General features: G+C 47.5%; 2 protein-coding genes and 1 long non-coding RNA gene across 3 annotated transcripts; all 3 read right to left on the reverse strand.

The window, feature by feature from the left end:
* Nucleotides 1-26,975: 26,975 nt before the first annotated feature.
* On the reverse strand, nt 26,976-34,255 carry LOC309337746. Its single transcript, XR_014154530.1, has 3 exons — nt 33,991-34,255; nt 33,029-33,166; nt 26,976-27,566 (listed from the first exon to the last, which is right to left on the reverse strand). It is a non-coding gene; the product is annotated as an uncharacterized lncRNA (long non-coding RNA).
* A 1,396-nt stretch (nt 34,256-35,651) lies between these two features.
* LOC309351798 (maestro heat-like repeat-containing protein family member 7) lies at nt 35,652-69,963 on the reverse strand (the record flags this gene model as incomplete). Its single annotated transcript, XM_081879764.1, has 6 exons — nt 69,121-69,963; nt 68,248-68,352; nt 49,403-49,538; nt 48,395-48,516; nt 47,180-47,329; nt 35,652-35,810 (listed from the first exon to the last, which is right to left on the reverse strand). The coding sequence occupies exons 1-6, from the start codon at nt 69,178-69,180 to the stop codon at nt 35,652-35,654; spliced, it is 732 nt and encodes a 243-aa protein (XP_081735890.1). The 5' UTR covers nt 69,181-69,963.
* Nucleotides 69,964-70,215: 252 nt separating this feature from the next.
* LOC309351440 (maestro heat-like repeat family member 5) lies at nt 70,216-92,280 on the reverse strand. The gene is made up of 7 exons (XM_081879148.1): nt 92,094-92,280; nt 88,887-89,026; nt 86,610-86,636; nt 83,536-83,652; nt 82,063-82,173; nt 79,211-79,351; nt 70,216-71,066 (listed from the first exon to the last, which is right to left on the reverse strand). The coding sequence occupies exons 2-7, from the start codon at nt 88,980-88,982 to the stop codon at nt 70,863-70,865; spliced, it is 696 nt and encodes a 231-aa protein (XP_081735274.1). The 5' UTR covers nt 88,983-89,026; nt 92,094-92,280; the 3' UTR covers nt 70,216-70,862.
* Nucleotides 92,281-142,927: the final 50,647 nt, after the last annotated feature.

Raw genomic sequence — 142,927 nt, forward strand, 5'->3', positions numbered from 1 at the left:
GGTGACCTGCGCTGCTGCCTATGCCTCTTCTGGCTGTCAAAGCCACAATGACCTGTGCTGCTGCCTCTGCCTCTTCTGGCTGTCAAAGCATCGCGACCTGTGCTGCTGCCGCTGCCCCGTCTGGCTGTCAAAGCCTCAAGGACCTGAGCTGCTGCCTCTGCCTCTTTTGGCAGTCAAAGATTCGACAACCTGCGCTGCTGCTTCTGCCTCTTCTGGCTGTCAAAGCCTCAATGACCTGCGCTGCTGCCTCTGCCTCTTCTGGCTGTCAAGGACTTGATAACCTGCGCTGTGCTGTCCCGTCTTGCTGTCAAAGCCTCAAGGACCTGTGCTGCTGCCTCTGCCTCTTTTGGCTGTCAAAGCCTCGACGACCTGCGCTGCTGCCTCTGCCTCTTCTGGCTGTCAAATCCTCGACGACCTGTGCTGCTGCCTCTGCCTCTTCTGGCTGTCAAAGATTCAAAAACCTGCGCTGCTGCCTCCGACCCTTCTGGCTGTCAAAGCCTCAATGACCTGCGCTGCTGCCTCTGTTCCTTCTGGCTGTCAAAGACTCGACGGCCTGTGCAGCTGCCTCTGCTTCTTCTGGGTGTCAAAGCCTCGATTACCCGCGCTGCTTCCTCTGCCTCTTCTGGCTGTCATAGCCTCAATGACCTGCGCTGCTGCGACTGCCCCTTCTGGCTGTCAAAGCCTCAACGACCTGTGCTGCAGCCTCTGCTTTTCTGGCTGTCAAAGACTCAACAATCTGTGCAGCTGCTGTTGCCCCGTATGGCTGTCAAAGCCTCAACAACCTGTGCTGCTGCCTCGGCCTCTTCTGGCTGTCAAAGTTTCGACAACCTGCGCTGCTGCTTTTGCCTCTTCTGCCTGTCAAAGCCTCGATGACCTGCACTGCTGCCTCTGCCTCTTCTGGCTGTCAAATCCTCGACGACCTGTGCTGCTGCCGCCGCCCCGTCTGGCTGTAAAAGCCTCGACGACCTGCGCTGCTGCCTCTGCCTCTCCTGGCTGTCAAAGCCTCAAGGACCTGTGCTGCTGCCGCTGTACCGTCTGGCTGTCAAAGCCTCAAGGACCTGTGCTGCTGCCTCTGCTCTTTTGCCTGTCACAGATTGGACAACCTCCGCTGGTGCCTCTGCGTCTTCTAGCTGTTAAAGCCTCAACAACCTGTGCTGCTGCCGCTGCCTCTTCTGGCTGTCAAAGCCTCGATGACCTGTGCTGCTGACTACCTCTTCTTGCTGACTACCTCTTCAAAGACTTGACAACCTGCCCTGCTGCCTCTGCCTCTTTTGGCTGTCAAAGACTCGACAACCTGCGCTGCTTCCACTACCCCTTCTGGCTGTCAAAGCCTCGACGACCTGCGCTGCTGCCTCTGTCTTTTCTGGCTGTCAAAGCCTCGACGACCTGCGCTGCTGCCGCAGCACCTTCTCACTGTCAAAGCCTCGACGACCTGCGCTGCTGCCTCTGCCTCTTCTGGCTGTCAAACATTGGAAAACCTGCGCTGCTGCCTCCGACCCTTCTGGCTGTCAAAGCCTCAATGACCTGCGCTGCTGCCTCTGTTCCTTCTGGCTGTCAAAGCCTCGACGGGCTGTTCAGCTGCCTCTGCTTCTTCTGGGTGTCAAAGCCTCAATGACCCGCGCTGCTTCCTCTGCCTCTTCTGGCTGTCATAGCCTCGATGACCTGCGCTGCTGCGACTGCCCCTTCTGGCTGTCAAAGCCTCAACGACCTGTGCTGCTGCCTCTGCTTTTCTGGCAGTCAAAGACTCAACAATCTGTGCAGCTGCTGTTGCCCCGTATGGCTGTCAAAGCCTCAACAACCTGTGCTGCTGCCTCTGCCTCTTCTGGCTGTCAAAGCCTCGATGACCCGCACTGCTGCCTCTGCCTCTTCTCGCTGTCAAAGCCTCGACGACCTGTGCTGCTGCCGCCGCCCCGTCTGGCTGTCAAAGACTCGACAACCTGTGCTGCTGCCTCTGCCTCTTCTGGCTGTCAAAGACTCGACGACCTGCGCTGCTGCCTCTGCCTCTCCTGGCTGTCAAAGCCCCAAGGACCTGTGCTGCTGCCGCTGTACCGTCTGGCTGTCAAAGCCTCAAGGACCTGTGCTGCTGCCTCTGCTTTTTTGCCTGTCACAGATTGGACAACCTGCGCTGGTGCCTCTGCGTCTTCTAGCTGTCAAAGCCTCAACAACCTGTGCTGCTGCCGCTGCCTCTTCTGGCTATCAAAGCCTCGATGACCTGTGCTGCTGACTACCTCTTCTTGCTGTCAAAGACTCGAGGACCTGTGCTGCTGCCTCTGCCTCTTCTGGCTGTCAAAGCCTCGGTGACCTGCGCTGCTGCCTATGCCTCTTCTGGCTGTCAAAGCCACAATGACCTGTGCTGCTGCCTCTGCCTCTTCTGGCTGTCAAAGCATCGCGACCTGTGCTGCTGCCGCTGCCCCGTCTGGCTGTCAAAGCCTCAAGGACCTGAGCTGCTGCCTCTGCCTCTTTTGGCAGTCAAAGATTCGACAACCTGCGCTGCTGCTTCTGCCTCTTCTGGCTGTCAAAGCCTCAATGACCTGCGCTGCTGCCTCTGCCTCTTCTGGCTGTCAAGGACTTGATAACCTGCGCTGTGCTGTCCCGTCTTGCTGTCAAAGCCTCAAGGACCTGTGCTGCTGCCTCTGCCTCTTCTTGCTGTCAAAGCCTCAGGGACCTGTGCTGCTGCTTCTGCTTCTTCTGGCTTTAAGAGTCTGCATGACCTGTGCTGCTGCCGCAGCCTCTTCTGGCTGTCAAAGCCTCGTTGACCTGCGCTGCTGCCTCTGCCTCATCTGGCTGTCAAAGCCTCGGTGACCTGTGCTGCTGCCGCAGACCCGTCTGGCTGTCAAAGCCTCAAGGACCGGTGCTGCTGCCGCTGCCTCTTCTAACTGTCAAAGACTCGACAACCTGTGCTGCTGCCTCTGCTTCTTCTGGCTTTAAAAGCCTGCATGACCTTTGCTGCTGCCGCAGCCCCTTCTGGCTGTCAAAGCCTCGATGACCTGCGCTGCTGCCTCTGCCTCTTCTGGCTGTCAAAGCCTCGGTGACCTGCGCTGCTGCCTATGCCTCTTCTGGCTGTCAAAGCCGCAATGACCTGTGCTGCTGCCTCTGCCTCTTCTGGCTGTCAAAGACTCAACGACCTGTGCTGCTGCCTCTGCTTCTTCTGGCTTTAAGAGCCTGCATGACCTGCGCTGCTGCCGCAGCCCTTTCTGGCTGCCAAAGCCTCGGTGACCTGCGCTTCTGCCGCAGTCCCTTCTGGGTGTCAAAGCCTCGGTGACCTGCACTGCTGCAGCTTAACCGTCTGGCTGTCAAAGCCTCAAGGACCTGTGCTGCTGCCTCTGCTCTTTTGCCTGTCACAGATTGGACAACCTGCGCTGGTGCCTCTGTGTCTTCTAGCTGTCAAAGCCTCAACAACCTGTGCTGCTGCCGCTGCCTCTTCTGGCTGTCAAAGCCTCGACGACCTGTGCTGCTGACTACCTCTTCTTGCTGTCAAAAACTCGAGGACCTGTGCTGCTGCCTCTGCCTCTTCTTGCTGTCAAAGACTCGACGACCTGTGCTGCTGCCTCTGCCTCTTCTGGCTGTCAAAGATTCAAAAACCTGCGCTGCTGCCTCTGCCTCTTCCGGCTGTCAAAGCCTCAATGACCTGCGCTGCTGCCTCTGTTCCTTCTGGCTGTCAAAGACTCGACGGCCTGTGCAGCTGCCTCTGCTTCTTCTGGGTGTCAAAGCCTCGATGACCCGCGCTGCTTTCTCTGCCTCTTCTGGCTGTCATAGCCTCAATGACCTGCGCTGCTGCGACTGCCCCTTCTGGCTGTCAAAGCCTCAACGACCTGTGCTGCTGCCTCTGCTTTTCTGGCTGTCAAAGACTGAACAATCTGTGCAATTGCTGTTGCCCCGTATGGCTGTCAAAGCCTCAACAACCTGTGCTGCTGCCTCTGCCTCTTCTGGCTGTCAAAGTTTCGACAACCTGCGCTGCTGCTTTTGCCTCTTCTGCCTGTCAAAGCCTCGATGACCTGCACTGCTGCCTCTGCCGCTTCTGGCTGTCAAAGCCTCGACGACCTGTGCTGCTGCCGCCGCCCCGTCTGGCTGTAAAAGACTGGACGACCTGCGCTGCTGCCTCTGCCTCTCCTGGCTGTCAAAGCCTCAAGGACCTGTGCTGCTGCCGCTGTACCGTCTGGCTGTCAAAGCCTCAAGGACCTGTGCTGCTGCCTCTGCTCTTTTGCCTGTCACAGATTGGACAACCTGCGCTGGTGCCTCTGCGTCTTCTAGCTGTCAAAGCCTCAACAACCTGTGCTGCTGCCGCTGCCTCTTCTGGCTGTCAAAGCCCCGATGACCTGTGCTGCTGCCTCTGCCTCTTCTGGCTGTCAAATCCTTGATGACCTGTGCTGCTGCCTCTACCTCTTCTTGCTGTCAAAGACTCAACAACCTGCGCTGCTGCCTTTGCCTCTTCCGGCTGTCAAAGCCTTGACGACCTGCGCTGCTGCCTCTGCCTCTTCTGGCTGTCAAAGCCTCGACGACCTGCGCTGCTGCCGCAGCACCTTCTCACTGTCAAAGCCTCGATGACCTGCGCTGCTGCCTCCGCCCCTTCTGGCTGTCAAAGCTTCGACGACCTGCGCTGCTGCTGCAGCTCCTTCTGGCTGTCTAAGCCTCGAGGACCTGTGCTGCTGCCTCTGCCTCTTCTGGCTGTCAAAGATTCGAAAACCTGGGCTGCTGCCTCTGCCTCTTCTGGCTGTCAAATCCTCGACGACCTGTGCTGCTGCCTCTGCCTCTTCTGGCTGTCAAAGATTCAAAAACCTGCGCTGCTGCCTCCGACCCTTCTGGCTTTCAAAGCCTCAATGACCTGCGCTGCTGCCTCTGTTCCTTCTGGCTGTCAAAGACTCGACGGCCTGTGCAGCTGCCTCTGCTTCTTCTGGGTGTCAAAGCCTCGATTACCCGCGCTGCTTCCTCTGCCTCTTCTGGTTGTCATAGCCTCGATGACCTGCGCTGCTGCGACTGCCCCTTCTGGCTGTCAAAGCCTCAACGACCTGTGCTGCAGCCTCTGCTTTTCTGGCTGTCAAAGACTCAACAATCTGTGCAGCTGCTGTTGCCCCGTATGGCTGTCAAAGCCTCAACAACCTGTGCTGCTGCCTCGGCCTCTTCTGGCTGTCAAAGTTTCGACAACCTGCGCTGCTGCTTTTGCCTCTTCTGCCTGTCAAAGCCTCGATGACCTGTGCTGCTGCCGCCGCCCCGTCTGGCTGTAAAAGACTCGACAACCTGTGCTGCTGCCTCTGCCTCTTCTGGCTGTCAAAGACTCGACGACCTGCGCTGCTGCCTCTGCCTCTCCTGGCTGTCAAAGCCTCAAGGACCTGTGCTGCTGCTGCTGTACCGTCTGGCTGTCAAAGCCTCAAGGACCTGTGCTGCTGCCTCTGCTCTTTTGCCTGTCACAGATTGGACAACCTGCGCTGGTGCCTCTGCGTCTTCTAGCTGTTAAAGCCTCGATGACCTGTGCTGCTGCCGCTGCCTCTTCTGGCTGTCAAAGCCTCGATGACCTGTGCTGCTGACTACCTCTTCTTGCTGACTACCTCTTCAAAGACTTGACAACCTGCCCTGCTGCCTCTGCCTCTTCTGGCTGTCAAAGACTCGACAACCTGCGCTGCTGCCACTACCCCTTCTGGCTGTCAAAGCCTCGACGACCTGCGCTGCTCCCACAGCACCTTCTCACTGTCAAAGCCTCGATGACCTGCGCTGCTGCCTCCGACCCTTCTGGCTGTCAAAGCCTCAATGACCTGCGGTGCTGCCTCTGTTCCTTCTGGCTGTCAAAGACTCGACGGCCTTTGCAGCTGCCTCTGCTTCTTCTGGGTGTCAAAGCCTCGATGACCCGCGCTGCTTCCTCTGCCTCTTCTGGCTGTCATAGCCTCGATGACCTGCGCTGCTGCGACTGCCCCTTCTGGCTGTCAAAGCCTCAACGACCTGTGCTGCTGCCTCTGCTTTTCTGGCTGTCAAAGACTCAACAATCTGTGCAGCTGCTGTTGCCCCATATGGCTGTCAAAGCCTCAACAACCTGTGCTGCTGCCTCGGCCTCTTCTGGCTGTCAAAGTTTCGACAACCTGCGCTGCTGCTTTTGCCTCTTCTGCCTGTCAAAGCCTTGACGACCTGTGCTGCTGCCGCCGCCCCGTCTGGCTGTCAAAGACTCGACAACCTGCGCTGCTGCCTCTGCCCCTTCTGGCTGTCAAAGCCTCAACCCCCTGCACTGCTGCCTCTGCCCCTTCTGGCTGTCAAAGCCTCAACGACCTGTGCTGCTGCCTCTGCCTCTTCTGCTTGTCAAAGCCTCAACGACCTGCGCTGCTGCCTCTGCCCCTTCTGGCTGTCAAAGCCTCAACCCCCTGCACTGCTGCCTCTGCCCCTTCTGGCTGTCAAAGCCTCAACGACCTGTGCTGCTGCCTCTGCCTCTTCTGCTTGTCAAAGACTCGACGGCCTGTGCAGCTGCCTTTGCCTCTTCTGGCTGTCAAGGACTCAACGACCTGCACTGCTGCCTCTGCCCCTTCTGGCTGTCAAAGCCTCAACGACCTGTGCTGCTGCCTCTGCCTCTTCTGCTTGTCAAAGACTCAACGACCTGCGCTGCTGCCTCTGCCCCTTCTGGCTGTCAAAGCCTCAACCCCCTGCACTGCTGCCTCTGCCCCTTCTGGCTGTCAAATCCTCGACGACCTGTGCTGCTGCCTCTGCCTCTTCTGCTTGTCAAAGACTCGACGGCCTGTGCAGTTGCCTCTGCCTCTTCTGGCTGTCAAATCCTCGACGACCTGTGCTGCTGCCTCTGCCTCTTCTGGATGCCAAAGATTCGAAAACCTGCGCTGCTGCCTCTGCCTCTTCTGGCTGTCAAATCCTCGATGACCTGTGCTGCTGCCTCTACCTCTTCTTGCTGTCAAAGACTCGACAACCTGCGCTGCTGCCTCTGTCTCTTCTGGCTGTCAAAGCCTTGACGACCTGCGCTGCTGCCGCAGCACCTTCTCACTGTCAAAGCTTTGATGACCTGCGCTGCTGCCTCCGCCCCTTCTGGCTGTCAAAGCCTCGACGACCTGCGCTGCTGCCGCAGCCCCTTCTGGCTGTCTAAGCCTCGACGACCTGTGCTGCTGCCTCTGCCTCTTCTGGCTGTCAAATCCTCGACGACCTGTGCTGCTGCCTCTGCCTTTTCCGGCTGTCAAAGATTCGAAAATCTGCGCTGCTGCCTCTGCCTCTTCTGGCTGTCAAATCCTCGATGACCTGTGCTGCTGCCTCTACCTCTTCTTGCTGTCAAAGACTCGACGGCCTGTGCTGCTGCCTGTGCCGCACACCTGATGTCGCATATTATAGGACAGGTTTCTGGTTTGGAAAAAAGAGCCTTACATGTCAAATTGAGACCTGTGCTGGCTGAAATTTGGCTCACAAGCCAAAGGTTCGCAACCCCTGCTTTGAAGACTAATGGATTTTTGTTGTTTAGTCATTTAGTCATGTCCTACTCTTCGTGACCCTATGGAGCAGAGCACGCCAGGCCCTCCTGTCTTCCACTGCCTCCCGCATGATCGTAGCTTCAAGAACACTGTCCCACCATCTTATCCTGTTGTCCCCTTCTCTTTGCATCCTCCATCTTTCCCCATCTTTCTCCAGCTTTTAATTTCATGGCTGCTGTCACCATCTGCAGTGATCATGGAGCCCAAGAATGTAAAATCTCTCACTGCCTCCATTTCTTCCCCTTCTATTTGCCAGGAGGTGATGGGCCCAGTGGCCATGATCTTCGTTTTTTTGATGTTGAGCTTCAGACCATATTTTGCGCTCTTCTCTTTCACCCTCATTAAAAGGTTCTTTAATTCCTGCACACTTTCTGCCATCAGTGTTGTTTCATCTTGTCAGGACTGCCTCTAGGTCCCAGCTCACAGAGGACCAACGCCCGGTTGATGTAATGTACAAAAGTCTTTATTGAAGTTTAGTTTCCATTTCAAACCCCAGGGCGTGCAGCCCCACGTCTTGACTCTAGACCGGCTAAGTCCCCTCTGACTCACTACTCCTTCCGCACCAGTTTAAGATCCTAACCCGACTCCACCTCCTGCGCTGTTCTTTCCTCCGCTGGGTCCTTCTGCCCCCTGGGGTCTCCTCCTTCCTGGACTCCTCTGACGCTGACCCCCCTGAGTCTTGCCCTTCCTTCCAGCAGGCTTTAGGACCTGGCTCCCTATCCGGGCTCCCTGCTGTGCCGCTCGCCTGTACATTTGAACTTGGCGCGCGCGCCCAGCCGGTAACCTTCCTCCTGACCGTTTCCCCTCTCCCCGATGTGGGCGTGGCCAAACCTGACTCATCTCCTCTCGCTGATGGTGAGAACACTGGTCCCGATTCCTGGGACTCCCCCTCCCTACTGCGCTCTGGTGGGGAAGCTGGTCCTGATTTCCAGCTGCTGCTCAGGGAGTCCCCGCTGGCCCCTTCCTCCTGGGGTTTCCCCCCTGGAACCCCCCTTGCCCTGGCCATCGGCGCTCCCTTCTGTGAGTCCTCCGATTCGCTGGAGAGGCTCGTGGAATGACTCTGGCCACTGTCACTGCCTACATCCCCCTCGGATTCCTCCTCCTCGCTCTCCATTTGCTCCCCCTCCTGTGTCTCTCCTCCTGAACCCCTGACACATCTGCATATCTGAGGTTGTTGATATTTCTTCCGGCAATCTTAATTCCGGCTAGGTATTCATCCAGCCATGCCTTTCACATGATGAATTCTGCATATAAGTTAAATAAGCAGGGAGACAATATACAGCCTTGTCGTACTCCTTTCCCAATTTTGAACCAATCGAGATTTCTCAGGAGATAGATGAGGTGATCAGGCACTCCCATTTCTTTAAGAACTTGCCATAGTTTGCTGTGGTCAACACAGTCAAAGGCTTTTGCATAGTCAATGAAGCAGAAGTAGATGTCTTTCTGGAACTCTCTAGCTTTCTTCATAATCCAGCGCATGTTTGAAATTGGGTCTTTGGTTCCTCTACCTCTTCTAAATCCAGCCTGCACTTCTGGGAGTCTTCCTTTTAGAATTTTAAGCATAACCTTGCTAGCATCCTTACCACTTTTGTCCTTTATTATGGTAATCTTTGGACGAAATGTTACTTTCATATCTCCAATTTTCTTGAACAAATCTCTGGTTCTTCCCATTCTATTGTTTTCCTCTATTTCTTTGCATTGCTCATTTAAGAAGGCCTTTTTGTCTCTCTTTGCTATTTTTTGGAAATCTGCATTCAATTTCCTGTATCTTTCACTATCTCCCTCACATTTTGCTTGCCTTCTCTCCCCCACTATTTGTAAGGCCTTGTTGGACAGCCACTTTGCTTTCTTGCATTTCCTTTTCATTGGGATGTTTTTTGTTGCTGCCTCCTGTATAATGTTGCGAGCCTCCATCTATAGTTCTTCAGGCACTCTGTCCAGCAAATCTAAATCCTTAAACCTGTTCCTCACTTCCACTGTGTATTCATAAGGGATTTGATTTAGATTGTATCTTACCGGCCCAGTGGTTTTTCCTACTTTCTTCATTTTTTAAAAAAATAATATTTATTACTTTTCCAACAATTTAAACACTACAAAACAGAAAAACAATACAATACAATACAAAAACACTACATAACACTAACACATTAAACTAACAAAACAAAACAAAAACAGTTTAAAACACATCAAATAATTTCAGTATCTTATCTTTCATTCACTTATTTCCACGACCTCCTCACACCTCCCTTTTCGTATTCCACTTCTATTAATTGTTTCAGCAATTCCTTTCCATCTTCCTCTGTTTTCTATCCTATAATTATCTTAACACATTCTAACCTTATTTTTTCCTTTAATACTCTATTAATCCGTTTATACTTAATTCCTTATAACATTTCTACTAAAGCCATATAGCTTCATTCCAACATTTTCCTAACATTCATTAATTTCACAATATTTCCGTAAATAATCTTTAAACTTTTTCCAGTCTTCTTCCACCGACTCTTCTCCCTGGTCTCGGATTCTGCCAGTCATTTCCGCCCGTTCCATGTGGTCCATCAACTTCATCTGCCATTTTTCCCGGGTGGGTAAATCTTGTGTCTTCCAATACTTTGCGATGAGTATTCTTGCTGCTGTTGTTGCATACATTAAAAATGTTCTATCCTTCTTTGGCACCAATTGGCTGACCATGCCCAGGAGAAAGGCCTCTGGTTTCTTCAGGAAGGTATATTTGAATACCTTTTTCATTTCATTATAAATCATTTCCCAGAATGTCTTAATCCTTGGGCATGTCCACCAAAGGTGATAGAATGTACCTTCAGTCTCATTACATTTCCAACAAAACAAATTCCTTCCAGTAGCACCTTAAAGACCAACTAAGTCAGTTCTTGGTATGAGCTTTCGTGTGCATGCACACTTCTTCTTCCTATCTGGAAGGAATTTGTTTTGTTTTGACTATGGCAGACCAACACGGCTACCTATCTGTAACTGGAACTATGGAAGGCACTACATTTCCAACATTTATTGTCGGGTAAATGATAATTTTTTGCAAGCTTGACTGGTGTCATGTACCACCTGTAAATCATTTTCATTAAATTCTCTCAGGGCATTACATGTCGTAAATTTCATACCTGTGGTCCATAACTGTTCCCAGTCAGCCATCATTATGTTATGTCCAACATCTTGTGCCCATTTAATCATAGCAGATTTCACCATTTCATCCTGAGTGTTCCATTTCAGCAACAAGTTATACATTCTTGACAAATGCTTAGTTTTTGGATCTAATAATTCTGTTTCCAATTTTGATTTTTCCACCTGGAAGCCAACTTTTTTGTCCAAATTTTATGCCTCCATTATTTGGTAATAATGGAGCCAATCTCGCACTTTATTTTTCAATTTTTCAAAGCTCTGCAATTTTATTCTGTCACCATCTTGTTCCAAAATTTCCCAATATTTCGGCCATTTGTCCTCCATATTGAGTTTTTTCTGTGCCTTCGCTTCCATTGGTGACAACCATCTTGGGGTTTTCTTTTCTAACAAATCCTTATATCTTATCCAATCATTGAACAGTGCTTTTCTAACAATATGGTTTTTAAACGCTTTATGTGCTTTTACCTTATCATACCACAAATATGCATGCCAACCAAATGCATTATTGAAACCTTCTAGATCCAGCACGTCAGTGTTTTCAAGAAGCAGCCATTCTCTCAGCCAGCAAAAAGCAGCTGATTCATAGTAAAGTTTGAGGTCTGGCAGGGCAAATCCACCTCTTTCTTTAGCATCAGTTAATATCTTAAATTTTATTCTAGGCTTCTTGCCCTGCCAGACAAATCTAGAAATATCTTTCTGCCACTTCTTGAAACAATCCATCTTGTCCAGAATTTGCAATGTTTGAAACAAAAACAACTTGGCAATACATTCATTTTTATCACAGCAATTCAGCCTAACAATGATAACTTCAAATTTGACCATATTTCTAAGTCCCTTTTCACTTCAATCCAACATTTTTCATAATTATCCTTAAATAAGTTCACATTCTTAGCAGTCATGTTAACCCCTAAATATTTCACTTTCTTAACCAATGTTAGTCCTGTCTCCTCCTGAAACTTCTCTCTCTCATTCACAGTTAAGTTTTTCTCTAAAAGCTTAGTTTTCATCTTGTTCAACTTAAAACCTGCTACCTGTCTGAATTCTTGAATCAGTTCCAGTACTCTTTTAGTAGTAGATTCTGGCTCCTGTAAAGTCAATACTAAATCATCAGCAAATGCTTTCAGTTTGTACTGTTTAGATCCCAGTTGTATACCTTTAACCTCTTGGTCCTTTCTAATCATATTTACCAAAACCTCAAGGACCGATATAAAGAGCAATGGAGAAATTGTGCAGCCTTGTCGTGTCCCTTTCTCAATCCTAAACTCTTCTGTCACTACATTGTTCACAATTAATTTTGCCTTTTGTTCTGAATAAATTGCACCTATACCATTTTCAAAACCTTGACCTACCCGCATCCCCTGTAGATTCTTCTTCATAAAACTCCAATAAATGTTGTCAAAGGCCTTCTCTGCGTCCACAAAAATCAAAACTGCCTTAGTATTGATATTCACTTGTAATTTTTCTAGAATATTAATTATATTCCTCGTATTATCAGACAAATGTCTGCCCGGGAGAAAGCCCGCTTGGTCTTTATGAATTTCTTCTACTAACACCTTTTTTAATCTTTTAGCCAAAATATCTGCAAAAAAATTGTAATCCACATTAAGCAGCAATATGGGGCGGTAATTCTTAAGTTGTGTCTTTTCAGTCTCTGTTTTCGGTATAAGTGTAATATAAGCTTCCTTCCACGACTCTGGTGCCCTTTTCCCCTCCAATATTTCATTACAGACTTCCTTCAATGGTTGTATTAACCATTCTTTCAAAGGTCTGTAATATCTTGAAGTCAAACCATCCGGTCCTGGAGATTTACCTAATTGCATGTTCTGGATGGCCCCTTCCACTTCCTGATCTGTTATTTTGTAATTCAACATTAGCTGGCTTTCCTGAGAGATTTTATGTAGTCCATTTATTTTCAAAAATCGATTAATATCCATTTCTTTCTGCTTCTCCTGTGTATAAAGTTGTTTAAAATACCTCTGAAAGCACTTCCTAATCTCCACTGGGTTCTGTATATTCTTTCCTTCCACTTCCAAATTAGTAATAGTATTAAGTTTTTGTCTTTTTTTTCATTTGCCAGGCCAACAATTTTCCACACTTATTTGCCTATTCAAATGTCTTTTGCCTCATCTGTTTAATCTTCCATTCTATTTCCTGATTCATCAGCTTCGTATATTGTACTTGGTATAACTTTATCTCTTTCAGGATCTCCTGTGATTTTGGTTTTGCTCTCAGTTTCTTCTCTCCTTCCTTTATTTTCTCCAGGATTTTATCCTTTTTTCATTTTGAGTTCTCTTCTTAACTGCATTCTGTTGTATTAAAAATCCTCTCATAACCGCTTTACTTGCGTCCCAAATTATTCTTTTTTTCCACTGTAGTAGTCATATTTATCTCAAAATAGTCTCTCAGAGTTTTTTGGGCCTTCTTGGTCACTTCTTCATTCCTGAACAATGTATCGTTCATCCTCCATCTAAAGGAACCAATTGGCGTCAATTTAATATTTCCATCTCCACAGCATTATGGTCAGAACAAGTTTTGGGGCAAATCTCCACTTTGCTAGTCTTTGGAACCAGTCCTCTAGTTATCCAAATTTGGTCAATTCTTGTCCATGTCATTTTAGCCTCAGAGAAGAAAGTTCCCTCTCTTCCCCGAGGACTCTTCATTCTCCAAAAGTCAACTAAGTCCATATTTTCAGTCATGTCAAAAAAGGTTTTTGGTAGTCTACCATCTTTAGTGACTACCTGTCTCTGTGCCTTGTCCATATTTGTAGACACCACTCCATTCATATCTCCCATCAAAATCATATTATAGTCCATATAATCCATCAGAGTCTCATGTAACTTCTTAAAGAACTCCGATTTTCCTTCATTTGGTGCATAGATGCCTACTATCAAGAATTGTCCCGCAGCGTGCAACTCTACTTCTTAAACCCTAGACCGGCGAAGCTCCATCTGAGTCTCCTCCCCTTCCACACCAGTTTAAGACTCTAGCCGTGCTCCACCTCTTCCTTAGCTCCTTCCTCCTCTGGGCCCTCCTGCCCGCTGGGGTTTTATCCTTTCTGGACTCTTCTGACGCTGACCCCCCTGATTCTTCCCCCTCCTTCCGGCGGGCTTTAGGACCTGGTTCCCTATCCGGGCTACCTGCTGTGCCGCTCGCCTGTACATTTGAACTTGGCGCGCGCGCCCAGCTGGCAACCTTCCTCTTGACCATTTCCCCGCTCTCCGATGGAGGCGTGGTCAATCATGACTCATCTCTTCTCGCTGGTGGTGAATACGCTGGTCCCGATACCTGGGACTCCTCCCCCCCACTGCGCTCTGGTGGGGAAGCTGGTCCTGATTTCCAACTGCTGCTCTGGGAGTCCCCGCTGGCCCCTTGCTTCTGGGGTGTCCCCCTTGTGGCCCCCCTTGCCCTGGCCACCGGTGCCACCTTCTGTGAATCTTCCGATTCGCTGGAGAGGCTCATGGAATCTCTCGGGCTACTGTCTTCTTCTCCTACGCTGCCCTCGGATTGCTCCCCCTCGCTCTCCATCTCCTCCCCTCCCTGCGCTCCCGCTGCGTCCCTGACACACTGATATTCCTCCAACTGCGCCCAATGCTTGCTCTTCTGTTGGTGGTGTTGGTGACACGTTCACTGGGGGATCCAATCCAAAGGGTAATGCTGATATATCCAATATTCCTCTATTTGGTGATCCGACGCTCTTTGCTCTAGTCCTCTATCTGGTGATCTTCTATCCGATGCTCGTGGCTCTTTTCCAAGTTCCTTCTGCATATCTTCTTCGTATTCATACAAAAACTTTACTTTATCTTCTACTGATCTTATTTTTATTTTCCTTCCTTTGAAACTGAAAGATAGACCTTGGGGAAACTCCCACCTAAAGATGATTTTATTCCTTCTCAGCAGGGCAACCAAGTCTCTGTAGTTAGGCCTAAGATCCAAGAGATATTTCGGGATGTCTTAAAAAATTTCCACTCTTGACTGTTGTACTTCTAAGTTCTTCTGGTAGTGTCAACCCAATATTCTGTCTCTCTCTTCTTTGATTTGGAGGGTAATCAAGCAATCTCTTATTCTATTCTTCTCTTTTTTCCCCTCCTCTTCCAAGTCTGAAGGCCTTCACAATTCTAAACTCTTCTCAGCCTAAGTCCAAGTCCCAAAAGTTGGCAAATTCCTGCGTGAGAAAGTCTATCAAACTTTCCTTCTCCAGTTCAGGTAAAGCTCTGATCAAACTTTCCTTCTCCAATTCAGGTAAAGCTCTGATCCTCAGATTCGTCTGTTTTTTTTAAGTTCAATCATAGCAAGCTTCAACTTATGGTCATCAAGTTGCCTCTGTAGGGCTGGGACTCTCTCTCTCTCCAGTTGTGTTACTTTGCATTCCACAGCAACAGCTTTTTCCCTGGCTTCCTCCACAGTCTGCTGTATCAAAGTAGATTCCTGTATCAATTTCTGAATGGTTTCTGTATTGGTATTCACCTTTTGTCCCAGATTATTTATACTAAATCAATTTTAGTGGTTGCCACATCCACTTTCTTGTTAAGCTGTTACAATGAATCATTTATCTTGCTTAATGCAACCGCTAAGGCCTCTTCTGTTGACATTCCTCTTGATTTTGAGTATGCTGGTACAGCAGCCGAAGAGGCAGGGGGGCCTGATGTTGAGGCTCTCCTGGGTTGCTGCAAAGTCTTCCCAGACCTTAATGTTTTTTCAGGAATTGAAAGGTCTGTTTTTTCCTTTCCATTTGCCATAACACTTAAAAGATTCAAGGTCAGTCCCAGAGTCACACAGTTTTTTATCTTGCAGCTGGAAATTCCCCCAGCCCAGCACTTATAACAGTTTCAAAAGCTTCCTCTAGGGGGAAAAAGTTTCTATTTATATTAATCCATAATGTCCCCTTTTAAACACAGTTCAAACAATGAAGTTAGTTTCAATTTTCAGTTACTTTTACTCCTTTTTAAGAGCAGACGGAGACAGTGGAAACAATGTATTTCTCTTATTTAGCTAGCTGTCAATGAACGTTCTAATCACTGTCAATGAACGTCAGTCCTGCTACCAGCCCGTTTCCAGGGTCGGAGCAGTGGTATTTTAACTCTCTTCACTCTCTCCTGCAGACATGCTCCGTCCAAAACTCCCTCCCCCCTTCTCCGGCCTCCAAGAGGAGTTTAATGTTTTTTACCAATGGAAATTTAGTCCTTTACGATAGGCTTTCGAAGACTTCAGCTTGCAGCCTCGTTGCTTCAGTCTATTTACAAAAGGGGAAGGCGGACTTCCTGTGTTGAACCTCCCCGTTTCGATACCAAATTAGACGTTTAAAAATTCAATTCTCCTGCTTCAGCTCTACTCATGGGTAGTTGCTTTAAAGTCAAATTGTCCACAAGAAAAAAGTCAGCGCTCTCGGGCAACAGCATAGTGGCTTCGCTCCGTGGAAGAAGCAGTCGATTCGAGGCACCGTGCCGCTCACCCCACGTGGCTCCGGATACCTGAAACCGGGTTTCCCCGTGAGTAGGGGAGGTGCAAAGGGTGCCCGCCGAATCCCACGTTCACAGGTTTAACCCGCCTGTGATTTTTAACGGGTCTCCAGATTCCCAGTCAGAAGGGGCTGCGGCAGCAGCGCAGGTCATCGAGGCTTTGACAGCCAGAAGGGGCAGCGGCAGCAGTGCAGGCCGTCGAGGCTTTGACAGTGAGAAGGGGCAGCGGCAGCAGCACAGTTCATTAAGGCTTTGACAGCCAGAAGAGGCAGAGGCAGCAGCGCATATCGTTGAGGCTTTAACAGCCAGAAGGGGCAGCGGAAGAAGCGCAGGACATCGAGGCTTTGACAGGCAGAAGAGGCAGAGGCAGAGGCAGCAGCGCATATCGTCGAGGCTTGACAGCCAGAAGGGGCAGCAGCGGCAGCGCAGATCGTTGAGGCTTTGACAGCTAGAAGGGGCTGCGGCAGCAGCGCAGGTCATCAAGGCCATGACACCAAGAAAAGGAAGAGGCAGCATCACAGGTCATCAAGGCTTTGACAGCCAGAAGCGGCAGAGGCAGCAGCACAGGTTGTCGAGGCTTTGACAGCCAGAAGAGGCCAGAGGCAGCAGCGCAGATCGTTGAGGCTTTGACCGCCAGAAAGGGCTGCGGAAGAAGCGCAGGACATTGAGGCTTTGACAGCCAGAAGGGGCAGAGACATCAGCGCAGGTCGTTGAGTCTTTGACAGCCAGAAGAGGCAGAAGAAGCTGCGCAGGTCATCAAGGCTTTGACCGCCAGAAGGGGCTGTGGAAGCAGCACAGGCCATCGAGGATTTAACAGCCAGAAGGGGCAAAGACATCACCGCAGGTTGTCAAGTCTTTGACAGCCAGAAGAGGCAGAGGCAGCAGCGCAGGTCGTCGTTGCTTTGACAGCCAGAAGAGGCGGAGGCAGTAGAACAGGTCCTCAAGGCTTTGACGGACAGAAAAGGCAGAGGCAGCAGCGCAGGTCATCGAGGCTTTGACCACCAGAAGGGCCTGCAGCAACAGTGCAGGTCATCGAGGCTTTGACAGCCAGAAGAGGCAGAGGCAGCAGCGCAGGTCATTGAGGCTTTGACCGCCAGAAGGGGCTGGGGAAGCAGCACAGGCCATCGAGGATTTAACAGCCAGAAGGGGCAAAGACATTACCGCAGGTTGTCGAGTCTTTGACAGCCAGAAGAGGCAGAGGCAACAGCGCAGGTCGTCGTGGCTTTGACAGCCAGAAGAGGCGGAGGCAGTAGAACAGGTCCTCAAGGCTTTGACAGTCAGAAAAGGCAGAGGCAGCAGCGCAGGTCATCGAGGCTTTGACCGCCAGAAGGGCCTGCAGCAACAGCGCAGGTCATCGAGGCTTTGACAGCCAGAAGAGGCAGAGGCAGCAGCGCAGGTCATCGAGGCTTTGACAGCCAGACGGGGCTGCGGCAGCAGCGCAGGTCATTGACGCTTTGACAGCCAGAAAAGGAAGAGGCAGCAGCACAGGTTGACGAGGCTTTGACAGACAGAAGAGGCAGAGGCAGCAGCACAGGTCATCGAGGCTTTGACGGCCAGAAGGGCCTGCAGCAACAGCGCAGGTCATTGAGGCTTTGACAGCCAGGCGGGGCAGCGGCAGCAGCGCAGGTCATTGAGGCTTTGACAGCCAGAAGGGGCCGCGTCAGCAGCGCAGGTCATCGAGGCTTTGACAGCTAGAAGAGGCAGAGGCAGCAGCGCAGATCGTCGAGGCTTTGACAGCCAGACAGGGCTGCGGCAGCAGCACAGTTCATTTAGGCTTTGACAGCCAGAAGAGGCAGCAGCAGCAGTGCAGATTGTCGAGGCTTTGACCGCCAGAAAGGGCATAGACATCAGAGCAGGTCATCAAGGCTTTGACAGCCAGAAGAGGAAGAGGCAGGAGCACAGGTCGTCATGGCTTTGACAGCCAGAAGAGGAAGAAGCAGCAGCGCAGGTTGTCAAGGCTTTGACAGCCAGAAGAGGCGGAGGCAGCAGTGCAGGTCATCAAGGCTTTGACAGCCAGAAACGTCAGCGTCACCAGCGCAGGTCTTCGAGGCTTTGACAGCCAGAAGAGGCAGAGGCAGCAGCGCAGATCGTCGAGGCTTTGACAGCCAGAAGAGGCGGAGGAAGCAGCGCAGGTCATCGAGGCTTTGACAGCCAGAAACGTCAGCATCACCAGCGCAGGTCATCGAGGCTTTGACAGCCAGAAGCGTCAGCGTCACCACCGTAGGTCATCAAGGCTTTGACAGCCAGAAGAGGAAGAGGCAGGAGCACAGGTCGTCATGGCTTTGACACCCAGAAGAGGCAGCAGCAGCAGCACTGGTCGTCAAGGCTTTGACAGCCAGAAGAGGCGGAGGCAGCAGTGCAGGTCATCGAGGCTTTGACAGCCAGAAATGTCAGCGTCACCAGCACAGGTCATCGAGGCTTTGACAGCCAGAAGAGGCAGAGGCAGCAGCGCAGATCGTCGAGGCTTTGACAGCCAGAAGGGGCAGCAGCAGCAACAGAGGTCATCAAGGCTTTGACAGCCAGAAGAGGAAGAGGCAGGAGCACATGTCGTCATGGCTTTGACACCCAGAAGAGGCAGCAGCAGCAGCACTGGTCGTCAAGGCTTTGACAGGCAGAAGAGGCAGCGGCAGCAGCACAGGTCGTTGACTCTTTGACAGCCAGAAGAGGCAGAGGCAGCAGCGCAGATCGTTGACTCTTTGACAGCCAGAAGAGGCAGAGGCAGCAGGACAGTTCATTAAGGCTTTGACAGCCAGAAGGGGCAGCGGCAGCAACAGAGGTCGTCGAGGCTATGACAGCCAGAAGAGGCAGCAGCAGCAGCAGCACTGGTCGTTGAGGCTATGACAGCCAGAAGAGGCGGAGGCAGCAGTGCAGGTCATCGAGGCTTTGACAGCCAGAAACGTTAGCGTCACCAGCGCAGGTCATCGAGGCTTTGACAGCCAGAAGAGGCAGAGGCAGCAGCACAGATCGTCGAGGCTTTGACAGCCAGAAGAGGTGGAGGAAGCAGGGCAGGTCATCAAGGCTTTGACAGCCAGAAGAGGCAGAGGCAGCAGCGCAGATCGTTGACTCTTTGACAGCCAGAAGAGGCAGAGGCAGCAGGACAGTTCATTAAGGCTTTGACAGCCAGAAGAGGCAGAGGCAGCAGCGCAGATCGTTGAAGCTTTGACAGCCAGAATGGGCAGCGGCAGCAAAAGAGGTCGTCGAGGCTTTGACAGCCAGAAGAGGCAGAGGCAGCAGCGCAGGTTGTCGAGTCTTTGACAGCCAGAAGAGGCAGAGGCAGCAGAACAGGTCGTTGAAGTTTTGACAGCCAGACGGGGCTGCGGCAGCAGCGCAGGTCATTGACGCTTTGACAGCCAGAAAAGGAAGAGGCAGCAGCACAGGTTGACGAGGCTTTGACAGACAGAAGAGGCAGAGGCAGCAGCACAGGTCATCGAGGCTTTGACGGCCAGAAGGGCCTGCAGCAACAGCGCAGGTCATTGAGGCTTTGACAGCCAGGCGGGACAGCGGCAGCAGCGCAGGTCATTGAGGCTTTGACAGCTAGAAGAGGCAGAGGCAGCAGCGCAGATCGTCGAGGCTTTGACAGCCAGACAGGGCTGCGGCAGCAGCACAGTTCATTTAGGCTTTGACAGCCAGAAGAGGCAGCAGCAGCAGTGCAGATTGTCGAGGCTTTGACCGCCAGAAAGGGCATAGACATCAGAGCAGGTCATCAAGGCTTTGACAGCCAGAAGAGGAAGAGGCAGGAGCACAGGTCGTCATGGCTTTGACAGCCAGAAGAGGAAGAAGCAGCAGCGCAGGTTGTCAAGGCTTTGACAGCCAGAAGAGGCGGAGGCAGCAGTGCAGGTCATCAAGGCTTTGACAGCCAGAAACGTCAGCGTCACCAGCGAAGGTCTTCGAGGCTTTGACAGCCAGAAGCGTCAGCGTCACCACCGTAGGTCATCAAGGCTTTGACAGCCAGAAGAGGAAGAGGCAGGAGCACAGGTCGTCATGGCTTTGACAGCCAGAAGAGGCAGAGGCAGCAGCGCAGGTTGTCGAGTCTTTGACAGCCAGAAGAGGCAGAGGCAGCAGAACAGGTCGTTGAAGTTTTGACATCCAGAAGAGGCAGAGGCAGCAGCAAAGGTCATTGAGGCTTTGACAGCCAGAAGGGGCTGCGGTAGCAGAGCAGGTCGTTGAGGCTTTGACAGCCAGAAGGGGCAGTCGCAGCAGCGCAGCTTGTCAAGTCTTTGACAGCCAGAATAGGCAGAGGCAGCAGCGCAGGTCATCGAGGCTTTGACAGTCAGAAGAAGCAGAGGCAGCAGCACAGGTTGTCGAGGCTTTGACAGCCAGAAGGGGCAGAGGCGGCAGCACAGGTTGTCGAGGCTTTGATAGCAAGAAGGGGCTGCGGCAGCAGCGCAGGTCGTCAAGGCTTTGACAGCCAGAAGGCACAGCAGCAGCAGCGCAGGTGGTGGAGCCTTTGACAGCCAGAAGGGGCAGAAGCAGCAGTGCAGGTCATCAAGGCTTTGACAGCCAGAAACGTCAGCGTCACCAGCGAAGGTCTTCGAGGCTTTGACAGCCAGAAGAGGCAGAGGCAGCAGCGCAGATCGTCGAGGCTTTGACAGCCAGAAGCGTCAGCGTCACCACCGTAGGTCATCAAGGCTTTGACAGCCAGAAGAGGAAGAGGCAGGAGCACAGGTCGTCATGGCTTTGACACCCAGAAGAGGCAGCAGCAGCAGCACTGGTCGTCAAGGCTTTGACAGCCAGAAGAGGCGGAGGCAGCAGTGCAGGTCATCGAGGCTTTGACAGCCAGAAATGTCAGCGTCACCAGCACAGGTCATCGAGGCTTTGACAGCCAGAAGAGGCAGAGGCAGCAGCGCAGATCGTCGAGGCTTTGACAGCCAGAAGGGGCAGCGGCAGCAACAGAGGTCATCAAGGCTTTGACAGCCAGAAGAGGAAGAGGCAGGAGCACAGGTCGTCATGGCTTTGACAGCCAGAAGAGGAAGCAGCAGCAGCGCAGGTTGTCAAGGCTTTGACAGCTAGAAGAGGCGGAGGCAGCAGTGCAGGTCATCAAGGCTTTGACAGCCAGAAACGTCAGCGTCACCAGCGAAGGTCTTCGAGGCTTTGACAGCCAGAAGAGGCAGAGGCAGCAGCGCAGATCGTCGAGGCTTTGACAGCCAGAAGCGTCAGCGTCACCACCGTAGGTCATCAAGGCTTTGACAGCCAGAAGAGGAAGAGGCAGGAGCACAGGTCGTCATGGCTTTGACACCCAGAAGAGGCAGCAGCAGCAGCACTGGTCGTCAAGGCTTTGACAGCCAGAAGAGGCAGCGGCAGCAGCACAGGTCGTTGACTCTTTGACAGCCAGAAGAGGCAGAGGCAGCAGGACAGTTCATTAAGGCTTTGACAGCCAGAAGAGGCAGAGGCAGCAGCGCAGATCATTAAGGCTTTGACAGCCAGAAGGGGCAGCGGCAGCAACAGAGGTCGTCGAGGCTATGACAGCCAGAAGAGGCAGCAGCAGCAGCAGCACTGGTCGTTGAGGCTATGACAGCCAGAAGAGGCGGAGGCAGCAGTGCAGGTCATCGAGGCTTTGACAGCCAGAAACGTTAGCGTCACCAGCGCAGGTCATCGAGGCTTTGACAGCCAGAAGAGGCAGAGGCAGCAGCACAGATCGTCGAGGCTTTGACAGCCAGAAGAGGTGGAGGAAGCAGGGCAGGTCATCAAGGCTTTGACAGCCAGAAGAGGCAGAGGCAGCAGCGCAGATCGTTGACTCTTTGACAGCCAGAAGAGGCAGAGGCAGCAGGACAGTTCATTAAGGCTTTGACAGCCAGAAGAGGCAGAGGCAGAAGCGCAGATCGTTGAAGCTTTGACAGCCAGAATGGGCAGCGGCAGCAACAGAGGTCGTCGAGGCTTTGACAGCCAGAAGAGGCAGAGGCAGCAGCAGCACTGGTCGTTGAGGCTATGACAGCCAGAAGAGGCGGAGGCAGCAGTGCAGGTCATCGAGGCTTTGACAGCCAGAAACGTTAGCGTCACCAGCGCAGGTCATCGAGGCTTTGACAGCCAGAAGAGGCAGAGGCAGCAGCACAGATCGTCGAGGCTTTGACAGCCAGAAGAGGTGGAGGAAGCAGGGCAGGTCATCAAGGCTTTGACAGCCAGAAGAGGCAGAGGCAGCAGGACAGTTCATTAAGGCTTTGACAGCCAGAAGAGGCAGAGGCAGCAGCGCAGATCGTTGAAGCTTTGACAGCCAGAATGGGCAGCGGCAGCAACAGAGGTCGTCGAGGCTTTGACAGCCAGAAGAGGCAGAGGCAGCAGCGCAGGTTGTCGAGTCTTTGACAGCCAGAAGAGGCAGAGGCAGCAGAACAGGTCGTTGAAGTTTTGACATCCAGAAGAGCCAGAGGCAGCAGCAAAGGTCATTGAGGCTTTGACAGCCAGAAGGGGCTGCGGTAGCAGAGCAGGTCGTTGAGGCTTTGACAGCCAGAAGGGGCAGTCGCAGCAGCGCAGCTTGTCAAGTCTTTGACAGCCAGAAGAGGCAGAGGCAGCAGCGCAGGTCATCGAGGCTTTGACAGTCAGAAGAAGCAGAGGCAGCAGCACAGGTTGTCGAGGCTTTGACAGCCAGAAGGGGCAGAGGCGGCAGCACAGGTTGTCGAGGCTTTGATAGCAAGAAGGGGCTGCGGCAGCAGCGCAGGTCGTCAAGGCTTTGACAGCCAGAAGGCACAGCAGCAGCAGCGCAGGTGGTGGAGCCTTTGACAGCCAGAAGGGGCAGAAGCAGCAGTGCAGGTCATCGAGGCTTTGACAGTCAGAAGCGTCAGCGTCAGCAGCGCAGGTCATCGAGGCTTTGACAGCCAGAAAAGGAAGAGGCAGCAGCACAGGTCGTCGAGGTTTTGACAGCCAGAAATGTCAGAGGCAGCAGCAAAGGTCAGTGAGGCTTTGACAGCCAGAAGCATCAGCGTCACCAGCGCAGGTCATCAAGGCTTTGACAGCCAGAAGAGGCAGAGGCAGCAGCGCAGATCGTTGAGGCTTTGACAGCCAGAAGGGGCAGCGGCAGCAGGACAGTTCATTAAGGCTTTGACAGCCAGAAGAGGCAGAGGCAGCAGCACAGATCGTTGACGCTTTGACAGCCAGAAGGGGCAGCGGCAGCAACAGAGGTCGTCGAGGCTTTGACAGCCAGAAGAAGCAGAGGCAGCAGCGCATATCATTGGGGCTCTGACAGCCAGAAGGGGCTATGGCAGCAGTGCAGATCGTTGAGGCTTTGACAGCCAAAAGGGGCAGAGGCAGCAACGCATACTGTTGAGGCTCTGACAGCCAGAAGGGGCTGTGGCAGCAGCACAGGTCGTTGAGGCTTTGACAGCAAGAAGAGACGGAGGCAGCAGCGTAGGTCGTTGAGGCTTTGACAGGTAGAAGGGGCCGTGGCAGCAGCGCAGATCGTCGAGGCTTTGACAGCCAGAAGGGGCAGTGGCAGCAGCGTAGGTCGTTGAGGCTTTGACAGCCAGAAGGGGCAGCGGCAGCAGCGCAGGTCGTTGAGGCTTCGACAGCCCGAAGGGGCAGCGGCGGCAGCGCAGGTTGTCGAGACTTTGACAGCCAGAAAAGGAAGAGCCAGCAGTGCAGGTCGTTGAGGCTTTGACAGCCAGAAGAGGCAGAGGCAGCAGCACAGATCATTGAAGCTTTGACAGCCAGAAGGGGCAGCGGCAGCAACAGAGGTCGTCGAGGCTTTGACAGCCAGAAGAGGCGGAGGCAGCAGTGCAGGTCATCGAGGCTTTGACAGCCAGAAACGTTAGCGTCACCAGCGCAGGTCGTCGAGGCTTTGACAGCCAGAAGAGGCGGAGGAAGCAGGGCAGGTCTTCAAGGCTTTGACAGCCAGAAGAGGCAGAGGCAGCAGCGCAGATCGTTGACTCTTTTACAGCCAGAAGAGGCAGAGGCAGCAGGGCAGTTCATTAAGGCTTTGACAGCCAGAAGAGGCAGGGGCAGCAGCGCAGGTTGTCGAGTCTTTGACAGCCAGAAGAGGTAGAGGCAGCAGCAAAGGTCATTGAGGCTTTGACAGCCAGAAGGGGCTGCGGTAGCAGAGCAGGTCGTTGAGGCTTTGGCAGCCAGAAGGGGCAGTCGCAGCAGCGCAGCTTGTCAAGTCTTTGACAGCCAGAAGAGGCAGAGGCAGCAGCGCAGGTCATCGAGGCTTTGACAGTCAGAAGAAGCAGAGGCAGCAGCACAGGTTGTCGAGGCTTTGACAGCCAGAAGGGGCAGAGGAGGCAGCACAGGTTGTCTGGGCTTTGATAGTAAGAAGGGGCTGCGGCAGCAGCGCAGGTCGTCAAGGCTTTGACAGCCAGAAGGGGCAGAAGCAGCAGTGCAGGTCATCGAGGCTTTGACAGTCAGAAGCGTCAGCGTCAGCAGCGCAGGTCATCGAGGCTTTGACAGCCAGAAGAGTCAGAGGCAGCAGCAAAGGTCAGTGAGGCTTTGACAGCCAGAAGCGTCAGCATCACCAGCGCAGGTCATCAAGGCTTTGACAGCCAGAAGAGGCAGAGGCAGCAGCGCAGATCGTTGAGGCTTTGACAGCCAGAAGAGGCAGCGGCAGCAGGACAGTTCATTAAGGCTTTGACAGCCAGAAGAGGCAGATGCAGCAGCGCAGATCGTTGAGGCTTTGACAGCCAGAAGGGGCAGCGGCAGCAACAGAGGTCGTTGAGGCTTTGACAGCCAGAAGAGGCAGAGGCAGCAGCGCATATCATTGAGGCTCTGACAGCCAGAAGGGGCTATGGCAGCAGCGCAGATCATTGAGGCTTTGACAGCCAAAAGGGGCAGAGGCAGCAACGCATATTGTTGAGGCTCTGACAGCCAGAAGGGGCAGCGGCAGCAGCCCAGGTCGTCAAGGCTTTGACAGCCAGAAGAGGCGGAGGCAGCAGTGCAGGTCATCGAGGCTTTGACAGCCAGAAGAGGCATAGGCAGCAGCGCAGATCGTCGAGGCTTTGACAGCCAGAAGGGGCAGCGGCAGCAGCACAGGTCGTTGAGGCTTTGACAGCCAGAAGGGGAAGCGGCAACAGCGGAGGTCGTCGAGTATTTTGACAGCCAGAAAAGGAAGAGGCAGCAGCGCAGATCATTGAGTCTTTGACAGCCAGAAGGGGCAGCGGCAGCAGCGCAGATCATTGAGGCTTTGACAGCCAGAAGGGGCTTCGGCAGCAGCGCAGATCTTCGAGGCTTTGACAGCCAGAAAAGGAAGAGGCAGCAGCGCAGGTTGTCGAGGCTTTGACAGCCAGGCAGGGCAGCCGGAGCAGCGCAGGTCATCGAGGCTTTGACCGTCAGAAGGTGCTGCAGCAGCAGCGCAGGTCGTTGAGGCTTTGACAGCCAGACAGGGCAGCGGCAGCAGCACAAGTGGTCTCACTGGCAGAGCCTAAGTGACACCAGATAAAGTTGAGCAATGGACTCAATCCTGATATTCACCTGAGATGGTGGTGCTTTGTTTTGACCCCTAGGCTTGTTGTGACCAATGGAAAGTATAGAGCTGCCGCCCCCGCCCCCCCTTATCAGACAACAAATATCATGTATTTCATAAGCATATATTTTCATGGTTTTACAGTTTTAGTGTGAGCTCAGTTTCTAAAAAGCACCTCTTGAACGGGTTATTTTGGGATTGATTCAGGTTGGCCCCCAAAGCAGCTCACTTCAGTTCAATGGTCTCCAGCAAGAAGCACCCAGCCACGCATGTCCCCTCCTGCCCCTTCTCATCCCAACATGGCTGCAGCAGAAGCTGGGCTGGTGCTTCCATTTGGAACTATGGAGTTCTCTGCTGGTTTCTGGTTGGCCTGGACCCCACCTTCCAACCTCTAGGGCTGGGCATGGCCCTCCCAATCTAATTCACCTCTGCTCTCACAGTCAGGTACATTTTGGTGGGAAAGTGAAGGAAAGAGTATGAGCTGGTTGGAATCATGCTGAACCAAACACATCCTAAGCTGGGTCTGAACTGCAGGAGGGTTTGGACTTGGCTCATAAAGAGCATGAGATGACGTTTGAAACTGGAGAAGACTCAGTGGCCTCAATAAATATATGAAAAAAGCTTATTTGGACGAGCAAAGAATTATTGTTGTTGTTGTTGTTGTTGTTGTTGCTGCTGCTGCTGCTGTTATTATTATTATTATTATTATTATTATTATTATTATTATTATTATTATTTGTCAGGGCTGCCCGAGGTCCCAGCTCACAAAGGACCAACGCCAGTTCTTGTTATATACAAAAGTCTTTATTGAAGTTCAGTTTCTATTTCAAAGCCATGGCGTGCAGCTCTACGTCTTAAACTCTAGACCGCCGAAGCTCCGTCTGAGTCTCCTCCCCCTCGACACCAGTTTAAGACTCTAGCCCTGCTCCACCTCTTCCTTTGCTCCTTCCTCCTCTGGGTCCTCCTGTCCGCTGGGGTCTCCCCCTTTCTGGACTCCTCTGACGCTGAATCCCCTGATTCATCCCCCACCCTCCAGCGGGCTTTAGGACCTGGTTCCCTGTCCGGGCTACCTGCTGTGCCGCTCGCCTGTACATTTGAACTTGGCACGCGCGCCCAGCCGGCAATCTTCCTCCTGACCGTTCCCTCGCTCTCCGATGGAGGCGTGGTCAGCCCTAACTCCTCTTCTCCCCCTCCTGGAGGAGATGCTGGCCCTGAAGCCTGCGATTCTTCCCCCCCACTACGCTCTGGTGGGGAAGCTGGCCCTGATCTCCAACTGCTGCTTTGGGAGTCCCCGCTGGCCCCTTGTTCCTGGTGTGTCCCCCCTGGCACCCCCCTTGCTCTGGCTATCGGCGCCCCCCTTTGGGAATCCTCTGAATCACTGGAGAAGCTCACGGAATCTCTTGGCCCACTGTCATACTATCCCACGCTGCCCTCAGATTCCTCCCCCTTGCTCTCCGTTTCCTCTCTCCCCTGTGTCTCTGCTCCTGAGCCCCTGACATTATTATTATGTCTCCCCACCCCGATACATAGTGGAACAAAGAGGAAAAAAGATATATAATAAACCAGCAGACATACAAAAATCAATCTTTAAAGCAGGTAAAAATAAATACATATGAACTTATACCAGCTTTAAGGTGTTTCCAATAGTACATATAAAAATGTAATTTTAAGAAAAATCTTAGCCTTCCAAAGGTGAAGACTTGCTCATCCATTAACGGAATACCTGTATGATTGCTGCCTGCAGTAACTTGCGCGCTAGGTCACGGAAGTGTCTGTATCAGAGTCGGACATCCCCTAAGTTGGAGCAAAGCCACTGTAAGTGCATCTTTTATTATGTATACATTCATCTTCTATCAAAAAAACACTGTCCATATATATTAGACATGATAGCAGTGAATGCAGCTGAAGTTGTACAATTAAATAAAAAATGTGTAAATACTAAAGAACATTTGACAGTTAAATTGTGAGGAATAAAGAAACCATTAGAAACATTAGAACAGGCATTCCCTGTTTCCAGTTCCTACCTCCAAGTAAAACGCCATGCCAATGGCTCTCTTCTTGTTGTTCGGACAGCACATATATTCCCGAGCCAGTCGGGCAATCCTCTTGTACTGTTCTGTTGAGGAGCTGAACAAGGTCCTGAAACATAAGAGTAACAGACAACAACAATGATTTTATTGCATTAGCCATGCGGCCATAGCATAATATACATAGAAATAACAACATAAAATGGGGGTGGGGAGATAAAAGTGTATGTCGTCCTGGGCGAATACTTTGAGAAAATGGGGATAACAAAGGTAACGGGAGATTTAAAACATCAAGTGACAGAGAATACAAAAAACAGGTTCGATTGTGCGGCGTATCGACTACATCTGTGGTATTGAGGAAGGAGTTGGTGCCGCTTTCCTCTTCATCACACTAAGCAGGAAATTAGCTGTCATCTCGGTAATCCAACAGTCAGAATCCTGCAGAAGAAGGGACACTATCCAAGGCTGGATTGGGAGATGAAGCTTGTTCACGAGAGGAGTTAGAAACCGAGATCTTTCATCTGTCCAGTTGGGACAGAAGAGCATTACATGTTCCATAGTCTCCAGAGCCGTGTCATTGCAGGAGCATGTTCTATTTGCGATGGGAACTCTGGAGTAACGACCCGACAGAACTGCTGTAGGAAAACAGTTGAGACGGGCACAGGTAAAGGCCCTTCGTTTAGCCTCCGAAGGAATTGTAAAGCAGTATAGAGGGATCCCTTCAGGGGGTGGAATAGCTAGGGCTAAGCCTGAACACGGCCCTCTTGCATGGGAAGCTGTGTTAGAGAAGTCAAGTTGCTGTAGCTTCTTTTTGATTAGAGGTAGGGCCGCCGGGCTAATACACTCTAAATTAAAAACAGTTTTGCGGTTCAAATTGAGAAGAGAGCGGAATTTGAGATTAATTGTAGTTTTCCAAGGAGAATTATGAATATCTCTTAGGATCAGATTGGAGAAACCACCTCTAATTCGAGCATCTGATGGTAGTAGGTGGGAGCTGTAGGAAATGGCTCGACTCCATGCTCGTTTTACAATTGAGGGCTGGGCGAACTCAAGTCGTAGGGCTGCACCTGAGACACATCTTGGGACACCGGAAAGAGATCTCAGAAACATGTGAAGTGGGCGATCCAGGTTACCTGATATTGCTGTAGTCCATACTTCGCAGCCATATAATAGTTTAGGGACAACTTTGGCATTAAACATTTGAATTGCTGCTGGAAGGTGTTTGCCGCCCTTCTGGTGATAGAATCGGACAATGGCATTAGAGGTCGTGGTTGCAGCAAGAGAGGCAGATTGTAGATGGATGGTCCAGGAGAGATTATAAGTAAATATTAAGCCTAGATATTTAGAGGCTTTTACCTTTTCTAAGTAGCCACCTGTGATCTTAAGCGGCTCCAGCTTGAGTTTGCGGGAACGAGTGAAGTGGAGAACTTTCGATTTTTTATAATTAATATTAAGAGCTTCCGCCTTACAATAGGTGATAAATGCATTAACTGCATTTGCTAGGTCCGCAGCTGTTCTGGATAAGATGACGGCATCATCCGCATAGAAAAGGGAAGCAACGGGGTGGCCTGCTAAGTGAGGAGGGTACTTAGTTGCTAGCTTCAAAGGGGAAAGGGCATCATGAAGATAAAGATTAAACAGTAAAGGGGCCAAGAGACAACCTTGTCGGACGCCCCTGGCCGTTGGGAATGGAGTGGTAAGGTAGCCGTTGGGAGCAATTCGAACGCGAGCTGTGGTGTTTGAATAAAGGGAAATAATTAGGGAAAGGAGGTGCGGATCAATTCCCAAATGGGCAAGTTTGGACCATAATCTCTGCCTAGGGATGGAATCAAAGGCGGCCTCCAGGTCCATGAAAGCGGCAAACAGGTGGCCTTGCCTTGGTGCAGTGTATTTACTGGCAAGGTGATAAAGAGTTAGACAGTGGTCCATGGTTGATGCTGACTTCCGGAAGCCAATCTGTTCTGGCGGTAGAATGTTTCTCTCATGGACCCATGAAAGAAGTTCTTCCAGTAAGACAGCGGCAAATATTTTCCCCGGAATAGATAGTAAGCTGATGGGGCGATAGTTCCTAGGGATGTTTGGCTGGCTGCCTTTGAAAATCGGAAAGGCGGCCAGCCGAGAATTAAATATAAACTACTAACAGATGCAAAAGAAAGAGGAGGCTTTGCCCTGCCAGATTTGAAGTTATACTATGAAGCATCATGTCTTTGCTGGATAAAAGAATGGATTGAACTTAAAAATACAAAGCTCCTGGATTTGGAAGGATTTGACAACAGATTTGGATGGCATGCGCACCTTTGGAAAGAAAAGAAAAAGGGTTACAAATCATTTGAAAACCATATCTTCCGGAGATCGCTATTGGAAGTTTGGGACAGATACAAAAACATATTAGAAATGGGGGTTCCACATTGGTTATCCCCATTAGAGGTTATAGGTGTCAAAAAAACCAATATGAGAAGTGATTGGATTACCTATGGAGATTTGGTGGTGAAGGAAGGGGGGAAGTGGAGATTGAAACCATACGAACAAGTAAAAGAACATGTTTTTGACTGGCTGCACTACTATCAAATAAGTGAAATGTTTAAAAAGGATGTGAAAGAAAAAGGGTATAAAGAAAAAGACTCAAAATTTCAAACAGAAATTGTCAATAATGATTGTAAGATAATTTCCAAAATGTATAAAATTTTGTTGGAATGGCATACAATGGATGAGGAAGTAAAAGTGGTAATGATTCAATGGGCCAAAGATTTAGGATATAACATAGAAATGGATGATTGGCAAAGAATATGGAATGAAAACCTGAAGTTTACAGCATGTATCACATTAAAAGAAAATGTTATGAAGATGGTATATAGGTGGTATATGACACCAGTAAAATTAGCAAAAATGTACAAAACTTGCAATAAATGTTGGAAATGTAATGAGAAAGAAGGTACATTTATGCATATGTGGTGGGATTGTAAGAAAGTAAGGGGGTTCTGGGAGATGATATATAATGAACTAAAGAAAATGCTAAAATATAGCTTTGTTAAGAAACCAGAAACCTTCCTGCTGGGAATAACAAGAACGGACATAAATAGGAGAGACTGTAAACTTTTTCAGTATGCAATAACAGCAGCAAGAACATTGTTGGCCCAAAAATGGAAACAGGAAGAAGTACCGACTTTGGAAGAATGGAGAACAAAATTAACAGATTATGCAGAACTGGACAAATTAACTGGGAAAATTAGATTCCAAAAGGATCATAGGTTTTTTGAGGACTGGAGAAAATTTACAGAGTATTTGAAAACTGTATGTGAGGAATGTACAACGCTAGTGTGCTTTAAAGAAGCTTTGTGAAAATATAAGGAATATTGTAAGAAAGTAAATAAGGACAGAAATATAGTATCTAATGGCAATATTGAAACTAAGGAATGTGAAGATAGGATTTTAACCACGAATGATTGTCAGAGAAGTTGAGGGAAGTCCAATAAGCTAAAATATGTGATGTGTAAACTGGTATGATTGGAGTTTTTCATGGAAATTTTTTTTTAATAAAAATTTATATACAAAAAAAAGAAAATCGGAACTATTGTAGCTTCTCTCCAGGAGTCGGGGATGTCTAAGGCGGAGGAGATAGCGGTGAATACAGGAGTCAGCTGTTCACTCCACCAAAGAGGATCAGTCAGGAAAAGGTCCAACGGGACCATGTCTGGGCCAGGGGCCTTATTCCTACACATGGACATTATGATGTTGAAGATGCGGGTTGAGGTAAAATTTACTGAGGAGGTGGAACTAAGAGAACAGGAACAGAGGTCCGACGGGGATTGAAGGTGATCTGTAAGATGATTTGGAGAGGCGAAACTGGCTGAATAATAAGCGATCCATTCGTCAGCGGAAATCAGGATGGCTGAATTGAGTGGTGCCGAAGGCCTAACTAAGCGCCCAAAGGAGCAGGAGTCATGCCTCTCTACAGCTGAACGAAGAGTGGACCAAGCCTCAAGGATGTGTTGCTGTTTCTTGCAATGAATCATGTTTCTGTATGTCCTTTTAGTAACTAGAAGCTCTGCACGGGTTTGGGGGTCGTTGGAAAATTTGATGATTCTGACCATTTTCCTAATTCGCCTTCTTAGGACTTTACATTCCTTGTCAAACCAAGGTGATTCAGAGAAGAAGCGTTGGTGGGTAGGCGAGGTGATGGTTATGTAAGTTGTTGAAAAAGCATCAATTAATTTCCGGTATTGGTCAGCGGGCGGAATTGAGTCAGAAAGAACTGTAGGCATATCAAGTGATTTTTGTATGTCCAGGGCAAGAGAGGAGCTGAGGCTTGTCCATTTCTTTGTTTTATATACAGGGTAGCTTTGTACGGTGGAACTATAGTTTGAGGGGACTGAGAATGGCTCTATTAGGTTTGACATTAAAGTCAATGGAAGGTGGTCACCACCAAAATATTCAGCCACTTCCATTTTTGTAGAAATTGAGAATAGCTCTGGCGTCAATAGAATGTAGTCGACAACACTGGTCCCCTGGGAAGAGATGCACGTTAACTGCTGCGAGGACAAGGGAGTAACGTTGCCATTTGCGATGCAGAGATCGTTTTCGATGGCCAATTGGGCCATCAGCCTCCCCGACGCATTTGTTATGGGATCAAGAGAGCATCTGTTTCCCCAGGGGGGCTGCAGGGGATTGTCCAGGAGTGCTGCGGAAGATAATATAGCATCGTCGTTGGGACCTATTCTTGCGTTAAAGTCGCCTAAGAGGATTTGAGGAAGTCCTGGGTTGGTTGTTTGAAGATCATGAAGCCAAGACGAAAGTTCAGACCACCTTTCATTACGGTCGGAATCATTAATTGCTGGAGGCAGATATACTGTAGTTATCAACCATGGGCTTTTGGTCTTTGGAAGGTGGATCTTTATAGTGAGAAAGTAAGGAGAAGATTTAAGTTCCTCGCAGATAGTGAGGGATAAGCTGGTTGAGATAAGACAGGCGAGGCCAACTTGAGGGCGACCCCTGTTAGCTAGTGTCAGGGGTTCAGAAGGAGAGGCACAGGAGGGGGAGCAAATGGAGAGTGAGGAGGAGGAGTCCGAGGGGGGTGCAGGCAGTGACAGTGGAAAGAGTTATTCCACAAGCCTCTCCAGCGAATCGGAGGACTCACAGAAGGGAGCGCCGGTGGCCAGAGCAAGGGGGGTTCCAGGGGGGAAGCCCCAGGAGGAAGGGGCCAGCGGGGAGTCCCTGAGCAGCAGTTGGAAATCAGGACCAGCTTCCCCACCGGAGCGCAGTGGGGAGGGGGAGTCCCAGGAAGCGGGACCAGGGCTCTCACCACCAGCGGGAGGAGAGGAGTCAGGTTTGGTCACGCCCACATCAGGAAGTGAGGAAACGGTCAGGAGGAAGGTTACCGGCTGGGCGCCTCCCGCCTGCATTCGCTCCCTAAGATGCACACACATTTCCCCTTACTTTTTAGGAGGGGGAAAGTGCGTCTTATAGAGTGAACAATATGGTACATTTTCTGAAATAAATAAGAAGTTTATCCCCATTTCCCCAGAAAGCAGGCCTTGCTCTTCATGCCTCACCTGCCAGTCCTTTTCACCTTCTTACCTTGCCAGAAGACGAATGCCTTTGAAAAAGCTTTCTGGACTTGACAGCATATCCCAGCAGCTTTGCAACCCCAAAACCTCAAAATCGTCAAGGTATTCAACACGCCCAATCAGTTGTTTCAGGGCCTGCACAGCGGTCCTGAGTCAAGTGAAGGAAATAAGAATATTATATTTTAAAAATTTGTATACTGCCCTTCACCCGTAGATCTCCGGGCAGTTCACAACATAAAAATGCAAGTTAAAAAGCACAAAATACAGAATAAAAACAAGAACCAAAGCAAACCAATAACTCCTCTCCCTCCAACAAACGCAGTTGAAAGGGCATAGGAGATTAATCAGCCAATGGCATGATTGAAGAGGACCATTTTTGCCTGGCATCTAAAGGCACCAGGCAAGCCTCCCTGGGGAGAGCAACCCACTAATGGGGAGCCACTACAGAAAAGGCCCCTTCTTGTGTGGAGGGGGCACGTGAAGAGGGGCTTCCGATGATGAGCACAAGGTCTGGGTAGGTTCATCTGGGGAGTTTTAGGTCCTTGACATCTTGCAGTCCAACCCCAACCATCACCCCCTGCAGCCTCCCCCATGTTTCCAGCACAAGCGGCAACCTTTCGGCTGTGATGGAGACTTAAGGTTTCATGACACGTGAGTCCCACCACGCCCAAATCAGCCCATCATGCGGGAGAGTCTCCAACATCCTCTCCCATCCTAGTGTCCTTCAGATGTTTTGGGCTACAATAACTCCCATCTTCAGCCCAGTTGTGCTGGCTGGGGCTGGTGGGAGTTGTGGTCCAAAGTGACTGAAGAGCACAGGGGTTGGGGAAGCCTGGGTCTCCTAGCTATCTAACCTAAGCAGAACCTCCATGTCCAAATGAAGCCTATCTCTTGGGGGAGGGCTGAGCCATCACCGCTATGGGTCAGAGAGAGAAGGGAGGGCCCCCCCAAATGCATTAGCAGGTCCCTTACATCAGTGGATCGAGATGCGAAGAGGGCTCCGGGATTAGACTTGCCGCCCTCGAACCTCTTCTTCTCGCCTCATGGACAAAACAGATCTGAGTGCTAAGTGCAAACAGCAGGTGGTGGAACTTGCTCTTCAGGATACCTGCAGCCTCAGGGAACGACAGGATATGACACAGAGCGTTGGTAGCCTGGAGGGACAAGGACAGGATAACGGCATTCAGCAGAGGTCATCGTCAGATCAAGATCTCAGACTCAGACGCGACTCAGAGCCCCGGTCCATTTCCCTCAGTGTTGTCTACACTGACTAGCAGTGGCTGTCCAGGGTTTCAGGCAAGGAACTCCCCGACATGGATATGCTGGGGCCCTTCTGCATACAAAGCAGGTGCTCACAGGATGGACCACTTATTAAGATGCACCCCCTCCCAGCAAGAAGCCCCCAGCCCCATCCAGCTCCCATTCAAAACAATCCAGGAGAGAGAAACTGAGTGGTTTCGTACCGCCATTGGCATTTGAGAAGTGCTGCGTCGCCTGGTAGTGACTTCCGCTTTGGGGTCTTCATCCTGCAGCCTTTTCAGGAGGGGTCTCAGCAGCTTGACGCTGGAATACTGATCAGCGACCAAGGCCTTCCAGATCACCGTGGCACTTCTGCAATTTTTCAAAACAGAATTTTTCCTTTTTCCTTTTCTTAAAAAAAGTCAGGCCTTTGATATTTTCTTTATATTGCACATACATTAGCAAAGAAGGAAACCACAACTCGGAGCACAATTTTTTGCAAGTACGAAATTCAATATAAATAAATATAAATTAAGAAACCCCTTAAATCTACCCCTCCCCATTTTCACATCACAAAAACTTACTGTCAGGGGCTCAGGAGCAGAGGCACAGGGGAGAGAGGAAACGGAGAGCGAAGGGCAAGAATCTGAGGGCAGCGTAGGGGAGTATGACAGTGGCCCGAGAGATTCCATGAGCTTCTCCAGCGATTCAGAAGATTCCCAGAGGGGGGCGCCGATGGCCAGGGCAAGGGGGGTCCCAGGGGGGACGCACCAGAAGCAAGGGGCCAGCGGGGACTCCCAAAGCAGCAGCGGGAGATCAGGACCAGTTCCCTCACCAGAGCGTAGTGGGGGGGAAGAGTCCCATGTATCAGGGCCAGCGTCTCCTCCAGTAGGGAGAGAAGATGAGTCCGGGCTGACCACGCCTCTATCAGAGAGTGAGGGAACGGAGGGGGAGTCAGGTCCAGCTAGCCCCCCCGAAGGGGGAAGCAGTGACAGGAGCAGTGTAACGGTCAGGAGAAAGGTTGCCGGCTGGGCGAGCGCGCCAAGTTCAAATGTACAGGCGCGTGGGACGGCAGAAAACCCGGATTGGGAACCAGGTCGGCAGGGGGAAGACTCAGGGGACTCAGCGTCAGAAGAGTCTAGAAAGGGTAAGACCCCAGTGGACAGGCGGACCCAGAGGAGGAAAGAGCAAAGGAAGAGGTGGAGCAAGGCTAGAGTCTTAAACTGGTGTCTGGGGGGAGAAGATTCAGACGGAGCTTCAGCGGTCTAGAGTTCAAGACGTAGAGCTGCGTGGCATGGCTTTGGAATCGAAACTGAACTTCAATAAAGACTTTTGTATATAACAAGAACTGGCGTTGGTCCTTTGTGAGCTGGGACCTCGGGCAGCTCTGACACTTACTCATCACACTCCATCGAACAGTCCAACAGGCTGTCTACGACCGGCTGCATGCGCTTGGTGGCTAGGCTGACAATAGCCGAAAGTGTCACTTCCTTAGTGCGGGTGTCGGGGATCTGGTGGAGACGGTTGTAAATCTCCTTCACAACCATAGGCAGCTGGAAGAAGATAAAAGAAGACCAGGATGAGAAAGTGTGGTGAACCTGTTTCTATTTTGCTTAATGTATGTGGGGTTTGGTGTCAGCGTTACTCGTGCCGGTTCTCTGCCGTTCACTTGTGTTCCTTTGGTGGTGAGAGAGGTTGGGGTTGGCCTAGGGTGTGGTTGTTTGTTTGTGATTGGCTGTGGTGATCTTTGTTTTGAATCAATTCCAGTACCCTTTTGGTACTAGATTCTGGCTCCTGCAAAGTCAATACTAAATCGTCAGCAAATGCTTTCAGTTTGTACTGTTTAGCACCCACTTGTATGCCTTTAACCAATTGGTCCTTTCTGATCATATTTAACAAAACCTCCAGGACCGATATAAAAAGCAATGGAGAGATTGGGCAACCTTGTCGCGTTCCTTTCTCAATCTTAAACTCTTCTGTCACTGCATTGTTCACAATTAATTTTGCCTTTTGTTCTGAATAAATTGCACCTATACCATTTTCAAAACCTTGACCTACCCCCATCCCCTGTAGATTCTTCTTCATAAAACTCCAAGAAATGTTGTCAAAGGCCTTCTCTGCATCCACAAAAATCAAAACTGCCTTAGTATTGATATTCACTTGTAATTTTTCTAGAATATAAATTATATTCCTCGTATTATCAGACAAATGTCTGCCCGGGAGAAAGCCCGCTTGGTCTTTATGAATTTCTTCTACTAACACCCTTTTTAATCTTTTAGCCAAAATATCAGCAGCTTTCTGCTGGTTAAAGGACTGGCTGCTTCTCGAGAACACAGACATTTTGGATTTGGAAGGATTTAACAATTCTTTTGGATGGCATGCATATTTGTGGTATGACAAGGTTAAGGTGCATAAAGGTTTTAAAAACCATATTGTCAGGAAAGCATTATATAATGTCTGGATCAAATATAAAGATTTGCTGGAGAACAAAACTCCAAGGTGGCTGTCACCAATGGAGGCAAAAGCTTTGAAAAAACTCAATATGGAGGTTAAATGGCCAAAATATTGTGAAATTTTAGAACAGGAGGGTGATAAGTGGAAATTGCAGAGTTTTGAGAATCTAAAAGATAAAGTGCGAGACTGGCTTCATTATTATCAAATATTGGAGGTCTTTAAGTTGGACAGGAAAATTGGCTTTCAGGTGGAAAAATCAAAACTGGAAACAGAGTTGCTAGAACCCAATACTAAGAATTTGTCAAAAATGTACAACTTGCTGTTGAAATGGAATACACAGGATGAAACAGTTAAATCAGCTATGATTAAGTGGGCTCAAGATATTGGTCATAACATTATGTTTGCTGACTGGGAAAGGTTGTGGACCACCGGTATGAAATTCACGGCATGTAATGCCTTGAGAGAGAATATTATGAAAATGATCTATAGGTGGTACATGACCCCAGTCAAGCTTGCAAAAATTTACCACTTACCAGATAATAAATGTTGGAAATGTAAAGAAAATGAAGGTACATTTTTTCACCTCTAGTGGACATGCCCAAGGATTAAGGCTTTCTGGGAAATGATATTGTGTGATATATAATGAAATGAAAAAGGTATTTAAATATACCTTCCTGAAGAAACCAGAGGCCTTTCTCCTGGGTATGGTAAGCCATGTGGTGTTAAAAAAGGATAGAACTTTTTTTATGTATGCTACTACAGCAGCAAGGATCCTTATCGCAAAGTATTGGAAGACATCAGATCTACCCACCCTGGAAGAATGGCAGATGAAGATGACAGAATATATGGGACTGGCAGAGTTGACCGGCAGAATAATAATAAATAATAATAATTTATTATTTGTACCCCGCCCATCTGGCTGGGTTTCCCCAGCCACTCTGGGCGGCTTCCAACAGAGATGAAAAATACACTAAAATATCACATATTAAAAACTTCCCTGAACAGGGCTGCCTTCAGATGTCTTCTGAATGTCAGGTAGTTGTCCATCGCCTTGACATCCGATGGGAGGGCATTCCACAGGGCGGGCGCCACCACCGAGAAGGCCCTCTGCCTGGTTCCCTGCAACTTGGCCTCTCGCAGTGAGGGAACCGCCAGAAGGCCCTCGGAGCTGGACCTCAGTGTCCGGGCAGAATGATAGGGGAGGAGACGCTCCTTCAGATATACTGGACCGAGGCCATTTAGGGCTTTAAAGGTCAGCACCAACACTTTGAATTGTGCTCGGAAACGTACTGGGAGCCAATGTAGGTCTTTCAAGACCGGTGTTATATGGTCTCGGCGGCCGCTCCCAGTCACCAGTCTAGCTGCCGCATTCTGGATTAGTTGTAGTTTCCGGGTCACCTTCAAAGGTAGCCCCACGTAGAGCGCATTGCAGTAGTCCAAGCGGGAGATAACCAGAGCATGTACCACTCTGGCGAGACAGTCTGCAGGCAGATAGGGTCTCAGCCTACGTACCAGATGGAGCTGGTAAACAGCTGCCCTGGATACAGATTTGACCTGTGCCTCCATGGACAGCTGTGAGTCCAAAATGACTCCCAGGCTGCGCACCTGGTCCTTCAGGGGCACAGTTACCCCATTCAGGACCAGGGAATCCTCCACACCTGCCCGCCTCCTGTCCCCCAAAAACAGTACTTCTGTCTTGTCAGGATTCAACCTCAATCTGTTAGCCGCCATCCATCCTCCAACCGCTTCCAGACACTCACACAGGACCTTTACCGCCTTCACTGGTTCTGATTTAAAAGAGAGGTAGAGCTGGGTATCATCTGCATACTGATGAACACCCAGCCCAAACCTCCTGATGATCCCTCCCAGCGGCTGCATGTAAATGTTGAAAAGCATGGGGGAGAGGACAGAACCCTGAGGCACCCCACAAGTGAGAGCCCAGGGGTCTGAACACTCATCCCCCACCACCACTTTCTGAACACGGCCCAGGAGGAAGGAGCGGAACCACTGTATGACAGTGCCCCCAGCTCCCAGCCCCTCAAGACGGTCCAGAAGGATGTCATGGTCAATGGTATCAAACGCCGCTGAGAGATCCAGCAGAACTAGGAAACAGCTCTCACCTTTGTCCCTAGCCCGCCGGAGGTCATCAACCAGTGCGACCAAGGCAGTTTCAGTCCCATGATGAGGCCTGAATCCCGACTGGAAGGGATCCAAATGGTCCGCTTCTTCCAGGCGTGCCTGGAGTTGTTCAGCAACCACTCGCTCAATCACCTTGCCCAAGAATGGAAGGTTTGAGACTGGGCGATAATTGGCCATCGTGGCCGCATCTAAAGATGGTTTTTTAAGAAGCGGTTTAATAACCGCCTCTTTCAGCGGGTCTGGGAAGGCTCCCTCACGGAGGGAAGCATTCACCACCCCACGAAGCCCATCGCCCAGTCCTTCCCGGCTAGCTTTTATAAGCCAGGATGGGCAAGGATCCAGGAGACAGGTGGTTGGCTTCACTCGTCCAAGCAGCCTGTCCACATCCTCGGAGACCAGGACAGAGAGACAGTGGAAGAAGACTGGAAGAAGTTCAAAGACTATCTTAATAAATATTACAAAATTAATGAAGGTTAAAAAGATATGGGTTTAAAAATTAGTGGATTACAGGGACATTGATTAAGGAAAAAGAATAAAATTAATAAAAACTATGGGAAATGTGGGATGGATTTGCTGATAAGATAAATGAGATTAGAATACAGAAGGGGAAGGTGTGAGGAGGTCGGTGAAATTAGGTTTAGAAAATATGGTTCGAACTTATACTTGTTTTTGATTTGTTTGTTTGATTGTCTATGTTTTTTATTTTTTTGTGTTTATATGTGTTTATATGTCTTTATTCAAAACCTCAATAAATATTATTTTTTTTAAAAAAAATTTTAGCCAAAATATCTGCAAAAATTTTGTAATCTTCCATTCTATTTCCTGGTTCATCAATTTCATATATTGTACTTGATATAACTTTATCTCTTTCAGGATCTCCTGTGATTTTGGTTTTGCTCTCAGCTTCTTCTCTCCTTCCTTTATTTTTTCCAAGATTTTATCCTTTTTTTCATTTTGGGTTCTCTTCTTAATTGCATTCTGTTGTATCAGGAATCCTCTCATAACTGCCTTACTTGCATTCCAGATTACTCTTTTTTCCACTGTTGTGTTCATATTTATCTCAAAGTAGTCTCTCAGTTTTTTGGGCCGCCTTCATCACTTCTTCATTCCTAAACAAAGTATCATTCATCCTCCATCTGAAGGAACCAATTGGCGTCAATTTCATTTCCATCTTCACTGCATTATGATCAGAACAAGTCTTGGGGCAAATCTCCACTTTGCTGGTCTTTGGAGCCAGTCCTCTAGTTACCCAGATTTGGTCAATTCTTGTCCATGTCATTTTAGGCTCAGAGAAGAAAGTTCCCTCTCTTCCCAGAGGATTCTTTATTATTCTCCAAATATCAACTGAGTCCATATTTTCAGTCATGTCAAAAAAATGGTTTTTGGTAGTCTACCATCTTTGGTGACTACCTGTCTCTGAGCCTTATCCATATTTGTAGACACCACTCCATTCATGTCTCCCATCAAGATCATATTGTAATCCATATAGTGCATCAGAGTCTCATGTAGTTTCTTTAAAAATTCCGATTTTCCTTCATTTGGTGCATAGATGCCTACTATCAAGAATTGCTCTCCTTGTGATTGAATTTCAATTGCAACAAATCTTCCTTGGTCATCTTTGAATATAAATTTCGGTGATAGGCTTTCTTTTGCATAAAGAACTACTCTTTTTTTAACTTTATCTGATGAGATAAATTCATGACCCTAATCTTTTGTTGCTCAATATCTTCCTGTGTAGCCTTATCACATGTGTTTCTTGTAGACAAATCAAATCCAATTGTTCTTTTTTTAATAAATGAAAGGCTCTCCGCCTCTTTTCTGGGGAGTTCAGTCCATTCACATTCCAGCTCAACACTTGCAACACCATAGTGTAATTACTCTGCTTTTCCTCCAACTGCTTGCTCTTCTTCTGTTGGTAATGTTGACGGCAGGTTCACTGGGGGAGTCCAATCCAAAAGATAATGCTGCTATCTCCACTATTCCTTTATTTGGTGATCTTCTATCCAATGCTCTTTGCTCAAGTCCTCTATCTGGTGATTTCCTGTTTGGTGTTCTTGGCTCTTTTCCAACTTCCTTCTGCAGGTCTTCTTCGTATTTGTCCAAAAACTTTACCTTATCTTCTACTGATCTTATTTTAATTTTCCTTCCTTTGAAACTGAAGGATAAACCTTGGGGAAACTCCCACCTAAATTTAATTTCGTTCTTTCTCAGCAGGGCAACCAAATCTCCGTAATTAGGCCTAAGATCCAAAAGATATTTTGGGACATCTTTAAAGATTTCCACTCTTGACTGTTGTACTTCTAAATTCTTCTGATAGTGCCAACCCAAAATTTTGTCTCTCTCTTCTTTAGTTCGAAGGGTAATCAAGCAATCTCTTATTCTATTCTTCTCTTTTTTCCCTCCTCTTCCAAGTCTAAAGGCCCTCACAATTCTAAAGTCCTCTTGATCCAAATACACATCCCAAAAGTCAGCAAATTCCTGCATAAGAAAGTCTATCAGACTTTCCTTCTCCAATTCAGGTAAAGCTCTGATCCTCAAGTTCGTCTGTTTTTCTTTAAGTTCAATCACAGAAAGCGTCAACTTATGGTCATCAAGTTGCCTCTGCAAGTCTGGAACTCTTTCTCTCTCTAATTGTGTTACTTTACATTCCACAGCAACAGCTTTTTCCCTGGCTTCCTCCGCTGTCTGCCGGATCAAAGTAGACTTCTGTACCAATTTCTGGATAGTCTCTGTATTAGTATTCACTTTTTGTCCCAAGTTATTTATACTTTCTGTGTTTAAATTTATACTTTCTCTGTTTAAATCAATTTTAGTAGTTGCCGCATCAACTTTCTTATTAAGCTGATCCAAAGAGTCACTTATCTTACTTAGTGCCACCGCTAAAGCGTCTTCTGTTGACATTCCTTTCGATTTGGAATGTACTGACACAGCAGCCGCAGAGGAAGGGGGACCTGATGTTGAAGCTCTCCTTGGTTGCTGTCAAGTCTTCCCAGACCTTAATGTTTTTTCAGAAGTTGGTTGATCTATTTTTTCCTTTCCATCTGCCATAACACTTAAAGATTCAAGGTCAGTCCCACAGTCCCACAGTTTTTATCTTACAGTGGAAATTCTCTAGCCAAGCTCGTGTAACAAAAACAGCAGCTTCCTCTAGGGGGAAACAGTTTCCATTTGTATTAATCCGTAATGTCCAAATGTCCAAATACAGTTCAAACAATAAACTTAGTTTCAATTTTTGACTTTTAGTCCTTTTTAACACAGACGGAAACAGTCGCAACAATGTATTTCAATGTATCTCTCTTGTTTAGCTAGCTGTCAACAAACGTTCCAAAGCACGTCAGTAGCAGCCCGTTTCCAGGGTCAGAGCGGTGGTGCTTTTAACTCTCTTCCCACTCTCTCCTGCAGGCAAACTCAGTCCAAATCTCCCCCCCCTCTTCTCCTGCATCCAAGGGGGGTTTAATATTAATATTTTCTACCGATGAAAGTTTAGCCCTTTACAGATAGGCTTTCCAAGGCTTCAGCTTACAACCTCATTGCTTCAGTCTATTTACAAAAGGGGAAGGCGGACTTCCTGTGTTGAGCCTCCCCCCGTTTCGATGCCAAATCAAATTTTTTTTTTTTAAAAAAGTCCAATTCTCCTACTTCACTGTACTCACAGGTAGTTACTTTAATGTCCGATTGTCCACAGGAAAAAGTCAGTGCTCTCCGGCAACGGCTATGTGGCTTCGTTCCATGGAAAAAGCAGTTGATTCAGACTTTCGGATTAGCGCCATCGGCAAATGGCAGAATTCCTCTGACTCAGAGGAATCCGCTCCGCAAAAATTGGGTCTTGCCGCCGCGGTGAAGGCGGAGACGCTCTAAAAACCCCAGGCGGTGGAAGCCTGGGGACGTGGGATTTGGCGGACACCAGGAGCGCCCCCCTACTCACAGGGAAACCCCTTTTCGGGGGATCCGGAAGTGACGTGGGGAGAGTGGCGCAGTGTTTCGAATCGACCACTATTTTCGCGGAGTGAAGCCGCACAGCCGTTGCCGGAGAGCGCTGACTTTTTCCTGTGGATAATTGGATTTCAAACAACAACCCATGAGTAAAACGGAAATTGGACTCTTAAAATATTTGCAAATTTGGTATCGATCGGGGAAGGTCCAAACAGGAAGTCCACCTCCCCTTTCTGTAAATAAGCTAAAGCAAAGAACCTGTCAACTAAGGTCATGGAGAGCTTTATGTAAAGGACTTTAATTCTACTGATTGAGACTATTAGAATTTTTTTTTGGAAGCAGGGGAGCCTGCAGGAGAAGAATAAAATTTGAGATTTGATGTGCAAGAACAGAGCTCGGCTATGAGTGAACAATTGATGACCTTCAATCTTAAACTAAGCAACTCTGTTGATGGAATTAACCGGATGGAAAAAGAACCTGCAGCTGCAGAAGAAGAGATAACTTTAGAACTGGGGGAAAAAGAAGAAGGAGAAGAGGGAGTTCAGGAGGAAGAGAGTAATCAAAAGTCTGTAACTTTTGGGAACAAAAGAAATGAAGAAGACAACCAAAGGATTACAAATCTGCAAAGAAAGATGGAAGTCCCTGGAATAACTGGAATATCGAGCTATAAAAGAATGAACAAGTTTGATGGGGACTTATTCGTTAAGCTGCAACAGGGGAGATTTGTTGATCCTGGACAGAAACTGTTTCTGTTTGATTTGGAAGGAGGAAAATATGAGGAACTGGGGACAGAATTCCTCCGAGAAGAGAAGACCAACAAAAAGGACTATAAACAAAATTGGTGGAAAGAGACTAATTGGGGCCTAAGGGCCTCCGATGTGAGAAATCCGGGTTAAAAATATGGGAAGGGGCAAAAAAACCGGGGTAGGGGAGGGAGGGGAGTGTAGGGTGGTAAGACTCTGGGATCTAGAACTGGAATATTATGATTTTTGGTTCAATATATAATTTTTGGTTTAATATAAAGACCGAGGAATTTGTGGGAGAGAAATTAGGCCGACCTTAGAGAAAGGATTCAATGTATATAATGGGATATGATAAGTAAAAATGGAAAAATGATAAATTTTAAGAAAGATATGAACAATATTTAAGAGAAATGAACAAATAACTTGCTGAGATACTTAATGAAACTGGAAGGTGGGTAGGGGGGTGTGGGGAAGTCACTGAAAGAAGGTAATGAATGTAAGATTATGAAATTACAGATGTTTTGTTTTGTGTTTGTTTTATATGTGTGTGTTTGTCTGAAAAAGCTGAAAACCCAATAATTTTTTTTTTTTTAAAAAAAAAAAAAAGCTAGCTGTCAAGATACAAAAGAGGACTTTGTTTCTATTGTCTATATTTGCTACAAGTTTATATATACAATGAAGGTATGACTGTTACAATTTAACTTATGGGACCTTTGGGTCTGTGCTGAAAGGAGTGAAAAGGAACTTAAATTCCTCTAGAGGGAGCTTTGGGATATTGCTTTAAGGAACAGCTGAGAAACTGTTTTTTGACCTTGGATTGTTTAAGAATGGTGCTCGGGAAGGAAACTCAGCTTGAATTGAACAGGACATTCTTTCTCTTGGGAAAGCTGCAAGGTCAGATAAATGTTTTGACTTCGAATGTTATAACTTTGGAGACAAGAGTGGACACTAGTAAAGAGCTTGATAAGAGCTCGGCACAGGAAATTTATTCAACTGAACAAACAGGAAATTCTGAAAAGGAAAATCATGTTGCGACTGAAGTGAAGAAAGGGGGAGCTGTCACCCTACAGATGCAAAAGATGAGTTATAATTTGAGGCCTGACATGACGGCAACAAGGAGAAGTAAATTTTCGGAAAGATGGAAACCTGGCCTGAATTGGAAAATGAAAGATGGAGAGATCTCCTTATGTGGAGACCAGATGACCTTTGGATTACAAAATTGACCCAGGTGGAGATTGGAGTTTTCGGGACCTTTGGATTTGAAAGGAGTGTGAAACAGGACTTGGAACATCTTATAGGCCCTATTTTCAGCCATGGAGGTTTGGCAGGAAGGAATGTGGATGCTGCTGGGTTGGAGCTCCCCCGAGAATTGGCTTTTAATATTAAAGACTATCAAAAAGACTGGCAGAGGGGTCATGAAACTGATTTAAGAGCCTCAGACTTAAGATCTGCGGGTTGATGGTTTTTGGGATTGATGGACCTATGCTGGGGACTGAAACCAGGGAGGGGAGTTGGTGGAATGGAAATTGGGAACTCAAAGTGCATATAATACAATCTGTTTTTTGTTTTTTCTTTTTAATGAAAGTTGGGAAATTTGTGGAATGGAATCTTTTTTTACCTTAGGGAAAAATTTTAAGAATAAGTATAGATATATTGGTTTGGATGAGAGTTAAGATTGGAAAGTAAAAGTGGTTTTTTAAAAAATGGTAAAATTAAGGATTAGAAAGATGGTTGAAAAAGAAAATTATGCGGTTTGGCAGGAATAACATAAAGATTTAGTAAAAATGAATTAATGAAAGAGAGAATGTAAAATTATAGCATTTTAAGCAAATTATTAAGATAAAAACAAGGTTGGAAGGATTTGCTGAATTAACAATTTGAATTAGAATACAAAAATGGGAGGTGTGAGGAGGTCAAGGAAATAAGAAAGGTAAATATGTAAAGGTTTGATTTGTTCCTTTTTTATCTTTTGTGTATTTTTCTCCTTTTTCTTTTATTTTTATTTTTTCTCTTTTACTATTTTTTTTGTAACCTGTAAACTTTGAATAAATATTTTTTTAAAAAAAAGAAAAGAGAAAAAGCAGTTGATTTGAAGCACCGCGCCGCTCACCCCACGTCGCTCCGGATCCCCGAAATTGGGTTTCCCCACGGGTAGGGGAGGCACAAAAGGTGCCCGCCGAATGCCACGTTCACAGGCTTCAGCGCCTGTGATTTTTAATTGGTCTCCGCCTTCGCCGTGGTGGCCAGACCCAAATTCCCACGAGGCAAATTCCTCCCGATCAGAGGAATTCCGCCATTACAGATGGCGCTAACCCGGAAGTCCAAAAGAGTATAGTTTTCTCTGCCATCTGTGGAGTTGTGTTGGGGGAATCCAGATTGGGAGGGTTTGGAATAGGTAGGTTAGTTTTGGGAGGGTGATCATTTTGATCATAGCAAAGTTTTATTAATTGACCTCAGTGTTGTCCATATTGTGTTTCCTTTGCACTGAAATGAACAGGGTGGAATAATGTAATTAAAATACTGCCAAAGCAGACAGCGAGATGAAAAACAGGGTGGTTGATTTTTGGAAGCCGAACTGCAGCAGGATGGAAACAGAGGCGCGAGCCACAGACACGGAAATTGAAGAAGAAGAAGAAGAGTTTGGATTTGATATCCCGCTTTATCACTACCCAAAGGAGTCTCAAAGCGGCTAACATTCTCCTTTCCCTTCCTCCCCCACAACAAAACAAAAAATTCCTTCCAGTAGCACCTTAAAGACCAACTAAGTTAGTTCTAGGTATGAGCTTTCGTGTGCATGCACACTTCTTCAGATACACTGAAACAGAAGTCACCAGACCCTTCTATATAGTGAGAAGGTGGGGAGGGGTATTACTCAGAAGGGTGGTGGGAATGGGTGATTGGCAGATAGCTGTGATGAGCCTGTTGACGACTCTTAACGACTGCAATAGGTCTTACAGGAAAGAGACTGGAAAGAGAAGCTGCTGAATTGCAACTTATTACCAAACTTAAAACCATGGAGAGACCTGGTCTGAACAAAGACATTGGATTCTTATCTCATTATACATGACAAAGCCATTTTTCACCTTCTCACCCCTTGCTTTTTCCTGTAAGACCTATTGCAGTCGTTAAGAGTTGTCAACAGGCTCATCACAGCTATCTGCCAATCACCCATTCCCACCACCCTTCTGAGTAATACCCCTCCCCACCTTCTCACTATATAGAAGGGTCTGGTGACTTCTGTTTCAGTGTATCTGAAGAAGTGTGCATGCACATGAAAGCTCATACCTAGAACTAACTTAGTTGGTCTTTAAGGTGCTACTGGAAGGAATTTTTTGTTTTGACTATGGCAGACCAACACGGCTACCTATCTGTAACTCCCCCACAACAAACACTCTGCGAGGTGAGTGGGGCTGAGAGACTTCAAAGAAGTGTAACTGGCCCAAGGTCACCCAGCAGCTGCATGTGGAGGAGCGGAGACGCGAACCCGGTTCCCCAGATTACGAGTCTACTGCTCTTAACCACTACACCACACTGGCTCTTCTTACTTCCCACACAATGCCTTCTTACTTCCCAGAAACAAGCTAATGCTAAGTCCGAAGAGAATGTTTGATTTAGAAGAAACCTGCTCCCCCTGCCTCCGTTTTGAGCCTTACGTCCTCCATTTCCATGCCACATTCCTCAAGGAAGGACCTCAGGAGATTTCCTGCAGCCTGAGAGACGGCTCTGTCTTCCACTGTCAGGTTGTCAATCGCCTTCAACACGACTTCGTTGATCTGGCTGGGCGTGAGGTGCTCCCCAAAAGCCTGGCACAAAGAAGAAAGAAGAGGGAGTTTTCTTCTGCTCCACACACTGACCACGTTTCAGTAGTCCAAGGGTGCCTTCACAAACCAAGTGAAAGACATCTCCACTCTGCCTTGAGAGGGTTGAACTAAGTGACCCCCACATCCCTTCCAACTCTACAATTTGGTGATTCTATTTATGTGTTTATTTAAGTAGCTGAAAGATTTTACAACAAACAAAACTAAAAGTCAGGTGACGCCTTGCTATTTTCGATCCACATCTTAAATTGGTTATGACATTGGAACATGAAGAGGTTCAATCTAAAATCAGACTAGAAAATTTAAAAAAAAATCCCTCCAGGAACAGAGAGGGTGAATAATAGTGGCTATCCGTTATATAACCAATGCCTAACAGACTGGGTGGGAACCTGCCGGCTGTGTGTTTAGTTCTTAATATACAACAAAAACACCCACCACAAGGTTGGCATAGTCCATTGGCTTGGCAGTGCCTTGTGAAAGATGCATCGAATGAGTCAACTTTTCCTATTCTTTTTCCGCCCTGAGGAGCCCAAGGTGGCAATGCATGGTTCTCTCTCCTCCCCGTTTTAGTCTCATGAGGTAGGTTAGACTGAGAGACTGTGACTGACTCGTGAGTGGGGATCTGAACCCTAGGTCTCCCAGCACCTGGTAGAATTTCAATAAGTAGAATTCTGCATGCAGTTTAGGCTACCGGGCACTTGTCTTTGAGCAATTTATTCTAATACAATGCATTTCTGAATGTTATTTACACTAATAGCTCACGCATGGATTTTTTTACACACTGTTTGGCATTGCGAAATTCAAGGACATGTGAATTTCAAAGGCGGGTTGTGTTTCAGTTCTCCTGTTGTTTCTGAAAGCCTTGATTTGATAGCTGTGGCTTCCAGTGTGAACTGCTCTGAATCTCTCCCTCATCCCTAGAAGGCGTGGGCTGCCTGAGGGCAGGCTGAAGTTGGTGGGGCAGGGCCCCGTTGGCCCGAGTGAGCATATCTTTGCTAACTGGGAGTGGCTGCGGTCTTAGCAATAAAGAGTACAAAAGGCCACCCCTACCTTGGCCACTTTTGCGATGTTGTAGTGGAAGAGGGAGGGCCCAGGGATGAAGAAGTCTTCTCGGACCCATCTGACCATGTTGCCTTTCTTATTTTTATTCCTCCTCTTCTCCAGTTCCTTACCTAAGCAGGGTCGGGTTTTGGAATATGCATGCAAAAGAACCCAGCATTAGTGCTCCCTGCTCAAAACCTCCAGTTTTCCCGCTGGGACCAACAAAAACAATTATTGGTTTCACCTCAAAAATTATAATTCGGAATTGGAAAAAAGGTTCAGAAGGGGGCAACCAAAAGGACTGGGGTGCTTGTGGAGCAAATGCTGGTTGCAGCATTTGGGGGGCGGTTCCGTTTAAAAAAACGGCGAGGAAGAGGAGACACAATGTATGGCTTGGAGAAAGTGGAGAGAGAAAGCTTTCTCTCTTGCCCTCATAACATGAGAACAACTGGACCTCCAATGAAACTGAAGTTTCAGGATGGTCCTTCTTCTTGCAATGCACAGCTAAACTCTGGAACTCCCTGCCACAGGAGGCACTGATGGCCACGGACCAAGATGGCTTTCAAAGAAGATGAGGCAAATTCATGGAAGAGAAGGCTACCCATGGCTATTAGCCAGGATGGCTATGCTCTGCCTCCATGGTCAGAGGCAGCAAAGTACAGGAGTAGAAAGAGCTTGAATTCTGCTTGCTGGATTCCCACAAGCATCTGATCAACCCCTGTGGGAACAGGATGCTGGACTGGGCTGGGCCACTGGTCAGGTCCAGAAGGCTTTTCTGATGAACATCAGCAGTGAATTCCTCCCCCAAGACTGCCCTCTCATCTCTGGCCAACGGGGTGTTGGCGTTAGGCCAGTGCTAGCACAATTCTGGCCCTCCTGAACTCCCAGATCAACCCCAGCAGCAGCCAGCATGGGCAACACTCAGGGATGATGGGAGTTGGAGCAGCCTCTGGAGGGCTACAGATCTCCCACCCTGCGGCTTACAAGAAACAAGCCATTTCCCAGCATCCCCCTCACCCATTTTGGCTATCATGATGTAATGGAGATGGTACAAGGCCTCCGCTGACTGCAGGCCAATCTCCTTCACGTTGTCTGCGAGGTGAAGGGACAAGAGCGCCACCAGCTGTCCAAGAAGGGGGAAATCCTGGGATACCTAAGAAGTGGAGAGAGAGAGAGATGCACAGTCAGCCCTCGTCCCACAGAGCCCAGCAAGAGAAAACCGTCTGGCATGCTTTCAGAAGAAGAAGAAGAAGAGTTTGGATTTGATTTATTTATTTTTTAATGGATTTTTATTAAGATTTTAAAGGTTAGAAAAAAAAGATAAACAAATATCAATTTAAACAAAAAATAAAATAAAAAACAGACAATTAAAAAAAACCAAATCAAACCTTTACATAACTTTCTTTCCTTGACTTATTTCCTTGACTTCCTCACACCTCCATTTTTTGTATTCTAGTTCAATTAGATATTTCAGCAAATCCTTTCCAACTTTGTTTTTATCCTAATAATTTATCTTAATATACTATAATTTTACATTCTCTTCTTTCACCAATTAACAATCCATTTTTACTTAGACCTTTATATCATTTCTGCTAAAACCACATAACTTCATTCCAACATCCTTCTAACATTCCTTAATTTTACAATGTTTCTGTAGATAAACTTTAAATTTCTTCCAATCTTCTTCCACCAACTCTTCTCCTTGGTCTCGGATTCTGCCAGTCATTTCTGCCAGTTCCATATAGTCCATCACCTTCATCTGCCATTCTTCCCGGGTGGGTAGACCTTGTGTCTTCCAGTATTTTGCAATGGTATTCTTGCTGCTGTTGTGGCATACATAAAGAAAGTTCTATCCTTCTTTGACACCAATTGGCCAACCATGCCCAGGAGAAAGGCGTCTGGTTTCTTCTGAAAGGTATACTTAAATACCTTTTTCATTTCATTATAGATCATCTCCCAGAAAGCCTTAATCCTTGGGCATGTCCACCAAAGGTGAAAGAATGTACCTTCAGTCTCTTTACATTTCCAACATTTATTATCGGGCAAATGATAATTTTTTGCAAGCTTGACTGGTGTCATGTACCACCTGTAAATCATTTTCATTAAGTTTTCTCTTAGGGCATTACATGCCGTGAATTTCATGCCTGTGGTCCATAACTGTTCCCAGGCAGCCATCATAATGTTATGTCCAACATCTTGGGCCCATTTAATCATAGCAGATTTCACCATTTCATCCTGAGTATTCCATTTCAACAGCAAGTTATACATTCTTGACAAATTCTTAGTTTTAGGATCTAACAGTTCTGTTTCCAATTTCGATTTTTCCACCAGAAAGCCAATTTTCTTATACAAATTGTAAGCCTCCATTATTTGGTAATAATGAAGCCAATCTCGTACTTTGTTTTTTAGTTTTTCAAAACTCTGCAGTTTTAATCTGTCCCCTTCTTGTTCCAAAATTTCCCAATATTTCGGCCAATTGGCCTCCATATTGAGCTTTTTCTGAGCCTTTGCTTCCATTGGTGACAACCACCTTGGAGTTTTGTTTTCAAGCAAATCCTTATATCTTATCCAGACATTAAACAGTGCTCTCCTGACAATATGGTTTTTAAACGCTTTATGTGCTTTGACCTTGTCATACCACAGATATGCATGCCACCCAAATACATTATTAAAACCTTCTAGGTCCAAAATGTCTATGTTTTCAAGAAGCAGCCATTCTCTCAGCCAACAAAATGTGGCTGATTAATAATAAAGCTTAAGGTCTGGCAGGGCAAATCCACCTCTTTCTTTAGCATCAGTTAGTATCTTAAATTTTATTTGAGGCTTCTTGCCCTGCCAGACAAATCTTTCTGCCACTTCTTGAAACAATCCATTTTGTCCAAAATTTGCAGTGTTTGAAACAAAAACACCATCCTTGGCAATACATTCATTTTTATCGCAGCAATTCGGCCTAGCAATGATAACTTCAAATTTGTCCATATTTCTAGATCCTTTTTCACTTCCGTCCAACATTTTTCATAATTATCTTTAAATAAATTCACATTCTTAGCAGTCATGTTAACCCCTAAGTATTTCACTTTCTTAACCAATGTTAAACCTGTCTCCTTCTGAAACTTCTCTCTCTCAATCACTGTTAGATTTTTCTCTAAAACCTTAGTTTTCAACTTATTCAACTTAAATCCTGCAACCTGACCAAATTCTTGAATCAATTCCAATACTCTTTTGGTACTAGATTCTGGCTCCTGTAGTGTCAATACCAAATCATCAGCAAATGCTTTCAATTTGTACTGTTTAGCTCCGACTTGTATACCTTTAACTTATTGGTCCTTTCTAATCATATTAAGCAGAACCTCCAGGACCGATATAAAAAGCAATGGAGAGATTGGGCAACCTTGTTGTGTTCCTTTCTCAATCTTAAACTCCTCTGTGACTACATTGTTTACAATTAATTTAGCTTTTTGTTCTGAATAGATTGTACTTATACCGTTTTCAAAACCTTGACCTACCCCCATTCCCTGTAAATTTTTCTTCATGAAACTCCAATAAATATTGTCAAAGGCTTTCTCCTCGTCCACAAATATCAAAACTGCTTTGGTGTTAATATTCACTTGTAATTTTTCTAAAATGTTAATTATATTCCTCGTATTGTCAGACAAGTGTCTCCCCGGGAGAAAGCCCGCTTGATCTTTATGGATTTCTTCTACTAGTACCTTTTTTAGTCTTTTAGCCATAATATCAGCAAAAATTTTGTAATCCACATTGAGCAAAGATATGGGGCGGTAGTTCTTAAGCTGTGTCTTCTCAGACTCTGTTTTCGGTATAAGTGTAATATAAGCTTCCTTCCACGACTCTGGTGCCTTTTTCCCTTCCAGTATTTCATTGCAAACTTCCTTTAAAGGCTGTACTAGCCATTCTTTCAAGGATCTATAATATCTTGAAGTGAAACCATCCAGCCCTGGCGATTTGCCCAATTGCATGTTCTGAATGGCTCCTTCTACCTCCTGGTCTGTTATTTTATAATTCAACATTAGCTTATTTTCTTGAGAGATTTTTTGTAATCCATTTATTTTCAAAAAGCGATCAATGTCCATTTCTTTCTGAGTCTCCTGTGTATATAGATGTTTAAAATACCTCTGAAAGCACTTCCTGATCTCCACTGGATTCTGTATATTCTTTCCCTCCACTTCCAAATTAGTAATAGTATTAAGTTTTTGTCTTTTTTTCATTTGCCAAGCCAGCAGTTTCCCACATTTATTTGCCGATTCAAATGTCTTCTGTCTCATCTGTTTGATCTTCCATTCTATTTCCTGATTCATCAATTTCATTTTGCATAAAGTACTACTCCTCTTTTCTTTACTTTGTCTGATGAAATAAATTCATGTCCCAATCTTTTATTGCTCAATATCTTCCTGTGTAGCCTTATCACATGTGTTTCTTGTAGACAAATCAAATCCAATTGTTCTTTTTTTAATAAATGAAAGACTCTCGCCTTTTTTCCGGGGAGTTGAGTCCATTCACATTCCAGCTTAATACTTGCAGTGCCATGATGTAGTTACTCTGCTTCTCCTCCAACAGCACTTAGTACTTTATCTATTTCTGTCAGTGGTGTTGATTTCCCTCTTTTTGGTGAACTTCTGTCCAAAACTCCTGGCTCTTTTCCAAGTTCTTTCTGCAGATCTTCTCCATGGTTTCCCAAAAACTTATCTTTTTCCTCCACTGATCTTATCTTTATCTTTCTTCCTTTAAAGCTAAAGAATAGGCCTTGGGGAAATTCCCACCTGAAGATGATTTTGTTCCTTCTCAACAGGGCAACCAAATCTCCAAAGTTGGACCTAAGATCCAAAAGATGTTGTCAGGGACCTGACATTGGAGCGTGAGGTGGAGGCTGGGCTCCAAAGCGATGCAGGAGAGGGGACCAGCAGGGGGGAAGGAATTCAACATAACACCAGTAGAGAAGGGAGGGAGATGGAGGATTCAGAGAGAGGTCTCCAGGACCCTTCATCTGAGACCAGTGGAGAGAGCACGGGCACGCCTCTGCCCACTCCTTCCTTGCGCAGAAGAGTCCCACGCAGGGAGAGTAGGCGGAGACTTGGCGTCAAACAGCTCTTATGCTGGAAGAGGTTCAAGAAACACCCACTGACGGATTCTGCAAGCGACTGAACGGCCACGGAGTGAGGGCTTTCAGCCAAAAGCATGGTTAGCCAGGCAATCTAGCCAAAAGTGATGGCAACTTACGCACAAGTAACCCCTTATAACCATTACAGATGTTTCGGTATATCTTTAAAGATTTCCACTCTTGACTGCAGAATTGTCAAAGAATTCTGAAAGTGCAGACCCAAAATTTTATCTCTCTCTTCTTTAGATCGGAGAGTAATCAGACAGTCCCTTATTTTATTCTTGTTTCCTCCTCTTCCAAGTCTGAAGGCCCTCACGATTTTGAATTCTTCTTGTTTCAAATCCAACTTCCAGAACTCTGCAAATTCCTGTGTCAGAAATTCTATCAAACTGCCCCTCTCTAATTCAGGTACAGCTCTAATCGTTAAATTCGTCTGTTTTTCCTTAAGTTCAATCATAGAAAATGTCAATTTATGGTCCTCAATTTGCCTCTGTAGATCTGGGACTTTCTCTGTTTCCAATTGTGTTATCTTAAATTCCACAGCAGCAGCTTTTCCCTTAGCTTCATCTGCAGTCTGTCGGATCAAAGTAGATTCCTGCAACAATTTCTGAATAGATTCTGTATTAGTGTTCACCTTTTGTCCCAAGCTATTTAAGCTTTCTGTATTTAAGTCAATTTTAGTGGTTGCTGCGTCTACCTTCACTTTTGCCTCGTCCACTGTCGTCTTTGTCTCTTCAACCGTCTTATTTGTCTCTTCGACCCTCTTATTAAGTTGCTCCAAAGATTCATTAATCTTGGCCAGTGCAATCGCTAAAACATCTTCTGATGACATTCCACTAGGCTTAGATTGTGTTGGTACAGTCGCAGATGGGGTAGGGAGACCAACGGCTGATGGTCTTCACTGCCAAATCTTCCCAGACCTTGTTGTTTTGTCTGGGAATGACGAGTCTACTTTTTCTTTCCCATGTGCCATAACACTTAAACAATAGAAGAGCCAAGGTCAATCCCAGCTACACAGTTTCTCTTTGCAAGTGGAAAATTCCCCTAGTATCGATTTCAGAAACTTCCTCTAGGTGGAAACAGTTGCAATAGTCCAAAATGACACCTTTTAAACTCAAATAAAAAAAATAAACAGTTCCAATTTTTTGTTACTTTCCAGTTACTTTCCCTCCTTTTTAAGAGCAGAAGAGGACAACTAACCACAATGTATCTCTCTTGCTGAGCTAGCTGTCAGCAAGTCGTCTATTCACAGTTAATACGCAGTTCAAAGCACAACAGTCTTTGTCTATTGGCAGCCCGTTCCCAAGTTTTGAGCGGTGGATTTTAACTTCTTTCCCTCTCTCTTGCAGGTATATATAGTCCAAAACTCCCCCCTCCTTCCCCTGCTTCCTAGGGGGGGGGGGTTGATACTTTTTGTGTTAGGAAATTAATCCTTTCCAGTCGGATTTCCAAAACTTTAGCTTGTAGTCTCTTTGCTTTGATCTATTTACAAAAGCGGAAGGCGGACTTCCTGTTTAAACCTCCCCGCATCGGTGCCAAATTAAGTCTTTTTCGTCCTTTTATACTTCCAATTTTTCCTATTCACGGGTAGTTGCTTTTGAGGTCGAATTGTCACAGGAAGAAGTCAGCGCTCTCCGGTAACGGCTGTGCGGCTTCGCTCCAAGGAAAAAGCAGTTGATTCAGAGCACCGTGTCGCTCACCCCGCTTTGCTCCGGAACTGTAATCGGTATTCCCCGTGAATTGGGGGGGCCCAAAAGGTGCCCGCCGAATCCCACACTCACAGGCTTCTCCCGCCTGTGATTTCTGAAGGGTCTCCACTTCGCCGTAGCAGTACAGACCCGATTTCCTCGAGGCAGATCCCTCCTAGTCAGAAGGATTCCGCCATTACCGATGGCACTAACCCGAACATCCCCAAGAGTTTGGATTTGATATCCTGCCTTTCTCTCCCTTTAAGGAGTCTCAAAGCAGCTAACATTCTCGTTTCCCTTCCTCCCCCACAACAAACACTCTGTGAGGCGAGTGGGGCTGAGAGACTTCAAAGAAGTGTGACTGGCCCAAGGTCACCCAGCAGCTGCATGTGGAGGAGCGGAGACGTGAACCCAGTTCCCCAGATTAGGAGACTACCACTCTTAACCACTACACCACACTGGCTCTCAGTCGGCAAAGGTGGCAGAGGGGCACAGGGCAAGAGAGCTGTGCTTAGGTGGCCCACCCTAGGCTTGCCCCAGGGCTTTTTCCCCAGCCAGAACTCACTGGAACTCAGTTCTGGCTGTTGAATGGTTGAATGTTGAATGGTTGAATGTTGAATGGCTGTGTCAGCATTTGGGTGTAGTATATACACCTAGCTCTCCTATTACCCTCGGGGATTGGTTGGTGGTTGGGTCTGGTTTGTTGTTGATGTATTTAGTGTTTTTGTTTTTGTTATTAAAACCTTGTTTAAGTTATTTTTGAGTCCCTTTAATGCATGGTCTCCCCAGCAAGCTCTCTGCAGTGCTACTATACTGCAAATTGCTAACATCTTTGGTTATGGGCCCAGCTGCTGAGTGGATGACTGCATATTTTTGGACTCTGAGAAAGCTTTGAAAACTCCTTCTCCTGCTAGTGTAGTTTCTGTGGGTCTGGAAGAGTTCCAGAATGGTTGACCGGGTTCCAGAAGCTGAGAAGGCTCTGGTGTTCCCACAGCTAACAGATGAGAACTATAGTTTATGGTCTTTTCGGGTGGAGGCGCTTTTGACCTCTAGAGAAGTATGTGTTATTCTAAAGCAGCAATGCTGCAGCAAGCAAAGGCTCTAACAGCTCAGACAGCTGCCTGTGGCTGCAAAGCCAGACAGGATGTGTGTGACTGCTGCCATGGAAACAAAGGGGCAGTCCATCCTTATTGAGCACAGGATATGAGCTCAGTGTGTGTCATATGACCTGTACAGGATGTACATGGGTGGAGTTTGTAGTTTCTCTCTGTTTGTTGAAGAGAGCAGACATCTTTACTGTATGACTGCTGAAGACAGGAATAAAAGCAATGTAGATACATTTCTGTCTGTGTCTGATTCCCCTCCCTGGGGATATGCAGGGAGCAGGGAGGAGGAGAAGCAGTTGGTGTGTTTTTCTCACAGCCTGAGGAAAATCGCCGGAACGGACCTCGTGTGTTTTCCTGCCGGGAGTCGCCGGAGGGAGGTCAAAAGAATTCAGCCGGTGCCTGGAGAGATAGGCACATACCTCTGACCGGCACCTAAATTCTAACAGTGGTAGCCAGAGCTGATGGTTTCTACAATCCATGGAAGTCTGCAGAAGAGTGGCAGAGCTGCTGTTTTCATTGCTCCATGGAGGCCTGAGGTGAGAAAGCTGATTCTCTGCAGCCAGAAGCTGACCAGAAGAAGCTCAAAGCCAAGCTACGGAGCCCAGGTATGAGATTTTCGGGCTTAGAAGTGTGAATGCAGATTGATTCATTCTCTGCTTCGAGGGAGCAAGGTTTGGGGAAAACAGCTCCGAGAGAGGAGAGCTCTGCATTCCAAACATTCCTGTGGTTAATCCTGTCCAAGGAAAAGAATGCAGTTGCGTAGCAACGCAGGCCAGTTTCAAGATAAGGGCTGGAAGTCACACAATGCCTCAGAGAGGCAAAAAACAAGTTTTGTTTTGACTAGGCCCTTTTGAACACTTGAAAGAGGACTTTGCAAGCGGCCAGTGTTATAGCTGCCAGGTGCACAGAGTGTAAACAAGCCAGCTATTGGATTTTAGAGGCTTGTGTTTGAGAGTCAATGCAAGGACTCAAAATGGATGCCAAGAAGGGGGGAGCCCTGCCTTCTCCACCCCTTTTGACCAGTGACAATTATGCATCTTGGTCTGTTAAGATGAAGGCCTTGCTGCAGAATCAGAGACTGTTTGGGGTGATTGAGAACCCCATCCCTGCAGCACCAACGCGTGCTTGGGAGTCACAGGATGTGAAGGCCAGAACTGCTATAATTCTGTGCGTGTCAGACTCTGAGCTTATTCATATACAAAACTTACAGCACGCGAGAGATGTTTGGGACACGCTGAGAAGGACACATCAGAGAGATGCAGGTTCTTCAGCGTTGCTGTATTTTGAGAAGCTGACCAACCTGAGGCTTGCGCCTGATGGAGATGTTCAAGCGCACCTGACGGAAATGAAATTTCTGCGTCAACAGATGGTGGAACGCAATTTCCGTCTGCAGGAGGAAGTGTTTTGCTTCATGGTGATCAACAGTCTGAATCAGACTTACAAAACGGTTGCCAGTCAGCTGGGGTCTCTCCCAGCAGCTGATCTAACGTCGGACAGGGTCTTTGCCATCGTTCTGAATGAACATGACAGACTTGCCGCCCTGGAAGTCAAGGACAGGGGGAGACAAGAACGGAGTTCTGTTACCCCCACTGCTACTGCTACTGGAGAAAACGCCGTAGCTTTGAACGTTGTCCGATGCTACAATTGTGGACAGACTGGGCATCTTCAGCGGTACTGCAAGAAGCCACGTCAGAACAAGGGAGCCAAGGGAAGCTCCACGAAGTCTGAGGCGTCAGGCAAAGGTCATACCATCCCAAAGGCAAAGACTGCAAAGGCTTTGATGTCGAAAGGAACCAAGCCAGAAGTGGAGAACGCTTTTGTCATCGACACGGGGTGCACATTTCACATGGCCCATCGTAGGGACTTGTTTTCGTCGTTTAAGAAGCAAAGCTTCGTTGTACAACAAGCCAACGGTCATGAGCTGGAAGCCACCGGAATTGGGACTGTGTATCTTAAAAGTCTGAACTTGACTATAAACAATGTTTATTTGGTTCCAGAGTTGAAGTACAATCTGCTCAGCGTTTCGCAGATTGCCAAGAAGGGACTAAAACTGTCCTATGATGATCAACTCTGCGAGATCTACAAAGATGGAGAGTTGTATCTTTCTGCCGAAGAGAAAGATGGACTATATTTATTGACTTTTGATCAAAGTGATTACATGGAATGTAATTCTTGTGATTCTAACATGATTTCTTTTGCAGGTGTAGCCAAGAAGAACACCAAGCAGGTCACCTCGAGGGTCGACAAGGCATTTCAGCAGGTGTATGCTGATGTGATTGGTCCTTTAGCACCGTCTAGAGGCAATGCAAAGTATTACCTAATATGTGTTGATTCTTTCACAGGTTTTGTCTGGATTTATCTTTTGGAGAGACCGAAAGAAGCCTTAGAAAGGTTTAAAGAGTTTTGTGACAAAGTTAAAAATATGCATGATGCTGACATAGATTGTCTTTGCACAGATGAGAAGCCAATTTTTCTTTTACAGGATTTCCAGAGGTTCCTGAAGAAGAAAGGGATAAGACACAAAATTGCAGCTTCAGAAGAAGCTTGGAACAGATGTGTCTGTGTTAGGGTGAACAAAGAATTGCAAAAGGGAATGGAAGCGCAATTGCTTAGTTCACATCTGCCACATGAGTACTGGGCTGAGTCGCTAACGTCATTTTGTTATACGTGGTTGAGAAAGTTTTCAAAAGAATTGGGAAGTTCTCCTTTTGAGAAACTGTTCCACAGAAAACCTTCTGTTGCCCATTTCAAGGTTTTTGGGTCTCATGTGAGGACAGAAGCTCCGGGTGGAGTAAAGAATGCCAGAGGCATTTTTGTGGGTTATGAAAAGGGTCTCTACAGAGTAATTTTGTCTGAATCTGGTAAGGTGATTCTCACAAAATTTCTAGAGAGTGCTCCTGAACAGGAGAGAGTGATTGTTCAAACATTTCCCACAGGTGATGATGATGATTCTGATGATGATGATGATGTTGATTTTATTGAGTTCAGTAGTACTGATGATGACAGCGATAGCTCAGACAGCTCAGTTGTCACAGTCATTGAGAGGAAATCTCACACGATGACTAGACCGTCAGAAGAGGAGGACGATCCATTGTTTACAATTGGTACTGGTTCTCCAAAGAGTCCAAAGGTTGAACCAGAAAGCAAAGAAGAGCAGCACTTCTTACGTAGGTCTGAGAGAGCAACGAAGGGTGTACCACCCAAGAGGTATTCAAAAGAGTTTGCCAACCAAGCTATTGCATGTGTTGCTGTTGTAAATGACCAAGGTCAAATTCAAGCTGTGTCTGAGTCAGAGACAAAGACACAACAGGGAGTTGTTAACCAAGGTAATGCAGAAGCACTCATTCCTTGGAAGTCACACAACCACAGAGGTACATTGGTAAAACCAGTGGCGGGTAGTTCCAAGGGTGGAACTGAAACAACAGAGGAGTGTTATACATATAACAACTGTTTGTTTTCTTCTCTGGATGACGCTTTGCTCGCAGCACGCATTGATACTTTAGGGGGAGTATGTTATTCTAAAGCAGCAATGCTGCAGCAAGCAAAGGCTCTAACAGCTCAGACAGCTGCCTGTGGCTGCAAAGCCAGACAGGATGTGTGTGACTGCTGCCATGGAAACAAAGGGGCAGTCCATCCTTATTGAGCACAGGATATGAGCTCAGTGTGTGTCATATGACCTGTACAGGATGTACATGGGTGGAGTTTGTAGTTTCTCTCTGTTTGTTGAAGAGAGCAGACATCTTTACTGTATGACTGCTGAAGACAGGAATAAAAGCAATGTAGATACATTTCTGTCTGTGTCTGATTCCCCTCCCTGGGGATATGCAGGGAGCAGGGAGGAGGAGAAGCAGTTGGTGTGTTTTTCTCACAGCCCGAGGAAAATCGCCGGAACGGACCTCGTGTGTTTTCCTGCCGGGAGTCGCCGGAGGGAGGTCAAAAGAATTCAGCTGGTGCCTGGAGAGATAGGCACATACCTCTGACCGGCACCTGAATTCTAACAGTATGGACCTATGTAACTGATGACCCTCCTGACCCTGTAACTAATGCTTGGTCGAAAGGAGATGCAAAAGCCAGGGCAATAATTAATTTGGCAGTCAGCAACCAGCAAGTAGTCTATATAAGAAATAAGAAAACTGCCAAAGAAATGTGGGACAGTCTTGCAGCAGTGCATATTAGAAAAGAGTCAGTGTCTGCATTGACGTTTTTCAAGCAGCTGTACCAGACCAAGTTGCAGCCTGGTAGTGATTTGGCAGCACACTTGAGACGTCTGGAGGCAATACACTGCGAATTAATTCGAAGGGACATGGAGATACCTTATATTCAGTATGTTTTTATCATTCTTTCTTCTCTTAATGAGGACTTTGATGGTGTAGCTAGCCAGATATCTGCCGTTCCACCAGCACAATTAACCGTGGAAGGGGTAACGGCATGATTAGCGGACTTCCGGGTTAGCGCCATCGGCAATGGCAGCATTCCTCTGACTGAGAGGAACCCGCTCCGTGGAATTCGGGTCGTACCGCCGTGGCGAAGGCGGAGACCCTTTAGAAATCCCAGGCGGATGAAGCCTGGGAACGTGGGATTCGCTTGACACCAGGAGCGCCCCCCCTGGAAAAGGGGGGAAACCACCAAAGAGGAATTCAAACAAATAGCCAGCACGTGTAGACACAAAGTCAGAAAAGCTAAAGCACAGAATGAACTCAGGCTTGCTAGAGAGGTTAAAAGCAACAAAAAAGGCTTTTATGGGTATGTTCGTAGCAAAAGGAAGAACAAAGAAACAGTGGGGTCACTCAGAGGAGAAGATGGTGAAATGCAAACAGGGGATACAGAAAGGGCTGAACTCCTCAATGCCTTCTTTGCCTCAGTCTTCTCCGATAAAGAAAACAATGCCCGACCTGAAGAATTTGGAGCAAATGATTCAGCAGAGGAAACACAGCCCAGAATAACTAAGGAGATAGTACAAGAATACTTGGCTAGTTTAGATGTATTCAAGTCTCCAGGGCCAGATGAACTGCATCCAAGAGTATTAAAAGAACTGGCAGATGTGATCTCAGAACCACTGGCACTCATCTTTGAGAATTCCTGGAGAACAGGCGAAGTCCCGGCAGACTGGAGGAGGGCAAATGTTGTCCCTATTTTCAAAAAGGGGAAAAGAGAGGACCCAAATAATTACCGCCCAGTCAGTCTGACATCAATACCAGGGAAGATTCTGGAGCAGATCATTAAGCATGTGAGCACCTAGAAAGGAATACTGTGATCACCAATAGTCAGCATGGATTTCTAAAAAATAAGTCATGTCAGACTAACCTGATCTCATTTTTTGACAGAATTACAAGCCTGGTAGATGAAGGGATGTAGTCTACCTTGATTTCAGCAAGGCATTTGACAAGGTGCCCCATGATATTCTTGTAAAGAAGCTGGTAAAATGCGGACTTGACTATGCTACCACTCAGTGGATTTGTAACTGGCTGACTGACCGAACCCAAAGGGTGCTCATCAATGGTTCCTCTTCATCCTGGAGAAGAGTGACTAGTGGGGTGCCACAGGGTTCTGTCTTGGGCCCGATCTTATTCAACATCTTTATCAACGACTTGGATGATGGACTCAAGGGCATCCTGATCAAATTTGCAGATGACACCAAACTGGGAGGGGTGGCTAACACCCCAGAGGACAGGATCACACTTCAAAACGACCTTGACAGATTAGAGAACTGGGCCAAAAGAAACAAGATGAATTTTAACAGGGAGAAATGTAAAGTATTGCACTTGGGCAAAAAAAATGAGAGGCACAAATACAAGATGGGTGACACCTGGCTTGAGAGCAGTACATGTGAAAAGGATCTAGGAGTCTTGGTTGACCACAAACTTGACATGAGCCAACAGTGTGACGCGGCAGCTAAAAAAGCCAATGCAATTCTGGGCTGCATCAATAGGAGTATAGCATCTAGATCAAGGGAAGTAATAGTGCCACTGTATTCTGCTCTGGTCAGACCTCACCTGGAGTACTGTGTCCAGTTCTGGGCACCACAGTTCAAGAAGGACACTGAGAAACTGGAACGTGTCCAGAGGAGGGCAACCAAAATGGTCAAAGGCCTGGAAACGATGCCTTATGAGGAACGGCTAAGGGAGCTGGGCATGTTTAGCCTGGAGAAGAGGAGGTTAAGGGGTGATATGATAGCCATGTTCAAATATATAAAAGGATGTCACATAGAGGAGGGAGAAAGGTTGTTTTCTGCTGCTCCAGAGAAGCGGACACGGAGCAATGGTTCCAAACTACAAGAAAGAAGATTCCACCTAAACATTAGGAAGAACTTCCTGACAGTAAGAGCTGTTCGACAGTGGAATTTGCTGCCCAGGAGTGTGGTGGAGTCTCCTTCTTTGGAGGTCTTTAAGCAGAGGCTTGACAACCATATGTCAGGAGTACTCTGATGGTGTTTCCTGCTTGGCAGGGGGTTGGACTCGATGGCCCTTGTGGTCTCTTCCAACTCTATGATTCTATGATTCTATGATTCTACCCACAGGGAAACCCCTTTACGGGGGTTCCGAAGTGACGTGGGGTGAGCGGCGCGGTGTTTTGAATCTACCGCTATTTTTACGGAGTGAAGCCGCGTAGCCGTTGCCGGAGAGCGCTGACTTTTTCTTGTGGACAAATGGATTTTAAACAACAACCTGTGAGTAGAACGGAAATTGGAATTCTAAAGTATTTAAAGTTTTTTTTTTTAAAAAAAATGGTACCGATCAGGGAAGGTCCAAACAGGAAGTCCGCCTCCCCTTTCTGTAAATAAACTGAAGCAAAGAACCAGTTAACTAAGGTCATGGAGAGTTTTGTGTAAAGGACCTAAATTCCATTGATTGAAACTATCATCAATATCTTTTTTGGAAGCAGGGGAACCTGTAGGAGAAGGTTAAAATCCGTGAAATTGAAGTGCCACATCCCCAGACCCGGGAGTGGTCTGTGTGAGCCCGTTGACAGTGATTTGACAGCTGTCAAGTTAGCTGTTAGGATACAAAAGAAGGACTTTGTTTCTACTGCCTGTTTTTGTTACAACTTTATGTTTAAAAGGAAGAAAGGAACTGTTATAATTCAATGTATGGGACCTTTGGGTCTGTGCTGGAAGGAGTGAAAAAGAATTTGAATCCCTCTAGAGGTAGCTTTGGGTTATTGTCGTAAGGATGCAGCTAAAGATAAAAGCCTTGAGAAACTAGTTTTTGACCTTGGACTATTTAAGTATGGCTGTTAGGAAGGAAATCGAGTGTGAACTGAACAGGACATTTTATCTCTTGGGATAGCTGCAAGACCAGATAAATGTTATGGCTACTAACGTGGTAATCTTGGAAACAAAAGTAGGTTTTGGCAAAGAAGTGGACAAGAACCAAGCACAGGAACCTCTTTCAACTGAAGAAATTGAAAAATTTGAAAAGGAGAATCTTGTTGTGAGCAAAGTGAGGAAAGGGGGAGCCGTAACCCTACAGAGGCAAATAGTGGATTACTACTTGAGGCCCTACATGATGACAACTAGGAGAAGTAAATATTTGGAGATGGAAGCCTGGTTTGGCCTGGAAGATGAAAGATGGAGAGATCACCCTATGTGGAGATCAAATGACCTTTGGAATATAAATCCGAGCCAGGTGGAGATTGGAAGATTGGAGCTTTGGGGGCCTTTGGATTTGAAAAGAGTGTGAAACAAGATTTGGAATACTTTATAGGCCCTACTTTTAACTATGGAAGTTTGGCAGGAAGTTATATGATGACTGTTGGGTTGGGGCTTCCCCAAGATCTGATTTTCAACATTAAAGATTATCAAAAAGACCGGCAGAGGGGACAGGAGAGAGACTTAAGAGCCTCGGATTTAAGATCTCCGGGCTGATGGTTTTCCGAGATTAATGGAACTATTGAGGGGCCGAAACCGGGGAGGGGATTTGGTGAAAGAAAATTGGGAATCTAAAGTATATATAATATAAATTTGTTGTTTTTTTTATGAGAGATGGGAAAATAGCGGAATTGAATTTTTTCTTTGACCTTAGGGGAAATGTCTTAAGAATAAGTACAGATATATAAGTTTTAATGGGAAATAAAATTAAACAAAGTTAAAGTGGATGATAACTTGATGAAGGAAAGAATGGAAAATTACAGTATATTAAGATAAGATATGAGGATAAAATTAAGATCAAGGATGTGTTGAAATATTTATATGAATTAAAATATAAAGAGGGGAAGTATAGTATGTTAAGATAAACTATTAGGATAAAAACAAGGTTGGAAGGATTTGCTAGAATATCTAACAGAATTAGAATACAAAAATGGGAGGCATGAGGAAGTCAAGGAAATAAGTGATTGCAACTAAGCGAGTTAAAGGTTTGATTTGCTTTTTTACTTTTTTTACTTTTTACCTTTGTTTTTTATCTTTCTTTTTTCTGTATTTTGATATATGTATTGTTTTTTTTATTCTTATTTTCTTTTTTGACTGTATTTTTTCTTATTTTTTTGTAACCTTTAAAATCTTAATAAAAATTTAATAAAAAAAATAATAACGGCACGATTAATGGGCGAGTTGGATAGAAGGGAGGCTTGTGCCATAAGCACTCCTATTTCCAGAAACAATGAGGAACGCCATATGCAAACTTGTGTTGATACGACTGCATTTAAAGCTGCAAAGCGTTGTTGGTTCTGCAATAAGCAGGGACATTTTGCAAAGGACTGCAGATCCAAAAGAAAGCAAAGTACTCCCAAGTCTGTTTCTGTTCGTCAGTCACAGTCATCAGCCCAGCAGCCGACATTGTACCACAAAGACAGAAACGAGCCGCGAGCTTTTCATGCTCGGACTACAGATCATAAAAGAATTAAAGGTGCCAAGTGGAAGTTTTTTATTGTGGACTCAGGAGCATCTCAGCACATTTGCAACAATCGAAGCTTGTTTATTTCTTTCGAAGAGGAAATTGGTAATGTACATTTAGCCAATTCACAAGTCTTGCAGTCGCTTGGCGAACTCTGCATTTACTGCCCGTCAGTGGACAATTTATTGTCAGTAAGAAGTTTTGCTCGTCAAGGCATAACTGTGCGTTTCTTAAAGTCAATGTGTGAGTTTTTCAATGGGAACAAACGTCTATTGTATGCCCGGGACTCTGATTATATAGACTGTATTTTCACACCTACTCCCAATCGCCTATAAATTGCAGAGCAGCACAGTCAAGCCAGGGGTTGAGGAGTGTAAGGCCACATTCCGGGTGTGTCCATGAAGCACACAGAATTCTGGGACACCTGAATTTTGCTGATGTAATTAAGACAAAGAATATTGTTAATGGCCTAAACTTAAAACCATGTAAATTATTTATGCAATGTCTATCCTGTTGCAAGAATAAGATTAAGGTTGCACGCAAGGGTAGGTGCTCAGATAGGAAAATAACTGAGCCATTTGAGCATGTACATTGTGATTTAGTTGGGCCACTCCCACCATCATTAGGAGGTTCTAAGTACTGGCTTACCCTGATAGACCAGTATAGTAGATATTGTTGGACTTATGCAATAGCTGAGAAGTCCCAAGCATTTGAGAAGTACAGAGCTTTTTGCAACTGGGTAAAAATGCATTTTAACAAACCAATTAAGTATCTGTTTTCTGACCGGGGCGGGGAATTTTTTTCTGAGGCACAGGGGCCTACTCACGAGTTATCTTGCCCCCGAAGTCCCTGGCAAAATGGGCTTGTTGAAGTTGTGCAGCATGACCTGCAGGCAGGGGTTAAAACTTATCTGTACGATGCTAATCTGCCCAAAGTCTTTTGGGCTGAAGCGCTCAATGCCTTTTGTTACGTTAGAAATCGCAGTTATCATTCTGGTTTAGATGTCACCCCCTATGAGAAGCTGTTTAAAAAACGCCCTAATCTGAAATACCTACGCATTTGGGATTCAGATGTAATTATGCATTATCCCGCTAAGCAGAAATTGGGTGAGTGTAGTGTTCTGAGAAAATTAATGGGCTACCAGAAGGGGGCGTACAGAATTTACATACCAGCAACTGGCAAATTTCATATTACCAGAAGCATGATACAAACTGTAAATTGGAATGGCGTTGCTGTTTTCCAAGATACTAACGGTATAAATGATACTGAGGAAGAAGAGGAAGAAGCAGCAGCAGCAGCAGCAGGAAATGGTGCTTCTGAATTAATGGAACAAGACAAAAAGCCTGTTGAATCTGATAATTTGTTTGATGATTTAAAGTCACAGGCACCCGAGGGGAGGTTAGATTCTCTTGGGTTTTCTGACCGTGATCTTAGCCTACAGGCACCTCTTCAGTCTGACAATGATGATTTACAACCTGAAACTAGTAGTTTACTTAGTCCCATTAAGTCTGAGGAGTCTGACTCTCCTTCCGGACTGAGACGTTCAGATAGAAAGAGACAGAAGCCACAACGTTTTGCAGATGAACTTTTAAATACTGTGTATGGCAATAAGGCGGTTTTTGAGCCAAAAAGCTACAATGATGTTCAGAATTTACCTAAGCACCAAGTAAATTGGTATAAAGCTATCAACTCTGAGATAGCTTCTTTAAAAGAGCATAACACCTGGTCTCTTGTACCACAAACCCCAGATATGAGACTTATTGATTCAAAATGGGTTTAAGAAAATGCAAATGGGAAGGAAACGCCTATGGTATGTGGTTTCACCTTTACAGGTGAAGATAAGCCATTTCCTAACAAAACTTTGTATCGTTCTGCTATAGGCAAGCTAAATTTCATTCAAAGAATCTCAAGACCAGATATAACTTATGCTTTTCACTTTCTGGCAAAATTTGTGGAAAAGCCCACTACGCAATGTTTCTCTGCTCTTAAGAGAGTGGTAATGTACCTTAAACATACCAAACATTATAGGTTGCAGTTTACATCATGTATTGACAAAGGTTTTGAAATTTTCTGCGATGCATCTCATGCAGTGGAACAAAATAATTGCAGGGGTGTGTCTGGTATGGTGTTTTGTTATAAAGGTTGTCCATTTGAATGGAAGTCCCAGACACAAACCATTATTTGTCTCTCCACAACAGAGAGTGAATTATGTGCATGCGTTCAGGCCACTCGTGATGTGGAATGGTATCTGCAAGTATTTGCAGACCTACAGATGAAAGTAACACTACTAGTAAGAGTTTACCTTGATTCCCAGAGCGGACTCGCTATCCTGTTTTCAGAGACCAATACGCAATGCACTAGAGTCTTAAGGTTACGTTTACAGTTTGTAAAGAAACTAATTGCTGATGAAATGATTGTATTTCAATATGTTCCAGGTGACAATCAAATTGCAGACATTTTTACTAAAGCACTTCCAAAGGTTACACATGAAAGACATGTACAAAATATGCTTTATGTTTTTGTTCCACAATGATGAACCGCAGGGGAAATGTTGAATGGTTTCTTTAAATGTAAAGGTTCATCATTGTTCCACCAGTTGTGTATGTCTTTAAGGGGCCAGAGCAAAATAACGAGACCCAGCTTTACAGCTGTGAAACATAGCAGGTGCTGAGTTGTATTGATTAAGCTGTGTCAGCATTTGGGTGTAGTATATAAGGAGCAGCACCTAGCTTTCCCATTACCCTGGGGGATGGGTTGGTGGTTGGGTCTGGTTTGTTGTTGGTGTATTTAGTGTATAAGGAGTTTTTGTTTTTGTTATTAAAATCTTGTTTAAGTTATTTTTGAGTCCCTTTTTATGCACTGTCTCCCCAGCAAGCTCTCTGCAGTGCTACTATACTGCAAAAAGCTAACACTGGCACCTCTCAGGTGGGCACTATTGCCATTATAAGAGAACAAGGGTGGTGAGTTCATGGTGAGTCCTGGCACCTCTTTTTCTAGAAAAATAGCACTGGCTGGCACCTTCCCCTGGAATGGCCATGCCATACAGCTTTCATCTAGTTCACACCTGAACTTTCCAACGCAATACGATTTGAAATTGCAGCGTTAAGCCTTGGTCACTCACATCAAAGTCCAAATGCTCGGAGACATATTTCAGGAGTACGTTGGTGGTCTTGACTGCTCTTTGCCTCTCACTGATTTTTGTGGAGTCAATCCAGCCATTTGTGTGCTGCGGGAGAGAAATCATCGTCATCACATGGAAGGACAACCCTTAATCCAGGTTTGCAAATTCACAAAGCTTCATAGAGGGGACAAATTGCAAAAGGGGGTTGTTTTGTAAAGGAGAAAGTTTGCTGCAATTTGTTTATTATTATTATTATTATTATTATTAATAATAATAATAATAATAGCCCACCTTTTTCCCAGACAGGGACTCGAGGCAGCTTAGTAGAATTAGATATTAATTGGCTCTTGGGTTGCTTTTGTTTTATTATGCATTTTCTGTTCTGATTTTGTATTTTTATGTTGTGAACTGCCCTGCAATCTGTCATTTGTGTGTTTGTGTGTGTGATAATTACAACAATACAACATACACCTCACCACAGCCATAGCAATGGAATGCAGGAAGCATCCTTAGACCAAGCCCAGCCATTGATCCACAGGTAATGAGGACTGGCAGTTGGCCCTTTGGCCTTTCAGGCAGAGAGCCTTTTCACAGCCCCACCTGGAGTGCTGAGGACTGAACCGGGGACCTTGGGCATGCAAGACAGATGCTCTGCCCCAAGCCACGGCCCTTCCCCACAGGCCATCAGCAGAGGACATATCTTGTGTGCCTTGCACAAGCATTGCTAGCAGAACAGAGGCCCACTTGACCATCAGCACCCACAACCAGCGAGTTGGCCACAGATGCCCCCCGTGCAATCATTTCAAGAGGGTCTGTCCTCCGGCATGGGAGCTGCTGCTTCCCCCTGCTCTGACACCTTGGGGACTCCCTTACCACTAATATCTTCTGCAGCGTCTCCAGAGAGGGGGCCTCCGACAGCAAGCTGGTGAGCATGTTGAGCCAGATGTCGACTGTTCCTTGATAACAGTCCTGGAAGGAGAGAAGCAAAAGCAGTTAGAAGCTGAAGACCCCCATGGAAATCCCATATGCTCTGGAGCCTTCTAGTCCAAATTCGTAACAAAGCTTATGCAGGGGTTCAAGCAAGGCACACAAAGAGTCATAAACATCAAACGTTTCTTGATGTATATAAGGTTACAGGTCATGCGATATAAAGATACAGGACTCCACACTGGGCTCAACTTCCTTGGGGTGTTCCAAGGCAGAGGGCCTTCTTGGTGGTGGGGCCCACCCCGTGGAACACCCTCCTATCAGATGTCAGAGAGATACATCATTATACTTCCATCTGAAGACATCTGAAGGCAGCCCTGCATAGGGAAGTTTTAAATATTTGATGTCTGGCTGTGTTTTAATTTGTTGGAAGCCGCCCAGAGTGGCTAGAGTAACCCAGTCAGATGGGCAGCATATAAACAAACAAGCAAACAAATAAAATTAAATGCAGCGTAGGAGGGAGGCATGAGAGTCACAAAATGCAGGCATGCAGGAATCATTCGTGGATGCATTCTAGCCAAAGGTGAAATGCAATAAATATGGAAACAGGATTAAAATCAAAAATATACACCCCAAGTCTCTGGCTGTTACATCATTGTGATGGGTCAAGTGTCTCGGGCAGCATTCTTTGCAGCTTACACGGCTCAGACTCTTTGCCCTCAAATCCTTTAACCTGGCAACCCCATTTTCCTCCAGAAGCAGAAGGTCCAGTCACCTGGCTCTGTGTTGCCGGCACGGAGCTCCCGGCTTTGACCTTCGTAACCTGCAGTGATGGTAATTGGAAGACCTTCCTGGTGGTTTTTTGTAGCAGCTGAGACCAGAGCAGGGGGTCCATGCGTGGTCTCAAGGCACTGAAAAGAGAAAGAAGGGGAGAGGAAAGGATCAGCACCCAGCAGTCCATAAACCTGGTGAAGAAATATGTACTGTGTCTGGCCGTACTTACGTCATGCGAATGATCGTTTCCATTGCGGTGTGTAAGATGGTGAGTGATGCCATTGGCTCCTCTTTGATGACCTCCTGTGGTGGGGAAGCACACAGCATGTCAGGGAACTGGAGGCGCCATCCCTGCCACCACCACACCAAGCCCTGAGTTGTGCTCTCTATCCAGCCCACTTGACAACTTCTTTGCAATTGGCAAGTGGGTCCTCCTAGGGGAGGAGAGTGGGCTTCCTGGATCTGGGAATAAGATCCCTTTTTCTCCTGGGCAGAGCTCTACCGCATAAGAACAGCATAAGATCAGCCTTCTGGACCAGGCCAAGGGCCCATCTAGTCCAGCATCCTCACAGCATTCTCACAGTGGCCAACCAGACGTCTGTGAGAAACCAGGGAGCAGACCATGAGCCCAAGAGCCCTCTCCCCGCCTGTGGCTTCCAGCAACTATATTCAGAAACATTGCTTCCTTCCTCTGTGGAGGTAGAACATAGCAATCATGGCTGGGAGCCATCGACAGCCCTCTCCTCCTGGGAGAACCTAGCCTCTTTTACTTAGGCACTGGTGACATCCTGCTGAGGTTGCCACAATGTAGGGCTGCCTTTCAAGTGGGTTTGGAAACTTGAGTTGGAGCAGAACGAGACCACCCAGAAATGGTTTGGGGCCAGATGATCAGAACATGCAACCCAGAGCTAGACCTACACAGCTATTTTTAAGAAAAAACGCTCTGAAAAGAAACCCCAGGAGATTCCCCCTCTTTTTTTCTTTTTCTTTTTACTCACTGTGATGCAGAAGGTGAGCTCGTCTTTGTGGGGGAAGGTGACATATCCCACATTCAATTGCACAAGCGCCTTGGTTGTTAGAGTTGCTGCCTTCATAAAGCTCTTCTTCAAAGCCTCATTCTGAAAGGAGAAGGGATTTTATAAAATTGAGTTTGAATCAAAATCACAAGGAAACATAAAGCCACACTGACCCTAATCCTAATTCTAATCCTTACCCTAACACTAACCCAATCCAAAAACAAAAAATTCCTTCCAGTAGCACCTTAAAGACCAACTAAGTTAGTTCTAGGTATGAGCTTTCGTGTGCATGCACACTTCTTCAGATACCAATCCAAAAATTAACCCTAACCCAGAAGTGGTCTTGTTAGATAGTTAAATTCATGTTAAATTGCTGTTTTAGGGTTTCTTTAAAAAAAGTCTGGAACAGATTAATCCATTTTGCATTACCTTCTATGGGAAATAATAATAATAATAATAATAATAATAATAATAATAATAATAATAATTTATTATTTATACCCCGCCCATCTGGCTGGGCCTCCCCAGCCACTCTGGGCGGCTTCCATAAAAACCAAAAATACACTAAAATATCACACGTTAAAAACTTCCCTGAACAGGGCTGCCTTAAGATGTCTTCTGAATGTCAGGTAGTTGTTTATCGCTTTGCCATCTGCTGGAAGGGCGTTCCACAGGGCGGGGGCCACTACCGAGAAGGCCCTCTGCCTGGTTCCCTGTAGCTTTGCTTCTCGCAATGAGGGAACCGCCAGAAGGCCCTCGGCGCTGGACCTCAGCGTCCAGGCAGAATGATGGGGGTGGAGACGCTCCTTCAGGTATACTGGACCGAGGCCGTTTAGGGCTTTAAAGGTCAGCACCAACACTTTGAATTGTGCTCAGAAACATACTGGGAGCCAATGTAGGTCTTTCAAGACCGGTGTTATATGGTCTCGGCGGCCGCTCCCAGTCACCAGTCTAGCTGCCGCATTCTGTAGTTTCCGAGTCACCTTCAAAGGTAGCCCCACGTAGAGTGCATTGCAGTAATCCAAGCGGGAGATAAGCAGAGCATGCACCACTCTGGCAAGGCAGTCCACAGGCAGATAGGGTCTCAGCCTGCGTACCAGATGGAGCTGGTACACAGCTGCCCTGGACACGGATTTAACCTGTGCCTTCATGGACAGCTGTGAGTCCAAAATGACTCCCAGGCTGCGCACCTGGTCCTTCAGGGGCATAGTTACCCCATTCAGGACCAGGGAATCCTCCACACCTGCCCGCCTCCTGTCCCCCAAAAACAGTACTTCTGTCTTGTCAGGATTCAACCCCAATCTGTTAGCCGCCATCCATCCTCCAACCGCCTCCAGACACTCACACAGGACCTTCACCGCCCTCACTGGTTCTGATTTAAAAGAGAGGTAGAGCTGGGTATCATCCGCATACTGATGAACACCCAGCCCAAACCTCCTGATGATCTCTCCCAGCGGCTGCATGTAAATGTTGAAAAGCATGGGGGAGAGGACAGAACCCTGAGGCACCCCACAAGTGAGACCCCAGGGGTCTGAACACTCATCCCCCACCACCACTTTCTGAACACGGCCCAGGAGGAAGGAGCGGAACCACTGTATGACAGTGCCCCCAGCTCCCAGCCCCTCAAGACGGTCCAGAAGGATGTTATGGTCGATGGTATCAAACGCCGCTGAGAGATCCAGCAGAACTAGGAAACAGCTCTCACCTTTGTCCCTAGACCGCCGGAGATCATCAACCAGTGCGACCAAGGCAGTTTCAGTCCCATGATGAGGCCTGAATCCCGACTGGAAGGGATCCAAATGGTCCGCTTCTTCCAGGCGTGCCTGGAGTTGTTCGGCAACCGCTCGCTCAATCACCTTGCCCAAGAATGGAAGATTTGAGACTGGGCGATAGTTGGCGAAAGCATGCCTTGGTTTGGAACTGTCAGGGGTTCAGGAGCAGAGGCACAGGGAAGAGAGGAGATGGAGAGCGAGGGGGAGGAATCCGAGGGGAGTGTAGGAGATGACAGTGGTCCGAGGGAATCCATGAGCCTCTCCAGCGAATCGGAGGATTCACAGAAGGGGGCGCCAGTGGCCAGGGGTAGGGGGTTCCCAAGGGGAACGCCCCAGGAGCAAGGGGGCAGCAGGGACTCCCAGAGCAGTAGTTGGAAATCAGGACCAGCTTCCCCACCAGAGCAGAGTGGGGGGAAAGAGTCCCAAGCATCGGGGCCAGTGCATTCCCCACCAGGGAGAGAAGACGAGACAGGGCTGACCACGCCTCCATCGGAGAGTCGGACAACGGGGGGGAGGTCAGATCCGGCCAGTGTCCCGGAAGGGGGGAGCAGTGACACAAGTAGTGTGACGGTTAGGAGAAAGGTCACTGGGTTGGTGCGAGAGGCAAGTTCAAATGTACAGGAGCGCGGGACAGCAGAGAATGAGGATTGGGAACCGGGTCCTAAAGCCCGCCGGAGGCAGGGGGAGGAGCTAAGCGACTCAGCGTCGGAAGAGTCCAGAAAGGGCAATGCCCCAGCAGGCAGAAGGACCCAGAGGAGGAGAGAGCAGCGCAAGAGGTGGAGCAGGGCTAGGATCTTAAACTGGTGTCAGGGGGGAGGAGACTCAGAACGGACTTCACCGATCTAGAGTTCAAGACATAGTGCTGCACGCTGTGGCTTTGAAATGGAAATTGGACTTTAATAAAGACTTTTGTACATTACCTCAGGCTAGCGTTGGTCCTCTGTGAGCTGGGACCTAGAGGCAGCTCTGACAGTAAGTCCCGTCTCCTTTTAAAACCTCGCAACGTGAGTGGACGCAGCGAGGGGCGAAGATTGGTGCTTCGCGAGCTCACGAAAGCAGGACAAAATGACTACCGAAGAGCAAATAGCAACCCTGCGAAACGCAGTGACACAACTTAACGCGGAAATATTAGCATCCAGGAAGAGGGAAGACGAAGCAGCTGCTGCCTGCCAGGATCTGCGAACCAGGTTGGAAGTGTTGACTAAACAGGGGCTACCGGTACCCAGACCAGAGGGGATTGGGCTGGGAAAGAGAGGAGGGAGCCTTGTGTCTCATTTCGATGGGAATCTGCAGCAGTATCCTAACTTCAGAGCAGACGTGGTTTATGCGCTAAAGTTGCTGGAGAAGGACTTTAGAGATGAGCAGGAGAAAGTAGGCTTCATAATAACTCATCTCCATGGAGAAGCTAAAGCGTGGTTGCGCAATCTCTGGAGAGATAAAGATCCAGCCCTCCAAAATGCGGATGCCTTCATTAAAGCGATGGATGCGTGCTTTTTATCAGAGATTGATGTAGATATCGCCAGAAAAGAGATACATGGATTGAAACAAGGCAGAGCCACTGTAAGGCAATATCACTCCCGCTTTTTTGCATTGGTCAACGCGCTGGGATGGGAAAAAAATTCAGCTGCCGTCAGGGACCTGTTCTGGGAGGGGTTGAACGGGGCTGTGAAAGACGAACTGCAAGAGCTCAGGGAGTTCATAGATCACAACTTGAAGTGGGGATTCATCCGGGAATCCAAAGCAGTGGGGGGCAGTCCTGTGTTCTTCGTGAAGAAAAAGGACACGCCCCAAAAGAGGCTTGTAGTTGATTACCGGGTCATAAATTCGAGGACGAAGCCCACGGCATTCCCCATGCCCAAGATCAACGACCTGCTGGCGACGGTGAGGAAGGGACGCATCTTCACCAAGTTGGATCTACATGGGGCGTACAATCTTATACGCATGCGGGAGGGCGACGAGTGGAAGACGGCCATGTTTACGCCCCGAGGCACCTATGAATATAGAGTTATGCCATTTGGTTTACAAAATGGCTCCCACTGCTTCCAAGCCTTCATGCATCATGTGTTAGCAGGGCTCCTCTACAAGAAGTGCGTCTGCTTCCTGGACGACATTCTGATCTTCTCGGAATCGCAGGAGGCCCACGAGAGAGATGTCAAGGAAGTCCTGCAGAGACTACGGGAGCACAGACTTTACGCCAAACTGGAGAAGTGCCAGTTCGACATGACGGAGGTGGATTTCCTGGGCTACAAGCTGTCCGACAAGGGACTAGCCATGGACAGCGCCAAGGTCCGCTCGGTGCTGGACTGGAAAAGCCCGCGCAATCGGAAGGAGGTCCAGAAGTTTGTCGGCTTTGCCAACTTTTATCGCAAGTTTATCAAGGGTTTCGCTATGCAGACGGCGGCCATCACGGACACCCTCAGCTCCAAGAAGAAGAAGTTCATCTGGACGGAGCAGGCGGAGCAGTCCTTTCAGAAACTCAAGTGTCTCTTCGCGTCCGAAGAACAACTGCTACATGTGAACCCCAGCAAACCCATGAGGGTTGAGACGGATGCCTCCGACAGAGCCGTGGGGGCAGTCCTGTTGCAGCAAGATCCGCAAGGGGACTGGAGGCCGTGCGCTTTCTACTCCAGGAAACTCTGCAAATCGGAGCAGAACTACACCATCTGGGACAGAGAGTTGCTGGCCATTCATGCAGCCTTCAAGGCGTGGCGGCACTTCCTCATCGGAGCCAAACACACAGTGCAAGTTCGCACGGACAATAAGAACCTGGAGTACTGGTGCACGGCGAGGTTCCTGAACCAGAGACACATCCGCTGGGCGGAGTTCTTTGCAGATTTCGACTTCAGGATTGAATATATCCTGGGAGACAACAACATCATGGCTGATGCGCTTTCCAGGAAGCCGCAGTATCTCGAGGAAGCAGCACCGGTGGCGGCCAAACACATTTTCGCATCTAAAGCGTGGGCATGCGCTTCGGCCACCGTGGACCTGGAAGCAATACGTCGCGCGCTGCGAACGGATTCCTTCGCACGTTCCAAGATGGAGGAAGTGCGCAGTGGCACAGCGAAGGACGACGAGTTCCAGATACGCGACAGATTGCTCATCCGCAAAGGGGCCATCTACGTGCCGGGAGACGACCTCCGCGCGAGAGTACTGCAACAGTTACACGACGCACCCAGTGCCGGACATTTTGGCAAGGACAAGACGGTGGAATTAGTAGCCAGGGACTTTTGGTGGCCCAAGATGCGGGGAGAAGTCGCGGATTACGTCACTAGGTGCAACACATGCCAAAGGGCCAAGCCAGTACACAGGCCTCCGGCGGGACTGTTGGAACCGCTACAGACCCCGCTCGAACCGTGGGAGAGGGTGGCCCTGGACTTTGTCACTGATCTGCCCAGCTCGAGGGGCAAAACAGCAGTACTCGTGGTCGTGGTCATGTTCACCAAGATGGCCCACTTCATTCCATGCGCGAAGGTGGCCACAGCGGAACAGACAGCCAAGCTGTTCATAGACCACGTATTCAAGGTGCACGGCCTACCGCGGTCTATCCTGTCCGACCGGGGGCGCCAGTTCATCTCGAGTTTCTGGCAAAAGCTGATGGGCATCCTGAACGTCAAGGTCAACCTAGCGTCAGCAAGACACCCGCAGACCAACGGACAAGCGGAGAGGGTCAACGCCATCATGCAGCAGTACCTGAGATGCTACGCGAACCAGCAGCCCTCGACCTGGGTGGACTACCTGCCGCTGGCCGAGTTTGCCTACAACAACACGAAACACGTGTCCACGGGGGTGACACCGTTCTTCGCCAACAATGGGCGGCATCCCAGAACCTTCCCGGGGTTAGAGAAAGAGGGGGAGGGGGAGCCGCAGGGAGCAGAGGCCTTGGCAGCGGAGTTACTGGAGGTCCACGAACAGCTCCGAAGGCAGTTAGAGCTAGCAAAACACGCCTACAAAGTGCAGGCAGACCGACACAGGAGAGTTGGGGAGGACATCCGGGTGGGGGACTGGGTCTGGTTAGCAGCCCAGGCAGTGCCGGCCAGATCGTTAGCTAAGAAGAAGCTTGGACACAAGCAGCTAGGCCCTTACCAAGTTGAGGCACAGATCAACCCAGTGGCCTTCCGGTTGACACTCCCGGAGGGATCCAGAATGCACCCGGTCTTTCATAGATCGGTGCTCACGCCCTACAAGGCACCTCACAGGTTCCAGGCGCCAGGGACAGCTCCTAGCCCGCTCAGAGACGCACCCATGAAGGGGGGCTCGCCGAGGGCGGAGCTGCTCAACGAGGTCACAGAGATTTTGGACTCGAGATGGGGGGAAGAGGGGGTTGAATATCTCCTCGCCAGGGAAGGTACCCCGGCCAGCGCCAACAGCTGGGTACCGTACTATGCGGTAGAGGAGCACTACCTCAAGGACGAGTTCCACGCACTTTTCCCACACAGGCCCATGCCGGCAGATTATTTCGACGAATATCTTTTCACACCCACACTCTCAGCCAGCACTTTCCAGGGGACTAGCTCCCCAGAGGGATCGCTCTCAGGGTTTGGCACAGGCGGATCTTATTGGTGGGAAGATCAACCTGAGGTGGGCTGGCGCAGAGAACTGCTGAGAGGACCATTGCACGCAGTGTCATCCCAGGCGACAGGGGGAGAGGGGGTCATGGGCGAGTTGGGGGACGATCCAGGGTTCGAACACACCTCACAAGAGATGGAAGCAGAGGAGATCGCCGTCGACGAGACCATGGAGGACTTTCCGGACTTTTCCAGCTGGCTGCACGCCATGGGGGAAGAACTGTATCCTGCACTCACCCCCACAACACTGGAGCACCCAGAACCCACTCCAGAAGAGGGGGAGGGGGAAGGGGGGGCTTCGAGGGGGGGATGGATGTCAGGGGTTCAGGAGCAGAGGCACAGGGAAGAGAGGAGATGGAGAGCGAGGGGGAGGAATCCGAGGGGAGTGTAGGAGATGACAGTGGTCCGAGGGATTCCATGAGCCTCTCCAGTGATTCGGAGGATTCACAGAAGGGGGCGCCAGTGGCCAGGGGTAGGGGGTTCCCAAGGGGAACGCCCCAGGAGCAAGGGGGCAGCAGGGACTCCCAGAGCAGTAGTTGGAAATCAGGACCAGCTTCCCCACCAGAGCGGAGTGGGGGGGAAGAGTCCCAAGCATCGGGGCCAGTGCATTCCCCACCAGGGAGAGAAGACGAGACAGGGCTGACCACGCCTCCATCGGAGAGTCGGACAACGGGGGGGAGGTCAGATCCGGCCAGTGTCCCGGAAGGGGGGAGCAGTGACAGAAGTAGTGTGACGGTTAGGAGAAAGGTCACTGGGTTGGTGCGAGAGGCAAGTTCAAATGTACAGGAGCGCGGGACAGCAGAGAATGAGGATTGGGAACCGGGTCCTAAAGCCCGCCGGAGGCAGGGGGAGGAGCTAAGCGACTCAGCGTCGGAAGAGTCCAGAAAGGGCAATGCCCCAGCAGGCAGAAGGACCCAGAGGAGGAGAGAGCAGCGCAAGAGGTGGAGCAGGGCTAGGATCTTAAACTGGTGTCAGGGGGGAGGAGACTCAGAACGGACTTCACCGATCTAGAGTTCAAGACGTAGTGCTGCACGCTGTGGCTTTGAAATGGAAATTGGACTTTAATAAAGACTTTTGTACATTACCTCAGGCTAGCGTTGGTCCTCTGTGAGCTGGGACCTAGAGGCAGCTCTGACAGGAACGCTTTGGTTTCAGAATGGATTAAGTTTGAGAACCAAGGTACCACTGTAATGCCCCATCTGGTCCTAAGTGTGAAGCCAGTATACACCCCAGTCTACAACCCTTCGATGGATGAAGCCAAAAACCCTGCCCTAGGGCACAGTCTGAAGGCATGTGGTGCAAGGACCTTGATGGAGCTCAGGAGGTCTGCTCAGTGCCTGGATGGTGACCACGGGGGAAATGGTTGCACACCTCCTGGAGACGTATGACAGGAGAAAGGCAGAATATACCATATTTTTTCGAGTATAAGACACCCCCTATTTTGGGGGACTCCAAATTAAGAAAATGGGGGAAGGATTGCCCAGAGTTGCTGAGCTTTTCGGGGGGAGGATTACCCACAGTTGTTGAGCTATTTGGGGGAGGGGATTCCAAAAATTGCTCACCCGCTGAACCTATGCTGCCACTCACACATGTCTCAAAACCCACCTATTGTCTGTCCCTTGCCGGCAGAAACTGCCAATCGCCTTCCCAATTTCCGCAGCGACAGCCAATCAACACCACCCCTTGCCGCAGCCACCAATAACGCACCCAATAGCTGTTGACTATCTCCGGCTTGCAGCGGCAACCAAACCCACGTCCCCCCTATGCACTCTCTGTGTATAAGATGACCCTCATTTTTAAACATCATTTTTTAATAATAATAAAAAACCCTCGTCTTATACACGGAAAAGTATGGTATAGCTGAGAGAACAAACAACAGGAGTCCGTGGGATAATCAGAGCCATACCTTCCTGCTGTTCTGGAATTGGAAGAGGAGCTCCTCTGTGATGAGGTCTATAAAAAGGGGGAGATCATCCTGCCGTGCCCCGGATGCCATTTGCCCGCAGCAAAGGATGACGGTGATACTGGCATTCGTCTCGCTAGTATTCTGGAGGGAAAGGATGGGGAAAGTGAGTTTGGGAACCTTAAGTGCAATTGGAGACAAATCACCATTTAGTTGGGACCTTTTAGCAGCTGGGAAAATATTAGTAGTCAGTAAGTTGTTGTGAGAAAGGTGGAGGGCACAAGGAGAAGGGGACAACAGAGGACGAGATGGCTGGACAGCGTTCTTGAAGCTACCAGCATGAGTTTGACCAAGCTGCGGGAGGCAGTGGAAGACAGGAGTGCCTGGCGTGCTCTGGTCCAGGGGGTCACGAAGAGTCGGACACGACTAAACGACTAAGCAACAACAACAAGTTGTTGTGCAGACTTACAAATTTTGTATTTTTTTTCCTCCAGGAAACTCAAACTGCAGGCAAGCCAGGGCTCCCCCACCCTATATATGTGCATCGGGTTCTTCCTGCCTAAATGTAGAGCCTGACATTTGACCCTATTGAATTTCATTTTGTTAGTTTGGGCCCAGTTCTCCAATCTGTTAAGGTTATCTTGAATCCCGATTCTGTCTTCTGTGGCATTGGCTACCCTTCCCAGTTTGGTGTCATCTGCAAATTTGATGAGCATCCCCTCAATTCCTTCATCCAAGTCTTTTATTTTAAAAAAACGTGGAACAACAACGGGCCAGGACAGAACCCTGTGACACCCCACTGGTCACTTTTTCCCCAGGATGATGAGGAACCATGAAGGTGTTCTCTTTGGGTTCGGTCAGTCAACCAGGGAGAAAGTGCAGGACAGTGTAGGGTAGACTGACCACTGGTGCTCTTTTCCATGGGAGCTGCTTTTTAAAAATTAAAATGAACCAGGTGGATCTGCTCATCTTCTCCATAGTGAGGGTTGGGAAATTTCCTTGGTCATTTACCAACTCACAGCAAAAATCCAGAGGTACCACACTCCTGGGTTTCATTTCTCTTGGATGGCAGAGCACAAGAGAGTTCAGGGCTGCGTTCAGATGTAACAATAAACCAGAGGGCATCAACATAGGTTGGCCTCTAGCTCCCATCAGCCTCAGCCAGCATGGCCAGAGGTCAGGAGGGATGGGAGTTGCAGTCTGTAGCATCTGAAGGGCACCATTTTGGTTACCTCTGTGATAAACTATGGTTTATTATTGTGTGAATGAGCCTTGGACTCATTGGCTCCTGCTCCCTTCTCCTCTAGCACAGTTGCAAAACGGAGACCGGAAGCTTGAGGGAAGTTAACTGAAAGTGGAAGGAAAAGGATCTGATCTCCTTCCAGCTGGGTTGGAGAATTGGAGAGTCGGGGGCACATGACCCCAAGGCCCCCTCAGGTTATGGAACTGTTAGATCCGCACGCAGTTACTATGCCTTGTGAGATAAGATGGCGCCCAGTACACTTCTGCTGCGCCGATGGACGTCTGTGCCGATAGAAAACTTGAGCTCCCTTAGCTCTCTTAGCAAAGTCCTTAGCAGAGTTTTGCAGCGGCAGAAACTGTTGCCTTGTGTGTGGATAATAAATCAGACTGAATGCAGGCTTCTTGCTAAACTCCAACAGTCTTTTAATGAGTAGAAAAACATCATAAATCAGCCCGGCGAAAGAGCAGACATCCTTTCGCCTCTCAGCCAAAAACGAAAGGAAACTCACACACAAAGAAAGATTCCCGTATGTGAACATAACCACGCCTCAGAATGTGAGATGTCACACAGAACTGTTTAACCCTGTAAGTTCTGATTCTCCTCACATGCCTTTGTAATAATTCGCTTAATTGACAAATATATGGAGGTGAACACAGAGAGCGACACTCAACTATGCTTTGCTTCAAGTAGACCTGTCGAAATGAATGGGCCTAGTCATCTTCATTAAATTCAGTGGGTCTACTCTAGAACATAGTTGAATGGGGCCAGCAGGCACTCCCGTAAGGCAGAAGAACCCTTGCACGAGAGCAAATTGGGCAGGGGGTGCAGCTGAAACCTCTCCCCTCTTTCTCTCTGCCTCTCCCAGCCTGCCGCCTGCCTTCTCTCTTGGGTTCTGCTCCCTCCCCTCAGTTGGAGAGGTGTCCCCTCTTCCAAACTCTAAGAGGTTCTTCATTCAAAGCTTTCTGACAGCAGAACACTCTCCCTTGGGAGGTTGTGGACTCTCCTTCGTTGGAGGTTGGATGGCCATCTCTCAGGGATGCTTAAGATTCCTGCATTGGAGGGGGTTGGACTAGATGACCCTTGGGGGTCCCCATTAGCTTCCACTATTGAAGAAATGCCAACCAACCATCTGACAACCAACCTAAAAACAGGGGTCAGTGTACTTTGGGGGGTGACCAATGGTTTCTAACGAATCTGTTTGTTTGACTGACTGACTGAGCCAAGGGATCAGATCAGATCTAGGATCTGGAGCCACAGAGACAGGACTGCTGGAGCCCACTTCAGAAGGATGACTGAGACATACCCACAGAGGAAGCTGTCTGGCTTCCATACTGAGAGCAGATCCAATTGCCTATTTGGAATGGTAAGGATCCCATCCCTTGAAAAAGAGCATGTTTGGAAATGGGGTAGGATTCGTTCTTTTCCAACATGCTTTGGTGTGGATGTAAAGAGCCGCTAAGGATCCAATCCACCAGGATCTTCGTCTAACCATTGGCCATGCTGTCAGGGGCTGATGGGAGTTCCAATTCAAAACACACGGATGGGGAAGGGGCACCAGGCTGGGGATGGCTGTACACTCTTGCTACGCTCCTTCCTCACTTCACACCCTTACCTCAGACGTCTCAGTATTCCTTGCAATGGCTGCGTGGCCGAAGTCCCGCACTGCCATCAGCACCTGTGAAATATGGGTGCTTGAAGCCACACCGATAGCCTCAGAAATTCCCTAGGGAGAATGAGGCACGTCAAACATGTCGTTTTCTTGATTGCAATTAGTGATAATAATAATAATAATAAATTTTATTTATATCCCGCCCTCCCCAGCCAAAGCTGGGCTCAGGGCGGCTAACAATTAAATAGTACAACATTCTAAAAACATTTCATTATAAAAATTAAATAAAATCAATTAAAATGAAATTGATGGCAACCATTAAGCTAAGCTGATCATGAGGGATGGAGGATAAATGTGATTCTGTTAGCAGATTCCTGTGAAATGTGGGGAACCAAATTTAAGAATGGAGAAATGAGACACTTAGAGAACCAAATTGAAGAGATCCTTTCATCCCGGATAATAATAGGGGTGGTTTGAAGAACGATATTTCTGTGGATTCTGATGTGAACTGACCAGACCACACCTCCCAGACTCGTGCAGCTTGCAACGCAAGGATGCCTTGCATTCTGACATTTTCAAATCTTGTGATACAGTTCTTGGCTTCATTAAATACTCAACTACATTAAAATGCATCATTTATTCCCTGGAAGTATTTGTAATCCACCGCTCACCCAAAGGCGCCAGAGCAGGAATATGCACCATCTAAACCAGGGTGCTCCAATTTCTCATACCAAGTGGGCCACAAGAGTAGTTCAGCACAGAACCTGTGGGCTGCACACTGACTTGTCGTGTGGGAGAGGGGAGCAAGGCCAAAATTTGACACACACGCCCCGGCCCGCATGCTGCCTTCCCAAAGGTAGGCAGGTGAGGCGCTGGGTTTTGGGAAGGAGGCACGAGGCTCTGGCGGGACCTAGAGCCTTCCCACCTTCTTGCCAAAGGTGGGAAAGAGCTAACTGAGCACTCTAGGACCCTGACAGATCACACCTGCCTCCTTCCCCAAGCCCAGCACCTCCTTACCCAGCTTTGGAAAGGCAGTGCAAGGCCTACAAGTGTGTAGGGGTGCCTCCAAGCTTGCTGAGGGCTGCCAAGAAAGGCATTGAGGGCCACTTGCTGGCTGCTCTGATCTAACCCAAAACTAAACAAATCTGCCCAGATATGTTGAATGCTGAAAAGCAGTTGCTCCTGTAAGAGGCTTTGAGGGGGTGAGTGGATGGGCACAAAATCCTTGGAGGGAGGAAGGTCATGACCAATCCGGAAATCAGGACAGAGGGCTGGTGGGGTAATGTCAGGGACTGGCTGGATGAGTAAGAGTGGGGGACCCTGGATTGTGGTGGTGGGACACTGGGGAGCAGCCTGGGGAGGCGCTTGAATCAGGAGGGTTCAGAAGGAGGAGGCTCTTCCAGGAGAGTCTCCGTGTGAGCGCAGTCCCAGTCCCGCTGGCTCTCCTCCCCCCTGACATCCCACACATTCACTCACCTCTCTGTCTGCTTCCTCTTCGAGAGGCAACCTCAGGAGTAAGTGCAGGTACTGGTGGACTGTCTCTGCGCTCCTGGAATCCCGCAGCTTGAGTCCATAGTATCTATAGAGGGCGTTCTAAGGGTTGGGGAAGGTTTGGGTGAGTCACAGGGAGGAGACCCCACCAGCTACATCAACTGCTTTTGGAAAACCAAAGAATTTCAATTTTACCGTCTGAAAATGTCGGGTAATACTAAATAATAATAATAGATTGCAAGTACTAGGCAATTGTTTTAATGATTTGTATGCAATTTTACACATCTTCTGAATTCCCAAGTCACGTTGCAACTCTTTAAAGGTAAAGGTAAAGGGACCCCTGACAATTAAGTCCAGTCGCAAACGACTCTGGGCTTAAAGCTCATCTCGCTTTAAGGCCGAGGGTGCCCGCATTTGTCCGCTTCCACAGACAGTTTTTCCAGGTCATGTGGCCAGCATGACTAAGCCGCTTCTGGCGAAACCAGAGCAGCACACGGAAATGCCGTTTAACTTCCAGCCGGAGCAGTACTGGCTTCAGCTGGGGAGGGTGGGATATAAATAAATTATTATTATTATTATTATTATTATTATTATTATTATTATTATTATTATTTACTTGCACTGTGTGCTTTTGAACTGCTAGGTGGGCAGGAGCTGGGACCGAACAACGGGAGCTCACCCCGTCGCAGGGATTCGAACCGCCGACCTTCCGATCGGCAAGCCCAAGCGGCACAGTGGTTTAACCCACAGTGCCACCCGCGTCCCTATTACAACTCTTTAGTACTCCTCATTTGGGGAATTTGAAAGTTGACAAGTTCAGCATGTCCTAATTGCTCTGCCTCCACTGTTGGAGGCAGGAATGCTTCTGAATACCAGTTGCTGGAAACCACAGGAAGGGGAGAGGGCTCTGTGTTCGAATTCTGCTTTCCAGTTTCCCATGGGCATCTGGTTGGCCACTGTGAGATAAGGATGCTGGTCTAACCCAGCAGCCTTGTCTTTCATTCTCATGACACACTTTTGTCCTAGATACGCTGACCCTAGGCTCTTCCCGCTTTTTAAGAGAACTAATACCTGCACCTGCAGCCTCTTACAGGTGTCCCCAGCCTCCCTCCACAGTAATGTGATTGGCTGTCACCGGTTTAAAAGGAAAGCCTGTCCAATAGTGGTGGAGTGGTGTAGATGAGTGTGGAGTCTTCTTTTGCCTCAAGGCGCAGGTACTCTGTCTGATTAGATGAACTGCTTCTGTAGATATTTGTATATATATTTAGCTCACAATAATAAATACTGCACTAAAGAACCTAGGACTCTGAGCTTTCTGCTAAAAGCGCCACGAGGAATTCGTGACAGGGTTATGGGCCCAGCACACTTCTACTGCGCATGAGTACAGGTGGCTGTTATCTAGCCGTGGGTGCTGGAGGGGAGCTGCAGCAATGGAGCAGTCCAGAGCTGGCGTGCTGCTGGAGAAGCTGACGGCCATGAACTACAGCATCTGGTCAGTCCGCATGCAACACTTCCTCAAGCGTGAGGGCCTGTGGAAAGTGGTGGAAGATCCACCGCAGCCCCCTGAGGAGGATGAAAAGGATGAGAAAGCCTTGGCTGTGATCATCCTTGGAATGGACGACAGCCAGCTAGTCTACGTAGCTGATAAGGTGACAGCAAGTGAGGCGTGGGATGCGCTCAAGCTGTCCATGTGCGAGAGACAGCTGGCTTGCTGATAACACTGACCAGGAGAACGTACTTGTCAGAGCTGCCCGAGGTCCCAGCTCACAGAGGACCAACGCCAGGTCGTCGTTATGTACAAAAGTCTTTATGAAAGTTCAGTTTCCATTTCAAAGCCGCAGCGCGCAGCTCTACGTCTTAAACCCTAGACCGTCGAAGTTCCGTCTGAATCTCCTCCCCCCTGACACCAGTTTAAGATTCTAGCCCTGCTCCACCTCTTCCTCTGCTCTCTCCTCCACTGGGTCCTCCTGCCCGCTGAGGCATTCCCCTTTCTGGATTCTTCTGACGCTGAGTCGCCTGACTCCTCCCCCTGCCTCCGGCGGGCTTTAGGACCTGGTTCCCAGTCCTCGTTCTCTACTGTCCCGCTCGCCTGTACATTTGAACTTGGCTCCCGCGCCAACCCAGTGACCTTCCTCCTGACCGTTACACTGCTTCTATCACTGCTTCCCTCTTCCGGGATACTGGCTGGACCTGACCTCCCCTCCGTTGCCTGACTCTCCGATGGAGGCGTGGTCAGCCCTGACTCATCTTCTCTCCCTGGTGGGGGATACGCTGGACCCGATATCTGGGACTCTTGCCCCCCACTATGCTCTGGTGGGGAAGCTGGTCCTGATCTCCAACTGCTGCTCTGGGAGTCCCTGCTGGCCCCTTGCTTCTGGAGTGTCCCCCTTGGGACCCTCCTTGCCCTGGCCACTGGCGCCCCCTTCTGTGAATCTTCCGATTCGCTGGAGAGGCTCATGGAATCTCTCGGGCCACTGTCATCTTCTCCTACGCTGCCCTCTGATTCTTCCCCTTCGCTCTCCCTTTCCTCCCTTCCCTGTGCTTCTGCTCCTGAGTCCCTGACAGTACTGGTGTTGGAAGACACCGGGGGACTCCCCGGTGAACCACCTAAAATTCCTTTGGACTTGCTGTGGACTTGATCACGCAAGTACCTTCTGCTATCCGGACAGCAGAATAAACTCTTTCTTCTTTGAATCAACCTTGGTGTCATTTGGCTTCCTTCCTCCTGTCCCGGAGCAACGCAGACCCAATCAGTGAACTCCAATAAGGCTACAGATCCAATACTCTCTGTGGAAGTGCTGGGTCAGAATGACGCAGCAGTAATGTGATTGGCTGTCACCGGTTTAAAAGGGAAGCCTGTCCAATAGTGGTGGAGTGGTGTAGATGAGTGTGGAGTCTTCTTTTGCCTCAAGGTGCAGGTACTCTGTCTGATTAGATGAACTGCTTCTGTAGATATTTGTATATATATTGAGCTCACAATAATAAATACTGCACTAAAGAACCTGGGACTCTGAGCATTCCGCTAAAAGTGCCGCGAGGAATTCGCGACAAGGACTTACCTTGTTGTGTCCAGGCTTGGATGTCTTCTGCTGGGAATAAAATGAAGAAAAGTGTCATGTTTCTTGTCTAGAGAACAGTTGCCATCTATCTGCCACTTGTCTTCTCTAAAAAAACCCCACATGCCTAGAAATAGACTTCTTGCAAAAATCATGTGGAGTAAAATCTATTGCAATCAATTATTCTTCTTTTTTAAAGTAACACTCCAAAGACGATTCAATAAATCCTCTGGACTGGGAGACACACCATTCATTTAAAGCACTTTGTTTCTTGCCATGAACAAACAGAATCTAGGCATTGTGGCTATTACTATTATTTATTAAATTTCTGTACTGCCCTTCATCCGAAGATCACTGGGCGGTTTACAATAAAAAAACTCAAAAATACATACCATAATAACAAACAGACAATACCACTCCCAGTATGATTATTTATTAAATTTTCTGTTGCAGAAAGTATTTGCTTGCCTGCTCTGCCAAATGCCCAGGCCTGGCAAATTAACTGCTCTTGAGAGCGAAGAGGAAATATTGGCCATATCAGGCACAATACAGTCACAAAAACTTTTACTGCACAATATCGGGTTCTCAAACGTTCCCAGATATCGGGAACGATCAGTTGCAAAAGTTAAAGAAAAAAACATGCAACATTTCCTAGGGTCCAAGTCATCCCACCAAATCAAGTTTATGGATTGGTTCTTCTTCCAGTCTACAGATGCTGCACTGATCGCCTTCTCTGCTTCCCCAAATTTGCCTGGTCCTCTTTTCAAGCCCCACCAGGAGAAAGTCGTCTCTTGCATCTGCAAATAGGACCTTCCTCCAAGCTGGGCTCCTAATAGTTCAGGCCGAGGCAAACACGGCCCTCCAGCTGTTTGGGGACTCCAATGCCCATCACCCCTGACCCGCTGGTCCTGTTTGCTAGGGATGATGGGAGCTGTAGTCCCAAAACAGCTGGAGGGCTGGGTTTGCCTTTGCCTGTGATAGTTCATGGCAGTTCCCCTTCTACATGCTCCCACCAGCCCCAGGCAGCATATGGTCCAGAACATTTAGAGGGAACCAGGTTGGGGAATCCTGGTTCACGCTGTGCAACATCAGACCAGGGTGGATAAAAATCAATGACCCCCTGTTTTAAAAAATAGATTTCTTTGATTTAAATCACATTTTTTTAAAAAATTAATTTGGATTTCTAAAATAAAATGCTTTTGGAGGAAAAATCTTCCGAAATATATTTTTCTTTTAAAGTTGCATTATAGTCCAACGGCTATTCACTGGGAAGTAAGGATTTATTTTAAGTTTTTCATATATGCTAAAATTCATTCTAAGAATTTTTTTAAAAAAAATGTTTAACCACATCAGTTAACAAACATGGATATATATGTTATAATGTTATTGTTTTAGTTAAATAAATTGTTAAATTCTAATTAATAAAATGATTATTTTTCTCCTTCCAATAAGGTACAGCAGAAAAGTTGTCCAAATATACAGTGGTAGCTCAGGTTAAGAACTTAATTCGTTCCGGAGGTCCGTTCTTAACCTGAAACTGTTCTTAACATGAAGCACCACTGTTAGAGGTACCGGTTGGTTGCTTGAGAGCAATCAGGAAATATGGCTCAAGAGTCTGTTTTCAAGCTTTCTTCTTAGTGATCAAAACCTTTAGAATACAGAGCACCTCTATTCCGTGTCTTGCTCATTCACGGGCAGAATCTGAGAGTGGGCGGCCCTTCAACCTTCCCCAGCAGAGTAATTTCTTGGCGCCCAGTCTGCGCCTCCCCTCTCTGCGCGGAAACCTACTGCGCAAGGAAGGCTTGGGTAATGGGGGACCCCCCTCCTCCCCGCTTTGCTCAGGCAAGGTGTCATGGCACCGCCTTGCCTCCTCCGACCCCTGCATCTCCTCTCCTTCCTCCGCTGAGGAAGTGCTGCTTCCCACGATCTTTGGGGGCTCTCTGTAATCCACCCGGCTTTTCCCCTCTCGCCCCTGAGCCGATGGCAGCTCTTAACCCGAGGTACTATTTCTGGGTTAGCGGAGTCTGTAACCTGAAGCGTATGTAACCTGAAGCGTCTGTACGCAGTTAACTTATTATACCCCACAATAATTTCATAATTATGTGTCTATGCATTCCTAACAGTATAACCAAATCAGTAGTAAAAACTACTCTGGAAATTTATTATTCCCAAAATGAAACCTTCATCTGGTTGTAAATATTAAGATTATACAAGCAAGAAAGTAAAAATATGCTTTAAATCGATTTGATTTCAATCAAATCCACCCTGCATCACACACACCTGGGGAGGTGGCTGGAGGTGTTGGAGGATGGTCTCCAAAATCTCCCTTTCATCCATCATCTCCAAAGCTTCTCTGACGGTTCTTCCTCCCAGCATTTTCTTACCCACCAACAAGTACTCTAAGTTTTCATCAGAGAGTTCTTCAGAAAGAAAGAGAGAGAGAGAGGTGAGTAAATGAGGCGGATGAGAGGGAAAGGTACCGTGTTTTTCCATGTATAACACGCCCCCATGTATAAGACGCCCCCTATTTCTGGGCACTCAAAATTTAGAAAACGGGGGCAGATTGCCAAGACTTGTTAAGCTTTTTTGGGGAGGGGTTGCCCAGAGTGGTTGAGCTTTTTTGGGGGGGAGGGAGCCATTAATCAAATTGCACAATTAATTGCAGGCAGGCATCAACCACCAAGTCACCTATCGTCTGCCAGTTGACAACAGCCCTTTCCACAGCAAAGAAATCATAGCTGGGAATCTCTTCCTGGCGGCTACAATCAAGCGCCCGTCCCCCCTCAGCACTCCCCCTGTAGAAGAGGAGCCCCAATTTGACACTTGATTTGGGGGTAAAAAACCTCGTCTTATACATGAGAAAAGACGGCAAGTTCTTTCTCAGGGGGCTTCTCGCCTGTTGCAATGAGCGGGTGCATGCCATATCTGAACAGGGATCATAGAACTGTAGCGTCTGAGGAGACCTGCGGGGTCACCCAGTCCAACCCCCAACAATGCAGAACAGGGGCAGCCACCCGGAAGTCCCTGCTCCATGTTACACGCCTCTGAACAAGGAGGGGTGGGATGGGGGGGGGACTTCCACCCAGACATCAAGGAAACCAAGAGAGACCCTGACCTTGTATCATAATAATAATAATTTATTATTTATACTCCGCCCATCTGGCTGAGTTTCCCCAGCCACTCTGGGCGGCTGCCAATCAAGTATTAAAAACAATACAGCGTTAAATGTTAAAAACTTCCCTAAACAGGGCTGCCTTCAGATGTCTTTTAAAGATAGGGTAGCTACTTATTTCCTTCACATCTGAAGGGAGGGTATTCCACAGGGTGGGCGCCACTACCGAGAAGGCCCTCTGTCTGGTTCCCTGTAACCTTACATCTCGCAATGAGGGAACCGCCAGAAGGCCCTCGGTGCTGGATCTCAGTGTCCTGGCTGAATGATGGGGGTGGAGAGGCTCCTTCAGGTATACTGGACCGAGGACGTTTAGGGCTTTAACACTTTGAATTGTGCTCGGAAACGTACTGGGAGCCAATGCAGATCTCTCAGAACCAGTGTTATTTGGTCCCGGCGGCCACTCCCAGTCACCAGTCTAGCTGCCGCATTCTGGATTAATGGCAGTTTCTGGGTCACCGTCAAACGTAGCCCCACGTAGAGTGCGTTGCAGTAGTCCAAGCGGGAGATAACTAGAGCATGCACCACTCTGGTGAGACAGTCTGCAGGCAGGGAGGGTCTCATCCTGCATACCAGGTGGAGTTGGTAGACAGCTGCTATGGATACAGAAGTAACCTGTGCCTCCATGGACAGCTGTGAGTCCAAAGTGACTCCCAGGCTGCGCAGGGGCACAGATACCCCATTCAGGACCAGGGAATCCCCCACACCCGCCAGCCCCCTGTCCCCCCAAAACAGGACTTCAGTCTTGTCAGGATTCAACCTCAATCTGTTAGCCACCATCCATCCTCCAACCGCCTCCAGACACTCACACAGGACCTTCACCGCCTTCACTGGTTCTGATTTAAAGGCGAAGTAAAGCTGGGTGTCATCTGCATACTGATGAACACCCAGCCCAAACCCCCTGATGATCTCTCCCAGTGGCTTCATATAGATATTAAAAAGCATGGGGGAGAGGACGGAACCCTGAGGCACCCCACACGTGAGAGCCCAGGGGTCTGAACACTCATCCCCCAACACCACTTTCTGGGCACAGCCCAGGAGAAAGGAGCGGAACCACCGTATAACAGTGCCCCCAGCTCCCAGCCCCTCTAGACGGTCCAGAAGGATGTTATGGTCGATGGTGTCAAAGGCCGCTGAGAGATCCAGCAGAACTAGGAAACAGCTCTCACCTTTGTCCCTAGCCCGCCGGAGATCATCAACCAGTGCGACCAAGGCAGTTCAGTCCCATGGTGAGGCCTGAATCCCGATTGGAAGGGATCCAAATGGTCTGTATCCTCCAGGCATGCTTGGAGATGTTCGGCAACCACCCGCTTAGCCACCTTGCCCAAGAATGGTAAATTTGAGACTGGGCGATAGTTGGCCAAATTGGCTGGGTCTAAAAAAGTTTTTTTAAGAAGCGGTTTAATGACCGCCTCTTTCAGTGGGTCTGGGAAGGCTGCCTCACAGAGAGAAGCATTCACTACCCCGCAGAGCCCATCGCCCAGCCTTTCCCAGCTCGTTTTTATCAGCCAGGATGGGCAAGGATCAAGGAGACAGGTGGTTGGTTTCACTTGTCCAAGCAGCCTGTCCACATCCTCGGAGGTAACAGATTGGAATTGATCCCATGTAACAGCACTAGACAGAACTAGACAGTGCTACTCTCCCGCCCTGTCCCTGCTCCCACGGTGGAGTCTACCTCCTTCTGAATCTGAGCGACTTTATCTGCAAAAAACTTTGCAAAAGCACTGCAGGAGATCTTGGGGTCCCTACCAGGCCCTGGTGGTGCAAGTGGTTCTGATAGATTGTGAACCACCTGAAAAAGTCTCCCGCTGCTGTTTTCTGCATTGCCACTTGGTAGGCTCGACGTTGAGCTCTAGCCCGTGTCCAGTCTGATTCAGAGTGAGTTTTCTGCCACCGGCGCTCTAGCCGTCTCAACGATTCGCCCTCAGCTCTGGGGAAAACCACAGGGCTGTCCAGGCTCCATGCAATCAGAGAGGGCGCTTCGGAGCCAGACAGTCAATAGCCCTGGTTAACTCCGCATTCCAACGGGCCACCAGGGAATCAGCCAAGAGGCCACCAACTTGGGATAAAACATCCCCTACCGCTCTCTGGAAACCAGTTGGATCCATTAAGTAGCAGGGGCGGACCATCCGAATCGGTCCCACCTCCCTGCAGAGGGGAAGGGTCGCGGAGAAGTCCAGTTGCACCAGGAAGTGATCTGACCATGGCACTTCTTTTCTTTCGCTTTTAGTTAGTGTCAGATCACCAACATCCGTAGAGGTAAACACCAGGTCTAAGACCAAGGGGAACCCAAGAGGGATCTGGTTCTGCCTACTCACCTGGGAACGCTGGCCCAGAGTCCTCAAGGCTCTTCTTTTTTGAGGGCCGCTGCTGGCTTGGGTCTTGCTTCACCAGCCCTGGCAAGACTAGGGGTCTGGCCTCTGCCGGTCTGGCCTCTGCCGCTGATGGGGTAGGCTTTGCCAATGCCGGCAGTAGGGCAGGGGCCTCGTCCTCATATGAGGGGTAGATCTTTTGATTTCTCCTCCTGCCCTCTGTGGCTGATGTTGAAGGCTTTGCCAATGCCGGCAGTAGGGCAGGGGCCTCGTCCTCATATGAGGGGTAGATCTTTTGATTTCTCCTCCTGCCCTCTGTGGCTGATGTTGAAGGCTTTGCCAATGCCGGCAGTAGGGCAGGGGCCTCTTCCTCATATGAGGGGTAGATCTTGTTCTTCTTTTTTCTTTTTAGAAAAAAAGCCATCCTGCAAGATGCAAAAAGATTAGGAATTATTGGGAAATGATATATAATGAATTGAAAAAACTGTTCAAAAAGACTTTTGTTAAGAAACCAGAAGCATTCCTTCTAGGAATTTTAGACCAAGATGTAAAAAAAGAAAATTGGAAATTATTTATGCATGCAACAACAGCGGCAAGAATTTAATTAGCACAAACTTGGAAGACAGAAGAAATACCAACGAAAGAACAATGGCAAGGGAAACTTATGGAATATGCAGAACTGGCAAAACTAACAGAAAAATTACATGAAAAGGACAACAAAGACTTTAAAAGAGAATGGGAACCATTTACAACATATATGAAGAGGCAACATAAAGAAATGGACTCATTGGCAGTGAACAATCACAACTGTCTACAACAAAAAATAAGACTATATGTATTGAGGAAATTTTGGGGAAACATCAAATACGCAAGGTGAACAATAGGGAAATAAAACAAAATGTGAGTACGAGGGAAGTCCAGGGGAGGAGGGTCGAAATATGAAAAATTGTTAAAGATATATTGTTAGAAGTAGAATCCATGGAAAAATCAATACAAAATTATTTTAAAAAAATAAATAGAATCTCTGGATAACAAGTGTCATTTTTAGGTAATCTATTAAGACTGGAATATGATATTCCAGTTTTGATTGCTGGAAATTTAGCAATTGGGAAATATTATCCTGGATATTGACAGAATCTGGGAATGATTCAAAGTATTTGGTATTGTATTTTTATTTGTAAACATTGAAATGAGGAAGTCTTTTTACTCAGAGTGAGAAGGATGACCAAATATTTGACAGACCTGGAAATAGCAAGTTCATGTAGATCCAAGGGGGGAGGAAGTGGATACAGCGGAAGAATATTGTAAAATTTGTGGAGGAAAATGATCTGACATGATCTCCTATTCCAGCCTGGTTATCTCTTCCTAATTCTGGGTGCTGTGTTTTATTATCTCTTGTGAAAAGGTATTTTAATGTACGGTCAGTAAAAGCCTGGATGTAAGGCCTGCCTTTTGTGTGAACAGTTTTGTTTTCGTTTTCTCATTATGGGTGGATCCCAAGACAGACTAGGTCTGGCTGAAGGTCTGCCCTGAAACCTTGCTGGAAGGATCTCCCCTTGCTGGGCCACTTTGCAGGAGTCGACTCCTGCAGGCGGCTTGTCTTGTGTGCGGGTGGAGGCGCGCTGCCTGCAGAAGTGGACCCTGGGACTAGCTACCTGGAAAACCTCTGTGCCTGAGGATGCCACAACTCCTGTAGCCTCTTCAGGCTTTGCCCTCGGATGGGAAGAGCATTGCACCCGGGAGAGGGAAAGGGGAGTCAAACAGGCACTCAAGGGATAATTTCAGAGAAAGAGCTTTATTTCTATCATCTGGGCTTGGTAGAAGGAGCTAGTGTGATAACTTCACAAACAAGCACAAGTTCACAGCCATTTGCACAGAGCATATATTCCCCTCCAGTTCCCTCCCCCTTCTCCCCCTCCTCAGGAGTCCTGCCTCATGAGTTTCCCTGAGCATGAACAGAAAGCTCCTGTCCTGGGACTCTTGGGACTCTTGGCGCCCTTCCCAGGAAAGGGGGATGAGAAGCCAAGGGGGTTGAGAAGCCTTGCGTTCAGCGTGTCCAAGATGTGTTGCAACTGGATGAGATAAGACTCAGTTCCCAGACCTGCTTATTCCTGGCATTGACAGAGCCTATTCATTAGCTTTTTGAAGGCTTCTTGTACTGATAAAAAATAACCTTTTGCTTATGCAGCAGCATCTTGTGAGAAAGCAGAGAACAGCAGAGAAAAGCTGTTGTAGACGAGAGAAAGGGGAAATTTGTTTTTGAGGCATGGGGTGACTTTGGGCCTAGGGGGGTCACCTGTCCTCACCTCCTTCACTCCCTGGCTTCTCCCCCCCCCCCCGGACAAAGGGGAAGGCATGGACAACAGACAGTCGCTTCAGGACACCGATCCGCTTTCAAGAAGCCGGCACATGGGAAGAGCCGCACCCCATCAGCTTCGAGCAGTACCTGTTCCACCTCCAAATAATCATTTGGGCTTCTGTGTATATTCCCAGGTTGTACTTTCAGTTAGTTGGAAGGGGGGGTGGTTCTCCAGCAGATGCAGGAGTGAAACGCCATCCCTTTGGTTGTGTTGAAAACAACAACTCATCAGTGGGAGCCTCAGCTTCTGATCCTAAGGATGAGGCTAATGCTTCTGGTCCTATCCCTGAAGTTCTTTTATAGGTACTGAAGATTGACTGGATATTCTGTTTATTGGTTTGGTAATGCTGTGTGTCATTTAAAATGTGGTTGAACAACTCACACCGCTCATGTGATGTCTCTGGGAAGTCAGCCCAAATCACGGCCTGCACCACAGCCCAGAGAAAAAGGGTACGTGAGCCTTAAAAAGCCTTTTGGATCTCTATCCCAACAGAACAGCTGCATTATTTCTCTGGGAAGGTTTTAGTTTAGGTTTTAGGATCCCAGTTGCCTTGCCCCCCAATTCAGGTGACCCACCAAATCAGAAATCAGTTAGAGAGATGCCCAAAGTAGCGCGCAAGAAAATACTTAAAGAAATTAAGGCAGGGAGGGCAGCCGGCCCCTTTTCTGTCCCTCCCATAGAGGGTTTGCATATCTCCCCATTAGGCATCGTCCCCAAAAAGGCACCCAGTGAGTTTCACATGATTCACAACCTATCCTACCCAAAGAGAGGGTCCGTCAATGATGCGATACCTCAGGAACTTTGCTCTGTGAGGTATGCCTCATTTGACCAAGCGGTTAAACTTATTCGCAAATTTGGAAAAGGCGCATTGCTGGTGAAATGTGATATAGAGTCTGCTTTCTGACTCCTGCCAGTCCACCCGGAAGATTTCCGGTGGCTGGGTTTTAAATCTGACGGGGCATACTTTGTAGACACAGGACGCGGGTGGCGCTGTGGGTAAAACCTCAACGCCTAGGACTTGCCGATCGTATGGTCGGCGGTTCGAATCCCCGCGGTGGCGTGAGCTCCTGTCGTTTGGTCCCAGCTCCTGCCCACCTAGCAGTTCGAAAGCACTCTTAAGTGCAAGTAGATAAATAGGTTCCACTTTATAGCGGGAAGGTAAACGGCGTTTCCGTGTGCTGTGTTGGTGCTGGCTCGCCAAAGCAGCTTCGTCACGCAGGCCACATGACCCGGAAGTGTCTCCAGAGAGCGCTGGCCCCCGGCCTCTTAAGCGAGATGGGCGCGCAACCCCAGAGTTGGACGTGACTGGCCCGTACGGGCAGGGGTACCTTTACCTTTACTTACTTTGTAGACAAAGCAATGCCTATGAGTTGCTCAGTGGCCTGTGCAGCCTTTGAGGCATTTAGTAGCTTTTGGGACTGGGCGCTTCGTTTTAGAATAGGCTCTGAGGGTGTGTCGCGCTACTTGGATGACTTTATTCTCATAGCTGATAGTAGGCATAAGTGCTCGGCCCTTCTAGAAGCCTTCACATCTTTAGCAGGACAGCTGGGAGTACCTTTGGCTGCAGATAAAATGGAGGGCCCAGCTACAACTATGGTTTACCTAGGCATTGAGTTGGATACAGTCGCCCAAACTTCAAAACTTCCTAGTGAAAAAATGGTTGCACTTAGGGACCTCATTCAGCAACTTCTCCCTCTAAGAAAAGTTACGCTCAGGGACTTCCGGGTTAGCGCCATCGTCTAATGGCGGATTCCCTCCGAGCTCCGGAGGGAACCGGCTCCGCAGGATTGGGTCTTGTCCGCGGCAGCCACGCGGGGACCCTTAAAAATCACAGGCGTGGATGCCTGTGAGCGTGGTGACTCGGCGGGCACCATTTGCGCCCCCCAATCTGCAAAGGAGCCTTTTTAAAGGCTCCGGAACGGGGACGGGGTGCGGCGCGGTGCTGTGAGTAGACTGCTCCTTCTGCGGAGTGAAGCCGCAAGCCATTGTCGGAGAGCGCTGACTTTTTCCTTGGAACAATTGGACTCTAAAGTAACAACCCGTGAGTAGTACGGAAATTGGAATTTAAAGAAAATTTTGTTGAATCAGGAACGAGCGGGGAAGGGTTAAAAAGGAAGTCCGCCCCCCCCTTTGTAAATAACCTAAAGCAAAGGACCTGCTAACTAAGGTCGAGAGAATCTTTTCTTTCTTTTTTCTAAAAGACTTTAACTTTCACGTTCTGACATTATAAGAAATTTTACTGGAGGATAAAAGATTAACTTTGGGAGCTGAAGTTCCACCCCCCCGGACCCGGGAGCGTCCCGCGAGAGAGCCTGTTGATGAAGTATTGAAGAGTTTGACAGCTGTCAAGTTAGCTGTCAGAAGGAAAAAGAGAACTTTGTTTCTGTTGTTTCTGCTGGTTATATTTGTTACAATTTGTTGAAAATAAGGAAGGGCTGATACAAACTAACTTGATTTTTGGATTTGAGCTGAAAGGAACATTAAGGAACCAAAATCCCCCTAGAGGGGGTTTAGGGACATTACAAGAATGGCTGGAGGAGGGAAAATCCAGGCTGAATTGGATAGAACATTTGTTCTCTTGGGAAAGTTACAAGGCCAAATCGATGTTTTGGCTATAAACGTCACAACTTTGGACTTAACAGTAAATAACATTGTTGAATCTGATAAGGATTTGAAGCAGGAAGCCCATTCAATTGAACAAATATAGAAACTTGAGAGCCATGAGAATATGGAGGAGACATATGTTGCCCCTGAAGAAAAGGTAGGAGCAGCTGTAATTTTGCAGATGTTAAAGGAGAGCTGCAATTTGAGGCCTGACATGATGGCAACAAAGGAAAATAAAAACCTGATGTGGAAAGTCTGGCCTGAATTGGAGAGCGGAAAACTGAGAGATCTCCTTGTGTGGAGATCTGAAGACCGAAGGATTATAAATTTGATTAAGATGGAAGTTGAAGCTTTGGGGACATTTGGATTTGAAAGGAGTATGAAACAAGATTTGGAGTACCCCATAGACTTTACTTTTAAGTATGGAGGTCTGGCTGGAAGAAACATGGATCCTGTTGGGCCGGAGCCTCTCCGAGATTTGGGGTTTAACATTAAGGACTATCAAAAAGACCAGCAGAGAGGAATTGAAAGAGATTTAAGAGCCTCGGATGTGAGATCTCCAGGCTAAACAGTATATTGAGACTGATGGACACTTGTTGGGGACTGAAACCGGGAAAGGGGCGGGTGGGGTTTGGGAATCCAAAGGGTATATAATTATAACTTGCTCTGTTTTTATTTTGTTTTGCTATCTGTATGGAAATTGGGAAAGTCGTGGAAGGGAAATTTTGGTCGACTTTAGGAAAAATGTTTAAGAATGAGTAATGATGTATAAGTATTGAGGTTTAAGTTTGGATAAGTTAAAATTGGTTTCTAAAATTGTCTAAATTAAATGAAAACAAGGTTTGCAAAAATAAATTGAGGAAATGGAAGGAGGAAAAGTAAAATAGCAACATGCTAAAATTAAATTATTAAGTTAAAGTTGAGAAAAAAGTAATAAGGACTTGCTGAGTTAATAATTTAAATTGGAATACAAGAAGGGGAGGTGTAAGGAGGTCTGAGAAACAAGTTAAATGAAAATATGTAACTGAAATTTTATGTGTTTTTAATTGTTTTTTTAAGAATTGGATTTTTGTATTTTTGTTATTTTTGTCTACTTTTGTTTTTGTGTGGTTTTTTGAAAATGCCAATAAATATTCATTAAAAAAAGAAAAGAAAAGTTTCGCTCAGGCAGATTCAGCCGTTGTTAGGCCATTTGAACTTTGCTTGCCGGGTGGTTTCCCCAGGCCACGCATTTTGCGGCTGCCTCGCGAGGTTGTCAGCAGGCTTGCGGTCACCCCATCACAGGGTTCGCCTATCTAAAGAGCTAAAATCCGATCTGGAAGTCTGGCTGAAGTTCTTGGAAAGGTATAATGGTGAAGAAGCAACCGTTGGAACGCAAAGGCAACGCGGCCAGTACCAAATGCAAAGGGGTAGCGACAAAGACGTGTCCTTTTAAGCCTCCCTCCTTTTGCTCCACCAAGCCCCCCCCCCCAAACGTTAAAGGTGCCCCACCACCCTGCGAATGCGGCTAGAAATAAGAACCCCCAGCCAAACCTGATCTGCAGAGAAGCCACCCAGAAAGAACGGAACACCCGGTCGATGGGGTTTTCCACCGCGGTTTCAGCCCTGCTGTTTCGGAGCTAAATGGCTCTGGTGCCGAAGCGGCTGCCTGGAACACGGGTGGGCTTGAGGCAGGCAATCTGATGGGAGGCACAACACCGATGCGCGGGTAAATCCAAGTGAAAATCGATCACCGAAGGAATTGAGATACACAGCCTAAAGAAAAGGTAAGCAAGAGACAAAACAACATTAATACAAACCAAAGCGGGATGGCTGGCCAGGTGAAAAGAGGGTGAGCCCTGGCCGCGCCGGCCCTAAATAGGGCAGGCTACGCCCCCCCCCCCAGCCACCCAACTGGCTGGCTGGGTTGACGATGCAGCTGGGATTCCCTCAGTCTCACGGGGGCTGGAACCAGCCCCCGCGCACATGGAGTGGGCATGAAGCCCACAACCCCAACTCCTTGCCAGGTTCAGAAGTGGCTTTGTTGTGTTGAAAACAACAACTCTCATTTGTGGGAGCCTCAGCTGAAGGTTGACTGGATATTCTGTTTATTGGTTTGGTAATGCTGTATGTCATTTAGAATGCAGTTGAACAACTCACACTGCTCATGGGATGGTATGATAGGCGCACATACATAGATCAGCACAGGAAGACCGACCTGAAGCCATTTTGTTTTGTTTTTTTAAAATATATTTATTTGTTTTTACAGAAAAAGAAGAAACATCAGAAAAATACAGAACAGCAAAAACAATCACAGATACACATCAAGAAAAAAGAAAAAATTAAAAATAAAAACTCCAATTTTTAAATTCATGTTTACAAAACTTTCTTGACTTCCTCACGCCACCCTTTTTTGTGTTCCTCTTTGTCCAATCAAATACAGCAAATCCTTACCCTCTTTAAAAACTCATTTCTAATTATTAAAATCACTTCTATTATGTCTCCGATCTTTCCTCCTTATGTTTAAACACCTTTAGCATATTGTTTACTTTTGACATAATATAACTTTAGTCTTTCACCCTATTTCTATTGCATTTTTGCATACTTTTTAACACTGTATCACTAATGCCATATTATTTTTATGTCCAACAACATTTTAGCATTCATAAACTTTGCAGTGTTTCTGCAGGTAGTTCTTTAACTTCTTCCAGTCCTCTTCCACCGCTTCTTCTCCCAGGTCTCGGATTCTGCCAGTCATTTCTGCCAGTTCTGCCAGTCTATTACTTGCATCTGCCATTCTTCCAAGGTGGGCAAATCTTGTGTCTTCCAATACTTTGCAATAAGTATTCTTGCTGCTGTTGTCGCATACATAAAAAACGTTCTATCTGTCTTTAACACCAATTGGCCGACTATACCCAAGAGAAAGGCCTCTGGTTTCTTAAGGAAGGTATATTTAAATACCTTTTTCAGTTCATTATATATCATCTCCCAGAAAGCCTTAATCTTCGGGCACGTCCACCAAAGGTGAAAGAAAATACCCTCAGTTTCTTTACATTTCCAACATTTGTTATCAGGCAGGTGATAAATTTTAGCAAGCTTGACTGGGGTCATGTACCACCTACAGATCATTTTCATAATATTCTCTCTTAGGGCATTACATGCCGTAAATTTCATACCGGTGGTCCACAACTTTTCCCAGTCAGCAAACAAAATGTTATGACCTATGTCCTGTGCCCATTTAATCATGGCTGTTTAACTGTTTCATCCTGAGTGTTCCATTTCAACAGCAAGTTATACATTCTTGAAAGGATCTTAGTTTTAGGTTCTAACAGTTCTGTCTCCAGTTTCGATTTTTCCACCTGGAAGCCCAATTTTTTATCCAAATTATAGGCCTCTCTTATTTGATAATAATGAAGCCAATCTCGCACTTTGTCTTTTAATTTCTCAAAACTCTGCAAATTCATTTTATCTCCTTCCTGTTCTAATATCTCCCAATACTTTGGCCATTTGGCCTCCATATTGAGTCTTTTCAGAGCCTTTGCTTCCATGGGTGACAACCACCTTGGGGTCTTATTTTCCAATAAATCTTTGTACCTAATCCAGACATTAAACAATGCTTTCCTGACAATATGGTGTTTGAAGTTTTTGTGCACTTTAACCTTGTCGTACCACAAATATGCATGCCATCCAAAAGCATTATTAAAGCCTTCCAAATCCAAAATGTCAGTGTTCTCAAGAAGCAGCCAATCTTTCAACCAGCAGAATGCTGCTGATTCATAATAAAGTTTAAAGTCCGGCAGGGCAAACCCCCCTCTTTCCTTCGCATCAGTTAATATTTTAAATTTTATTCTGGGCTTTTTGCCCTGCCAGACAAATCTAGAGATTTCTCTCTGCCACTTCTTGAAGCAATCCATCTTGTCCACAATCTGTAAAGTTTGAAACAAAAATAACATTTTTGGCAATACATTCATCTTTATAACTGCAATTCGACCCAACAAGGAAAGCTTCAAATTAGACCATATTTCTAAATCTTTTTTAACTGGACCTGAGGCCATTTTGATTCCTAAACTGAGCAAATGTTTTCTCTGCAAGGTCAAATTGGAAAAGCCTCCCCATTGTCTTTTCCTTCACAAATCCTGTCTTAAGGGTATGTCTGTGTTTGAATAGGGTGAGCCTGTGACCTGGCTCAGGAACTAAGTATTTATCATCACAAAAGACTGGCCAGGCTCCCCAGGAAATCCAATCAAGTAACCTGCCAGACAGGAGATAAACAAGGACAAAAACAACATTAAATTTCTGTTTAGACCGCCTTTTCTGTGATGTAGGTGTGATGTATCTGAGGGGTGGCCTTAGGTTACACCCCTTCTGTGATGTATGTATGATGTTCCAGGGGGTGGTCTTGGTCTACAGGGTGGCAATTTCAAGAGTCCATATAAGGCCTTGTGCACCATTGTTCTGGGTTCCTCGTCTCTCCTGCGGGTGAGGGGAGCACCCCTCAAGAAAGATCAAGCTTACTAGCTGCCTTGCTTCTCAATATCCTCTGTTATCTTCTCCTACCAATAGGGAACCTATGTAAGGACTCTATATGGGCTCTTGGATACCCCATAAGGAAAAAGGGCAATTTTTATTTACAACAGAGGCTCTCTGGGAAGTCAGCCCAAATCACAGCCTGCACCGCATCCCAGAGAAAAAGGGAATGTGAGCCTAAAACGTACAGGGGAGGGAACCAAGCAAGCTGTTAAGGGCCAATTCTCATTTACTGCACCCTCATGGTAAGACCTTGGGAAAATGCCACCTTTTCCCAGACATGAGCTATATAGAGCATGGTTATTCCTCTTGTGAAATCAGGGAGACTTTAATTAGTAAGGAATTCCATGAGTAGTAATGATACCACCACAAATAGCTCTGAACAGGCCTCTGTCTCCAATTTCTACATTTTACCCTGGCCAACCCCTGAAAGAGCTGAATGGTTCTGGCTTTGGAACAAAATTCTGCCTAAAAGGTCCTTCCTGGGGTTTTTTTATGATGTTAGCCGCTCTGAGCCCGGCCTCAGCCGGGGAGGGCAGGATACAAATAAAAAATTCTCATTCTTATTCTTATTAAAAGGGAACACAAATGTCAAGTTAAAACTAAATATACCACACTGACTTGGGGGAGAAAAAGAAAACACACTCACTCTCTATGGAGGTCTCTGTGTACCAGCGTTGCTAAGGGCAAGCCCCTGGAGACATGAGGTCACAGCACTATGACAACAGAATGCAATGATGATGTCAGTGGAAAGGAGACCTCTTGCTCATCTCTTTTTCTATTGACATTATATTTGCTGATTTATGATCCGGCAAACCTTCATCGAAGATGAACTAAGAACTTCTTAATGGATTGAATATTTTTAAAATTAATTCTCCATTAGTAACATTCCAATGATAACAAATCAAATCAATTCTTGCCACATCATAATACAAACAATAAAGCCAATTATACATTCCAAACTAAAAATTTTGGGGAGGCCTTTCCATGTTCTCGCTGTCGGGAGAAAGTTTCTTTCACTTGTTCCTGCGTTCTTCTCTCTTGTTTCCCCCCAGATTCAGCTAGGTAGACCAACTACCTACCTCTAAGGGGCTACGGTACAATTTTTTAATTTTTTGGAAAGGATTCTTTTAAATACTTTTTAGGACTTTTTTTAAAAGACTTGATTCTTTTAAAGGGATTTTTGGAAGAGTTTTTTAAATATATTCCTCCCCCCCCCATTTCATAATTCTGATCTTCCAGTCATTTTAAAATATCCTTCCTTCCAGAACACTCTCCTGTTTCTTAGTCCAAATTCTAATAATTTTTGAAGAGCTGAGTCCAGGGTGTCGTACATTGTCCTGGGCAAAGGTGGTTGGCATTGCAGGGTAAATATTAGGCTCAAGTGGCATCGCAAATTTTGCACACAGTGATCTCTAGGATAAGCCAGGCATGTGTTGCACTGGGACCTATAGCACTGTGTTTAGAGGTCAACTACAGTTCCCATGATTCTCGGGGGGAAGGAGTCATGTGCTGTAATGTTATGGCATGTCCACAGCCACTAACAACAACCAAAGTGAATAGTTTCTGATGAATTTTCCTTAAAATGTCTTGTGTCTATTATATTTTTAGAGTTTATCATTGCAATGGTGAGCTAGATACTGCAGTTTTTGGTTGTGGTGACCTGCTATTCGATATAATTAGTTAAAGATGTTTCTATATGTAACAACAGCAGCTAGGATTCTATATGCGCAGAAATGGAAGGAAAAAGAAGTTCCAAAGAAGGGATAAGTAAGATAATGGACTATGCAGAACCAGCAAAATTAGCAGTTTTGTGGACAAATAGGCCTTTTTCGGATTATAGTACGCTGAACTCGTAAGGAGGATTTGAGCTATGAGCAACGTAAGTAATTGGATTATAATACTGGGGTTATGATTTGACAAACAGAAGACGGGGTGCAGCAGGAGAGAAACAACAACTCCATGGAAAACAGGGTGGGAAGTTGACGAAAATTAAGAGAAAAGTCAAAATTGTGTTTTGACTGTATATGATTTTTAAAATATTGAAACAATAAAATATAATTGTAAAAAAAGAAGAAGTTGTAACCATTTTTAAGCTTCTGGATAGGCAGCCTCAGAATGGCTTGCAAATGTACTTTGAAGATGCCAGCTTTGGCAGAGGCCACTGTAACTTCAATGCCAGCCCATAATAGGCCTTATGGTAGATGGAAGCTGGGCTCTCTCCTGGCACATCGGAATTCAAAGAGGTCAGCTCAAGCCCTGCTGTTTCCTAGCTCAGGGCGCCATATCACCAAAGTCTACCCCTGGGGGTTTTTTCATAGAATCATAGAATCATAGTGTTGTGACGTGGGGTTTGTGATTTCAGCTCTCTTGACATAATATGCTGGCGACAGTTCTCTAGTAACTCTTCTTTATTAAAGCAACAAGACTGAGACCTGAGGAGGGGAGAGCTACATTTATAGGGACAGGGAACTAGCTAGAAAGGATACATTTTGGAGGGAACAATATCAGGCAATCACAGTCCTGCCTTTTGGAGGCAACCAATAAGACAGAGGATCCAAATACAGCAGCTTAAATGAACCAATAGTAGCTGTACCCTCTGGAACAAAAAGGCAGTTACAGTGGTGCCTTGCAAGATGAAATTAATTCGTTCCACAAGTTTTTTCGTCTAACGAGTTTTTCGTCTTGCGAAGCACGGTTTCCCATAGGAATGCATTGAAAATCAATTAATGCGTTCCTATGGAGACCGCTTGCCAGGCTGGCGGTGCGGAGAAGGGCTTTTCTCCCCACCGCAAGCCTTCAGGACAGGTACGGGAACAGAGGGGAAGGTGCGCAGCGCTTCTCTTCTGTTCCTGGGGCTTGCGGTGGGAGGAGGGTTTTTCCTCCCCACCGCCAACATTCAGAACAGCCTTCCGAATGTTGGCGGTGGGAAGGAAAACCCTCCTCCCACTGCAAGTCTTCAGGACAGCCTTCCAAAGGCTGGCGGTGGGGCGGAGAGTCCTCCTCCCGCCGCCAGCCTTCGGAGCAGCCTTCCAAAGGCTGGCGGTGGGGCGGAGAGTCCTCCTCCCGCCGCCAGCCTTCGGAGCAGCCTTCCAAAGGCTGGCGGTGGGGAGAAGGTCTCTCCGCCCCACCGCCAGCCTTCGGAGGAGGTCCGAGGACAGTGGGGAAGATGCGCTGCGCTTCCCCGCTGTCCCGGAGATTTCCCTATGGGTTTTCGTTTTGCGAAGGAAGCCCATAGGGAAATTCGTTTTGCGAAGCGCCTCGAAAAACGGAAAACCCTTTTGTCTAGCGGGTTTTTCGTCTTGCGAGGCGTTCGTCTTGCGGGGCACCACTGTACTTTACCCTAATACAATTACAGACAATAATAACACAGATATAAAATCCTTTGACTCAATACACAACACCCCTCCCCCCCTAGTGAGCACAGCAGACGTAATCTCTCAGGTACTGTGGGGTCCTACAACTTCTACTTGATCTCCTGACAACAGGTGTTGCCGGTTCTGGATTGGGTGTCGCCTGTGGTAGGGGGGCTGCTATAGGGGTTTCGTCAGGAACAGATGGAGTCCCAGACATCTCAGGGTCCCCTACCTGTACCTCGTCATCCTGAGGACTAGCAGACCCTGGTTCATTTGCTGAAGCCCCTGGTGATTGCACCTCTGGGCCATTTTCACTCTGGTCTTGCAGCTCTGCGTCGTTAGCCAGGGATGAATTATCAGACTCCTCCCTGCTGAGCGCCCGGCGCCTCAGCTGATCTATATGTCTCTTCCAAACTTGCCCATTTTCCAAGGTCACATAATAGGACACAGGCCCACTAGCCCGGGTGACCACACCAGCCACCCACCGCGAACCTCGTGAATACCGTATTTTTCGCTCTATTGGACGCACCGGACCACAGGACGCACCTAGTTTTAAGAGGGGGAAATCAAGGGGAAAAAATTATTCCCCCTCCCATCCCCAAAGAGCAATGGACAGGCTGTGTGCAGCCTGTCTGCTTCTCCCAGAGCTTCTCGGGGCTGCGGGGGAGGCCCGGGTTCCACCCCCCCAGCCCCAAAGAGCAAAGAAGCCAAGACAGCGAGCGGGATCCATAGCCGCGCAACCTCTCCAGCCAGGACCTAAACCTCTCCAGCGCGGCTAAAGAAGAAGACAAGGCAGCAAGCGCGATCCATCCTGCTTGCTGCCTTGGCTTCCTCTTTAGCCTTGCGCAACAGGGTGGATCGTGCCCGCTGTCCACCGGGGCTGGACTAGATGACTCCTGGGGTTCCCTTCCAACCCTGCAATTCTATGACCTCGGAAGGTGTTGGAGGTCTCCACCACTGGAGGCTTTTAAGCAACGGTTGGGGGACCATCTGCCTGGCGTTCTTTAGCTGTGATTCCTACATTGTGAGGGGGCTGGGCTAGATGACCCTCGGGTGGCCCTCCCAACTCTAGACAGTCCTACAGTTCTGCGTCAGGAGATACAAGCCACTTCACACAATGCCCACTCCCAATTTTCATCGGAGAGACACTGGCTTCAGTGTCTAGGTAGGTACCCCCCTACCTGCCACACTTCCCCCGCCCCACTTAAGCTGAGGGAATTCCTGCCCAGAGAAGCTCCTAGGTGAAGCAAGGGTTAAGATCTACCTCTGGTGGATCACAGAGAGGCGCGCAAGGCTAAAGAGATGGATCGCGCTCGCTGCCCGGCTTCCTCTTTAACCTTGCGCAGCCTCCCCCGCCCGGCTGGAGGGGCGCGCAAGGCTAAAGAGGAAACCATGGCAGCGAACGGGATGGATCGCGCTCGCTGCCCGGCTTCCTCTTTAGCTTTGCGCAGCCTCCCCCGCCCGGCTGGAGGGGCGCGCAAGGCTAAAGAGGAAACCATGGCAGCGAACGGGATGGATCGCGCTCGCTGCCCGGCTTCCTCTTTAACCTTGCGCAGCCTCCCCCGCCCGGCTGGAGGGGCGCGCAAGGCTAAAGAGGAAGCCAGGGCAGCGAACCCCGGCTTCCTCTAGCCTTGCGCAGCCTCCCCCGCCCAGCTGGAGGGGTGCAAGGCTAAAGAGGAAGGCAGGGCAGCGAACGGGATGGATCGCGCTCGCTGCCCCGGCTTCCTCTTTAGCCTTGCGCAGCCTCACCCCGGCTGCAGAGGTTGCGCAAGCCTTTTCTAGAGGAGGGAGAAGGGACTGACTGGCGGTGTCAGTCCCTTCTCCCTCCTGGGGAAAAGCCCGCAAGAGCCGCGTGAAGCTTTTGTGGGGCTCTTGGGGGCTTTTCCTGCCTGCCTCCCCCCTGCATTCGCTCCGTAGGACGCACAGGCTTTTCCCCTTAGTTTTTTAGACGGAAAAAGTGCGTCCTATTGTGCGAAAAGTACGGTAGTTCCTCACCCAGACCAGATCTTCAGGGGCGAAATACCTTGTTGTGTCAGTCTCAGCCTGGGGGTTTGCTCTTGAATTACGGTTTGGCATTTTATCCGGGTGGACATAATCTAGCACCGTTACCAATCTTCTACCCAAGAGCAGCTCAGCTGGCGACTTGCCCGTCGCAGTACACGGCGTCGCATGCTGCAAAAATAACATTCGCGCGATGCGAGCTGACCAGTTACCCTCCATTAAGCGCGCAATGGATTCTTTGGCTGTTCTTACCATGCGCTCCGCCTGCCCATTGGAGGATGGGTGGAAGGGCGCGGATGTGACCCCTCTTATGAAGTTATCAGCCAAGAATGCCCTGAATTCTTGGGATACAAAAGCTGCTGATTATCTGATACAATGGTCTCAGGTAACCCGTGGGTTGCAAACAGCTGCCTCAACACCTTGATTACAGCAGCTGATGCCATGCTAGGGACCATCGCCACTTCTAACCATTTGGAATATGCATCGACGATAACCAAAAAGACCTTCCCCTGGAATGGCCCAGCAAAATCTAAGTGCAGCCGGCTCCAGGGAGATCTGGACTGCTCACACCAGTGAACTGGTGCTCTGGCCACTTCTGGCCACACCTCTTGGCATGCCTTGCATGTTCGTACCCATTGTTCTATAATCTGGTCCATTCCAGGCCACCACACATAATCGGGCTAGCAACTTCATCCTGACCATTCCCAGGTGTCCCATGTGAAGCGTCTCAAGAACCCTGTTTCTCAGTGGTGCTGGGATGATCACCCTATCTCCCCACAGGAGACAACCCTTATGCATGGATAACTCATGCTGCCTTGTCGCATAAGGCCTGAATTTGTCTTCATGCGGACCACCTGGCCACCCCCTCCCCACCCAAGTGAGCACACGGGAGAGAACAGCATCTTTCCTCGTTTTCTCAGCAATATCAGTAGCCGTTACAGGAGCCCCCGGAAGTGTTTCCAGCATCATTATGTGCTCCGCTGGAGCAGGATCCTCATTGCTCCCGCCAGGAAGGGGCAATCGACTCAGCGCATCAGCGTGGCACAACCATTTCCCCAGCACATGGGTCAAGGTGTACTGGAACCCGTTCAGGAATATAGACCAACGCAACATTCTGGGGGAGAGAATTTGTGGCGTTTGTTTGTTCGGGTTAAACAACCCCAACAGTGGTTTGTGGTCCGTTTCAATGGAGAAATGACGACCATACACATAATCATGGAACTTTTTGATTCCTGCCACAATTGCAAGCGCCTCTTTGTCAATTTGAGCATAGTTGCGCTCCGTGGGCAATCTTGGGTTGCAGTGCAAATGGCACTCGCCTTGGTTTGAGTCGGATTGGGGCCACCCCAGGGTCCAATTCGAAGTCAACTGGGGGCCCTTTATAACAACCCAGTTTTCCATTAAAGAGACCAGCAAATTCTTTGCATAATGCCTCGCTCATCTCAGGGCAGGTTTGGATTGAATTAAGCCCTGATATATTCAGTCCCAGGGCGGGAAACCAGTCAGTGCCCAGGAGACTGGGGCGACTGCCCTTCACAATCACCAGTTTGAGTACCGCCTGTTTGTCCCGGAACTGTACTCTCACGGCACACATTCCCATGACATGGATGCGGCCCGCTGAGTATGACTGCAAAGTTGCCGGGAAGGGCTCCAGAGGGGGCAACTTACCCCTGGGGAAGAATGTCCTCGCGGTCTGGTCCGACACGATAGTGAATCCAGATCCGGAGTCCACCTCCACGTCGCACAGCTGACCCTCAATCTTCACCTTGACGTGTGCCTTGCCTTGCGCTGGAAACTGCACGACCCTCCCGTTGATCTCCGTTACGTAGTGGCAGTCCTTTAGAACATGGTTTGCTGTGGGCGATCTGCGATGCTCCAGTCTAGGTGCTCCAGTCGCTCCCAACGCCGCCGATCTACAGACCCTGGCGATGTGACCTGTCTTTCCGCACGTCCGGCACTTAGCATCCCGGAAACGACAACTCTTCCGCTCATGGTTTCTGCCACAACCAGGGCACCTGCCTCGGTGATCTTTGCGCACTGTGCAGGCCTGACGCACTGACTCGACCCCACGGACTGGGCTCTGGCTCGGAGTAGCCTCTAGCTCGTCCATGGCATGCGCAACTTCTATCTGTGGCTTAGGGGCCCTGCGACTGGCATCAAGCTCCTCTCTTTCATAATTCTCCGTGGCGGTGGCCTCCTTCAAGGCTGAAGCAAGGGTAACTTCTTTAGCCACGATGCGTCTTCTGGCTTTCTTGCTGCTCAGACCACCGTTAAACCGATCCAGGAGAGTCTCTTCCAGATCTTGGAAGTCGCAGTGCTGAGCGAGCTTCCGCAGTTCAGCTAGAAATGCAGATACAGACTCCCCAGCACGCTGCTGCCTCTTATGAAACTCCATCCGCCGGGCCATCTTGGTCTCAGTAGATCTCAGGCCCACAGTAGATCTCAGGCCCACAGTAGCTCAGGAATGTGGCCCTTCTTTTGCTGGCATCGGTGATCCCTTGAGCCACTGCGAAGAACTCGAAGCGTTCGACGTAGTCTTCCCACGTGTGGGGCTCTGATGGCTGGAAGGGCTCCAATACCCTTGGACTCTCCATTGTCCTGTGGGCAGGGTCGTCTTCTCAGCTGGCCAGTGAGTCTTGTTCTTAGCTACAATCCAGACTCTGAGGCAGGGCTGCGTTTAACCGCTCCTCAGCATTCCGGATCCCATCCTCGTCGCCAGTTGTTGTGACGTGAGGTTTGTGATTTCAGCTCTCTTGACATAATATGCTGGAGACAGTTCTCTAGTAACACTTCTTTATTAAAGCAACAAGGCTAAGACCTGAGGAGGGGAGAGCTACATTTATAGGGACAGGGAACTAGCTAGAAAGGATACATTTTGGAGGGAACAATATCAGGCAATCACAGTCCTGCCTTTTGGAGGCAACCAATAAGACAGAGGATCCAAATACAGCAGCTTAAACAAACCAATAGTAGCTGTACCCTCTGGAACCAAAAGGCAGTTACTTTACCCTAATGTAATTACAGGCAATAATAATACAGATATAAAATCCTTTGACTCAATACACAACACATAGAATCATAGAATCATAGAATCATAGAGTTGGAAGAGACCACAAGGGCCATCGAGTCCAACCCCCTGCCAAGCAGGAAACACCATCAGAGCACTCCTGACATATGGTTGTCAAGCCTCTGCTTAAAGACCTCCAAAGAAGGAGACTCCACCGCACTCCTTGGCAGCAAATTCCACTGTCGAACAGCTCTTACTGTCAGGAAGTTCTTCCTAATGTTTAGGTGGAATCTTCTTTCTTGTAGTTTGGAACCATTGCTCCGTGTCTGCTTCTCTGGAGCAGCAGAAAACAACCTTTCTCCCTCCTCTATGTGACATCCTTTTATATATTTGAACATGGCTATCATATCACCCCTTAACCTCCTCTTCTCCAGGCTAAACATGCCCAGCTCCCTTAGCCGTTCCTCATAAGGCATCGTTTCCAGGCCTTTGACCATTTTGGTTGCCCTCCTTTGGACACGTTCCAGTTTGTCAGTGTCCTTCTTGAACTGTGGTGCCCAGAACTGGACACAGTACTCCAGGTAAGGTCTGACCAGAGCAGAATACAGTGGCACTATTACTTCCCTTGATCTAGATGCTATACTCCTATTGATGCAGCCCAGAATTGCATTGGCTTTTTTAGCTACCGAGTCACACTGTTGGCTCATGTCAAGTTTGTGGTCAACCAAGACTCCTAGATCCTTTTCACATGTACTGCTCTCAAGCCAGGTGTCACCCATCTTGTATTTGTGTCTCTCATTTTTTTTGTCCAAGTGCAATACTTTACATTTCTCCCTGTTAAAATTCATCTTGTTTCTTTTGGCCCAGTTCTCTAATCTGTCAAGGTCGTTTTGAAGTGTGATCCTGTCCTCTGGGGTGTTAGCCACCCCTCCCAGTTTGGTGTCATCTGCAAATTTGATCAGGAGCCCTTGAGTCCATCCTTCTCCAGGATGAAGAGGAACCATTGATGAGCACCCTTTGGGTTCGGTCAGTCAGCCAGTTTTGTGTGTGGGGGGGTATTTTGTTGAGTGCTCTCTTGTTGCCACACCTGCTCCTTGCATTTGCTCCTGACCTGAGCACAAGGAGACCCCTTTGTTTCTGGCGGACCACCTGATACAAGCGTTTCCTCACATGTGCAAGCAGACAAATACCTCTGCGCATGCGAAATGCTTTGCTCTGCCTCCATGCTTCTGAATCCCAGTTGCTGGAAACCTCAGGAGTGGGGAGGGCTCATGCGCTCGGGTGCTGCTTGCCGGTTTCCCACGGCCATCCGGTTGGTCACTGTGAGAACAGGAGGCTGGACTAGATGGGCCATTGGCCTGACCCAGCACAGCCTTTTCTTCTGTTCTTAAGCAACCATAAGGCCTGATTGAAGTGGAAGAAGGTTGCGCTGCATAGACAGAGGGGCATGGAGCTGAGCATGGCTGTGAGGCGAAAGGCTGGGGCAAGGTTTTGGAAAATGCTCCATTCAGTTCTGCCAAGCTTCACCTGGAAACCCAAATCCCCTCTATCGTAGAGCAGCAGTATTCTGAGGGCATCTTCCATGGGCCATGGGCCTGATCCAGCAGCCTCTTCTTGTGTTCTTAATGTAGAACAGTAGCAGAGGAGGGGAATCAGGGTTTCCAGGTGAAGCTGACCTTCTGATCGGCAAGTCCTAGGCTCTGTGGTTTAACCCACAGCGCCACCCGTGTCCCTTTGTAGCAATATAGCAAGTGGGAAAATGAAGAAGGGAGAATCAACAAAAGATCCATGAAAATGTCAATGAATATCAAGCAATACTCATTGGTTAAAATCATGATGCCTGTTTCAGCAAACCAACAAAGCTTTCCAAAGATCTCTGAAGGAAGGGAGGACTGCTCCTTGACAATATCCGCCCTCCCTTCCCCACAGGTGGGCAGGGTTTGTGGCACCGAGCGAGGCTCACCTGGGCGGGTGCCACCCACCTGCTTGAGCTGGCCTTTGACCCGCCCTCGGCCAGGGAGGACAATGGACGGCTGGCCGGGGGCGGGCCTAAGGCCAAAAGAAAAGAGGCTGACTCCTGGGCTCAAGCCTCTTTTGCTGTTCTTACGCAAAGCCTTATCTGCTTGCGGTGTTAGTCCCCGGGAATATTCCGGGCACTCGTTCCGTATCGGGGCTGCTACTTTAGCGGCGATACAGGGTTGAGACCCCGCACACATCAAGACACTGGGGTGCTGGCGCTCAACAGCCTACAAAAGTCACATTCGTCCCGGCTCCTCCTCCTTATCATTTGCAATTTAATTGTCTTACAGGTTTGCCCACCATGAAGATCTGGGTTATAGGCCACAGCATTGTCCACTGGGCAGCGGATTATGCACAGTCTCAAAATCGTGGCCATAACCTTAACATCCACCCCAAGGTACGCTTTCCCCCCCCAAATGATATTTATTACTTTTAAAGCTTACAAAATAGGCAAAAAGAAAAAAAACACAAAAGAAAAAAGAAAAAAAATACAATACAAAATATAAACAATACAATACACAACCTAACTAAACACATTAAACTAAACATAACTGTCAGAGCTGCCCGAGGTCCCAGCTCACAAAGGACCAACGCCAGTTCTTGTTATATACAAAAGTCTTTATTGAAGTTCAGTTTCGATTTCAAAGCCGTGGCGCGCAGCTCTACTTCTCAATTCTAGACCGCTGAAGCTCCGTCTGAATCTCCTCCCCCCAGACACCAGTTCAAGACTCTAGCCTTGCTCCACCTCTTCCTCTGCTCTTTCCTCCTCTGGGTCCGCCTGTCCGCTGGGGTCTTGCCCTTTCTGGACTCTTCTGACGCTGAGTCCCCTGAGTCTTCCCCCAGCCTCCGGCAGGCTTTAGGACCTGGTTCCCAATCCGGGTTTTCTGCTGTCCCGCGCGCCTGTACATTTGAACTTGGTGCTCGCGCCCAGCCAGTGACCTTCCTCCTGACCGTTACACTGCTCCTGTCACTGCTTCCCCCTTCGGGGGGGCTAGCTGGACCTGACCTCCCCTCCGTTCCCTCACTCTGCGACAGAGGCGTGGCCAGCTCTGACTCATCTTCTCTCCCTACTGGAGGAGACGCTGGCCCTGACACATGGAACTCTTCCCCCCCACTCCGCTCTGGTGGGGGAACTGGTCCTGATCTCCCGCTGCTGCTTTGGGAATCCCCGCTGGCCCCTTTCTTCTGGTGTGTCCCCCCTGGGACCCCCCTTGCCCTGGCCATCGGCGCCCCCCTTTGGGAATCTTCTGAATCACTGGAGAAGCTCATGGAATCTCTCGGGCCACTGTCATACTCCCCTACGCTGCCCTCAGATTCTTCCCCTTCGCTCTCCGTTTCCTCTCTCCCCTGTGTCTCAGCTCCTGAGCCCCTGACAATAACCCTATCCCTAACCCTAACCCTAAACAAAATAAAGACAAAAACAATTTAAAAACACATACATCACACCTTTCCCTTGTTTCATCGACCTCTTCTCACCTCCCTTTTTGTATTCCACTTCTATTAATTATTTCAGCAAATCCTTTTCAGCTTTCTCTATTTTCTGTCATACTATAAATATCTTAACATGTTTTTAACCTTATTTTCCATTAGAATACTTGTATATGCTTAACTCCTTATAACATTTCTGCTAAGGCCATAAAATTTCATTCCAACATTTTTCTATCACTCATTAATTTTACAGTATTTCTATAAATAAACTTTAAATTTTCCAATCTTCTTCCACCATCTCTTCTCCCTGGTCTCGGATTCTGCCAGTCCTTTCCGACAATTCCATATAGTGTTGGTTTCTGCTCTCTTCACTGTGCAGCGAAGTGCTTGTCACAAGACAGGTGTTTACATTCCACAGTCAGAGTTGCTGTTGGGTTTCCCACGGGAAAAGGAAACTGGATGTGATGTACACTGGTTTCCTGTTTTTCACAGTTCTCTCGGTGCTTCGAAGAGAGAGGATGTTTCTCTGCTCTCGCAGAGGCAAAATGCATGTTTGTAAGCTCTCAGCATTGAAGTGTAAATAAAGTAATGTAAAGTATGTGGCACGTACTCCTCATCCTTCCGCTGTGCACAGGAGCCTGCAAACACAACATTTTTGGTTATGGGCCCAGAAAAACACAATCAATTTGGTTATGGACTCCAGAAGTCGAATCGGAATGCAGAGGAACAGAGAGACGGATCGGACGTTATCTGCTCTGCGCGTCAAGTTGATTGATGAGAGGTATGTGCTCATGCTCCGGGCAGCCTGCCAGCTCCTAATTAATGGCTTTATGGCTGGACTTTGAACTTTTAGAGCTGTATTGCTGCCCACAGGCATAGGCTCTAAGGCAAAGGCTTGGGGAGGCTGGAAACCGAAAGCACTTTTGAACTTGCTATTGGAATGAAGCAGCTGCAGCTGTACACAGACGCAGCTTGTATAAAGCAGCTTGATTTAAAGCAGCAGAGATGACGCAGAAGGCTAAAGCCAGAGTCATGATGGCTAGCTGCAGAAGGCTGGCTGATGCAAGTGGGGAATCTGTGGCCACTCAGATTGATGTTCAGCCAACTGTTCAGCTCAGAGTAGACCATCATACTGCCGTGATTCAGAATGAAGCAGACCGCCGGGGTGCTAGCTGCATGGGTAAGGGGGAGTCTTCACAGACATCATCCCAGAGTGCAGTGGAACCACCAGATGGCGCCAAAGCTTTGAAGGCAGTGAAATGCTACTCGTGTGGACGTCTAGGCCATATGAAGAGGGAATGCAAATATCCCAGGGCCAAGACAGAGCAGCGCTCTTCGCGTGGAAGAGGCCAGAGCAAAGGTAAAGGTCCGGTGTCCAGGACAACGCAGCACAAGGCAACGGTCTCACGCTTCACTCCAAAGGTTGCACAGGTCCAGAAGACGTCTAGATCTTTCTTCGTTGTTGATTCAGCAGCGACCCACCACATGTGCAACGATAAGCGACTGTTCGTGTCTTTTACACCGCAGGAAGGTGCGATTCATCAGGCGGATGACCACACAATCCCCAGTAAAGGCTACGGAACTGTTGTTCTTCACAGTTTGGACTTATCAATAAAAGATGTACTTTATGTACCAGATGCCAAACACAATCTACTCAGTGTTGGACAGCTGAATGAACGGAAAATTGACGTTTCCTTTAAGAACAAAAAGTGCATCATCACAAAGAAAAATGATTATGTATTGCATGCTGAATATGTTGATCGTTTGTTTGTTTTGTATTTTGATGATGATGTGCAGGATGAAACTTGTTGCATTGCAGGTTCTAACAAAAGTTTACATGCAGGATGTATTCATGATTTTCACAGGAAATTTGGTCATTTGCATTTTGAGGCAGTATCTAAAATGCCTGCTTTGGTTGAAGGTATGACTATTAAATCCTGCAGGTACCACATGAAGTGCAAGGCATGCGCAGCAAACAAGGTGAAAATGGCTGTGAAAGGTAAGGTGTCTAGTAGGCAAGCTACAGAACCATACCAGGTTGTTCATGCTGATTTGGTTGGTCCACTAGCGCCCTCTTTGGGTGGAAACAGGTACTTCATGGTTCTCATTGATGCCTTTTCCAGGTATATTTATGTGTACAATCTCAAGCAGAAATCAGAGGCTTTTCCAAGGTTCAAGGAATTCTGTGCTTGGTTGGAAAATGTGCATGGTAAGAAGATAAAGACTTTTTTCACTGATCGCGGGGGGGGGGGGGAATTCACTTCTCAGCAGTTTGAAGCTTTTCTGACTGAGAAAGGAATTCAACACGATATGTCTAGTCCTCGCTCGCCATGGCAGAATGGACTTTGCAGGAGGGCAAATCAAACATTGCTTCAAGGATTAAAAACCTTGCTACATGATGCAAACCTTCCAGAGAGTTATTGGGCCGAAGCTCTCTCGTGTTTCACTTACAGTTATAATTGCAGGTTATCTTCAGCAATTGGTTGTACCCCATATGAGAAGATGTTTGGCAAAAAGCCATACATCAAACACATGAAAATTTTTGGTTCTGACATGTAGGTTCACACACCACAAAGCTCCAAGTTAGACAAGTGTGGATTGCATGGTATCTTTCTAGGTTATCAGAAAGGTTCTTACAGAATAATGATGACTGACTCTAAGACAATTAAGCTCACAAGAAGTGTTGAGTACAATGCCAAGTGGGGGGAGAATGTGGGAATTTTCCAATGTTATCCTGATGACAGTGATGAGACTGAGGATAGTCAAAAGCAGCCGCAACAACCCACACCCACTGATGAAGGTTCTGATTCTGAGTCTGAAACTGAATCGGGTGATTCAGAGGATTTCAAGAGTGCGAAAGCCTCTATGCGACCCTCTGAAAGCTCTGATCAAGAATTGGAAGAACCATTGTTCACAATAGGTCACTTTTCTCCTAAGAAGGAAGAGGAGAGTGTTGAAGACTTAAGGCTAATTCGTAGGTAACAAAGAGCCACAAAAGGCAGACCTCCAAAGAGATTTGCTGATGAGTTTGCTATGAGAGCAATAACAGCTGTTAAAAGCTCCAAGAAGGTATTTGAACCTTCAAGTTTCCAAGAAATCCAGGATTTGGATTCAAAGGAAGCTGAGCCATGGTTAAATGCCATGAAGGCTGAGCTTGATTCCTTAGAAAGGAACAAAACATGGGAGCTTGTTCCAGTAGTTCCAGGAATAAAACTGCTTGGAAGCAAATGGGTCTTCAAAGCGAAGACTGATCAAAATGGCAAGATAGTCAGACACAAAGCCAGATTGGTAGCCAGAGGTTTTGCACAAGTACCAGGTGAAGACTATCACGAGACCTACTCACCCACAGTGAGGTATGAGAGCATTAGGCTTATGCTCAAGCTAGCTGCAGAGGAGAATCTACACATTAGTCACCATGATGTGAATACAGCTTTTCTGTACGGATCTCTAGGTGAATCACTTTATATGCTTCCACCTGATGGCGTACAGGTAAAATAGGGATTTGTTTGTGCTCTGAAGAAGTCCCTTTATGGTCTCAAACAAAGTGCATGGTGTTGGCACACAAAACTCACTGAAGTATTGTTTTCTCTAGGTTTTCAGCAAGGGAAAGCTGATCCATGTGTATTTGTCAAAGAGGAGGGGCAAAAGAAACTGTATTGTTTGTTTTATGTTGATGATATTTTATTCTTTTGGGAAGATGTCACAATGTACAATAATGCCCTAGCTCAACTGAAAGAGCACTTTGACATGAAAGATCTTGGTGAGTGTCAGAGCTGCCTCTAGGTCCCAGCTCACAGAGGACCAACGCTAGGCTGTCGTAATGTACAAAAGTCTTTATTGAAGTTCAGTTTCCATTTCAAAGCCACAGCGTGCAGCCCTACGTCTTAAACCCTAGATCGGCGAAGTCCCGTCTGAGTCTCCTCCCCTCTGACACCAGTTTAAGATCCTAGCCCTGCTCCACCTTTTCCGCTGCTCTCTCCTCCTCTGGGTCCTCCTGCCCGCTGGGGCATTGCCCTTTCTGGACTCTTAATAATAATAATAATAATAATAATTTATTATTTATACCCCGCCCATCTGGCTGAGTTTCCCCAGCCACTCTGGGCGGCTCCCAATCAGTATTAAAAACAATACAGCATTACATATTAAAAACATCCCTGAACAGGGCTGCCTTAAGATGTCTTCTGAACGTCAGGTAATTCTTTATCTCTTTGACATCTGATGGGAGGGCGTTCCACAGGGCGGGCGCCACTACCGAGAAGGCCCTCTGTCTGGTTCCCTGTAACCTCACTTCTCGCAATGAGGGAACCGCCAGAAGGCCCTCGGCGCTGGATCTCAGTGTCCAGGCTGAACGATGGGGGTGGAGACGCTCCTTCAGGTATACAGGACCGAGGCCGTTTAGGGCTTTAAAGGTCAGCACCAACACTTTGAATTGTGCTCGGAAACGTACTGGGAGCCAATGCAGATCTCTCAGAACCGGTGTTATGTGGTCCCGGCGGCCACTCCCAGTCACCAGTCTAGCTGCCGCATTCTGGATTAATTGCAGTTTCCGGGTCACCTTCAAAGGTAGCCCCACGTAGAGCGCATTGCAGTAGTCCAAGCGTGAGATAACTAGAGCATGCACCACTCTGGCGAGACAGTCCGCGGGGAGGTAGGGTCTTAGCCTGCGTACCAGGTGGAGCTGGTAGACAGCTGCCCTGGACACAGAGTTAATCTGCGCCTCCATGGACAGCTGTGAGTCCAAAATGACTCCCAGGCTGCGCACCTGGTCCTTCAGGGGCACAGTTACCCCATTCAGGACCAGGGAATCCTCCACACCTGCCCGCCTCCTGTCCCCCAAAAACAGTACTTCTGTCTTGTCAGGATTCAACCTCAATCTGTTAGCCGCCATCCAACCTCCAACCGCCTCCAGGCACTCACACAGGACCTTCACCGCCTTCACTGGTTCTGATTTAAAGGAGAGGTAGAGCTGGGTGTCATCTGCATACTGATGAACACCCAGTCCAAACCCCCTGATGATCTCTCCCAGCGGCTTCATATAGATATTAAAAAGCATGGGGGAGAGGACAGAACCCTGAGGCACCCCACACGTGAGAGCCCAGGGGTCTGAACACTCATCCCCCAACACCACTTTCTGGGCACAGCCCAGGAGAAAGGAGCGGAACCACCGTATAACAGTGCCCCCAGCTCCCAGCCCCTCTAGACGGTCCAGAAGGATGTTATGGTCGATGGTGTCAAAGGCCGCTGAGAGATCCAGCAGAACTAGGAAACAGCTCTCACCTTTGTCCCTAGCCCGCCGGAGATCATCAACCAGCGCGACCAAGGCAGTTTCAGTCCCATGGTGAGGCCTGAATCCCGATTGGAAGGGATCCAAATGGTCCGTTTCCTCCAGGCGTGCTTGGAGTTGTTCAGCAACCACCCGCTCAATCACCTTGCCCAAGAATGGCAGATTTGAGACTGGGCGATAGTTGGCCAAATTGGCTGGGTCTAATCTCTTCCGATGCTGAGTCGCTTAGCTCCTCCCCCTGCCTCCGGCGGGCTTTAGGACCCGGTTCCCAATCCTCATTCTCTGCTGTCCCGCGCTCCTGTACATTTGAACTTGCCTCTCGCGCCAGCCCCGTGACCTTTCTCCTAACCGTTACACTACTTCTGTCACTGCTTCCCTCTTCCGGGATACTGGCCGGATCTGACCTCCCCTCCGTTGTCCGACTCTCCGATGGAGGCGTGGTCAGCCCTGTCTCGTCTTCTCTCCCTGGTGGGGAATGCACTGGCCCCGATACTTGGGACTCTTCCCCCCCACTCTGCTCTGGTGGGGAAGCTGGTCCTGATTTCCAACTACTGCTCTGGGAGTCCCTGCTGCCCCCTTGCTCCTGGGGCGTTCCCCTTGGGAACCCCCTACCCCTGGCCACTGGCGCCCCCTTCTGTGAATCTTCCGATTCGCTGGAGAGGCTCATGGAATCCCTCGGGCCACTGTCTTCTTCTACACTCCCCTCGGATTCTTCCCCTTCGCTCTCCATTTCCTCCCTTCCCTGTGCCTCTGCTCCTGAGCCCCTGACAGTGAGGTAAACAACTACCTATCTCTGGAAATAGAGAGAGATCAAGATGGTAACATTCTAGTACATCAGTCACGGAAAATTGCTGATGTGTTAAGCAAACTAAACCTGATGGATGCTAACCCTGTAGACACACCGATGACAACAGGTTATCAGGTAGATGACACTGAAGAAGCATTTTCTGACACTACACTGTACAGAAGTATGCTAGGCAAACTAAACTTCATTGCCAGATGTTCAAGACCTGACATTGCTGTTAGCTGTAATTTGCTAAGCAGACAAGTCAACAATCCTACTGTTTAGGATTGGAAAGCTCTGAAACGCATAGTGCGGTATTTGAAAGGCACTATGCATTACAGACTGAGATTTAACTATCAGAAGTCTGGTGGTCTTGAGATATTTGCAGATGCAAGTTTTGGAAGTGACACTACAGACAGGAAAAGTACGTCTTGTTGGAATTCTGCCTTGGTCAGAGGTATGTGCCTATCTGTCCAGGCACCGGCTGAATTCCTTTTGACCTCCCTCCCGCGACTCCCGGCAGGAAAAACAGTTGAGGTCCGTATCGGCGATTTTTCCCAGACTGTGAGAAAAACACACCACTGCTTCTCCTCCTCCCTGCATATCCCCAGGGAGGGGAATCAGACACAGACAGAAATGTATCTACATGCTTTTATTCCTGTCTTTAGCAGCCATACATACAAAGATGTCTGCACTCTTCGAACAACAGAGAGAAACTCAAACTCCACCCATGTACATCCTGTACAGATCATATGACACACACACTGAGCTCACATCCTGTGCTCAGTACGGAGAAAGGACTGCCCCTTTCTTGCCATGGCAACAGTCACAAACATCCTGTCTGCCTTTCCAGCCAGCAGCAGCTGGCTTAGCTGCTTCTTGCTTCTGCATTGCTTCTTTATGGTAACACGTCTGGAGTTTGCTATATGTACAATCAGGGTCTATTTGATTGGTCATGCAAGAACCAAACAACAGTTAGCTTAAGTACTTGTGAAGCTGAACTGAATGCACTGTCTTATTCACTTAAAGATTGTGAATGGTTGTTACAATTGTGCAAAGACATGAAAATTCCTGTCAAATGTCCAATCCAGGTTTACCAGGACAACAAAGCATGTTTGGCTTTGCTGAATTCTGAAGGTTGTAAGCAAAGCACGAAGCACTTGCAATTGAAGTTGCAACATGCTAGGGAACGTATTCAGAAGGGACTCGTAATGGTGTCCTATATGCCAGGTAATGAAATTCCTGCTGATGTATTGTCCAAGGTTGTATCAAGGGATCAACACTGTACCTATGTGCAGAAGTTGGGTTTGTACTGATGTTGTACGAACACGCTGCCCAGTGATGTTCACAGAAAGGGGGAGGATGTTGGTTTCTGCTCTCTTCACTGTGCAGCGAAGTGCTTGTCACAAGACAGGTGTTTACATTCCACAGTCAGAGTTGCTGTTGGGTTTCCCACGGGAAAAGGAAACTGGATGTGACGTACACTGGTTTCCTGTTTTTCACAGTTCTCTTGGTGCTTCGAAGAGAGGATGCTTCTCTGTTCTCGCAGAGGCAAAATGCATGTTTGTAAGCTCTCAGCATTGAAGTGTAAATAAAGTAATGTAAAGTATGTGGCACGTACTCCTCATCCTTCCGCTGTGCACAGGAGCCTGCAAACACAACATATAGTCCATCAACCTGGAGATCTTATGTCCGAGGCTCTTAACTCTTTTCCTAGTCCCTTCTGCAGGTCTTCTTCATATTCTTTAATGCTAAAGAGCAGGTCTCGGGGAGACTCCATCCTATCAATGCTTTTATTCCTTCTCGACAGGTCAGCCAAATTTCCATAATTAAAGTTAAGATCCATAAAGCATTTCAGGACATGTTTCAAGCTTCCTCCAAATCCAAAGGCCCCCAGCACTTCAATCTCCTCCTGACCCAAGTCCATATCCCAAAAGTCTGTTGATCCCTGCATAGAGGGATCTTTCCAACTTCCCTTCTCCAATCCAAGTCGGTCTCCGATCCTCAAAATCTGACTTTTTCTAGATTCAATCATAAAAGGCCTCAACTTATTGTGCTCAATTTGCTTCTGTAAGGCTGAGGATCCCACTTGTGTTACTTTAGGTTTGACAACAACAGCTTTCTCCTTCTCCTCCACAGTTTGTCCTGCCAAAGTAGATTCCTGTACCAAGTCTTGGGTAATTTCTGTGTTGGTGCTCACTTTTTGTCTCAAATTAATCGCTTTTTGTCCCAAGTTGTCAGTTTTAGTGGTCATATCATTTAACTTCTTATGAAGCTGTTCCAGCGAATAGCTTATCTTACATAATGCAGTCACAATGGCTTCTCCTGTCAACATTATTAAATGATCCAAAGTCAACCCCTGGTTCTCACAATTTCTTATCTCGCAGCTGGAGATTCCCCAGTTACACTGCTGTAACAGTTTCAAAAGCTCCCTCTAGAGGGAAACAGTCTCCACTATCAATCCTTTCAAGCACAACTCAAGCAATAAAGATAGTTTCAATTTTCAGTTACTTTTCCTCCTTTTTAAACGCAGAAGAGGACAATGGAAACAGTATCTTTCTCTTATTAAGCTAACTGTCAAATACGTTCTGTTCACAGTCAATGGACTCTCCCAAAATGTCCCTCCTTTTGTTTTTGTTTTTTAAAGCGATATTTATTCAGATTTTTAAAAATACAAAAAGTTAAAAACATCAACAAAATAACATAATAATAAGAAAAAACAAAAACAAAGAAAAAACAGAAAGAACGAAAAAGATATAAATTCAAAATTGCATCATTTCATTATCGCTAGGTCCAAAATTTCCCCCCCTTCTCCTGCTTCCAAGGGGGGGTTGATAATTTTAACTGATGGAAATTTAATCCTTTGCCAAAGGCTTTCCGAGACTTTAGCTTGTAACGTCTTTGCTCCAATCTATTTACAAAAGAGGAAGGCGGACTTCCTGTTTAAAACCTTCCCGTTTCGACTTCCGGGTTAGCACCATCAGCTAATGGCGGATCTTTTCTGATTTGGAGGGGACCGGCTCCGGGGAATTCGGGTCATACCGCTACGGCAAAGCGGGGACCCTGCAGGAATCACAGGCGGGTGAAGCCTGTGAACGTGGGACTCTATTCAGAAATTATTGCAGGAATCCACCTTGACTCAGGAAAAAAACTGCTGCCGTGGAATTTAAGGTAACGCAACTGGAAACAGAGAAGGTTCCAGATCTACAGAAACAAATTGAAGACCATAAACTGACGCTGTCTATGATTGAATTGAAGGAAAAACAGACGAACCTAAGGATTAGAGCTGTACCTGAATTGGAGAAGGGCACCCTGATAGATTTTTTGACACAAGAATTTGCAGAGTTTTGGAAGTCGGAATTGAAACAAGAAAAATTTAAAATTGTGAGGGCTTTCAGACTTGGAAAAGGAGGAAAGAAGATTAAAATAAGGGATTGTCTGATTACCCTTCAATCTAAAGAAGAGAGAGACAAAATTTTGGGGTTGCATTTCCAGAATCCTTTGATAATTCTGCAATCAAGAGTGGAAATTTTCAAAGACATACCGAAACATCTTTTGGATCTTAGATCCAATTTTGGAGATCTGGTTGCCCTTCTGAGAAAGAATAAAATTATTTTCAGGTGGGAATTCCCCCAAGGCCTATCTTTTAGCTACAAAGGAAGAAAGATAAAAATAAGATCAGTGGAGGAAAAAGACAAGTTTTTGGGAAATCACAAAGAAGACCTGCAGAAAGGACTTGGAAAAGAGCCAGAAGCTTTGGACAAGAGTTCACCAAAAAGAGGGAAACCAACACTACCGACTAATATAGACAAACTACTGGGTGCTGCTGGAGGAAAAGCAGAGTAGAACGTGAATGGACTCAACTCCCCGGAAAAGAGACGGAGAGTCTTTTATTTATTTAAAAAAGAACAATTGGACTTGATTTGTTTACAAGAAACGCATGTGACAAGGCTGCATCGGAAGATTTTGAGTAATAAAAGATTAGGACATGAATTTATATCATCAGACAAAGTTAAGAAAAGAGGAGTAGTACTCTATGCAAAGGAGAGCCTGTCACCAAAATTCTTATTTAAAGATGACCAAGGAAGATTTGTTGCAATTGAAATTCAATCACAAGGAGAGAAGTTTTTGATAGTAGGTATTTATGCACCAAATGAGGGGGAATCGAAATTTTTTAAGAAGCTACATGAAACTCTGATGGACTATTTGGATTATAACATGATTTTGATGGGAGACATGATTGGAGTGGTGTCTACTAATATGGATAAAGCCCAGAGACAGGTGGTTACAAAAGATGGCAGATTACCAAAGACGTTCTTTGATATGGCTGACAATATGGACTTGGTTGATATTTGGAGAACTAAGAACCCCTTGGGAAGAGAAGGAACTTTCTTCTCTGAAGCCAAAATGACATGGACAAGAATTGACCAAATTTGGGTAACTAGGGGGCTGGCCCCGAAGATTAAAAAAGCGGAAATTTGCCCTAAAACTTGCTCCGATCATAATGCTGTAAAGATGGAAATGAAACTAACACCAATTGGTTCCTTTAGATGGAGGATGAATGACTCTTTGTTTAGGAATGAGGAAGTGACTAAAAAGGCCCTAAAAAACTTGAGAGACTATTTCGAGATAAATATGAATACCACTGTTGAAAAAAGAGTAATTTGGGACGCAAGTAAAACAGTTATGAGAGGGTTCTTGATACAACAGAATGAAACCAAGAAGAGAGCTCAAAATGAAAAAAAGGAAAAAAAATTGGAGAAAATAAAGGAAGGAGAAAAGAGACTGAGAGTTAAACCAAAATCGCAGGAGATCCTGAAGGAGATAAAGTTATATCAAGTAGAATATATGAAATTGATGAATCGGGAAATAGAATGGAAGATTAAACAGATGAGACAAAAGACAATTGAATTGGCTAACAAATGCGGGAACCTGCTGGCTTGGCAAATGAAAAAAGACAAAAACTTAATACTATTACCAATTTGGAAGTGGAGGGAAAGAATATACAGAATCCTGTGGAGATCAGGAAGTGCTTTCAGAAATATTTTTAACAGTTATATACACAGGAGACCCAGAAAGAAATGGATATTGACCGATTTCTGAAAATAAATGGACTACAAAAAATCTCTCAAGAGAACAAGTTAATGCTGAATTATAAAATAACAGATCAAGAGGTGGAAGGAGCTATTCAGAATATGAAATTGGGCAAATCTCCAGGGCCGGACGGCTTGACTTCAAGATATTATAGATCTTTGAAAGAATGGCTAGTACAGCCTTTGAAGGAAGTTTGCAATGAAATACTGGAGGGGGGAAAGGCACCAGAGTCGTGGAAAGAAGCCTATATTACACTTATACCGAAAGTAGAGTTGGAGAAGACACAGCTTAAGAACTACCGTCCCCTATCTTTGCTCAATGTGGATTACAATTTTTTTGCTGAAATTATGGCTAAAAGATTTTTAAAGGTATTGGTAGAAGAAATCCATAAAGATCAGGCGGGCTTTCTCCCAGGGAGACACTTGTCAGATAATACAAGGAATATAATTAATATTTTAGAAAAATTACAAGTGAATATTAACACTAAAGCAGTTTTGATATTTGTGGATGTGGAGAAAGCCTTTGACAACATTTCTTGGAGTTTCATGAAGAAAAATTTACAGGGAATGGGGGTAGGCCAAGGTTTTGAAAACGGTATAGGTGCAATTTATTCAGAACAAAAAGCTAAATTAATAGTGAATAACGTAGTTACAGAAGAATTTAAGACTGAGAAAGGAACACGACAGGGGTGCCCAATATCCCTGTTGCTTTTTATTTCGGTCCTGGAGGTTTTGCTCAATATGATTAGAAGGGACCAATTGGTTAAAGGTATACAAGTCGGAGCTAAACAGTATAAATTGAAAGCATTTGCCGATGATTTAGTCTTGACATTACAGGAGCCAGAATCCAGTACTAAAAGAGTATTGCAATTAATCCAAGAATTTGGTCAGGTTGCGGGATTTAAGTTGAATAAATTGGAAACTAAGGTGTTAGAGAAGAACTTAACAGGGATTGAGAAAGAGAGGTTTCAGAAGGAGACAGGACTAACATTGGTTAAGAAAGTGAAATACCTGGGGGTTAACATGACTGCTAAGAATGTGAATTTATTTAAAGATAACTATGAAAAATGTTGGATGGAAGTGAAAAAGGATTTAGAAATATGGTCAAATTTGAAGTTATCATTGCTAGGCCGAATTGCCGCGATAAAGATGAATGTATTGCCAAGGATGTTGTATTTGTTTCAAACATTGCAAATTTTGGACAAGGTGGACTGTTTCAAGAAGTGGCAGAGAGATATTTCTAGATTTATCTGGCAGGGCAAGAAGCCTCGAGTAAAATTTAAGATTTTAACTGATGCTAAAGAAAGAGGGGGATTTGCCCTGCCAGACCTTAAACTTTGTTATGAATCAGCCGCATTTTGTTGGCTGAAAGAATGGCTGCTTCTGGAAAACACAGACATTTTGGACTTGGAAGGTTTTAACAATGTATTTGGGTGGCATGCATATTTGTGGTATGACAAGGTCAAAGCACATAAAGCGTTTAAAAACCATATTGTCAGGAGAGCACTGTTTAATGTCTGGATAAGATATAAAGATTTGCTTGAAAATAAAACTCGAAGGTGGTTGTCACCAATGGAAGCTAAGGCTCTGAAAAAACTCAATATGGAGGCAAATTGGCCGAAATATTGGGAAATTTTGGAACAAGGAGACAGATTAAAACTGCAGAGTTTTGACAAATTAAAAAACAAAGTACGAGACTGGCTTCATTATTATCAAATAATGGAGGTTTACAATTTGGATAAGAAAATTGGTTTTCATGTGGAGAAATCAAAATTGGAAACAATTGTTAGATCCTAAAACTAAGAACTTGTCAAGAATGTATAACTTGCTGTTGAAATGGAATACACAGGATGAAATGGTTAAATCTGTTATGATCAAATGGGCACAAGACGTTGGACATAATAATATGATGGCTGACTGGGAAAAGTTATGGACCACAGGTATCAAGTTTACGGCATGTAATGCCTTAAGAGAGAATTTAATGAAAATGATTTACAGGTGGTACTTGACACTGTTGGTTTGCAAGCCCCCTCCATAGAGGCTGGCCCCTCTCACTGTCCTCGGAGCTTGCTTACCGGTAACCTCCTCTGGCTGATATCCAGACAGACCAGGGAGATTTTGTTAGGTGACATTTTCCCAAGCATGGGCAAAATGCACAACCCCTCCTGCTTCTGCAGTGGAAATAAAATAAGTCAGAAATCTATTTACATGATGTTTATTTCTGACATTACAGCACTAGAGAAAAACACGTCCTTTCAGTTCAGTTCCTCCAGCAAGTCTGACAAACTTCCTGTACATGCGCACACGGAAGGTTTTAAGTTGCACTCTTCACAAAGACTTATCCAGCCTATGAACGTCCTGGGAAATTCTTTCCCAGAGATAAGGCATCATGTTGTGTCAACAAACTGGCTGTCTGCAGCGGTGATGCTTCCATATACTGACAGACACCAGTCAAGCTTGCAAAAATTTACCATTTGCCCGATAATAAATGTTGGAAATGTAAAGAGATTGAAGGTACATTCTTTCACCTTTGGTGGACATGCCCAAAGATTAAGACCTTCTGGGAGATGATCTATAATGAAATGAAAAAGGTATTTAAATATACCTTCCAGAAGAAACCAGAGGCCTTTCTCTTGGGCATGGTCAGCCAATTGGTGCGAAAAGAGGATAGAACTTTTTTTATGTACGCCACAACAGCAGCAAGAATACTCATCGCAAACTATTGGAAAACACAAGATGTACCTGTGATAGTTCAGAACTTAAAGGGTTAGGTGTTCTGAGGTGTGCGTAACCTTATGACGTCAGCTTTAGAAGCTGGGAGGAGTTGGGAGGAGTTGGGAGGAGTCACACTTTGTGTGAGCAATCCCTTCCCCAATGCCTTGCGCCCTCCCCTGGCATTCCTGTCAGGCATCTGTGGAACATTCTCACAACTCTCAGAATCGCACTGTGCGAAACTTACCCACGCACCTGTGGCCTGGTACCTCTCAGGTGGAATACCCTTGGTTGTGCGACTGCTTCGCCTAGGCACAAACTCTGGTGTTTCCCCTGGCTCACCGTCACCAGCAGGTGTGTCCTCTGCATCCCAGGATTCCCCCTCTGACTTAAAGCGTCTGCGAATCCTCTCCATTACACTCACAGGAGAACTAGGCTCACTCTTGGGCAATCTCTTAACAACTTGTGGAGACTCCCTATCCAGCTCCTGACCCTGGTCAGTGAGCTGATCGTCATCAGCAGACTCAGCCTCTCCTTCCTCCTCATCAGAGCCTTCCTGCTCATCAGAACTGTCCTCTGGATCAGAGAGACATTCTGAGAGAACATCACGCATGGCGCAGTCTCTGCAGAAGTGTGCCGGACCCGCTGTAAATGCTGATTGGCGATCGTAAAAGAATCAGCAAGGTCGCGCTACCAATCTATCAATCTCCGCACAGGTTATGGTGACGTCATAAATCGCTCGTAAAACTGTCGCTGGAGCTCCGCGAATGCTTTGAAGTAAGCTGGGTCAGCTGGAAGACGCTACTGAGAGCGGAGGTATGCACTCTGAGGCAAAGCAGCTGGCTGTGAGACGCTGTTTTTGCCTGATGCTGGGAGCTGAAAGCTAAGAGCAGCTATGAGCAGCTGGAAAAATTGTTTCTCCACGGAAGGAAGAGCCAGAGGAGCTGGTACTGAGTACTGAGTGAGTACAGCTTAAGGGGCACCCTGGGAGAACGGGAGAACATGGCAGAGAGCCAGGTTCTTGTGGACATTCCGTTTGCAAAGCTAACTTTAAAAGGTTGGCAAGAATGGTCAAGAAGCGTCAGGGGTTGGTTCCTAGTCACTGGGCTTTGGGAAGCAAACCAGACAGAGCCAAAAGCAACACCCCTTAGCTGGCAAGCAGCTGGAGCAGCTGGAGCAAGCTGTGGGGCTGGAGATAGCCAGCTGAAAATGCAACAAGAGCTGAATATGCTCAGAGCATGCGTTGATGCATCGCTGAGACCCCACTTGGAGGGTGTACAGACGGCAAGGGCTGCCTGGAATGTGCTGAGAAGTTTGTGTGAAACTGCAGCAGGAGGCCAGGGCCCTGGAGAAGCAATGGAAAGCCCCAAGATGGCTGCGGCCCCAGTTACCGATGTTTCAGCCTCAAGGAGCACTGTTGGGCAGATCGGGGGGGCGAAGAGTTCCAAAGGCAAGTTTATAAAGTTTTCCACTAAGAGTGCCTTCAGAGGGGGCCAGGCTGGTGGGAGGCGCCGTTCCAGAAGGAGGAAGGCCAGGCCAGCTGGGAGGAGCCCCAGGCAGTGTTTTTCCACTGGTGTACAACATCTGCGTGGCAGTTGCCCCCACCAGAGCACAGAGGCGCGGCAGGATGTTGGCAAGGACACTTCTCATGGGAATCAGTCGGGTTTCCATGGCAACAGGCCTGGCCAGGCAGGCAGGCGTGGGACTGAGTCCAGCCGACGTGGTAAACAACAGGAAGAGCCTTATCAGCTCACAGCAAGTCTGGCTGTGTTTGAGACCAGCTGTGAGGGAAACTCTGAGTTTTGTAATAGACTCTGCAGCTAACTGCAACATGGTTCCAGAGACATCTGCAGTCGAGATGTGGAATTGCACGGCAATTCCGGCCGGACAAACTGTTATGTTCGCAAATGGACAGAAAACCAAAATAACAACTGTTGCTAATGTTTTCCTTTCTGTTTTTCAGGAGACGATGCAGTTTTGTGTTATCCCAGGGGGGCATCACTGTTTGTTATCTGTGCCTTATTTGTTGAAAAAAGGGTTTCAGGTTTGTTTCAAGAATGATGTCTGTACAATCTCAAAGGGGGACAAGGTATTTGCCAGGGTTCAGAAGGGACAGAATGACCTTTTCGTTCTTAAAACGTCTCTTGGGGGTGAGGGGAAGGTTGAGAAAGCACAGGGGTTGCGTGCTACAGTTCCCAATAAGTGTGCTACAGTTCCCACTCATGTGTCATGTGCTTGTATTTGGCATGAGAGAACCATTCATGGTTCTGTAGAAGATTTGCAGGTTTTACCCGAAGTTGCCACAGGTTGTAAGATTAAAAATTGTGGAAGTGCCATTAACTGTGACACTTGCAAACAGGTAAAGATGAAAGTTACCCAGAGGTGAAAAGGGTTGCCACAAAACCTTTTGAGCTGGTACACATAGATCTGTTCAATCCTGTGACGGAACAGAGTCTAGGGGGGGCCAGGTTTCTCCTGACGATTCAGGATGATTTTACGCAGAACACCTGGACTCATGGTCTCAAGTCCAGGGAGGATGCAGCACAGCTGATCAAGAGCTGGATTGAAGGGGTGGAACTAAGGTTCTCCACCAGAGTGCAAGCGATCGTCAGTGACAGAAATGCTAAATACACTGGGTCTGCTTTGCAGGAGTTCTTTCGCAAGAGAGGAATACGTCACACAGTGACATCACCCACTCAGAGGGGGGTGGCAGAGCTGAGGAGTGAGGCTCTGGTCAGAGCTGCACAGGTGATGCTTGCAGACTCTGGGTTACCTCCACAGTTTTGGTTGGAGGCGGTAAGGTGTGTGTGCGTCACCTGGAATCGCATCTATAATTCAGTGATAGGTGACACACCTTATGGTTTGCTGCATGGCAGGAAACCCCAGGTTCATTTTCTGCGCAAGTTTGGATCTCCTGCAAAAGTCCCTGTGCCTAAGGCTTTGCAAGGGCCAGATGGAGCCAAGTTCCAGAAAATGATCTTCTGTGGGTATGAGCCAGACGCGCGTGCATGGAGATTTGCTTACCCGTCAGGTGATCAGAGTAAGGTGCTGATCAGTAAACACGCTGAGTTCTATGAGCAGGATGGTAGGTCAAAGACTGCTGCCATGCGTGATGTTCTCTCAGAATGTCTCTCTGATCCAGAGGACAGTTCTGATGAGATCTGGAAGAGACTCTCCTGGATCGGTTTGTCGGTGGTCTGAGCAGCAAGAAAGCCAGAAGACGCATCGTGGCTAAAGAAGAGGTTACCCTTGCTTCAGCCTTGAAGGAGGCCACCGCCACGGAGAATTATGAAAGAGAGGAGCTTGATGCCAGTCGCAGGGCCCCTAAGCCACAGATAGAAGTTGCGCATGCCATGGACGAGCTAGAGGCTACTCCGAGCCAGAGCCCAGTTCGTGGGGTCGAGTCAGTGCGTCAGGCCTGCACAGTGCACAAAGATCACCGAGGCAGGTGCCCTGGTTGTGGCGGAAACCATGAGCGGAAGAGTTGTCGTTTCCGGGATGCTATGTGCCGGACGTGCGGAAAGACAGGTCACATCGCCAGGGTCTGTAGATCGGCGGCATTAGGAGCGACAGGAGCACCTAGACTGGAGCATCGCAGATCAGCCACAGCAAACCATGTTCTAAAAGACTGCAACTACGTAACGGAGATCAACGGGAGGGTCGTGCAGTTTCCAGCGCAAGGCAAGGCACACGTCAAGGTGAAGATTGAGGGTCAGCTGTGCGACATGGAGGTGGACTCCGGATCTGGATTCACTATCGTGTCGGACCAGACCGCGAGGACATTCTTCCCCAGGGGTAAGTTGCCCCCTCTGGAGCCCTTCCCGGCAACTTTGCAGTCATACTCAGCGGGCCGCATCCATGTCATGGGAATGTGTGCCGTGAGAGTACAGTTCCGGGACAAACAGGCAGTACTCAAACTGGTGATTGTGAAGGGCAGTCGCCCCAGTCTCTTGGGCACTGACTGATTTCCCGCCCTGGGACTGAATATATCAGGGCTTAATTCAATCCAAACCTGCCCCGAGATGAGCGAGGCATTATACAAAGAATTTGCTGGTCTCTTTAATGGAAAACTGGGTTGTTATAAAGGGCCCCCAGTTGACTTCGAATTGGACCCTGGGGTGGCCCCAATCCGACTCAAACCAAGGCGAGTGCCATTTGCACTGCAACCCAAGATCGAAGCAGAGCTGGATAAATTGGTCAAGCAGGGAGTTCTCTCACCCGTGGACTCCGCTAAGTGGGAGACTCCAATCGTCACGCCCCTTAAAGCAAATGGGGAAGTTAGGATCTGTGCTGATTACAAATGTACTATCAATAAGGCACTCAGGGGAAATTCATACCCCATTCCAGTCGTATCACATCTGTTGGCTAAACTGGCTGGGGGCAAGGTGTTCGCCAAACTTGACCTGGCACAAGCTTACCAACAGCTGCCAGTAACCCCACAATCAGCGGAAGCACAGACTATTGTCACACATAAAGGGGCGTTCAGAGTTAACAGATTACAATTTGGAGTTTGTGTGGCCCCAGGGATTTTTCAAGGGCTCATGGAACGCCTGTTAAGAGGTCTGCCGGGGGTCTTGCCATTATTTGATGACGTTTTGATTGCTGGAAAAGACCCACAGGAACTGGTTGCGCGTGTCCGTGCAGTGTTGCTCAAGTTCAAGGAGGTGGGGTTGCAACTAAAAAAGGAAAAATGCAGTTTTGGGGTGCCAACTGTGGAATTCTTGGGGTTTAAAATTGATGCATCAGGCATCCACCCCACAGATGCTAAGGTTAAGGCCATCATCGAGGCACCACGACCACAGAACAAGACGGAGTTGCAGTCATTCCTGGGACTTATTAACTTTTATCATTGGTTCTTACCCCAGAAAGCTTCAGTAGCTGAACCATTACATAGACTGTTGCAGAAAAAGAATGTGTGGCGATGGGGGCAGGAGCAGCAGAAGGCTTTTGACTCCTTGCGAGGAATGCTGAGTAGCAAGAGCGTCCTGGCTCATTATGATGAATCGAAGCCGTTGGTCCTGGCATGTGATGCCTCTCAATACGGCCTGGGGGCGGTGCTGAGTCATAGGGAACCGGATGGGTCGGAAAAGCCCATCTCTTTCTATTCCCGTACGTTGTCGCCCACGGAGCGCAACTATGCTCAAATTGACAAAGAGGCGCTTGCAATTGTGGCAGGAATCAAAAAGTTCCATGATTATGTGTACGGTCGCCATTTCTCCATTGAAACGGACCACAAAACACCAAACAAACAAATGCCACAAATTCTCTCCCCCAGAATGTTGCGTTGGTCTATATTCCTGAACGGGTTCCATTACACCTTGACCCATGTGCCGGGGAAATGGTTGTGCCACACTGATGCGCTGAGTCGATTGCCCCTTCCTGGCGGGAGCAATGAGGATCCTGCTCCAGTGGAGCACATAATGATGCTGGAAACACTTCCGGGGGCTCCTGTAACGGCTACTGATATTGCTGAGAAAACGAGGAAAGATGCTGTTCTCTCCCGTGTGCTCACTTGGGTGGGGAGGGGGTGGCCAGGTGGTCCGCATGAAGACAAATTCAGGCCTTATGCAACAAGGCAGCACGAGTTATCCATGCATAAGGGTTGTCTCCTGTGGGGAGATAGGGTGATCATCCCAGCACCACTGAGAAACAGGGTTCTTGAGACGCTTCACATGGGACACCCGGGAATGGTCAGGATGAAGTCGCTAGCCCGATGTTATGTGTGGTGGCCTGGAATGGACCAGAACATAGAGCAATGGGTACAAACATGCAAGGCATGCCAAGAGGTGTGGCCAGAAGTGGCCAGAGCACCAGTTCACTGGTGTGAGCAGTCCAGATCTCCCTGGAGCCGGCTGCACTTAGATTTTGCTGGGCCATTCCAGGGGAAGGTCTTTTTGGTTATCGTCGATGCATATTCCAAATGGTTAGAAGTGGCGATGGTCCCTAGCATGGCATCAGCTGCCGTAATCAAGGTGTTGAGGCAGCTGTTTGCAACCCACGGGTTACCTGAGACCATTGTATCAGATAATGGGGCAGCTTTTGTATCCCAAGAATTCAAGGCATTCTTGGCTGATAACTTCATAAGAGGGGTCACATCCACGCCCTTTCACCCATCCTCCAATGGGCAGGCGGAGCGCATGGTAAGAACAGCCAAAGAATCCATTGCGCGCTTAATGGAGGGTAACTGGTCAGCTCGCATCGCGCGAATGTTATTTTTGCAGCATGCGACGCCATGTGCTGCGACGGGCAAGTCGCCAGCTGAGCTGCTCTTGGGTAGAAGATTGGTAACGGTGCTGGATTATGTCCACCCAGATAAAATGCCAAACCGTAATTCAAGAGCAAACCCCCAGGCTGAGACTGACACAACAAGGTATTTCGCCCCTGAAGATCTGGTCTGGGTGAGGAACTATTCACGAGGTTCGCGGTGGGTGGGTGGTGTGGTCACCCGGGCTAGTGGACCTGTGTCCTATTATGTGACCTTGGAAAATGGGCAAGTTTGGAAGAGACATATAGATCAGCTGAGGCGCCGGGCACTCAGCAGGGAGGAGTCTGATAATTCATCCCTGGCTAACGACGCAGAGCTGCAAGACCAGAGTGAAAATGGCCCAGAGGTGCATTCACCAGGGGCTTCAGCAAATGAACCAGGGTCTGCTAGTCCTCAGGATGACGAGGTACAGGTAGGGGACCCTGAGATGTCTGGGACTCCATCTGTTCCTGACGAAACCCCTATAGCAGCCCCCCTACCACAGGCGACACCCAATCCAGAACCGGCAACACCTGTTGTCAGGAGATCAAGTAGAAGTTGTAGGACCCCACAGTACCTGAGAGATTACGTCTGCTGTGCTCACTGGGGGGGAGGGGTGTTGTGTATTGAGTCAAAGGATTTTATATCTGTATTATTATTGTCTGTATTTGCATTAGGGTAAAGTAACTGCCTTTTGGTTCCAGAGGGTACAGCTACTATTGGTTCATTTAAGCTGCTGTATTTGGATCTTCTGTCTTATTGGTTGCCTCCAAAAGGCAGGCCTGTGATTGTCTGATATTGTTCCCTCCAAAATGTATCCTTTCTAGCTAGTTCCCTGTCCCTATAAATGTAGCTCTCCCCTCCTCAAGTTTCAGTCTTGTTGCGTTAATAAAGAAGTGTTACTAGAGAACTGTCTCCAGCATATTATGTCAAGAGAGCTGAAATCACAAACCCCACGTCACAACACCTGAGACCAAGCTTCTGGTCAGCAGAAGCAGGAAGGCCTAGAAGGCCTGGCAAGGCCTGCACATCTTTTGCAGCCTAACTGTTAGCAGTCAAATGCTGCATCCCTGGGACATGGGACTCCTCCCTGTGATAGGAATTTTGAGGTCTTGGATATATGTTAAATGTTCATAAGTGCACCAACCAAGCACGTACATAGATCAGCACAGGAAGACTGACCTGGAACCATTTTGATTCCCTAACTGACCAAATGTTTTCTCTGCAAGGTGAAAGGAAAATGGAAAAGCCTCCCCATTGTCTTTTCCTTCACAAATCCTGTCTTTATGGGTATGTCTCTGTTTAAATAGGGTGAGCCTGTGACCAGCCCAGGAACTAAGTATTTATCATTACAAAAGACTGGCCGGGCTCCCCAAGCAATCCAATCAAGTAACCTGCCAGAGAGGAGATAAACAAGGACAGGAGAAAAACAACATTCAAATTTCTGTTTTAAACATCCCTCGAAGCCTGGTAGATGAAGGGAACGCAGTGGATGTAGTCTACCTTGATTTCAGCAAGGCATTTGACAAGGTGCCCCATGATATTCTTGTAAAGAAGCTGGTAAAATGCGGACTCGACTATGCTACTACTCAGTGGATTTGTAACTGGCTGGCTGACCGAACCCAAAGGGTGCTCATCAATGGTTCATCTTCATCCTGGAGAAGAGTGACTAGTGGGGTGCCACAGGGTTCTGTCTTGGGCCCGGTCTTATTCAACATCTTTATCAACGACTTGGATGATGGACTCAAGGGCATCCTGATCAAATTTGCAGATGACACCAAACTGGGAGGGGTGGCTACCACCCCAGAGGACAGGATCACACTTCAAAACGACCTTGACAGATTAGAGAACTGGGCCAAAAGAAACAAGATGAATTTTAACAGGGAGAAATGTAAAGTATTGCACTTGGGCAAAAAAAATGAGAGACACAAATACAAGATGGGTGACACCTGGCTTGAGAGCAGTACATGTGAAAAGGATCTAGGAGTCTTGGTTGACCACAAACTTGACATGAGCCAACAGTGTGACTCGGTAGCTAAAAAAGCCAATGCAATTCTGGGCTGCATCAATAGGAGTATAGCATCTGTCAGCATCACCCTTGAGCCAGTGTACCAACTGGACTCATGCACTTCAACCCCGACTGGGCTAGGCGAGCTGGGTAGCACTGCCAGAGACCACCTTTCTCACAGGGACAGGTCACAGTGCTGTGGACTCACAGCATAGAGCTGAGAGCACCGGATTCACTTGCACAATAATACAGTCGTTGCGCAGCAGCGTTTTGCAGAGTCTTGCAGAGTATAAACCACTCGGAGAGCAGCTCTGTAGAGTATCTTCCTTTTATTCTATAATTACAACTATGATACAAAACTATATACAGAGCTAAATAGTCTGAGCATAAATCAATGCTACTTTGAGAGTCTGCAGCTGCTCTTAGCAGCAACCTTATCTCTAGACACGATCTCTAGCACTCACTCTCTCTCCGATACACTGACTGACTAATTGACTCACTCACTGACTCACAGATTTATGTGCTGCTGGAGCTGAATAAGTAGAAAGCAGAACATTGCTCCTCCTCTCTGTAGAATCAGCAGGCTCCTCAGGAGATTCTTGGATATGGGAGGGGTGAAATCTCCTCATCCCCCATTTCATCCGACCATTTCAAGAATCTTTAACTAATACACTTTAACAATACCATTAATCGGTTACTGCAACCACTCTGTGTCCATTAGGAAAGAGTTAAAACATAAACCTCAACCTTCAGTTTACACAAAATACACATTGTGAATACACAAATAAATAAGCAGCTTCTGGAAAAATCTTCACACACATTTCTTCCTCTCAGATACAAACTGACATTTCTAATTAGGCAGATTTGAACAAACCACTTTAAACACATGCTTGCTCCTTCAATCCTGATCCTTCAAATGTCAGGTAAGGAAATAAATGAAGTGTTTTGTGCTACTACTCTCAGCACACTTCATGCTAGGTTTAAAAACCCCACCAGAGTTGCATGTGACCGCAGCCTTAGCGAACTCTTCAGAAAACCTTTTCGGTGGTACACCCTTGGTGGTTCTCTCGGATCTGCGCAAAACTCTTTGATCCTCTTGTTCTGGTGCTTCCTCCTCTTTGGGAGAATGGGGAGCTAAAGTATATGAAGCTGCTAAGTCTGAATCAGCGTCAGACTCACCTGAGGCTTTTGGGCTCTGATAATCTGTGCCATCATCTGGGTCTACATTGGCATCAGAATTATCGCCAACTACAACAGAACTTGCCTCCCTCTTAACTGTCTTTGCCCCTTTTGCACCATCATCACAAATGGGATGGCACTGAAAAACGCCAACTCTGTCCCATTGTGGATTGTTGTCAATGCTCCTGGTCAGCCTTATGGTTTTCGTGTCTGTGATCAGGACACGATAAGACCCTTTCTCATATCCTAGGAAAACACCATGTTCTCCACGCTTACTCAGTTTGTCACCCTGCAAGGTGTGCACCCAAACCTCCGACCCAAAAATTTTAAAGTGCTTCACACATGGCTTCCTTCCGTGAAGCATCTCATATGGGGTGCAATTTACTGCGGACTGGTACCTCCTGTTATACACGTGACAGAAAAACGAAAGAGCTTCGGCCCAAAAAGGATTGGGCAGCCCCGAATCATGTAACAGTGTTCTGATTCCTTGCTGCAGGGTCTGGTTTATTCTCTCACATAAACCATTCTGCCAGGGTGATCTGGGCGTGGCCGTCCTATGCTCAATGCCCTGTTCAGAAAGAAAAGCCTCAAACTCCTCTGAACAAAACTCTCCACCCCTGTCAGTGAAAATACAACATAGATTCTCACTATGTACATTCCTGAGCCATTTACAAAACTGACGAAACTTAGTAAAGGCTTCAGACTTTTTCTGCAGCATATAGACCCATGCATATTTAGAATAGGAGTCTATCAAAACCATGAAAAACCTTGAATTGCCTCTAGAGAGCGCTAGAGGCCCCACTAAGTCTGCATGAATGACTTCGTATGGTTTCTTGGCCTCTCTCCCAGACTCTGTACCTTTGGGAGCTTGCTTTGCCTTACTCTCAGCACAAGAAACACATTTCATGTGGTAGGGACATTCTTTTAGCTTCATACCCTGAACCATATCAGGCATTTTTGCCACAGCCTGGAAATTCAAATGACCATAAACACGGTGGTAATAATGAATACATTGGTCATGCAACTTTTCATTCTTATCAACAGACAAATTGCAACACTCTCAGTTGCTTCAGCAGTACCTGTACCTGAAACAAAAGGCAATTGATACAGACCATTTACACATTTTGCATATAGAATGAGCTTGCCACCTTGACGAATTTCACAGCGAGATTTAGCAAACACCACCTTAAAACCCTGACGATCAAGCTGGGAAACACTCAAACTAGAAGAAAAAAGATTCCACCTAAACATTAGGAGGAACTTCCTGACAGTAAGAGTGTGGGAATATGGTCATTTGTCCATAAGAGCATGGGCAAAAGTTTATTATTGCAAGGTGATTTCATAGCAGAAAGCATTGCTTGGAAGCATGAGCAGCGCGTGGACAGCTCATGCCATCCGATGATTGGTTCACGTAGCATAGCATGATCAACTGTGTGGTCTGGTGTGAGAACATGAGACTAATGTATTGTATTGTCTTTTATCTGCGGACTGAGGCAAAGCTCTCTCCTTGAATTTGTATCTTTTCTTCGGCACACAATAAAGGTTGGGGCTGCAGCAGCTTCTAGAGAGAGCTGCGGCCAGATTTCTGCAACCCATCTTGGTGTGAGACTGATTATTTACGGATGGCGAGCAGGTTCTCGTCATAAGAGCTGTTCGACAGTGAAATTTGCTGCCAAGGAGTGCGGTGGAGTCTCCTTCTTTGGAGGTCTTTAAGCAGAGGCTTGACAACCATGTGTCAGGAGTGCTCTGATGGTGTTTCCTGCTTGGCAGGGGGTTGGACTCGATGGCCCTTGTGGTCTCTTCCAACTCTATGATTCTATGATTCTATGAAATAGCCGCCAGGTGCTCTGTGGGCCTGAGGGTGTCTCAGCCAGGAGAAGTCTGTGGAATTGGGCTGCTGCTGCTGCTGCTACTGCTGCTGTGTAAACTAAGGCAGAGTGGCTCCAGGACCGCAGTTAATCTGTAAGGAGCCACTCTGAGCACTCTGTGTATGCTCTTTGGCTGTGCTGTTTAGGAGCAAGTTTATTTTCTCAAGTCAAGTCTCACCGCTGCATGACAACCACTGCACGACAGCTTCCATCAGCTGCCAATCTCCCAGAGGTCTGGGGGAAGACGGAATTGAAGCACGAGTTTCTTAGCCAATCAAAATGACCAAGGATTTGAGGGAAAGCCGCCCTTGATTAGTTGCAACTAGTCTCCAATCTCGAGAGACTGAAGCGATGTATGCACTTCAGGCCAGACCTTGGACCCATTTCGAAAGGCAAGCCCCTCATGACGTAGGAGCAATGAAAACTGCTGCTCTGACATCATTTATGACACAGGATGCAATTCTACAGCGCCGCTTTCTTATCTTCAAAGGGTCTTCCATTCTCCGGAGTTGGCCAGTTTTCTCGCTTCCTGGTTGAATGTGATCTAGGTTGCAAGGTTTTCCTAAAGAGCAGTCACTTACTGTTCTCTTCTTTCAGTGTTGGGGTCTCCCTATTAGCTTTGGGGGTACATTCTGTCATTTTGGTCTCTTCCGAGCAATCTTAAATCTTACAAGCTTCTTTTAAAGGCATTTATTCTCTTGTTGCCCTGTGTCTTCCTTGAGCTATTTTAAGTCCCCTTCATAATATCTGCCTCCTATCTCCTGACAAGGTTCCAGCTGCTAGTTTGCTGTTTTTGTTGTTTAGTTGTGTCCGCCTCTTTGTGACCCCTTGGACCAGAGCATGCCAGGCACTCCTGTCTTCCACTGCCTCCCTCATGCTGGTAGCTTCCAGGACACTGTCCCACCATCTCGTCCTCTGGCGTCCCCTTCTCCTTGTGCCCTCCATCTTCCCCAACATCAGGGTCTTTTCCAGGGAGTCTTCTCTTCTCAGGAGGTGGCCAAAGTATTGGAGCCTCAACTTAACGATCTGTCCTTAGTCTTCCTAAAATAGTACTCATTATAAGCAGTTTTCCAAGACTTTTCTATATTTATAGATAATATTGGGGTACACAACAGCCTTCTGTTCAGAGAGACTCTCTACTCAGCTTTTAGGGTGTCCATGTAAATAGTACTCTTTGAGGACAGACAGTCTCTTATATGGATTTTGATCACCTTTTAAAATCAATAAACTGTACTGTTTTGCTTTCATAAAATTCAATTGTACGCATTCCCTGTACAGTACAATTTGCCCCTTGGGAGACCAGAGTTCGAATCCCCACTTGGCCATGGGGTGGGGGGTCAGTCAATGCCTGGCAGCCTGGTCTACCTCACAGGGCTGTTGTGGGGATTGAATGAGGAGGGAGAGAACCACCTTGAAGGAAATGGTGGGATAAAAATGCAATAAAAAATTAGCCCTGGAGCATTTTTGTTCATTACATTTATATCCCACCTTTGCTCTGACAAGCCCAAGATGGGGCACGTCATTAACTTCTCCCACATTTTGTCATCACAACGACCCTGCAGGCAGGTTAGGCTGGGAGGAAATAACTGGCTGCGGAGATTCTCAAGCCCGGAAGGAAGCTAGGCTGATAGCAGAGAGCCACTTTAGGAGGGAGTCCTACTGCAAGACGCCCCACTGCCCCCACAAAACAGGAAAGGGTTGCCAAGGGAAAACCAGAAGGAAAGGAGGTGGGGGAAGAATGCGTGCCAGAGAGAAACTGCGGCTCATTTGCATCAACTATTTCTTGTGACTTGCAAATTCATCTAATGTTAGCAAGAGCTAATGGAAAGTGTCAGGGAGCTAGCAGTGCCTTTTACCAGCTTTGTCAGGTTCGCTAGCTGCAGTAGGGCCATTCCTGGACGACGGATTGCCCCATTCCCCACTCCCTATAGGTCTTCAGCCCCTCTTATTTCTCTGAGTCCCCGTCATGGAATAGGGCGGGACTACTGTTCCTTGAACCATACAGTTGTGCTGGCTGAGACTGATGGGCTTTGGACGGATAGTCTAAAACATCTGGAGGGCACCAGGTTGACAAAGGCTGTTCTCTATCATGGCCTGTGATGAAGTCTTCCTGAAACAAGCTATGCCTGGTTTTCATCTTTCCCCATTATTATTATTATCTTCATCCACAAATCTCAGGGCGGTTTACCACCTAAAACTGCAATATAAAAAGCACAAAATGCATAATAAAAATAAGAAGAAAAACAAGCATCCCCCCACGCAACACATTTAGAAGGCTGTCAGATGTCAATCAGCCAAAGGCTGGGTTGAAGAGGAACATTTTCGCCTGACGCCTACAGATAGGTCGCAAAGGTGCCAGGCGAGCCTCCCTGGAGAGAGCCTTCCACAAACAGGGAGCCACTGCAGAAAAGGCCTGTTCTTGTGTAGCCACCCTCCTCTCGGGGAGGAGGCACCCGAAGAAGGGCCTCAGAGGATGAATTTCCCTTGGAAACGCCTTTATCCTTTGTAGAAAGCACCGAGGCCCACTTCGTCATCCCTAGGCCCCCTTGAAAGGTGACGTGGTCTGTTCTTCTCATCCTGCGGTCTCTCTTCTCTCTTCCAGTTGTCACCCCGCATTCTGAGATCTGGTTTCTGGACCGAGCTCTCTACTGGCATTTCCTCACCACAACCTTCACCGCTTACTGCCGGCTCCTGATCACCCACCTGGGGCTGCTGCATTGCCAGTATGCCTTCACCAGCTACGGCATCAGCCTCCAGGCTAAAGTGAGAGAACGACAGATGGCCCGTCCCTTTTCCTAGGCTCTGCCACTCCTGCTCATTCTGTCTTCACAAAAGCCCTGTGAGGGAGGTCAGGCTGAGAGTGAGTGACTGGCCTGAGGTCACCCAGTGAGCTTCATGGCCAGACAGGAATTTGAACCCCGGCCTCCCGGGCCCTAGACCGACATTCTGATCCACTGTTTCTTCCCAGCTGTTGTCTGGACCCAAGTTTGAGAAACACTGCTCTTACCACTATGCCACACCACCTCTACACTGACTGGCTGCTGCTCTCCAGGGCTTCAGGTGGCATGGTGGCGGTCTCTCCCAGCCTTCCTTTGCAGATACCAGTGAGGATTTGCCTGCAACATAAATGCTCTTGCCTCTGAACTTGAACACTGACTCTCCAGGATTTGGGCCCTGGATCTGCACACTAGACTTCTGTGGAGGCAGCCGAGAAGAGCATTCGCCTTTTTTGCTGCTGCTGCTGCTGCTGCATCACAGCGTTCAGCTTCTGGTCTCCGCTCGCCCCCCTCCCCAGCCTAGCCCATTCCCTGCTAGGTTGCATCTGTCCATGGAGGTTCCCCTGCAAGAGCTATGCTTCTCAGGCATACTGGCATCCTGTCCTGCATTTACTCAAGTGAGAATCCTACGTTGCTCCCTGCCCCCCCCCCCATGCTCACTGCCAAGGATTTTGCTGCGCTTGCCTGTGCTTTTGCTGGTTTTGTAAACTGCTTTGAGGTTTTTTGTTCTACAATCAAGCAACACATACTTTTCATTGTAGCACCCTGCTTGTGGTTAACGCTTAGCTGGAATGAAATATTCAACGCAGCAATAGAGAAATTAAAATAGTAATTTATTTGTCAGACAAATAAAGAGGCACAGTGGTACATGGTTACCAAGCTCTGGCCTGGCCTCCTGCCATTCTGGCCAGCACTTATATTCCCTTAATCCAGCCCCCTTTGCTCCTCCTGTGGCTGCCTCTGTCCAATCAGCCTGGTTGAAATTCCTATTGGCTGTTTGCTAGAACCAATCACAAAAGATACACCCACAAAAGATACACCCACTTCCTTGCCCTTATATGGGAGACAAAGAGCTATATATAAATGACAAATAAGTAATAATATATCTTACATGGAATCTTAATTACCAGCTCACCTCTTGCCCTTCTTGCCCTATTGCCTTCTAAAACAAATGGTTTAATCTTACATTTTATGTTCAACAGATGTCAAGGATCTTGAGTTTCACATCAACATTGAAAGATTTCCTTCATTTAATGTTTCTAAACAAAATGCCTGACAACTATATATCAAGACTGCCCGGATGGCGTCTTCTGTCTGGCAAGGGGGGGGCTGGTGGCTGACTTAATTTCAGGATAAATACAACTCTTACAACCATATGAAATAAGAATCTAGCATTCCTTAAATCCTTTGCATAATTACATTTAAGCCAATATATTTAAGCTAATATATTTCATACATTTATCATAGGTAGCCTCTTAAAAGAATAAAGCTTTTCAAAGTAAAAAGGAAGGAACTCAATAAAACACAGCTTTTAAAAGAAGCCTCTTCAGTTTGCACCTCCCCCTTTCCCCCTCCTCTCCAGCCTCAAAATAAAATAGGAAGAAGCTGCT

This window comes from Podarcis erhardii (assembly GCF_964252035.2).
Source record: "Podarcis erhardii genome assembly, chromosome: 1".
NCBI lineage: Eukaryota > Metazoa > Chordata > Lepidosauria > Squamata > Lacertidae > Podarcis > Podarcis erhardii.

Excerpts from the sequence above, each read along its gene's own strand:
- LOC309351440 (XM_081879148.1), bottom strand. The coding sequence starts at position 88,982 with ATGCTGGGAGGAAGAACCGTCAGAGAAGCTTTGGAGATGATGGATGAA. Across the intron at positions 82,174-83,535 it reads AAGAGGAAGCAGACAGAGAG|GGAATTTCTGAGGCTATCGG; the intron begins GTGAGTGAATGT and ends CATTCTCCCTAG. Across the intron at positions 79,352-82,062 it reads GGAATACTGAGACGTCTGAG|AATACTAGCGAGACGAATGC; the intron begins GTAAGGGTGTGA and ends CTTTCCCTCCAG.